At 49.7% G+C, this 137,906-nt stretch overlaps 22 protein-coding genes across 22 annotated transcripts in view, besides 1 other annotated feature; 14 read left to right on the forward strand and 8 right to left on the reverse strand.

Moving 5' to 3' along the window:
* ETH_00014730 (double-strand break repair protein, putative) overlaps positions 1-7,098 on the reverse strand; it is a gene marked incomplete at both ends in the record, with an annotated part of 8,244 nt that extends 1,146 nt beyond the window's left edge. Inside the window, 13 exons of the mRNA XM_013376615.1 lie at positions 3-365; positions 522-563; positions 752-889; positions 1,389-1,478; positions 1,911-1,992; positions 2,650-3,279; positions 3,772-3,911; positions 4,083-4,167; positions 4,532-4,602; positions 4,916-4,981; positions 5,818-5,876; positions 6,101-6,465; positions 6,713-7,098. Coding sequence (XP_013232069.1) covers positions 3-365; positions 522-563; positions 752-889; positions 1,389-1,478; positions 1,911-1,992; positions 2,650-3,279; positions 3,772-3,911; positions 4,083-4,167; positions 4,532-4,602; positions 4,916-4,981; positions 5,818-5,876; positions 6,101-6,465; positions 6,713-7,098 — 2,517 coding nt within the window. The remainder of the gene's footprint in view (positions 1-2; positions 366-521; positions 564-751; positions 890-1,388; positions 1,479-1,910; positions 1,993-2,649; positions 3,280-3,771; positions 3,912-4,082; positions 4,168-4,531; positions 4,603-4,915; positions 4,982-5,817; positions 5,877-6,100; positions 6,466-6,712) is intronic.
* Positions 7,099-8,431: 1,333 nt separating this feature from the next.
* On the forward strand, positions 8,432-12,417 carry ETH_00014735 (uncharacterized protein; the record flags this gene model as incomplete). Its single annotated transcript, XM_013376616.1, has 11 exons — positions 8,432-8,577; positions 8,763-8,859; positions 9,084-10,193; positions 10,347-10,379; positions 10,521-10,584; positions 10,842-10,885; positions 11,013-11,062; positions 11,472-11,548; positions 11,753-11,835; positions 12,019-12,201; positions 12,322-12,417. 11 exons carry the CDS (start codon positions 8,432-8,434, stop codon positions 12,415-12,417), a joined length of 1,983 nt encoding a protein of 660 aa, XP_013232070.1.
* A 3,356-nt stretch (positions 12,418-15,773) lies between these two features.
* Positions 15,774-18,220, forward strand: ETH_00014740 (uncharacterized protein; the record flags this gene model as incomplete). Its single annotated transcript, XM_013376617.1, has 2 exons — positions 15,774-17,774; positions 17,990-18,220. 2 exons carry the CDS (start codon positions 15,774-15,776, stop codon positions 18,218-18,220), a joined length of 2,232 nt encoding a protein of 743 aa, XP_013232071.1.
* A 309-nt stretch (positions 18,221-18,529) lies between these two features.
* Positions 18,530-19,853, reverse strand: ETH_00014745 (uncharacterized protein; the record flags this gene model as incomplete). The annotated part of the gene is made up of 2 exons (XM_013376618.1): positions 18,530-19,061; positions 19,231-19,853. The coding sequence occupies 2 exons, from the start codon at positions 19,851-19,853 to the stop codon at positions 18,530-18,532; spliced, it is 1,155 nt and encodes a 384-aa protein (XP_013232072.1).
* A 904-nt stretch (positions 19,854-20,757) lies between these two features.
* On the forward strand, positions 20,758-21,567 carry ETH_00014750 (uncharacterized protein; the record flags this gene model as incomplete). Its single annotated transcript, XM_013376619.1, has 2 exons — positions 20,758-21,069; positions 21,241-21,567. 2 exons carry the CDS (start codon positions 20,758-20,760, stop codon positions 21,565-21,567), a joined length of 639 nt encoding a protein of 212 aa, XP_013232073.1.
* Positions 21,568-24,369: 2,802 nt separating this feature from the next.
* On the forward strand, positions 24,370-26,606 carry ETH_00014755 (B-box zinc finger family protein, related; the record flags this gene model as incomplete). Its single annotated transcript, XM_013376620.1, has 7 exons — positions 24,370-24,561; positions 24,702-24,801; positions 25,241-25,363; positions 25,584-25,870; positions 26,031-26,155; positions 26,266-26,344; positions 26,448-26,606. 7 exons carry the CDS (start codon positions 24,370-24,372, stop codon positions 26,604-26,606), a joined length of 1,065 nt encoding a protein of 354 aa, XP_013232074.1.
* Positions 26,607-29,023: 2,417 nt separating this feature from the next.
* Positions 29,024-30,458, reverse strand: ETH_00014760 (uncharacterized protein; the record flags this gene model as incomplete). The annotated part of the gene is made up of 4 exons (XM_013376621.1): positions 29,024-29,415; positions 29,550-30,036; positions 30,264-30,323; positions 30,438-30,458. 4 exons carry the CDS (start codon positions 30,456-30,458, stop codon positions 29,024-29,026), a joined length of 960 nt encoding a protein of 319 aa, XP_013232075.1.
* A 5,318-nt stretch (positions 30,459-35,776) lies between these two features.
* On the reverse strand, positions 35,777-38,230 carry ETH_00014765 (uncharacterized protein; the record flags this gene model as incomplete). Its single annotated transcript, XM_013376622.1, has 3 exons — positions 35,777-36,445; positions 36,893-37,003; positions 37,316-38,230. The coding sequence occupies 3 exons, from the start codon at positions 38,228-38,230 to the stop codon at positions 35,777-35,779; spliced, it is 1,695 nt and encodes a 564-aa protein (XP_013232076.1).
* Positions 38,231-52,833: 14,603 nt separating this feature from the next.
* On the forward strand, positions 52,834-56,592 carry ETH_00014770 (uncharacterized protein; the record flags this gene model as incomplete). Its single annotated transcript, XM_013376623.1, has 3 exons — positions 52,834-55,176; positions 55,361-55,477; positions 55,918-56,592. The coding sequence occupies 3 exons, from the start codon at positions 52,834-52,836 to the stop codon at positions 56,590-56,592; spliced, it is 3,135 nt and encodes a 1,044-aa protein (XP_013232077.1).
* Positions 56,593-62,698: 6,106 nt separating this feature from the next.
* ETH_00014775 (uncharacterized protein) lies at positions 62,699-63,700 on the reverse strand (the record flags this gene model as incomplete). The annotated part of the gene is made up of 1 exon (XM_013376624.1): positions 62,699-63,700. One exon carries the CDS (start codon positions 63,698-63,700, stop codon positions 62,699-62,701), a length of 1,002 nt encoding a protein of 333 aa, XP_013232078.1.
* Positions 63,701-66,685: 2,985 nt separating this feature from the next.
* Positions 66,686-72,443: a repeat region.
* Positions 72,444-75,824: 3,381 nt separating this feature from the next.
* ETH_00014795 (uncharacterized protein) lies at positions 75,825-77,000 on the forward strand (the record flags this gene model as incomplete). The annotated part of the gene is made up of 1 exon (XM_013376625.1): positions 75,825-77,000. The coding sequence occupies one exon, from the start codon at positions 75,825-75,827 to the stop codon at positions 76,998-77,000; it is 1,176 nt and encodes a 391-aa protein (XP_013232079.1).
* A 2,355-nt stretch (positions 77,001-79,355) lies between these two features.
* Positions 79,356-82,532, reverse strand: ETH_00014800 (uncharacterized protein; the record flags this gene model as incomplete). Its single annotated transcript, XM_013376626.1, has 3 exons — positions 79,356-79,480; positions 80,047-80,578; positions 80,802-82,532. The coding sequence occupies 3 exons, from the start codon at positions 82,530-82,532 to the stop codon at positions 79,356-79,358; spliced, it is 2,388 nt and encodes a 795-aa protein (XP_013232080.1).
* Positions 82,533-86,200: 3,668 nt separating this feature from the next.
* ETH_00014805 (uncharacterized protein) lies at positions 86,201-87,559 on the forward strand (the record flags this gene model as incomplete). Its single annotated transcript, XM_013376627.1, has 2 exons — positions 86,201-86,416; positions 86,612-87,559. 2 exons carry the CDS (start codon positions 86,201-86,203, stop codon positions 87,557-87,559), a joined length of 1,164 nt encoding a protein of 387 aa, XP_013232081.1.
* Positions 87,560-87,790: 231 nt separating this feature from the next.
* ETH_00014810 (uncharacterized protein) lies at positions 87,791-88,951 on the forward strand (the record flags this gene model as incomplete). Its single annotated transcript, XM_013376628.1, has 1 exon — positions 87,791-88,951. The coding sequence occupies one exon, from the start codon at positions 87,791-87,793 to the stop codon at positions 88,949-88,951; it is 1,161 nt and encodes a 386-aa protein (XP_013232082.1).
* A 1,124-nt stretch (positions 88,952-90,075) lies between these two features.
* On the forward strand, positions 90,076-97,271 carry ETH_00014815 (uncharacterized protein; the record flags this gene model as incomplete). The annotated part of the gene is made up of 3 exons (XM_013376629.1): positions 90,076-91,761; positions 91,947-94,560; positions 94,699-97,271. The coding sequence occupies 3 exons, from the start codon at positions 90,076-90,078 to the stop codon at positions 97,269-97,271; spliced, it is 6,873 nt and encodes a 2,290-aa protein (XP_013232083.1).
* Positions 97,272-99,897: 2,626 nt separating this feature from the next.
* Positions 99,898-100,389, forward strand: ETH_00014820 (uncharacterized protein; the record flags this gene model as incomplete). The annotated part of the gene is made up of 1 exon (XM_013376630.1): positions 99,898-100,389. One exon carries the CDS (start codon positions 99,898-99,900, stop codon positions 100,387-100,389), a length of 492 nt encoding a protein of 163 aa, XP_013232084.1.
* A 453-nt stretch (positions 100,390-100,842) lies between these two features.
* Positions 100,843-102,465, reverse strand: ETH_00014825 (uncharacterized protein; the record flags this gene model as incomplete). Its single annotated transcript, XM_013376631.1, has 1 exon — positions 100,843-102,465. One exon carries the CDS (start codon positions 102,463-102,465, stop codon positions 100,843-100,845), a length of 1,623 nt encoding a protein of 540 aa, XP_013232085.1.
* A 7,258-nt stretch (positions 102,466-109,723) lies between these two features.
* ETH_00014830 (Haloacid dehalogenase-like hydrolase family member protein, related) lies at positions 109,724-110,620 on the forward strand (the record flags this gene model as incomplete). The annotated part of the gene is made up of 1 exon (XM_013376632.1): positions 109,724-110,620. One exon carries the CDS (start codon positions 109,724-109,726, stop codon positions 110,618-110,620), a length of 897 nt encoding a protein of 298 aa, XP_013232086.1.
* Positions 110,621-118,660: 8,040 nt separating this feature from the next.
* On the forward strand, positions 118,661-122,162 carry ETH_00014835 (Zinc finger and GTP binding domains, related; the record flags this gene model as incomplete). The annotated part of the gene is made up of 13 exons (XM_013376633.1): positions 118,661-118,852; positions 119,076-119,203; positions 119,325-119,392; positions 119,584-119,706; positions 119,920-120,206; positions 120,361-120,485; positions 120,584-120,662; positions 120,768-120,918; positions 121,055-121,187; positions 121,283-121,358; positions 121,558-121,636; positions 121,838-121,913; positions 122,048-122,162. The coding sequence occupies 13 exons, from the start codon at positions 118,661-118,663 to the stop codon at positions 122,160-122,162; spliced, it is 1,632 nt and encodes a 543-aa protein (XP_013232087.1).
* Positions 122,163-126,118: 3,956 nt separating this feature from the next.
* Positions 126,119-127,627, forward strand: ETH_00014840 (uncharacterized protein; the record flags this gene model as incomplete). Its single annotated transcript, XM_013376634.1, has 2 exons — positions 126,119-127,388; positions 127,578-127,627. 2 exons carry the CDS (start codon positions 126,119-126,121, stop codon positions 127,625-127,627), a joined length of 1,320 nt encoding a protein of 439 aa, XP_013232088.1.
* A 3,433-nt stretch (positions 127,628-131,060) lies between these two features.
* On the reverse strand, positions 131,061-136,243 carry ETH_00014845 (uncharacterized protein; the record flags this gene model as incomplete). Its single annotated transcript, XM_013376635.1, has 2 exons — positions 131,061-133,511; positions 133,673-136,243. The coding sequence occupies 2 exons, from the start codon at positions 136,241-136,243 to the stop codon at positions 131,061-131,063; spliced, it is 5,022 nt and encodes a 1,673-aa protein (XP_013232089.1).
* Positions 136,244-137,230: 987 nt separating this feature from the next.
* The window catches only part of ETH_00014850 (uncharacterized protein), a gene marked incomplete at both ends in the record, with an annotated part of 1,248 nt that continues 572 nt past the window's right edge, over positions 137,231-137,906 (forward strand). Inside the window, one exon of the mRNA XM_013376636.1 lies at positions 137,231-137,439. Within this exon, the coding sequence (XP_013232090.1) occupies positions 137,231-137,439 (209 nt within the window). The remainder of the gene's footprint in view (positions 137,440-137,906) is intronic.

Consider the following 137,906-nt stretch of genomic DNA (forward strand, 5'->3'; position numbering starts at 1 on the left):
ACCTCTTCCTTAGCCTCATCGCTATCACTGACAACTGTCTCTGCTACATTTCTTCGGCTCTGGGCTCCTCGCCCGCGGCGCCCTCGGCCTCTTGTTGCTGAAGTTTCTCCTGCTGCTGCTGCTGCTGCTCCTGCTCCTGCTTTGTCCTGAGCCCCTCTCTTGGGCCTCCTAGAGGACCCCCTAGAAGGAGCCCTCGGCATGTCTGCAGTCTCTGTCTCTTTTTCGCAGCTCAGGTCGACCACGGGAAGCTCCTGCAAGAATTCGTCGGCCTGCGTTGCTGCTGCTGCTGCTGCTGCTTCTGCTGCTGGTGGATCAGGTGCTGCAGCTGCTGCTGCTTGCGTCTGTTCCGGTGGCTGTCCTCCTTCCTGCAGCGGGCAGCAACAATGAAACATATGACGGCGCTACTGCAGCAGTAATAAGAAAGCCGGAAAACGAAAAATCTACTCGAGGAAACAAAAAAAGACTTCGTCTTTGATGAAATGAAAACTGTGTCCTAGGCTGCGCGAGTCTTGAAAACCCACCGTTTCATCTAGTCTGCGCATGCGAGCAGCCTGGGTAAACTCCTGAAACGAATTGCAAAGCAAGCAAAAAAATATTCACAAATTGAAAAACACACAAACCATAAAGCAACCAGCTAGGTAAGCATGCAACCTACCATCTAATCGCCTCGGCAAATGAACCTTCGTCGCAGCAGCAGCAGGTGCAGCAGCAGCCGCAGAAAGGGCAGCAGCAGCAACAGCAGCACGCTTACAGTGATAATGCTCCTGACAAGCTCTTTAGATGGGTTTGTGTTTTTATTTTCCTTGAGTTGTTTCATCAGCTGTTCCCTTGCATGTACGCGAGCAGCAGCAATGCTTCGGTTAACGAAGGAAGATATGGCTGAGGGGTCCTGACACAGCACAAATTGCGAATATATATGTAAATGAATATACCAGTTTAACTGTGCATGCAAATATACACATGCATACATTTAGAAACAGTTCCTCCAAGCATTTTTGTGGCCCTCCTACTTGAAAGCATGAATATGCATGCAGTGTGCACGCGCTTAAAGGCATATGAACAAATTAATGAACAAATATACATATGTAATCCTAATACAATGAAAGATCAAATTATTCCTGTGCATTAAGCGTAGACTGGTGTTTCCACAAAAGGATAAAAGCAGATGTTCCCACCGGTCGCATCTCTATCCAGTTACATTGTTAGCAGGCGGAAAAATGAAAGTGCAAAAAATTTATGGATTCAGTTTATGAATTCAGTCATTTTGCCTATTAAGAAGACGAAAAATAGACAATAACGCAGGCTTCAATCTTTTATGCAACAGCAACAGCAACAGCAGCAGCAGCGGGAATGGCAGCAGCAGCAGCAGCAGCAGCAGCAGTAGGTACCATCTTGACGGCAAACTGCTGCACAGCATCGTTGAAGTCTGGCTCTGATAAGACGCTAAGGCCGCTCGAGTCTTCGAGGTAGTGAAATATCTGTGGCAAAGAAGACGAGCAAGCAAACATAAAAACAAATAAGACTATATCTCAGAATAATTGGAAAATGAACCAGCTGCTGGGCCTGCCAGTTCAGCAGCCATTCAAACTCGCATTTCTGATGCACAAAGCAGCGCCACAGAAAGAGAGGCAGCATTCTACCAAGGCACCAAAGGTGTTCAGGACACTAAACAAACATTAAATGCCCTCTGGAAAATAAATACAAGTGGAATAAATACAAGGGGGTAAAAAAAGAAGGACAGAACAGCACAAAGCAACCCCAGAGAGGCAACGGCAGCGAGAACAAAGCCCGCAACAGACGCAGCAGCATCAGCAGCAACAAACGCATTGCAGCAACAATGTTGCTGCAGTTCCCCAGCAAAAGAGAGCCAGCAGCCCCAGCCCTCCCGGGGTGTATGTACACTAGCGCACAATGTCGTGGATGTCTGAAGGGCCTCCTCCGGTCGCTGACTCTAATTCCAACTCAGGAATAAAGGAGCCCTCAGAAGAGGACCTGCTTGAAAAGACGCATGCACAACAGCACGCAGGCACACACAAAAAGTGGCATATATATATACATATATATACAACTGGTGTGTGTATACATATACTAACACGATATAAGTACAAATATGCATTTTTATGTACAGCCGGCCACGCATTCACACATAAATCATTGCTTTTGTCTGTGAATTTATGATTCATGTATGGGGTCCTCCAGGGATATTCAGCTGAGTGCTCGTGAATGAACGAATTCAATACGAAGGGACAGGTATGAACATTTTCATAAGGACACAAATAGGCATATGGGCCCAATATGTACGTGTATGTATGTATGCACACAAATGTATGTATATAAGTATATATATATATATATATATATATATATATATAATGCACATGTGCATATACATATATAATATAGGCACGCATGCAGGCACGTTACATTTGCATGCACGCAATTTGAAGGCATCTTGATTGCTACAGCGGTTCACATTTATGTTTGGTGGACTGCTTCTTTTATCTGATTTGTCTTTGTGTGCCATTGTCGCTGCTGGTTTAAAGGAGTCTGTACACCCGAGTGCAAGGGCTATCATTTGTGCCTTAAGCTGGTTATTGCTCATATCTATTAAATAGCGTATTATATAAGCGCCGCAGTGCTGCTGCTCACTGAAGATGGCCTCCCCTCTTCTTGTAAAAGCACAACAGGCTGTCAGGATTTGCCACGCGCCCCACGAACTGAGACGCGAATCGGGGGGCGCTGATGGTGCTGTGGCCTGAGTGCTCTACGCGCACACGGACCAGCGGCAGCTGCTGCAGCAGCTCACTGTTGCTGCTGCTGATGTTGAGACCCAGAGCCTCCATAATAGGCCCCCCGGAGCATATGCGGGGCAGAGAGGCGATGTCTTGGGTCGCCCCCGACTTGTAGTTGCAAAACAACTGGTAGGACTGCTTCCGACGCGAAGTACGACCCTCCAGCTGCTGCTGCTGTTGCTGCTGCTGCTGTTGCTGCTGCTGCTGCTGCTGCTGCGAGAGAAAGACATTTGCTGCTTGGTTTAGGTCTACTTTGTAGGTGTGCATGTACCGGCTCAGTATGCCTTCCACTACTCCCGTGAGGGCCTCCCAGGCCTGCCTGTCGGCTGAAGCCTCAGAGGGGCCCCCTAGAGGGGTGGGGGGCCCCCCGTTCTGAGGCAAAGAAAGAGAAGGGCCCCCTTTGCACAAATCAGCAAGACAAACATCTTCCACTAGCAGCGGCCGCACGGTGAGCAGCGGCACGGGCTGAAGGCGGAAGCAGTCACCCCTGTGCACAAGAGAGGAAGAGGCAAATTCTCTTGCATCTTGTGTTCAAGTAAATGTGCAGCTTTCATAATTTCTTCTTGCTTATTGAACTTGCTGGTGTTAAGCTGCTGGGCAGCTGCTGCTCGCTAGCGGGAGATGAAAGGCTGGCGAAGAGACGAAGAAAAAAGACACCTGGACTTGAAATGCAGAAAAATTTTATCACAAAAGAAATAGAGCAGAACAGAGGGGCGCGCACGGCAGCAGAGGGCAACAGAGAAACGCAGTGCAAATAATTTATCAGGCGAACAACGAATGACCTACAAAACAACCAATGCAAATGCACCAGCACGTGTCCATACACAACAGCAGCAACAAAATAAAAGTCCAATAATAAAAATAACAAGCAAAATGCATTGATACGGCAACCATCAACAAAGGCAACACCGCCAAGAACTGCAGCCAGCGCAGCACCAAGAACAGCAACAGCAGCAAAGTTGTGAGGCTGCAGCCTCACTTGACTTCAAGAATAAAAACGTGCTTCTGCAGAGCCTCCCCAGCAGTCAGAGAAGTGGCGATGGAAGAGCCTGGTTGCAGCACTTGGCAGCGACCTTCTACGGACTGGCGCAGTTCCGTGTGGCAGTCGTGTTCGTGGCCCTGCAGCAGCAGAAACAGCACCTTTTGAATTTCCACAGAATGCGCACCTCGATTTCAATATTTCTTACCCTTTTTGCCAGCCAAACTAAAACGGAAAGTGCGGAAAAGGGGTGGATGCTGCACAGGCAACGCCGAGTCGCCGCGGCGTCATAAACCTCACACAAGGCACACCCAAACGACTATGTCTGCAAACGACGGCAACATTCTTTCCAATATGCAGTTCTTTGCGGGAACACCTCCGTGAGCCCCCTTGTACCTGCAGAAAGCAGCCGAGTAAATGCAGCAACACACGCTAAGCCCGAAACACCAGGACTAAACCCTGTAATCAGAGAAATGTGAACGAGCCGAGCCAGGCGGCGTAAACTAGTACACAACTGGTCCTTGGAAATCTATAATCTAGACTAAAAGCCCTAAAGCCTGAAACCCAAAGATCCCTCAGGGATAGCCCTCCCCTTCAGTTTTTCGCACCACAACGTGCCACTCAGTGCAACTGGGAATCACTGGAACCGACGAGCTACAGGTAAAGCGCAGCTCCCAGATATCTCGTAGAGAATTAAAAAGGCAATAAGATTGTCGCCGAGGGTTTAGGGTTTGGGGTTTAGGGTTTGAAGGTTGCTGACATGTTCTGGTGAACAAGAAGAATGTTGAACCAACTGTTCACGTCGCCCTCTGCGGGGACCTCATAGGTGACCTGAAGAGGCGCAAAAACAGAATTTATGATTTCGGAAATTACACTGAGGCAAAAGTTAGAGAGTGATGATTCTGCGACTTTGATTTATTTTACTTTATAGTTTGAAAAGAAAGAGCTCCCACGGAAGAGCTGAACCTCCCCACACACCCTCCAGCAGAAGACATCAGCAAAAAAACGAGACAAACCAGAAAAAGAAAACAAACAGCCATTGCTGCGGTGGCTAGGCAGCACACGCTGTTTCTAGGGTTTAGGGTTTACGGGAGAGGGTTTAGGGTCAAGGGCTGAGGGTTTAAAAGTTGGAGTGGAGACGAACTTTGCCGCTCATGTACGCGCGATGCAGGCGCTCGTCTCTGACCCATCCCATTCCATATATCGCCAGCTGAACAGTGACACCAGCATGCATGCAGGGATGCATGCACACACTGCCTACGCTGCATGCATGCATGCACACAGTCCAAGTGCTACATGCAGGCATACACATAGTGCAAGCACGTGTTGCATGCATACAAACAATGCATGCACCACTTGCGTGCATGCAGGTAATGCCTGTAGTGCTTCCACAGACGCAGACAACGCATGCAGGCAATGTACGCAATGCATGCAGACCACGCACACAGTATATGCGTGGCACTTATTGGGAGCAGGCCTTGGATGCAACCATTTCCTGCACAGCTGAGTAGGCAGCGCTTGAAGTAAAGCCTGTGGAAGCAATTGTCCGCTTGCTTTACTGGCTAGCTGCTCAGGCATCCAAACGAAGCAAAGGCATGAACTAACTAAAAAAGCAACTCCCCAAGTTAGGAACAAAAAGGGGCAAAAAGGACAAATAAAGCAGGCAGATGAAATATGTAGTTGCTTGCCTTCGAGTCGCCTTTTTTCAGCAGAATAGGCCTCACGCGTATATCTTCAACGTTATCAACTCGGCCAAAATAATTTATCTGAAATTAAAAACTCCCGCAGCAGCTGCACTCATCGCATGCGCGCATGCACTCTAATACAAGAGACATAGGCACCGCCTGGAGCTTGTCACTTGCACTTCTGTTCTGCCTCGAGTGAGTGAAAAGGCGAAACATTTTAATGAGGCATTTAATATCATTTTTAATTCATGTCTTTCAACAAGTACGTATGTGCTCCCAGCTCGCAACTCCGCTGTCCCAGCACCAGCCATCAATATCGCCGGGTGTCTGTGCAGTTGAGAGAAACAAAATGGAAGCTCACGAGATGTGCGGCTTCTAATATGTCGAGGGGAGATAAGTGAGAGGCGTCGCCAGGGTCGTCTGCAGCGGCCCAAGCACAACAACAAAAGTGACCCCAACGAGCTACACTACCAGTTGTAATTATTTGCGGTGTACGAACACCCCACGAGAGCAGCCACCGCCACAAAACAAAGACGAACCGAGTCTGACAAAAGTACTTAGCGAACAGCAGCACAACCAGCAGCAGCAGCTCAGTAAACAGCAGCAACCCCAGTGCAGATGCAGCTAGTGGGGGCTTGCCGCACCATGGTTTCCGTGCATGGCAAAGACAGGCATGCACACATTGACGTTTTCACTCAAGTAATTAAGTCCAAAACGAAATATGCCTGGCGTCTGCTCTTGAAGAGGGTCCCTTGCTGCGCCATTCATCTGGAGGGTCTCTTGAACTGTCTGGAAGCCTCCACCGCTGCTGCTGCTGCTGCTGTTGCTGCTGCTGCTGCTGTTTTGGGCCGATGCGGCCAACGCAGTGCTGCTCCCGGCTGCTGCTGCTTGCTGCGTTGCTTCGAGCTCGCCGTTGGGGGCAGGGGCAGCTGTAGTAGTTGACAAAACGTCGAAGAGAACAGAGCCCGAGCCGAAGCAGTACTTGCGCAGCAGACACATTGTCCGGTACCTTAGCACAGCAGCAGAAGTAGCAGCAAAAGCGGCAGAGGGAAACTAAAGAGCCCCAAAGGAGCAGCTGCTGCTGCTTTCCCTCAGCAGCAAGCTAGCACCTGAACAGCCACTGGATATAGAGAGCTGGGGCCACCCCACACACTCCGCGCGCCTCCCCACGAAGTGCTGCTCATCTGCTGCAGCAGGACTGCCCTTTTGCTGCCGCAGCGCCACCGGGCTGTTATTGCTGGCTTCGCGGCGCTTACAAAGTGGTTCTGTTGGGTTTGTTTTCGTCGAAGAGGTCCCCCGCATGTAAGACAAAGTCCACCTTCTCTCTGCGGCCAATTTGCAGGACTTCTTCGAAAGTTCGGAAGCTGTCGTTGCCGCGCACTGGGTCCTCCCCCTTGAAGCCCAGGTGGGTGTCAGTGGCAATCAAGATCTTGAAGGCGCTGTCCCCCCCCCCTTCCTCCCCAGGGGCCCCACAAGGGGCCCCACCATCCTCTCCCTCGCCAGCAGCAAACAGCTGGGGGCCCTCATCGTGGCTGTCCTCGCTGGGCCGGCTCGCAGAAAAGCAGCAGCCGCCGGCGTACGCTGCAGCTGCTGGCGGGCCCCCGCTGCTGGCTGCGCCAGCGATGCGGAGGGAATCCGCCATTTAGCTGCTGCAAATTAGAGTAAAAATGCTAGAGATATCAAATCTGACGGGGTCTCGAAGAGAGCATCAGATATCTGGGGGTTGGCCGTGCACTTCGTCGACCAGCGAAGAGCTACTGGCTACAGGCGGCGAGTGGATGTGTGGCTGCACAGGAGGAGAACTGAGCCATGGTGCTCTTACAATACAATATGTATTGTCATGAAAGAAATCCAGCCCGCATAAAGATAAACATCTTGGAAGACTGCTCTGAATTGACAGGATGGGGGAGCTGGAATTGGCACGGGGAGCAATCTAAGGCCTTGGTGATCTGCGGCCGGTTTTCGTTGATAGAGATCTTTCCAGGATTTCGCATATCATATAAATCGTTTACTCTGGGAATGTGAGGCAGTAACTAGTGCAGATGGAGCTGCGCTTTCTGATCTTTCATGAAGTTCCTCCCATCTAGTGAGTAAAGCCCCGACGAAAAGACGAATTTTCCCTATCCTGTTTCCGCAGTAAGTCATACGAGCACTGTAAATTCGACTTTTTGATATTAACAATTCATATTTCTATGGGAGCACCAAGAAACGTAAGGTAATCTAGGGGCCCAGTCCCAAGAAGGTACTGAGTGGTGGTTGCTGTTGTTCCTGCTAATCCCGTTGGCGTTGTTCCATTTGTTGCTGTTACTAGTTAAGCTTTTAATATCAGTGTTTGGATGTTGAACATCAACTCATTTACGTTAATTGTACTTCCAAGAGGAACCACTGATCTCATTCATTCGTACCGGTACACAGCCGACTGAAGCAATACTTCAAGTTTGCTTTCAGTCCTCACCATTTCAGCTGAAGGATACGCCATTGCGAGATATTCTCAAAGCATTACTTCTGAGTTAAGTGGCAAAAAATTAAACCTCGCTTCTACTGTAAGAAAGCCCTAGTAATGGCCTTGTTCTTGATCGATTAAGGCTAGTGCTCACTTGAACCAATTGGGAAACGAACTATGAAAGAGGCTTCTGATGATGGGCCTTTGTGTGTCTTGCGGGTATCTCTCTTCACGCTCACGTATTCTTCCCTTCCATTTATTGAGCAAATAATTAAGTACGTCTTTTGATGTATGAGTGCTCAGTTTTCACTCCGCTTTCTGCCGAAAATCTCCCTGCAGCTGAGCAGACCGGCAGAGGTCAAACCTGGTCAAGATTGCCTGCTCAGCCACACACCGGCAGTGATCGCAGAGATATCTCGCAAAAAGTTCTTTAATATTTAGTAGGTCTTTTAGCGTATCCATTTATGGCCGCCTCATCTCGATTGTTACTTGCTGGAAGGTCTGTGGACTGTTGCTTCTCGCTTCGGAAAAGATGCAACAGCAGCCGACTGAAACCGAGACTGGCTGTGGCTACGGAGGCGCCGTCCGATCTAATGATACAAACACACGGGCAACTCTTTTGAATATGCAAAGTGGCAGCGTGAAGGAGATACTGCGGAACTTCGAACGAAAAACTCAGTAAGCCAGGCACCAGCATTGAAGCCGCTCGCAGGCAGACTGTTCCGTTCAGACCGTTCCGTTGCGAAGCCTTATATAGTCTAACAATAAATGTACATTGCGGAACGTGTAACTCTTCTAAGTAAACGTACCCGGCTTTCTAAGCAGGCCCGTGAATATCCTGGAGTTATTCATGTTCAATACAGAAACGGACCCGTGCAGTCGGTGGGAGGTGGAACGGTGCTACGGCATAAGCAGCAAGAACTAAATTCAACTGCCTCCCCATCTACATCTGAGAGGAAGGTAACCAAAGTGTTATGCCCAAGCAGCAGTATGGGTCCCCCTACATCTCGTCTAGCTCGTAGCCAATAGAATCACTCCACCACATGGCCTTGCGAAAGATAGTAGGTGGGGAGCTATAGAAATACACGCATTTGCGATAAGTTGCAGATTTTAGCACCGCTTGTTTCATCTAAATAGGCAAAGGCAAGCAGAACGGCGTTCCTTGCGAATTCGTCCGGCTGCAGTTACAGGAGCTTCAAAGCGTTTTGAAGCACCGCGAGGAGTTGATTCGTTCCCTTGAGGGTGCAGTTGCTCAGCGCGAGTCCGATTTGTCCTTCGTGCTAAAAGAAAAGTTTCACCTTTCCAAGGAAATCGTCGCTTCACGGTCTGCCTCACAGCCAAGCGGCGGCCCCTCCTCCTTTGGTGTCCACCAAAGCGCGTCAGTCCCAGTACAATTCAGAACAGTGGGGAACGGAATCTCTCGCCAGCCGGCGAACTCGTGCACAGCGAGTGAGCCGCAGGCAGAAGCTTTCGCAGCTCAGCGACTGCAGCCAGAGAGCAGCGACTGTAGCGACCCTGAGGACAGGAGCGGCATTGGAGTGCATTGTAGCGTTAGTGGGACCAGCAGGGGGTCAAGAAAGAACTCTCGAAAGGCCCCAAAAGGAAGCGGCTGCGGCGAAGCTGAAGAGCTCTCGCTGAAGCGCGTTACGTGGAGAGAAACCCAAAGCCCGAACCGACTCTCCACTGAAGAAATTGACGGAGCAGAAGAGATGGAGAGCACAGCGCCGGCCGATGCACCGCGTGAAGAGGAAGCACTGGCAGCAACTTCTCAAAGTGCAAGCAGTCCACATTCATGTCTACAACAATCAGGGGCTGCGGAAGGCGACAGTCCAGTGAAGCAGGAGCTAACTGTAGAGCCAGGACTGTCACTTTCCGATGATGAATCGAACGAAGACACTGTCCCTATTGGGTTGCCGCCGGAGGCTCCTGAAAAGTCTTGCAGTGCCACCAGTGCTGCAGATCCGCGACGAAATGAATTGAGGCCGTCTAGATGCTCTGAGACATCTCGCTCTAAGAACCTTCTGGGAAACGCCGCAGCATACCTAGACTTAAATAGCTGGTGGCTTGGCAAAAATGTCGCGCAAACGGAGCAGTATAATGACTGCATGGCGGCGTCAGTAGCTAGTGAAGGCAAGCATAAAGCTGAGGAGGACGGAAGGGGACCCGTCGAAACCCGCAAAAATACCCGAAGCATTCACTTTACAACAGCAGTAGACCAAGAACGGAAGGTAGTAGATGGCGCAGGCGAAGGGGGCGATCCGACGGACTCATCGGATCCACATAGCGGCACTAGAGTGAGGACCGGTCTTTTTCGCAGCACCGTGTGGCCACTAGGCAGGCAGCTTTCAAGGACCTGCTTTTACTTGTGATAGTTTGCTACTCATCTACTACTCAGCAAAACTAAAAGGCCGTGCACCCATCTGCAAACTTTGCTTTTGCGAGTGCAGTTCCAGGCGGAACTGTTCTTTAAGGCTCTATTGGTAAGCACTGCCCAAGGCAATTGCCTTGCAGCGTGCATTGGATTAGACATGTGTGAAGTGCTTTCTCAGTGTGGATGGTGCTCCCTCTTCTGCACCTAAGGGCAGCAACGAGGCGTAGCTGTGGATGGGTTTATACTGCAGGTACAAACACAGGCCATGGTTGAAGCGGAAGCGGAAACTTCAGACGTCCTAGAAATGCAAGATGGTAAGAATTTTGATTCATGCCGGCGCAGCTTCCAGCTGGAAGCTAGAAGGAGGTGGGGTGAAAATTGAGGGAGCGGCGCGTACCAGTTTCCCGTTTGCTTCTAATTCGTCGATTAGGTGACTACGGACCGTGAAATGTTTTCGAACAAAACTGACATGCCTCCCGATCTTTATCATTATGTGCAGTTAGCCACATTGTGTGAATTGTATTTGTGTTTCTCACACTGATCGGTAGCGCTGTGCTTGTTCCGTGCGCAGAATTGTCGTCTAAAATAGACTTCCTACAGAATGCTTTTGAAGAGGTATTAGATAACACAGAATTCTTTCAAATGCGCCTATTCATGAACATCAGGCGCTCTTTCATATTGATTTTGAGCTGAAAATGTGCAGTATTTGTTCCATTTCAATGTACTGTGTGTTGTCCTTCAGATTTGTCAGGAGCTAGACGCCGTTAGGAAGGAGAATAGAGCCCTCATCCAGTGCGTACTACAGCGAACATAAATTCTGCGATTGTAAACTTCATTTTGCCTCAGCAGAACCTTACTTCAAGTCTCCATGCAAATGCATTTCTTGGTGCTTTCTTTGCTTTGACCAACTGTAGCCCACTGGACGCAGTGTGAAAGGCTCTGTGCCGGCGAAGGGTAAGCATCGCCGAAGGCCTTCACCAGACATTAGTTCAAATACATTCTACAGAAAATTTACTTTTCGGCAGCTTACGCTAAGTGGAAGGGCGGCGTAACTTAAGCTAGTGTTGCCGGTTCCGGGCAAGTTCCACAAGGATAGTACATTCGAATTGTGCAAGGTTTTCTCATGCACCACTGGTACGATAGCGTGAGGCTTTACCCAACAGTGTTCGTGTACTTTTAAGGCTGATCTCTTCGTGTGTAGGAAGATTTCACTGAACGACACACAAAAGGACCCGACCACTGAACCATCTGATATGCCTACAGCATCAAATGAAAAGAGTAAGCTGAACGCATAACTAGCTGCATAATATCAAGCAAAGTGGGTACGTCGAGACTAGCTGCATATCGATATTCGCCCCGCTTTTGGATATGTTCTGGTGCTCGCGCATCGAAGGCGACAGATATTGATAGTTGTCGAGTCACAGAGTCTGAAGCAGATAAGGGGAAGCCTGAACAATGTGAAACTTTCTATGGGTGTTTCAGCCACCAACAGTGGACATTGCGCTTCGTCCCTCTCCCCGGCATCGCTCAAGTTGGCGACGACTGTTGCCCGTGTTCAAAAGGAGGTACTCCAAAGTAATCACCCAACGATAATAAATAGTGCAAGAAGTTTAGCTCGTCTATTGCTGCAAAATTACGCATTACAAAGCCCAACTTTTGCTCGCCTAATGCTGTGAAAATTTTCATTTTCCAAAAGCAGTACTGTAGACTGACATGTTTGCTCGAATTCAGAACGTGTCTGTGCGCAGCATCATGAAGAAACCATGGAGGAAAAACTCGAAAATGCAATTCTACAGATTCGCAATCTTGAGGAAAAGCATGCAAGATCAGAGGCCGCCCTCAGTACTGCGCAAGCTGCATTGAATGAGGCTCGGAATCAAATAGTATTTTTGCAGCAAAGATGCGAACTTTTGCAGGAATTTGACAAACGGGTGAGCCTTGGCACTTCGTACAGTCATGCAAACCCAGGTGAAAGTCTGCAGCGGTGCATTCACTACTACGCCTTCTTCGTGTGGTTCAGAGCAGTCCATGGCTTATTTTGTTTTTGTCAGACTTGGCGACTGCTTGAGAAGTTAATGCTGAATGGCGCTCAAGAAGGCGGACCTCTGGCTGGCATGTTCTCAGCGAGAGCAGACGGCAATGACTGAAACGTGCTAGGAATGCACGGAACGAACGTATTTGCGTTCAATTAGTTTTAGTATCTTAAAAACGTTTGGAGGCCTTTGACACAAAGAGTTTTGTGTCCTCGGGTCACTGCAACATTTTGCTTCTGACGTCGATGCCAGAGCTTTCGACTAGGCAAGTGATGTTTTGCATATCAAAGCTATTGTAGAGTCGTCCTCGTTCACACATTTAGGGGCCACAATTAATTTAATATCACTGAGCATCCAAGTACGGAGGTATTTTCACTTTCAAATCAGGGAAATTTAGGGAGTTCGCAAGGTCAGCTGTAGCTAGATAAACTGACACTAGTCAGGTGTATCGACACCTGCCATGAACCTGGAGGACGTGCAGTCATTCGCGCTGCACTAGAATTGCTGCATGAGCGAATAGTTTGCCGGGCTCAGAACCGGGGATATTCAATAGTCACTATTTCATCTAGCCACCATGAGAGCCTACGGCGCGGCCCTCATTGCCGCTTGCTCCATTGTGAGCAGTGGAGCAATAGACATATTGGAGGGACCCGAGTTCATTGATGTCCTCCTTCCGGAAGTTGCACACGTGTTTGGAGTGACATCAGCTCATCATACGACTCTCGAGGAAATGAACCTGTAATTAAATAGGCTTACCTGACCTGACCACAGGCTGTATCAATTCATTTTATTCAGGAGAGCCGAAGATGTATACGTCCTCCCTCGTGCCCCTAAGCTTGAAGACTGCCTTTCTGCTCTTGTTGGCATTCCGATGACTCACCAGGTGCATTTTATTACTTTCTTTAGTCGTCGCTTTCAGTGCCTAAGGAAGAACATCTTTTCAGATCAAGCCATTCTCTGACTCCATCAGCATGCTCGATGTCAAGCCATACGAGAATGCTCAGTTGAAGATCGTAAGGGCTTTCGTACCTCGTTTTTTGGAGCTGAAGAATATCCGCTTTACAGGCAGAAGCGCGTGCCGCGGAATTAGCAGCTTCTGTAGCGCCGGTACTTCCTATTGTTCCGAAAAAAGCTGTCATCAACCTTTAACTGAGAGTTCTGGAGTTCAGCTTGTGTCGCTTGCACCCAAATCCAAGTTCAACAAGTCGGCGTCCTTCTTCAGCATTGAGGTTGCTCCTGGCTCGTACCAGTCCACGCTTTACGCGGTCGTTCAGGCGCTAGTCTATTCCATCCTTGTAAGCTAGTGCTGCGTTTGGTTCTGCGATGGGCGAGATCATGATCTCGCTTACCTAGGTTCCTGGAGCTCTGAGAGGCATTCGCAGAGGGTACGCTACCAACAGTCAAAAATTCCTCGAACGCTTCCTGACAATTTAAAAAACAGGAGATCAACTGCCAATGTCGGAAAGATGCTTATTGGCACAGCCTTCTTTGTCTACCACTCTGCCGGCATAGTGATCCTCCAAAATGGTACGAATTGCACGATTTATTTTCGACTTCATTGGTAATATCGCACCACAGTGTTGTGCCTGAGAGCGCTGATCGCCATCCCATTGGCTCTGATCTTCGGTCTCGTCGGCATGATGCTTGCGCTCAGATCTGTGGAGTCTGTTGAGCAACTGCGAAGTGTTCGGGATCACCTTCCCCACCTCCAAGGAATGGAAAGAGTAGGGTTTGCATTTTACTCGTAACTAGGGGAATATGTAGATCATCACGTCTGGCAGGAACCGGTTGCATGGTGTTCGTGCATGAAAATGTACTGCATTGTCATGGCGAATCTCTCCTACCATTTCCTTTCAAGGCAAGTTGAATAAGCACACTTTCCATCTACTTCTATCATTACGGCTAACAATAATACAGCCTGTTGCCATACCGCTATGGTGTGGCAGGGATCCTGACGAGCAACGTGATGATCGCTGGACTGCTTTATTTGGCATACCTGGTGCTGGTCTCGTGTCTTGTATTACGCAAGATTAGAGCGGACCCTGACAGCCGCAAAGTGCAATGCCGCATTGTTTCCTTCAACTGCGCATACATTGTGGCCTCCGGCGTAACTTTCTACACTAATGTAAGATTCATTCATTTATGGGCACCGGAAGGAGCAACAGTAAACAATTGAACACAGTTGGTTGCGGTCTACTACGGCGTAGGTGACTTCGTCGCCCTGGAGCCAGGTTTGTCTCCATCATATACATGTTTCTTGCGAGCCTCACCCATTACTGCTCTATAGCCGTATTCTTCGCCGCCAATCGGATCTTTGAGCTTAACCTGGGAACAATTGTCGCACTCATTGCGCTTCTTTCCATGTGGGCTGTTGGATATCATGAGCAGGGTAAGGATTTTTCAACAACCAGGCTTCGACACAGATTAGCACTTTCTGAATTTAGGTCAAATGGATGAGAGCGGAAAGAATGTGTCTTCGATGTCCTCAGTGGCTCTGTCCACTCATGACGAGTCTCGCAGGGCACTGGAAGAGGCACTCAACGAAATGCGCAGTGGTGTGTACAAGGAGTAATCTTGTGCACCAAAACACGTTTTCGGCATTTGCCCCAACTTTACACAAATGTTCTAAGACACTATGCGAAAAGATCAATTCTAAAAGAGTACAGTTCTTAAAAAAGTAGGCCGCTCCCAAAAGCTTGAAACTGCTTAGATGAATAACTAGATAGTTGTGGACCTCTGGAACAGAAGAATGCGTGCTAGGTGGTAACTATGTGAACAACATGTGGTCACATTATGTTATGGTTTTATATCTGTGCCGAAGACCTTCACGGCATCCAATGAAACGCATGTCACGCGGTTGTAGAGTTAGAGGGGCGGGGGGTCACTTCCCACTCGCTCGTTGCCTTTTCGTTGAAAAAAGATTTTTATATAGTTATTTTCCCCATAATACGCTGCAATACATTTCCTTCGAAGTGAAACGCAGATGTAACATCATGCGCTGACATTCCTTGTGCGCCTTCTTAACAGTTGCATGCAATGATCGTTTCAGCATATTCACATGCTTTCTGGGATTTTTTCATAGAAGATACGCTTTACATTCATTCTTGTTGTTGGAAAAGGAGACTAACTCATCTTGTCCTCAGGCTTTGAGGTAGGATCAGCAAGCGGCTTCGTTCATGATAGGATTTACAGGTGAAGGGTAAGAAAACACCTGTGGAGGACCTACTTATGCGTTTTCTATACCTATTTGGAATACAAGTGATTCGGTCTTCGCCCTGAAATGAGTTGGCCTTTCACTATCTTGCCTTGCATACGTTAACAATGTTGCTTCGGCGTCTTTCAGTGCGTGTAGGCGCTGTACAGCAATTGGCGTCCGCCGAAAAGAGCATATTTAATCACGATGTATTTTGAGCCGTTCCAAGCCGTTTGCCTGCTGTAGAGGAGACAGCATTAGGGCACACCTCAACGAAATGGAGCGGTTGCTCTCCAGCTCAATTTGTTCTTTGGCTTACGGGTCTCTTGCTGAAGGACGAGCTACAGTGGATACTCATCTACTTGCACTGTGCCGACCGCACTACAAACCACCGAGTGCAATTTTCCCCGTGGCAAGCTACGTGCTGCCATTACCGCAATATTGTTTTAGTTCTCGCTCCCGGGAAGTCTGCGACATCTTATTTACGCCGCACAGTCCGTCGCTGGCGTTAGCGTGCACGTCTGAAAATGATCTTCTTACGTTCGACATGAATTGCGGCTCTTTCATCTCAGAAATTCAGCTGAGTCCGGGGAGTGGTGCAAATGCAAATAATGGCCACCGCCGTTCATGTACCCATATAAACCGAGACCCAGGTGCCCCTCTCATCTTTTCCGGCGCTCCAAATGGCGATGTAATGGTGTTCGACGCGCGTACTTCAGGCATCACTGCAAAGCTCCTTGGGCAGAAGTTCTGTCCGACGTTGCGTCTCCCGTCTGCACATGACGGCGCTGTGTGTGGGATTGGCACAGGAATAGCGCTCCATCCGCAGCTTTTCCTCACTGGAGGCCGGGAAGACCGGTGGCTCCGCCTTTTTGACCTCCGATTTCCGTTTCATTATAGTTCTGCAGGTTCCAGCAACGGAGATCCCGTCGCGTATCCGCTGGAAGCAAGGAGGTTAGGACCAAGCGAAGACCATGGTGCTGGATGGCGGACTTGCTTCAAGGCGTTCGATGTGTCTCCAGATGGATCGTTGCTGGCAGGTTCTGTTGCTCGTCATCGTACTGCTGAGCCCACAAGTATGGATCGGAAGCTGCAAGGAACCGATGGCGAAACAGTGCTCCTCAGCCTATCGGATGGATTACGCACTGTCAAAACCATTGCATCTGCTGATGCTTGCGCAGCAGAGTACGTTCAGTTTTCGCCTAACGCCAAGTATATTCTGCAGACGGGCGGCGTTGGAGGAACCTTCTGCAAAATGTGCTGGCATTGCGAATGCCGCTGCCTCTGTGTGTCGAAGCTCCGCCAAGAACAGTTGGACAAGCAGGCAAATGGCACCACCGAAAGTCATTATAGTGTGTCTGACATTCGAGGTTGGGAAAAAAACGTAATATCTAGCTCACGAAGTACTGATGAGCTGGAGAGTTCACCTCAGGAGACTGGGATTACCTCTTACTGTTCGCGCGCGCCATATCGGTGCATGTATCATCGAGCACAACTAGTAAATCTTGTCCAGTCCAATAGAACTATCAACCTCAAAAGTCCCGCGGATGGTGCCGTTGCCTTCACGGATTCGTTTTGCTTATCTCACTCATTCAAAGGGCTGCAGCAGCACGCTGCCCAGTTGGATTGGCCGAGGTATGAAGGACTGGCAAAGGACCTCACAAGACCAGTGATATCCGCAGCGGCAGGCAACGGCAGTTTCCTTCGTATTCTACATTTCACACTGCAGGGCCCGACAAGCAGGTATGCTCACAAATGCAGGCAAAGGTTTTGGAAGTATCTGGCCAAGATCCAGAGTTCAGCAACCACTCCTACTGGACATACTAGTTCTGGTTCCAAGGCTATGCACCGAGAAGTGAAATGTGGTAAGCTACGACCAGTTATGCGACCAACAAATGGAAGAGATATGGACTGCGCCCATAGCGGCGGTGACATGCCGCTTTGCATGGCTGGTGCTGGCACCCATGACTCCGTACGAACGACCCCACAGATAGAAGAAGCAGCTGTTGATAAATCAAACGCAGTTACCAAGCCGTTGCTATTTCCCCTTCTCCACCCGCAGCTGTCGCAGTTCATCTCGAGCTGTGGGCCACTACACCCAGCATTCGTCCGAGCAGAAGCAGCAACGTCCCCTTTTAAGTGCAGGCTATGGGGAGGCCTCGTAGTTGGATATGGTGGCTCTACAGCGGATGGCTGTGGGGGTGCCCGGATCTATGACGGCCTAAAATTGTGGGACTCCACGACAGGCGTCGTACTAAGCTGGACAGAAGGCGACTTGGTGAGTGCAGACATGACCGCATGCATTTCTGTCGTTGCTGTTGCCGCAGTAGAACTGCAGTTTTCAAGTAAATGTGACGATGCGTAAGCAGGCTGGCAAGCAGCGTGTTCAGGAATCCAGATCACCCCGGTGTGTAGAATGGCAAAAAAGTGAATAGCAAGATGCCTGTTCGTATTGAAACTTGGCTCTAAAAAGGGTATGGTGTCGGTTTTCAGGCACGAGAAGACAATTTGACTTGTATTGCACCTGTTCCAGACACCAGCAACTGCCTCCTGGCCACCGGAGGGTATCATCCTGTTGGTGCTAGGAACTGCCAGAGTTCTTCCCCATCATCGGGACTCACGTTTTGGTCCCTGCGTCGCCGGGATGACCTCATCATGTATGCCCTCGAGGGGTCTCTTTCCCTTGAGGTAGAGTCAGAAGACTCTGAAGCCTCCAGTCACTGACTGACAGGTCAAAGCAACCACCCTGGCGGGCGCCACAGAAAAATGTCCGCGATGTTTCAGCGTTTGCTGAAGCCGCTGGCGAACAATAAGATTAGAGATACCCAGCGAGCAGCATAGATATGCAACTCGAAATTGACAGCATGATGCACACATGTTCAGCAGCATAATTCTACCTTTTCACATTGTGCATGTGCGCATGAGGAGCACGAGCCTGCGCCGACAAACTGAGGTGTCTCTGGCGAAAATCATTAGGCTTCACATATCCGCAGGGCAACATAAATAGAGTAGGGAGAAAGTGCTACAGCTACGTTAGTCGTCAATTACTCGTTTCCGCCTGCTAACGGGTCGGCGTTTAGCAGCACCACGTACAGCCTTGGCTCTGGGCTTTGCTTCTTTTGGAGTAGCATCAGCAGATCCTGCTTTGCAAGCACCAGGTTCTGATGCTGCTTCTGCAGGCGCGAACAGATCCAATGTATCTGATACACCTAGACAAGCATTAGCTGCTGAGCTGCTGTTGTGCTGCTCGTCGTTCCCGTTGTCCTTCCTTACTGTCAGTTGACTGTTGGCCGGCGAGCCGACTGTCTCGTTTGCTTCTAGCTGCACTTGATGCTGCTGAGCACCCAACTCCCTTGCCTCATCTTCCAACTCCTCATGCTGCAGCTGAAGCGCTTGGAATTCAGCTGCGGCAGGGGCAGATGCTTCCTGTGGGTCAGCCTGCGCATCGACAGCCATTGGGGCTGCTTCTTCTCTTGCAGGTTCAGGCGCCGGTGGGAGTGGTTGCTGTTGCACCAGCGCGAGATCAATCAAATGTAGCATCGCTGCAGCGTCTTCCTCTGTGAATCTGAACGCCGCATGTAACACGGGCAGGGCCGCAGCCCGTCGGCACCAGCTATCCTGCAGTGCTTCTCTTGGGCTACGGGTGCAAGTGCAGCTAAAAGCAGCTAAAATTAATAATTTTGGGACCTTTGCACACATAGAGGACCCATGCAGCGGTCCTTGCAAGCGCTAACCTGTTTGGACAGTCGTCCAGGTACGTGTATATTTCAACGGGCTTGAAGGCCCCCAAGTTCATTATGGTTAGCAACTCCAGATCAGTGAGGCCGAAACGATGCACTAAGGCGTCAAGGCACTCGCGACAATGCTTGCTGATGAGGGACAAATTTCCCCCTTGGCGGTTGCCGGTAACTCCACTTGTTCTTCTGTTTCCCGTTTGGCCCGAAGGGCTACGCTTCGTTGGGGCCTTTGTGTTATTGTGCATGCGGGTTCGATCTTGAGAGCTCCGCGGGTCAGGCGGCACCCGCGCGAGGTGAAGGTAAGGACACGTCTTGCGAATATAATCCTGTACCATTTGGTTGAAAGTGTGCTGGTAAAGCAGCTCCTTCACGTGGTCCAGCTTGAGACGCTCAACAGTCGGCTCGCACTGCCCATTGGCGCCGCTTTGGCGGTCGTTACTGTTCCGAGAGTCTCCCTTGGAGTCTGCAGCTGGTGCGGCGCTGCCTGGACTGGCAGAACTTGGCTTGCTTGCATGACGCAATAAGCTCTCGACGGATGGAAGTAATTGTTGCTGTTGGACTAGAAGCAACATTACTTCCATGTTAGTTATCACATCGCATCGTTCTTCCAGCACTTTCATTTTGCAGGCACGAAGGAAGAAATGAAGTCGCTTTCAGAACAGTAGCTATACTCACTGCCCTTCGCGTGATCGGCACTGGGGGCTCCGCTAAGTCTTCATGAGCACGTACACTTCTTCAGCCTTGGTACATATGAATGTGGACCAAGTAGAAGTGAGCGCATTCGATGCGCATTCTGTCCTGCCATTGAAGCAAAAACCTTGAAGGGGCTCTTAGATACAGTCCCCACCTCAACTCTGCCAGCCTCCAAAGAGCAGTAAAGCGTTTAATTAAGCAAATTGTAGTGAATGACCGCGAACAGGAGTAGATAACCGACGGCGCTTAAACAGACCCTGGAGCCGCAAGTAGGAAAGTAATAAAGTTCCGGCGCAAGATACGCCTTTACGGAAATTATTCGTAAAATAATATGTACTGAATGGACCTGTCACGCTTTCATGAAAGAAAGAAGTGACGTTTGAGTTGTCCATGCATATTTCGCTGCCTGAGTTACGCATGCTTGCCAGCCCTATGAGCATTGCTGGCATCTTCAACGGGCGAAAGTGAGTTTTGAGGAATTGCAGTTGCTAGTTTTATACGATTTAAAACAGATAGAGTGGAACTAGTGAGACATAGTAGCTGCCAACTCTTTCCCGCAAGGGGATTTGGGGCCCTCTTCACAAGACCAAGCGCTAGCTCAGGAGACCGTTGTCGGCCTAGTCTTGGATGCATGTCATGCGTGAGGTGGAACAAATACCTCGTGTCTATAAATGAAGGCTTTTCACGGGACAGCTGAGCAGCTCCTGTGGAGTGGTTGATGGTTTGCTCTCAGCCCCAGCAGCGCCCGAGTAGAGAAAAGCATGTCCCTTTTCTTCGCCCGTTTGTTGTTTACTGGAGATCTTCGCATAGCAGTCTGCACATGGTCTCAAGATGGAACAAGTGGACTTGTTTCTCACACACATCCCTCCAGTGACTCGGGTCTGTCTCGTGGCGTCCACCGTGTTGATGGCACTATGCACGCTTGAGATCATCTCTCCGTTCTCTTTATATATGAACTGGCAGCTTGTATTTGCACACGCACAAGTCTGGCGCTTAATTACCTGTTTCCTTTTCTTTGGAACGTTTTCTTTACACTTCTTCTGGAATGTTTATGTCTTGATCTTCTACTGCTCAACCTTGGAGGAGCATCGCCGCAGTGCGACATTTCTGTGGATGCTTATATGCACTGGGGGCCTTCTTCTGGTACGTCTAAGTAGCAGTTACATTATAGGCGCGTTTGCAGCTGTCGTTGATGGGAAACCCTCTATAATATAAACAGATGTGACAGCCGACCCCATGTCCCCTTCCTAATTTTTTCATCGAAAACAATTTGTTCGTTGTGTCGCCTTCTTTGACCAACATTGTGTTTTTCAGGCGTTCTCATACATTTTCGGAGTCAGCTCATACTTCTTCAGCGGCTCGATGATCAACGTCATGACCTACATCTGGGGTCGACGAAATCCGAATACTCGTCTGTCCATTTTTTTTATGCCTGTACAGGCTCCCTACCTTCCATTTTTACTTGCATTGCTATCATTGTTAGTGGGGTGGAACATGGCGGACCATCTCGTTGGCATTGCAGTTGGACACTTTTACTACTTTTTCGAAGATGTCTACCCTCTGTTGCCCACGAGCAAGGGATTCCGCATCTTCCGCACACCTCGAATATTGATGTGGCTCTTGAAACAGCCGGAAGACTAGACTGATGCGCCTGCTATACGCGATGTTCGGACTCTCGGAAAGCAGCCGTGAGGCAATTCAGTGGGCATTGTATGATAGCAGTCACCGCAGGATACAATGGACTGCGGCTGGGCCAATTAGTACGTTACCGCACCTCTCAGCTGTCGGTTTAGAAGCTCGTGCTAGACAAATAGGAGTAAAGTTTGCGGTTTAGTAGGACTGAGCTGAACATGCCTTGCAACCACTCCAATGGGCCTTGGTCTTGGCTTCCTGCGAACTGGAAGGCTGGTTCCCGGTATGCTCAATTGTTAGAACTGGTGCAAACAGCGGCGGGAGACTTCTTCTTTTGTTAAGCCAACTCAAGATCCGACCATGGTGGCTTCAGCGAGGTATATTCACTTGGTGGATCCTGCTTTTTCTTTTGCCAAGGGCCTACTGGCGACCAGTATAACATAAAGTTCTGTCGTTTCTGCGTGGTCAAGAGGTGGCACGGCTTAGGCAGTCCTGTATTAGTGCTACTGATAGGAGCCGATACTTTTTCGACTTATGCACTTACCTGTCGTTGCTCGCTTGAGTCGCTTCTCGAGAAAGAATTGCACCCAGACGCTGGGGCGAAGAGCTTTTCAGCCATTCGGCTTAACGTGCAACGAAGTAGGCAGTCAAGTGTTTACTTTGGGGGATGATACAGAAGTTGCTAGGCGCAAAGGAGTTGTACAAATAATTACAAGCATGAGCTAGGTGGAACACCGCGCTAGTATATTTAGCACGTATGACTGCCTTCGGTTTAGTGTGAATTTCAGACTTGGAGACCATACACAGTAGTAACACTCAGAAGAGTCCTTGAAGCCTGCCCGGGATGAGCGTAGGATTAGCATAGAGCATGCAAAGGGTGGACGCATTGGTGCGCATTCATGCGAAGCTGTGGCGGCCCCAAGAGAAACGGGTGGGGGGAAAAGTTTTTCTATGAGAGTTCAAATCTCTCCTTCCGTATTAAATATGAATAACTCCACAGGCTGGGATCGTAAATAAGTAAATTAGATAATAACTCTGGTTGAAGAAGCAAGAAGCTGCTCCCCATTAAAGTATCACTTGAGTTGGGTTCATAACGTCGTGAGGCAGTTCGGTCCATATCCGGTGTATACAAAATAACATTGAGTTTTTCTTTGAGTACGAGGGGACCAAAGAGCGGCAGCACAGCGAAGTAGGCAGCAATCCACTAGCAGTGCGTTGCGACATCCTCCCGGTGTGAGGGGGTCTCTTCCGTTGCTCATGTAAATGCTGTACAGTTACTTGCTCACGCTCCTTCGTGCAGACAGAGGCGCGGCGAAACTACAAAGCTTTCCGGTTATCTCTAATGTTCTTCCTTGCTTTGGATCTCCATTCTGCTTCTGATACGAGGTCAAATATCTTCCGCCCGCTTTTTCGTGTGGCCAGCGGTAGGAGCGCCATATTGCTGAACCTGACCTTCGGCTAGTAGTTTGAGTTTCACCAAACTTTGTGCTTCAAGCAAATGCTAGCTGCAATCTTCTCTCAGCCATAGGGATCGAAGGGAGACACCATATGATCCAACTTCTAGCCTGAATCCGCATCTAAATAATAGTCAGCGTGTGCAGTTGCCTTTCTCTCAGTCATTGAAGGCGACCGTATTTCAGTGCCGCGTTCTTCATGCCGCAACCAGTGGTAGTTCCGCAGGCTGCGATAGGATGGCTCGCGAAACCGTTTCCTTCGGAAACTAAACCGAAATAGGCTTGTCAAGACTACTGCCTTACACCGCAATAATTTCACTAGAAGTGAAATTCTTGGAAGTTTTCGATGGGTTTGTTTCAGTGGGCTTGTCCAATGGACCTGCCTCACGTTTTCGGTTGTGAAGAGATGAGGCACGCCCTAGTAAACTGGGCTCTTTGGAGCAAGAGTACTAGTGCTTTAGTCAGGTTATGGCCTTGAATTAGTGAAGGATTCGTTATACTTAGCCAAACTGGGGACTGCGCCCGACGTGCTCTTGTCCACAGGCAAGCGTCAGGTTGCAAATATCATCCAAACCGCGTCGTTATTTCAAGAACTGTCCGGAACGAAATCCCACGCAGAACGTATCTAATAAAGTACCTAAGATTGGTTATTCTTCCTCTCTAATCTTATCACTGGTCTGAGCGCGTGACGGAGCCAGCAGTACACCCTAGCGATCTCCTCCGCTACTTCTCGAACTGGCAACTAGAAAAGCATTCCTCATAGTCTCCTTCAGTTCAAATTTTGCCACTTTTGTGGTTGTGAGAGCGTGTATGGAAGAAGTTGTCAAACTCTGTGGCAGAAGATGACCTGGCAGGGTGAAATTCTGCTTAGTGAAATTCCCACCGTTCCAGAAGGACAGTTTGGGTGAACGGAATTTCATTATACAAGAATAAACCTAAGACACATGTTATTATTGCATCAGATCATACACGCAAGCTTTTAACTGCAATAAAGCTCGTAAAACTCTTCATTTTACAGGCACTTGGGAAAGACGTGATCTTAGTGACCTATCACAAACGACACGCAACTTCTTGAATTCCCCTCACAGAGGCTTCGTTCGACAACATGACGACTAGAAAAGTATTTAAAACACATGTAAAAGTAATTGGACCACTTTGCGGGCCACATTTGCTCATTTGTTGCAGGGTTTGCAAGATGAAGTTGACCTTCAGGCCGTTGCCATACAAGCGTACTAGTCTGTATTTCGTGACAGCTTGTTTGTAGGTAGCTGCGTTCTCCGTGTCATTTTGTAGTACAATATGTTTAGTGGACGCACAAATTAATCGAAACCATCGGCTTCAGCACCAACTCGAGAAAATGGCTGCGCAGGAAGCCGGCTTCGGTCGGATTTCGGACGACCAGATAGCAGCCGTGATTCGGTATTCTGACGAATGGGCATTTATTGAGTACATGCTCCAAATAAGCACACGAACGTCTCGTGTGAAGCTTCTCCAGGCGTGGCACCTGTCTCCGCCGCAGGTGGTGAACCAGTTTGAGAGACGTACAGCCGTGAGATCAACGTCGTCAGACTAAATTGCTCAGTTTGCGCCAAATAGGCGTGCAAATGGCCATGAATATGACTAAAAATTGCCAGCCTTCATGCACCGAGAAGCATGCGAAGAAGCGCTCTCCCTTTGGTCTCTGTGCAGCGGCGTCTGGTGGTTTATTCATTCGTGGAAGCTTCACTGCTTGACGAGGAGAACACTATTCAAAATGTCACTAGACGCGGCTTCAAAATTGACTCTAGGGGTATGAAATTTGTACTCGGAAATTTCAGGTGTGTGGTGTTAGTCTTAACACTGCACAACTTCCAGAACAAAAGCACCAAAGTTGTCGCCGTCTGTTGCCTTCTCTTGGCGGATGTGAGGCCACTGAAGCACAGCGAAGGCGACTATACGCTTGTGCATATTTGTTAAGCCTGCAGGGAATTCCTCTTCTTCGCGGGGCATCAGCTCAAGCTGTGGATCCATTCACACTCCCATCATGTAGGCAATAGCTCTACAAGGGGCTGCTACTCCACACATTACATCCTCCACCAGCAGGCAGCAAGCACACCTGCTTCTGTATCCTGGTCCTCGACAAAAACTGCCATATGTTCTTTGCCCTGTGGGGTTCTTCCGTTTTCGATATTAGTGATCCTCTGTCCTTTCCCAAGATGCATACAAGTGTTCCAATGTGTGCTGCGCAGCTGAGTTGACGACCAGTGCGAAAGAGCAACAAAAAGATGAACGCTCGGCTTTCATTGAGGCGGCGAAATCCCAACTTCTCAGTGGAGAACGACGTGTTTATGAGTTTTTTCTGTGCAAAGTTGGTGAGGAACCGTCGTAACAAATTCTGCAGCGGCGCAGCTCGCAGCTGCCTCCTTTAAAGGGGCTAAAGGCTACTTGTGAGCCGTTGCATTAATTCGATAGCGAAAGTATCCCGTGTAGGCTACTTGCGTCTCCAGCGAAGCAAACTGTACTGGGGATCGCTGTACGGGTGCTCCAAAAGTTTTGTTTGTCATCAAAGACTCGATTTTGCTCGGTCTTCAGGAGTAGGTCACTCAGTGGTCATGAAGGATGAAAGGGAAGCGTCAGGAGAACGCACCACGCTTCCTCAGGAATACGATAGTGCGTATCTTGAAAATGGAAACACAGCCCCTACAGAGACACTCACTGTCTTCTTTGATGATCCTGACCAGTACTTGACTAAAGGCTCGTCTAGTGTCAGGAGAAGGGAAGCCATTCAGCAGGTCAAGAAGGGGCTCTCCATGGCTACAGCAGGAGTGTTGCCTCAACACACAATGCGCCAGGAATATGTTGTCTACGATTCATCACAGGTTAGATCACTGCAAGACCAGCAATGGATACAAAGTCTGGTATTTCGACTTTCGCCCAGACAAGTTTGTTGGTTTCTTATGTGGCAAAAATGTCACGTAGCCGCCGCTTGCTGAAGAACTTCAAAGTGTGTCATGCGAATTGCACCTTGCGGCATCTTAGGTATTGCCAGTTTACTTGGTGCTCTTTGAAGTAGATTCTACAGAACCTGAGCTATTTGCCGTACCCCTATGTGAAGCTTGCCAGGACTTCCCTGCTTCAATATGGTGCCCAGCGGACACGGCCAAGTACGAGTGCACAAATTAGAAAAGTTGATAAGACTCATATAAAAATTCAAAAGGCACAGCACATGGTGTTTTCCCATTACATTCTCTTTGTTCTGGACTCGTTTCCTCAGGCTGTGTGAGGCTTGTGACGGGCGCCTACACTCCCACAACAAGCTTGTTTCAAGGCACATTAGAGTCCCTCTAAATGAGGTTAGAAGCTCACAGGTTCCGTAGATTGATGCCCCAAGAGCTAGATTGTGTTTTGAAGGGAAGCACAAAGTGCTGCTGCTTCCCTGATTTCGTGAGCGCTCAGATGCCCAAACCAAGTGGACGGTGCAAGCAACATACAGAAGAAGCCTACGAGTCATTCTGTACAATGTGTCATGCTCCTGTCTGCCGACTTTGCCGACCCAACCACATCCACGCAGATGTAACGGGTGGCTCAGCCGCCAACGACTTCGAAGGTGACTAGGGCTTGACAGGACGCCGGTAGGGCTAATGAATGAGACTTCCGGTGGTAGTATGGACCTCCATTGTGGCGGCTGGCCTACAGACTTGAAGATGCCTGCGTGCGTGCACGCTTAATGCACGCAGGAACGCCCACATTAATATCGCTTTCACTGGCATACTCTGGTGTTTTAGAGAGAGCTCGCCAACCCCACCTCATTTTAAATAAGCGCAAGACAGACCTGAAAGAAAGGCTCGAAAGGCTTCAGATTCTGATTGAGTAGGTCTTGCCAGGGCTTTTGCTGGCTGCTTTTGCTTCTTTTGACCTGCGACTGCAAAAGCCGTTGCCGCTGTCCTTGCTCTTTTATTCAGCGGCGCTCGCTGTAACTATCGATCCGTCGAGCAGAGGTGTTACTCCATCCTGGGAGAATCGATGAATCAGCTTAAGGTGAGCAACCAGAGCTCTGTAACAATCCACCGAAACTATCTGAAAGCCCCTTGGCTAGCTAGATACATCGTGACTTCAATGGCGACTACGTTCCGTGGAAGCAGGTACTTTGCTCTGCCTCCGCACCGCAAAAAACTGCGAATTTCTTAGCTATGTTGTGAGCCGCATATCCCCCCAGTCGTGCACGGAAGATAAAATGGGTGCAGTTCTGTCCCAGCAATTCGAGCTGCAAAGACGGATGGATATGATTGAGTGGAGCGAGCAATTTCTGCGGCTTTTGCGTTCCGTACTACCCCCAGCCGACTTCTTGGCTGCATGGTGATTCGTGATTGCAACCTGAACCCTATGGCGTCCCCACTTCCAAACTGCATCGAGAGGCTCATAAGCTTAATTTGGCTCGTAGAAACACAGTTCAGTAGTGTGTTTTCTTCCATTGTGGAATGATGTGCAGGCTTCGGCAATGCCGCCAAAGAGACGAAGTAGAATCGCTCAGCGGCGACTGGTCAGACCTCTCCCAGATGGTTTTGGTGAGCTTGATACAAGATTACAACGAACTAGCTGGGATAGTTAAGACCTCAGTAACACGTCTACAGTAAAGAAACACTATACTAGGCGAATCTATTTGGGGATATTTGTGCACCGAATATTCAGCCAAACATGCGTCTGGACGGTACGGTCGAATTTCTTACGGACTCCGCACTGCGACACAGAGAATTGCATCGGATACAAGGTAAAAGAGAATGAAATATATCACGTTCCCTCGCTCGACCGGCTCGACCGGCTCCGGGCGCCGGTCAGTTTCCCTGAGGTCAGTGATGAGTCTTGGAGCGAAGTCATTAGCCAGCAAGCCAGCAAGGAAGTTCCGTACTACTCTCTACGAGGTTTACTGTTTTTGCATAAACGGGCTTTTGTTCTTGCCTTGGCGTATGCTGCTGTCTCTCAGACACAGGCTCTGCGTAGAAGCAAGTGTCGTTCCCGCAGTACAGACTTTGTAGCCTACCACAGTGCCTTGCATGTAATTCCGTCAGTTGCAATAGGGGCCTTACATACGACCCATAACATTACATAGCACTACAAACATCTAAGCTGCAAATGTAGCTATCCAGAGTACGCATAGAAACCCCTTGAAGTGAAGCACACCGCATGACCACTTTACGCGCACTTCCAATGTACAAGGCGGAACTGCAGTCGCCGTCCAATCTTTTCCCCGCACGCAGCGTGCGTAGCAGTAGCATGCTTTAAACGCAGGTATTCATGCAACCCATTTGGAAATTTGGCCGTTTGTCCGCCGCAGTATTGCTGGTTTTGCCTTGGTCTTGGCACTATTTGGTTTGTGACGGCATTGGTAGTGACGATTAACTCCTTCAAAGACTATCCTGCCTTCAAAACGCTGTGATCCGTCATCGTCCACACTCGGCTAGCATATATCAGATCAATAGCGTTGTTCGATTTAATGGTTCCCTGCACTACAACACGAAGCCTTATGGTCCGATTGAGCGAAACATCAGCTCTATATTGAGCCCAATTCGGGTGCTAGTAAGATCCCATAGCTCCATCGCTCCCCTGCGACACCTTGAATGCGGGAGAGTCATCTCCTATCTTTGCGCCTACCGGCTGTCCTTACTCACTCCAAAACAGTACACCAAGAATTCAGCCTCGTGCACAGTGAGGCCGCGCTTGGTGGCCTTTGATCTCTGACGCATTCAGCTTGTACGGCCTGCTTGCCCTTGAATTCCATGCGGCACGGAACCAACGAGTGCGTTCAATGGCTGACGCCCCCTAGCTGAGGAAACAAACACAGGAGGATCCAGCAATTCTCGAGTCTAGTGAGTAGAATTTCCTGTCTTTGTGTGGGCTGAAGCTCGCTGTGTCTTGCAGACTATTAATGCGACAGCAACCTTGAGAATATGGTCCCGCTACACCCACTTCCCCCTAAGTAGAAAGAATTCGGCTCAGTCACGTTATGAAGGACCTTGCTTCTACTACAAAGGTGCTTAGTATTTCGCTGTCTCACCAGAGTTGACTCCTTCCACGGCATCCAACGTGTTATGTGGCCCTCCAAGCACAGCTAAAAGATTGCGGCATTCAATGAACCCCTCTGGAGCGCGAAATTCACTCAGTTCCTCGCTTCGTTTACCACAGGCTGTAGTTTGTGGTTCATTTCTTTTCGCTGCGCGCCCGCCTTGTGCCCTCTCGGTTGCTCCATTTCGCATCTCGTTCGCAGAATGTGAAATTCCTTGGTAATACTGCAGAACAGCTTCTAGCGGTGCAGCATGCCTCTCTCGAAGTCTTCTGAACAGTCTTAAGAAAACGCTGCGGGGAAAAGCTTTCGCCCCCAGCGACTCCTTGTATGGCAGCTGCATCCCCAAGTCCAGAAGCTCATACCCTGGAGTCTCACGCATAACGCAGCAAGCAATGCAGCTTAGCCATAACTGAACTTACGACTCCTACGCGCGTGCAGCGTGAACAGCACAGCGGCCGGGATCGTGTTCCCATGCGCAGCCGAATTGCTTTGGTCACCTGATTTACTGAGAAGCAGCCGAGTAGCTGCAAGTTGAGCAGTGCCAGCTGAGTCAGCATCCGTGAAAGCGGTGAGACTGGTGTAGACACTGCCTATGGAGACACCAACTTCTCCAGCTACAAGACAAAGGTCCTTATACCTTGAACTCGGCTCCCCTACATGACTAGACGAGCCAAGAGAAGCCAACACTTCCGACAAATCCGTTGTGGTTGCAGATGCTTCTTCTGCGGAATCAATTGATGCTTCCGACTCTTCCGATGAGATGCGCTGCAATGGCATGAGCTTAACTTTTTCTATGTTGCAAAGCGGCACCCAAACCTCGAAACTGTGAAGCTGCACATCTTCAGGACAGTCTTCATTGCAGGGCTTTGCAGGCGCGCAACCGCTACTGCCACATGATTCGCCAGGAGACCCCTCAGTCACGTCTCCCCGCCTACGTTGTAGTTCGGTGTCACGCAGAGTTCGTCGGTGTAAAGCTCTGAGGCACTTTGGTGGATTTCAAACCGCGCAACACACATATGTTTGCGATGCGACTGCAGTTGTTGGTACGCAGGCCTGATACAAGGCTTCCCTTTGAGGTGTAGACGTTCACAATTGCGATGACAGAGGGATACACCTCCATACGACTCCCCTGTCCCCGCAAAGGCAGCATCGAGTAATCGTTTCTCCTGTGCGTTAACATTTTCAAGTAAGAAAAACACAAACCAGCTCACCTGCCTCACAGGCTTCCAAAGCCAGTTTTCTCCATGACGCCGCACACAACCAGCCAGCACCTGCATCCAGACTCAGTAAGCCAAAGGTACACATGGTGAAAACGAGACAAAGCAGAGGGCGCTCATTTCTGAAAAGTCTATAGGACTCCACTTCTGAATGCAACAGATCAGCACCTCGTCAAACGCCTTGTCCATAGAGAAAAGAAAATGCCGAGCTTTGCGTCGCAGATTCTTTGAGGCTGGAAGTGCCCCTGTCCCGGCCTTCAGCAGAAGGCACATCCGTTCTAGGTGTAACTTAGGCAGCAGCAACGTTGTGCCGGAATCTGCAGAAAAAAACAAACTACAAGAAAAGCTGGCACAAAACTGACTGGAGAATCCCTCAGTTTGCCAGTCTGTCGTGGTTATAGAACTTCACGGTCTGTCCTGCCATCTCGCACGCCACTGGGTTGTCGAGTACTCAACATAATTTCGCCTCCATATCTCTGTTTCTGATTCATGCAATGTCGCGTGTGGTTTGTGCACGGTGAGATTCGACATTCGCGTACCGTGTGAGTGTTGGAAGCACTCTGCTACTGGCAAGAAGCCAGCACGACAGAGCCTAGCATAGCTGCAGGGAGAAGCCTCCTTGGCCCACGCAAATGAGCCTAAGGCATGCAGGATAAAAGTTCTTTTAATGAGCATAAAGTGAACCTGTGGCGTTCCTTTGGATAGAGCTCGGTGAAGCGCTGCGTTGAGCTAGATCTGTGTATAGAGTTAAGAAACAAAGCTAAGCTCTAAAGAGATGCATATGCTGCTGCCAACCATTCTGCCTGCTTCCACACAAAGGTCTCAGTGAAATATTCAGTTCCCGAGAAAAGACTTGCCTGGGTAACCGCTCTGTGTGATTGCCTCCGCTAGCTGTTCCTCATTAGTGTTTTCTCCAACCATAGGTAGTTGTGACAGGTAAGGATTGCTTCTCAAGACAGCGGCAAGGCTGCTGGATGACGGAGTGGAGCAACTACAAATGCAGCAATGAGAACACCTACACGCGCGATGTTGCCGCTGTTCGTTTCGCCCATTCAGAGAGCAGTCCTCACAGACGCATTCGGAACAGCCATGACGGTGCCGGTCACCACAACTGCTGTCTGAGGGGTTATGAGCGAAGGGGACGCCCGGGACGCCCTCAGTAATGTCAAAATGGGTGCAGCTAGCAGCAGCGCTCCGGCTTGCTACAGAGGGCACCGCGGAACATGTGTGGCTTTGAGAAATATGTTCAGCATTATGACATGAGCATTTACAGCAGCAGCAACAACCTCTAACAGCAGCATCTGACAAAGAAGTTGAGGCACACAGTGCCATTTTCTGAAACGGCTCTACAGGGGCGGGCTCCTCCTGGAACCGAGTATTTAGGCCAAGTTTTGCAGCAACAGTTGGCACTTGACGCATTAACGAACCTGAAAACAGTGTTGATACCTGGAGAAGAATTCGCTGCTATCGAAGGAAACAAGCTACGTGCATGCTCATTCACCATGGGACGGGCTGCAGGCCAGGAACGGTGGCCAACACCGTTCATGAAATTGCCCCACAACTCGCATTTCATTGATAAATGTGCTACTCAAAGTGATAAAATGTAAAATTTAGGGCCTTGCGAGGTGCTGCAAGTACGAGGGTGTACCGGGAATATCAGCTACCAGCGCACGAAGGACAGACGCGAAGTGACGTGCTAAATTTCGAATTGGCAAATGCGGCGACGAATCCAGTAGAGAACTCAGATTGTGGCAGGAAAGAAGTGGGGTGACCATTGTTATCTATGGGAGGGCCTAGAAGGCCAGTGAAGCAGTTGTCGGCACCCTCTTAACACAACAGGCCAGTATGGGCTAGGGGAGAAACACTATGGAGAGACCCGACTTGGACTAAACCAATGCTGAAGATATCGATCAGGAAATATATAAACTGTAGGGTGCTATAGTTACCTACTGCAGTACAGGGACGGTGTGCGCAATTTTGGAAGGGAAGTGTAACTGCATTTTCACGAAGGCAGGGGCTGCTGCCCTAGCACACACAATTCTTGTTTGCCATGATGCAGGGGAATCGACACATGAAGAGCTGAGGTGGCCCTAAGCCTACTAGAAGCTCAAAGCCTTCGTCGCCATCCACAGTCTCCTGTGAACTGGGGTTCTCAGAGTCCGAGGGACGTAAGTTTCTTGCAGATTTATTGGTAGCACCTGAAAGCAAAGCAAATTCAACGCAAAAGCCAAATACGCAAATTCACTGTGGGAGACTTATTTAAGCTGTGGCCATTCACAAATATTGGAACCGAAACACGGTTTCTTGCCGGAGGCATGTGAAACATCTCAAGGTGCAGGACGCAACTGCAATCAGTAGTTCAGAGCCTGATTTTTTCTGTTTCTCAAGGCCTGCAGTTCAACACTTTGGCCGGAGCCCGGACTGAGGTAGGCGCTGCTCAGCCCACAAGCAGGAATTCCCAGAGCTACAGTTGTGCAGCAGAGCACAGAACATCGTCCTCTTTCCCGCCTTTCGGTACTTGCAAAGAAAGAAGATGTAGAGTCGTCCTGCAGTTGAATGCCATTCCTAGCGCTATAGTGTGTTAGGCAATATTATCTGCTGAAATCAACACAGTGGAGAGTTCACGCATTTTGCTGAGGGTAGAAGTTTATGTACTGTACAGTTAGCAACTACGTGGCCGCACCAGTGTACCTACAGCGGTGATAGTTTCAGAGAAGGAAGTAACCGCAACCTAGCGCAAGCAAACAAGCCAGGATCAGGGCGTGACGATATGCCACCAGCCAGATTCTGATGCGCCGACTCATTCAAAAGGGTTTTTTAGTGCAAATCTTAGCAACGACGTCTATTAAGCTTGCTTCGTCTGTCCTCCTTCCAGCTTCAGATTAACTGTCTCTAGCTGTCATCAGCTACTTGACTGTTTGGCAGCTGCGCTTATTTTGCAACTAAGCAACTTTGCGTTGTACCTTGTTGACAAATAGCGTGGGTTATTCCCTCTATCCGGGCTTCTGTAGACGCTTCCTGTTCTCCTAGTGCTCACACTCAACGAAAATCCGTGAAGTGGCTTTCTAGCGGTCCCGATATAAGGAGACTTCGTCCATCGGTTGCAATGCAGGAGCTACAGCCTTGGAACTGCGTGAGGCACACGTATTGCGGGCGTGAAGACTACTTATGATCGTTCGCCCTGTAGCGTGTACCTTGAGGTTCGACGCAGGCCAATCACAAAAACCCGAGAGTCCACTACTTTACATATAAGCAAGTCTAATGAATTTGGGGCTCATAGGACTGCATTCTGAAGCAGGCGTCAAGCAATTTTGGGTTTGCCTACGGAGTTCAACAATGCAAGCTGACCAGCTGGTGCGTCGTTGATCCCCTATCTGATGAAGGCACTGCTCACGCCAGAGGCAACTCAACAGCGCTCCGTTCTTTGTTAGATGATTTTTTAAACTTTTGTCATTCAAAATTAAGTCGGGGCGGCGAAATAAGCACTTGCGCAGTTTATGTGGGGTTAAGGGAGTCTTAAGGTTTAGCTTAACAGAGCCCCCACTAACCAGGGCTGACTTCCTTGAGCGTGTTCCTGTTGCTGAAAGACACAGATTCACTTTTCATAGCTCGCTCGTCGCATTTTCTGTATCAGCGGGTGATGTAACACTCCAGTAACTTGACTTGAAACAATCATGATTGCGTTTAACTCAGTCTATGCTTGAAGCCATCAAGGATGCACTTAACTCGGTTGATATAAATTCACGCCGGTACAAATTGTTCTCTCTTTTCAGTGGCCACTTCCACGTATGTATTCTAGGCCTAGTCTCCAAAGCAGTGTATGCTGGCACGGGACAGAGAAACGCGCACCTGCAAGTGCTGCTTGTCTTGCCGGCCTCCCGACCGACTTTGACGGCTCTTCCCTGTTCATAAATCTTCTTTCATCTTCTGTGTCGACGTCTGATTCCATTTATTCATCGAGCCATAGAAGAGAGAGGGGAACATGTTGTGTGGCAAGCTTTCGTCCTGACGTCATTCATGCTTCCTCGCGGTTCGTGACGACGAGGACTGTGTACCTCATTACTCGCTGCCAACAATCGAGAGCCACCAATCATATGCATTCCTGACTATTTTTGCCATAGAACTACGTGGTGCCTGCTGCCTCCGCACATTCGAGAGGGCTCTTCATGAGGCAGTAACATTTAAGGAACGAAGTCTATGAAGCTCTTGCTCGTCTCCAGGTACCTCGGGAAATGCTGGTCATGTTTGTCCGTCCCCTCTAGCTCCTAATCAGGTGTCAGTGGCAGAATGAACAGCCACGTGCTGAACATAGAGCGACGGACGACACTATTGGAAAGAATGGCGAATGAAGCAAGAAAGTGAGAGGCCACCTCCGCGTGGCAGCCAAACCTGATACCAACTCAGTTAGAGGACTTCACAGCAGACAAAGCGAACTTTATGGTAGGACAGGGAGCATAAATTACTTGAACAAAGAGACAAAGATAAAGGTGGGTGCGCAATAGTACAGCTCTTCGTACCCATCCGTCTTGCCAGGGCTTGATCCCTGCCATTCACAATAGGCCTGGCCCAACATGCTGTAGTTTAACAACAAGCTGCATGCCTGTTGTGCATTGCACAAGAATCTTTCTCTTGCGGTTCGTTACTAGAACAATTACGCGTAAAGTTAGAGCGGTGAAAGTATGAAGGGCTTGGCGCTATGTATGTGGCTCGTGCGCATTCTGTATATCTTTGGCGCCAAATACCCACTGGTTTTCTCCGGCAGCGCACAAGATTACTAGTCAGATTAGGTGAACAGATGGCCGCCGTCTACTAACAGACGTTTGCTCACACAGCGCTGCATCCAGTCATCGCTCTTCCTGTTCACCGCAGAACTTTTCATCGCCACCTTTTTAGCCATGAATCCTCCTAGTGCATTAGTCTAGTGGATTACATGCTCTGCATGCAATCCACTGGAGTGGCGCGTCTGTAGCACTTTGAGAGCCCATCTTATTCTTTTTACGTATCCTGTTTACCCACCTCCGCAGAAATTGTAATACAGCGCACTAACGAAGTGCTGCACCAAGGTACATCCAACTACGACTAAAAGGTTAACCGAACAATAGACTTCTTCACAGTAGGCACCAACTATGACTGTAAGCAGAAGCAAAGCTTGGAAGCAGACCATTACGCTTCAACGAACCTCCTCTTTGCACTGTTTGACCCACTTGCATCGACATTATTTGTTGCAAAAAAGAGGGTTTACCAGTTTATACGAAGGCCAGGCACACGTGCACACAAAAACAACTTCCTGTTTTTGTATAATTGCGTGAGCCCGTATCCGCTAATCAGTGACGCGGCGCATAATTCTTTGAAGGCGAGCTGACACTTCAAGGACAATTGTGTACTCTGCTGCAAGCGTGAATACATGCGACACTTACGCGGCGCTTAGTGCATCCTGCAGGCAGGTGTGTTTATGATTCGAGCAGAAATTGCGCCAGCAGAAACGCCTGAACCAGCTCGACGCTTCTCTATTTGGTTGGAAAGTTCCGATCATCTTCTCGCCACGGATCCCATTCACGCTTTTTAAAGTAGTTGGGGCTCTCAGGTCGGCAGAAAATCCGGCGTTTCAACTCAATTATTTGAGCTGCGGGAGGGCGCCTCCCCCTTGCGAATTCTTGAAGTGCAGACAGCAAATCGCGAACAAGCTTGTCTCTTTCGACTTTAGATTTTTTGACAGATTGTTTAGGGATTGCAATCTCCAGTGCTTTCCTCATCATCTTAGCCCACCACGTGGGCTGCTTCATTGGACCACCAACAGCTTCACAGATGCTCCACAAGCAATCCACCAGGAGGAAACGACGAGCCACTGGAATCAAGATCCACCAGCTGGGAAGTTCTCTGGTCTCAGTAAGAGGCAGCGACATGATGTTTCTTACCAATTGCTCACTAATGAAAATGAGAGATTGCACTTCATCGCTATTAAGAGACCTCTTGGTCAACAGACTATAAGCCTGCACCAGTAGCGTTACGGGAGACTTGCGAGGAGTATAGACGACGGCCCGACTCCAGCAAAACGGGACCACGAGTACACTTCCACTAATTCGCGGCAAACGATAAAACGGGTGATCATCTAATCTCAATTCTCTAGGGGAAGAATGTCCTTCCTCTCCACGGCTTCCGGGGTCGCTCTGTTGCGTCTGTATGCAGTCACAATTAGCAGACAGTAAGGAAATTACTGAGCACAAAAATGGGAAAGCTCATGAGCAGAACCACAAGACAAGCAGGTGGTCGTTGCATACCACTCAGCTCTGGTATACAGGTTTAAAATTCGGCGCATCGATCACAACAATACATATGCCATTGGTGGTCCAGCAAAAGCTGCCCAACTTCGATTTACTAACCGCAGAAAGTTCTGGGCGACAAGGGGAGGCCACAAAAAAATAAGTGAGAGGCTAGAATACGCATAGAGAGGACCTAATGCTGGGCTAACGTGAGTTGACATTTATAAAAACATTCGAAGAGGAGGAGTCAACTACGCTAGAGACGAAGAATCAGCTGCCTGACGAAAAGCAGAGTTGATGGAAAGTCGTGCGGTCCTCTGGTGACTTTGATTTTTGTCTTGAGAGCGTGGCGTGGTGACTTACAGTACGACGTATAGGTGCTTGCAAGATAGCCGATTCTACAGCTGCTTCATCGGTGTTCTCAGACAAAGCAACAGAGCTTGTAGAGGGCTCAGAGGGGAAGTAGTCTTCTTCCTGAAGTCGTAAACGCGCAACATCATGCACTACCAAAGCAGTAGCTGTGAGAAGATCATGAATGAGCAATGCACTGCTGGCAGCAGTTGCGGCAGTTCTGAACACAACAAAATGATTTTCAAGAGGCCTTGTTACTCCTCGATCGGCCAAAAAAATGCACTGCACATTACACGCACACCAGAGATTCCCTGTGGCACTGCTGCATAGACAAAGCCACTACGAGCAGTAGGCATCCAGGGATAAGGCCTTCCCCTGACTGCAAATTAATCACTTGTCGTTCAAACATGGTGAATGCTGTGCCAACACAAGTACCTGCAACGAATGCGACGCCCCACCAGGGTGCTCTTGTGATGAAGCGCCTCTTGGCTGGTCCGAGAGGAATTGCAGAGGCTCGGGAGCCCCAGTAACTCGTTCAGAAGAAGAAAGCTTGCTGCCAATTGCGCATGGGATCCCAGATCCTGAAGCTAAAGGCCCCTCACTGGCAGTATCCTCGTTTGGGCTGCCGTCTTGTCCAGGGCCAGACTCCACACCTCCACTAGGAGTAGCTACGTCCCTGCCTGAAGAAGTGCCTGATTGCTGTTGTAGAATGTGATCAAGAAACCACTGGTCAATCGATAAAGTAGGCGCCGTTAGCAACTCGCCTGTATCCATCAAAAGGCTGTCAAGCCATTCACCCTCTTCAGTACCGTCGGCGCCTCCAGTTTGTGTATGCCGATCTTCTAATTCTGAAGGCTCTGATTCTGCTGTAGCGGCCGCATTTTGTTTTTCTGGCCCCTCCGTTCTGGATTTTTTAGCCTGGTCTTCTCCTTCATCTGTGCTCATGAGCCTCTTCCTGCCAGTGGTGGTACCTTGAACCCCCGCATCTACTCTTTCCAAAGGCGACTCCTCGGGCCCTGAGTCGCTTATACTTTCTTCTCCTGAGAAAAGCTGCCGGCACTTTTCTTCATCTTTGCCGTCAGCCAGCTGACGGGAGACTGGACCAGACAATTTCAGCGAAGGGCTTGAAAAGAAACAGAAGTAGGCCGTCAGGACAATGGAGAGAATTGCTGCCACAGCATAACCCACTAAAGATACAGAATTGAATCTAGTTCGTGAAGAAGAAGGGAAAATGGGGCTGCCATCATTGTCATTGTCGGCTGGGAGTGGAGGCGAACCAGACCGACGAGCATCATAAACCTCCTGCTCGCCCACATGCTGAGGTTCACTAACCCAGTCAGAGATTTGCATTTCAAACACGGTGAGATAGTTAGATTTGAACTGTAGATCTGGATTCCACAGCCATGCCCATGCAGGGCATTGCAGCCATGAATCCAGGACAAAGTATAGTCTCAGGAACTTGAGAGGAACAATTCAAAGAAATCGACGATTTTTCGTCGTCAGCTTGCATTAGTAAAGTGGAAGCGTTGAAAAGTATTAACACATATAAATAGTGCGCTCTTCACAGTAATTACTGGGCCGTCAATTGCACCAGTTGGGCCGCATTGCAGTGAACGAGTGATCGTTCGCCGCTTCTCTGAATGTGTGTACAATCGCATCCTTCCAACCGACCACAGACTAATCTACATTATGGGCCACCCACCTTTTTTCTTCTTATTTATTTCTGCCAAACTAGCATGTGCTTCATCTGTACGGAATCATTGCAGAGTTCCGCCTGAGGCAAGGGCGTGCTCGTGCCAGCTTGGAAACTAGTGTTCGGTTCAAAACCGTGACTGGAGGTTAGGAAATCAAATTTCTAAAATTTTGAGGTAGGTTTTTGATATCTTGCAATATTGACGTGCCGTTTTTCAGCCACAAAGAGTGAAACAAAGGCAGCAGAAACCCACAGAAACGGTGCACGACCAGTTCTGAGCTTCTGCACTTCGCGACAAGTTGAGGCCACGACCGGACCCTACTATTGTCGACTCAATATTAATTTATACCTAATAAGTGAATCATTTAGCAGAGATCGATGTTACTTTCAAGATAAAGTACGGAAATGCAGCACGCCGGCAGCGTCGATGCACTGTGGCTGGATGTTCATTGCCCGCAGCTGCTCCTTAAGTAACTTCTTGAGCTGCATATATATATAGCCAGGAGCTCATTTATTCGCTTTTAATGAAATTTCACTCGCAACATACTTCATAATGGGCTGCCCATGGACCGTGTACAAGGGCGCGCTTGAAGCGCTGCACAGTGCACTTCAGCACGGGAATGGCCTCGACAGACCATAAAATCAGAATTTTATACATGTAAAGCAAACATCACGCACAAAATATGTGAATAGGCAGAGCACTGAGGGTGGTTAGAAGCCGGACCTCCGTATCATAGCCGGTTGGGGCTGGTAGCAACTAGCTGGCAAGCAGAGACTCTGTGCACGTCAAGAATTCCGGCACTGCAAACCGTGCTCAAATGTATCTTGCTTTCCTTTAGAACGAGTGGCTTTCTTAAATAAATGTTTGTGTTACTTTAATGTTTTTGTTAACTTTATAAGGTGTACTACAGAGTAGGCAGGTAATGTGGGGAACCAGCGACTCGTGCGCTGGCCTTCCTCGAATCCAAATAGATGCTGTTTCGAGATATTTGTGGACCGCCCCACAGCTCACATTTATATTCAGCAGTTCATATCACAGCATATTGGAACTTCGAAAGAAAAATATTTTTCAATGTGGGATGTGCGGCTGTGAAACGAACGAGTCGCTGCATCAGAATGGCCCTCACTGGAGAAGTCTATACCGCGAGCACCCAGCGGATGCTCGTCAAGCTTCCGACGAAAATACATTTTAAACAAATTCACGTTTCCATCTACGGTACATTGGGAATGACGCCACTACGCTGCACCATAGGCGCTCGTGGCGATATTGTACCTGTAAGCCACGTAACCGTTGGTTAGGAGCTGATCGCTGAAGTCGAACTTTTACGGCGACTATAGCATGAATATCTGGGGAGGACGTTTGCAACGCATCTAACGAGGACGGTAGCTCCACAAATTTTTTCCTGAGTAGAGTGTAGATCCGCTTCAGCGATGTTTCAGTGATGGTGGGCTAGACTTACGATGGTAAAACCAGTGGCTGTTAGGGCACTTCATGGATGTAGCCCTACAATTGAGGATGTATTTCAAGAATGCTGTAGATATCAGCGTCATGGAACTGGTAAGGCAGCGGACTCAGGGGATATTTTGTGCAGCGTAACCAAGTAGAATAACACAAGTGCCGGCGAGACTAGAGTGAATGGGAGATAACGAGTAGTATTAAGCAGGTGCCGTAGTGAGGCGAAATGTCACTACAGATAGAAATAAAATGTCGAATTCACGCGGCGCAAAGCTCCTTCGGGGTTCAGGTAAGACTGCCATGCAAAGCTGGATGGTAATGGTATCGCCATGGGAGGATTGAACAGGTCTGGGTTTCCGTTGGCATGAGTTGTCCGAATCAAAAAGGCAAAGAAAGGATACATGGACATACAGGCTTCTGGGACTAGGAACAGGGGCTACGTGCTAATGGTGAGAGAAGGTGGGAACGCGACTGGAGAAAAGGCTGGAAGTAGAGAAACTCCTGTGTAGAGGTCACAGAAATCACACAAGGAATTATCTTCAGTGATATGAGCAAATTGACAGATCCAGTAGGTGTGCAGGAGCTCCCGTGTGCAGTACTTTAGTGTGCCAAACAGATGAGCTTCAATGTCATACAATTCGGAACGTGAAGATCCACACGATAGCTAGAAGTAACTGCCGTGCAGAGAAATTCAGGCCTCGTATGGTGAAGCCTACCAGGACCTGGAGTTAACTAAACGGTTTGGGGCTATCAAGAGTCACTGGAGCCACAGTTTGCTGCACGCTCACTCAGCGAGAGAGAAGTATCGGAAGCAAACAGAAGTATAAAGCAGTCTAAAGCCCTACATGGCTCTGCTTCGTTCTACTAAATCTCCAAAATGTAACTTTTGTGTATAGCCATAGGTATTGGCGTATGCAGCCAGAGCAGGAGAGACAGGTACGAGTCTGCTTGATGGCTTTTGCGCAGCTGGAGTATCTATACAGTACCTTCCTCTCTTCATTCGGCCGCATTCATTCTTCAAAATGGGTGTACGCCAAGGCGGCCGTGGCCCATGGCAAGTCTTTATTGTCAGCCCCGCTTTGTAAGTAGACTGAAAAACGCAGATGTAGGCATCCAATTGTAATGCTCAGCTAGCGAACGCAGGCAAAGTTCTTAACGCGCTGCTCACAAATGAATGGTAGGTAGCCTACCCAAAGCCGGCAATGCCATTATGGAGTCGAGTTCTGTAGTGCACTCCGTCGTTGTGTCGCTTTAGCCGGCGCCTCGCGCAGTGGCTTCTTGATAGGCATGCTGGCCTTGGATCTGCGGTTTGATTTGTATCCTTTGGGGGTGGGGCCGAATAGTATAGTCGCATCTGCCTCCTGTAGAGGACTTGCCGGGCCAGCATTTCTGTAGGCTTCGTCGGCTGTGCTCCACGCGTGCGCCTTCTGTGGCTGTGTGCCCTTCGCCTTCGCTTCTTGTATTTTTCTGATTGGTAGACCACACCGTCGATTATTCATGTCGGCTAGTAGCCTGTCGGACTGAAGGTACCACCCCACCTTATGGTGTGTTAGCCAGTCGAATCCGAATACAAAGTCATAAGGTACAGCTACCACCGAGACATACACCACAAGACGCTCACTCGCACACCACATAGACGGCCCCGTAAACTCGTAGTCGTCATGTAGGGACTCCTTTGACAAAAGCTCGAGTAATAGTCGATGTTCAGGGGAAACGTCCGCAGTGCCAGTCCGTTGACTGTTATCCGACTAACGCAAAGATGCAATGCACCCGTGTTGGGAAGTGCCTTACATTCATGCCTATGTATCCCAACGGTAAACACAGCGGCCTGTACCACGCTCAACAGTATCCCCCAGCTCTCATCTGCCGAATCCGCAAACACCTGCAGCGCCACTGCTAGGTGGCTTGCTGTTCATCACTTCCCGGAGCCTCACGCAGTTTGTCTGCCTTGGTTTGTTTTGTAGCTTCCCTGCAGGCAGTACTTGCGGTAGCAACCTTTAACTCGAGTAAGCTCTGCTTCTCCCCCACAATGTACGCCATGGGCGCTGCTGTAGTTCTTTCAGCTACACCCGTCCCCTTTCTGTTTCTTCAACGATCTCTGCTTCCGGCTGGGTGGGCCTTCAGTGGGATTCGGACCTGCGGCGGCGGCACACAGCAGGCTTTCGCCTTTTCACTGGTGTGTAGGAGATTTGTCTCCCGCAACCACTAGGATTTGCTGTTTAGGTGCTGCTGCTGCGCTTTCTACCGACAGGATCTGTTAAGGCCTCTGGCACTTCCGTAGTACGGTGGCGTTGGCCTGGATAGTGGCACATCACATAGCGTAGCGTCCCACACGCCTGCATGTCCTGCATGTTGCCTGAAGTTCTCATGAGGGCCATCCCTCGTCAAATGCCGTTTGCGTTTCCCTTGCACCCATAAGACAATATGCTGTCCACGCTTTTGGTAGTTGGTTTGTGTGCTCTGTCAGTTCGTTGGTCTAGATCAGGTTGAACCGTGTGAGTAGTCCACCGAGTCAGGGCTCTAATTCGTTCTCACGGCAACTTTGCTGATGCTTCTCTCCTGTCCGTGAGCTTGACGTTTCCGTCTTTTTCTGGGCGCCCTGCGTAGCTCGAACAGCAAGTGAGCCAAGTAGTACCCCGCGTGCTCCGCTGCAGGCGCCTCTCCCCCTGTTGTAACAATCTTTACGAAGCCAGCCAAGCATTTTCTGTCGTGTTCACATTTTACGGTCTCATTTATCTGGCTGCGGCTCTGATATCTCTGGAAACTTTTGCCCCACGGTCAAACGAAGAAGATTTCCCAGCGGCTGCTCCATTTTTCGGTTCGAGCGGGCAACGTTCGCGGCTTGACGCGTGCGTGAAGGGGCTTCTGCTCGTTGCGATCCTTCTGAGGGGTGTCGCTGGTGTCTTGGTAAGCTAGGCTTTGGAGCTGCTTCGCTTAACTTTGCTCGTGGGCTCCGGACATTCTGGACGCCTGGTAACTAGAATGCGCCCGCTCCAAACGCGCATGGTTGGCGCACGCTCGCATGCTAGACACCATGACTCTCTCGGCTCAGAAACGTAAAAGTTGCAAACTGTATTCCATGTGTGATTTGGAGAAGTATTTCGCGGGGAAGCTCCCAGATTTGAATGAGCTGGGCGCATCGAGGGTCGCAGGTCTCCCCTGGTCTGAAAGGCTCATGCTTCTTGCTGCCCAGAAGACTACCATTGAGCCTAAGTAATATATAAATATTATTTTAAGTACTGTTTAAAGCGATACGAACATCTTCTACCAATGTGTTTCCGCTGCCGTGTGAGCGCTGGGCAAACTGCAGCTTCTGCCGTGCAGATTAGGGAGATTGGGGAGTGCTTACTCCTACTGCTTATCATGTGACTCTACACATTACATATTTTGTGACCCTGAGGACATTCCTTGACTTTATTGTTCTGCTGCGCAAAACAAAGGACACTTGGCGGCACAAACGCGTGATTCTTTACTGCTTGGGGTGTAGCACAGGCATAGTGGTTCCATTAGTAAGGCATATCTTTGCATGATGGATTTTCAGAAAGAGTATATTTCGGCTGGTCATAAGGCTACAGGGACTCTATGAGTGATCCATTTGATGTGTCTGCATATGCACGCAATCAATTGCCTTCCCCTGCAGCCCACCTAAATTGCATTTCCACTCAGTCTTCGCTTTTATTTTGAGTAATTTACGCACAAATGCTTCAAAATAAACACAGTATGTAATTTTTTCCGGTTTCACTGGGACCGATCTTGCCTGCTCAGGATACAGTGATGGAGTGTCCGACCTTCAGGGAGCCCCGAGCCTATTCTGAGCCATGGTTTCGAGAGTATCCGCCTTTCTTGGGAAAATATTATCAAATTATGTGCCTATAATGACATTTTCCCCATTAGCTACGTGCAGGTTTCTGCATCCCTCGTCTCAGGGCGTCTCGCGTGTAGCCATCTCCCCCAGGTCCATCAGGTTCAACACTCGTGCAACACACGTCCAGTGATTCGTTCCCCTTTTTTCTCTTGTAAGATTCCGTTTACTTTCTCCCACGCAGTAACTCCGCTTTTGTTGCTGGTCAAGGGTTCACCAAACCACGTGTGTCCTTTCCAGGTACATTAAAATGGTTGCGTGAAAGAGTGCCTAGATTGATTCCGAATACCGCTTTGCGTTCGAGCATGCTTCGGAACAGAATGTTCCATGAACACAGCCACGGGCAGAGTACGTTGAAGGTGTGGAAGTAGCTTGTTCCTTACATTCAAGGCATTTCACCCGTAGAAAAATAGCATAGTTTGGGGCAATGGAACAGCACAGTGGCATTGGTGGCAAGTTGTCCTAGCCAAAGTACGTACTTTATGTCCTTGAGGTAGCCTGTCTTATTGGTGCAGCGATTATTCGAGCTTTCCTCTTTCTGGGGTCAGTCCCAAGGAAAACAGGCGGAATACTTTTTGCATGCTGTTCCAATGTTTTCTAGGCATTCTGAGTGCCGAGTTCACTTTCTTGTGAGACACTTACGTGCCTGCTTTGACGCAGTGATGCTCTACAGCTTTTCTGCTACACCGTTGTGGAATAGAAGAACATTGCTAATGTGGTGCCTTGCTGGATTTCTTAAAGGAGCCGCAATGAACCCAAAAGTATCAAGTTTTCGATTCCATAGGAGAGCTGCGAAGCTGCGTGGCACTGCATGCAGGGGCGAACTGATTCCAGGGGACAAAAACGGAGCCATATGATATTCTTCACCGTAGACAGTTTGTAAAGAGACTTGTGGTTCCTGTCAATTTTTGGGTATGGTAGAGAGGAGGTTCGGTTCATCATAAAGTGCATAGTCGTTTTTACTGACACAGTTGAGTGATAATCTGTTATGCGATTATCGTGTTGCATAGAAACACACAGTGCACCTTGTTGTTCTTTTATACCAATTCGAGTGATCAGTTGCTCAAGGTGCTTTGTCCTCATAGACTAGGCTGTAGGAGAAATTCTGCGTCCTGCCTGACGCCCAGTCCCTGTGAAACGTTTAGCTTTTCCCTGGAAAGCCTCGACATGATTTTGTGCATCGTGAGTTCTCGACTCACCAGTTTTGTGCAAAGTCCGTGCGTCTAATGTCTGTGATGTCAGGCTTAATTCTGGCAGTCTCAGGGACAGCTCGAGACACTTACCAGTGAAGCAGCTACGCTCCGCCTCTTTTCAGGGTTTATTTTCAAAATGCAGCGAAAAGGGTCACCAGACTTATCAGTTTTTCTACGTACAACGGATGCATCTTGATTCTCTCTTGATGCAATGGACACCGCCTCCTAGAAGGATCAGCCCACCTTCATCTGAAGGACACTTCGCAGTGAGTCGTGGACTGGGGACTCCTCATGATTTGAGCGCTGGATACAGTAGGCCAATGAAGAGTATCAGTTGATTGCAACCCAGGGCAATGGTGACTTGCAGGTTACACTTTGTCCGCGGAAGTCCGCCGTCAGTTGTCCCAAATCAGCGGCCGAAACCCCATTGCTGTTTAAGTTTTCAAACTCTGTCGCAACGTTTCTTATCATGGGCACCCAAAACTGAGCAATTGATTATCTCACCTCAAAGATGAAAGAAACCACAATGTAGCAAGGGGAAATGAGACACTCATTGTACGCTCGGCAAGAACTGGCTTGTATCGATATTTTCTTTCCATGCACCGTGGCCGTTATGGAACCATTTTCTTATTCTTGTGAATCCCTGCGCCAGCTCTGCGTGCTGAATGGACGGGTTGTGAGGTTACGTAACCTTGCGTGCCAGGTCTGCATTACATGATCCTATTTCGGATGTACAAGTGTAGCACAGTGTTACACACGTGATTGGGGAAGAAGGTTGATTTCTTTCATTTATTTTCACCTAATGTCTATACGGATGAGCAAACTACATTATTACCTTCAACCCTTACTTCAATTTGCACGCAGCTGTGGCGTACCCCACCCAAGTTTGTGTAGCGGAGCGCAACATCATATCGGTCCAATATATCTAAGTGTTTCTATGTAGAAAAAAACGTGAATTGGATCATAGATGACATGCTTATACCTTGTGTGACTGGGCTTCTAGTACTCAGTGCTGTTTTGTGCAGATGAGTCTGTGAAACGTATGGTGTTCTGCACTGGAGGACCAGCCGTGCCTGTTTTCCCTAGTTTTATTGTAGTTCCTTGACTTCCATCTATGCTGGTGCACAGTGAAAGATATACCGAATGTCTAGAAGAACTATGAGAGATAGTAGAAAGCCATGACAAACGTAACTAGGCGCGCACTGGCGCAACCCTGCGCTAAGCCTCCAGTTACACCGCCCAAACAGTCACTCGCCTTGCACAGCCCTTGAGAACTTTCGCCTCTGCTCAGTTATTTCCTCTTAAAAAGCCAACATAGTGGCCTAGCTATCAGTTTGTTTCCTTGGTTGTCGATTTGGGAGACGAGTAGAGCTCGTTTTTGCCCAGAACCAGAGCACCACTCGACCGAGCGCGCAGATCATTGATCTACATTCTCGTGTACTTCCCAGAAATACCTGGTGATATGGCCCCTTTCGGTATTTTGCCTTCCTTTCTGAAATGCAAGCGTCACCTTGGAATGAGCACTATCCGCTCGTGGAGGAGACGCTGAAAAAAGGAAATCGCCGATCCGCTGCACCTCCGGGCGAGAACAATAGCATGCACGGGACGTATTTTCGCCCTGATCTTCGTCCTAAGCCACAATCTAAGGTCATAATTTTTGCTGCAATTGCATCACTTCTTTCCCTTTCCCTGGCTGTCTACTTCTGTCTTTCACGTTTAAACCAGAGGAACTCAATGGGACTAATCAGACGTCGGCTCGCCAACAGTGATGAAGGCGGGCAATATAGACCTCTAGGGAAGGCTGAGGAAACGTGCAGGAATCTTCTGCTCTCAGGGGAGCAGGAAGGAAAAGGAGAATCTGCAGGCTTTAACCTCTCATTGTTACCTTCGGAAGGCTCATGGGATCGGAGCGGCGTTTCTCGTGACCACAAGAGAAAACGCAAAAACTCCTTCGGTAATGAGTGGTTAAGGCAGCATAAGAAACCGCTTTTGGAAGGACAGGAGAGTCATGAATTTGGGGCCTTTCACACGAGAGCAGACCCGCTTGAAGGACCTTCTGTGGGCCCTGGTCCACTAATAATGGGTGGACTTTACCCCAGTAGTCTGCATAGTATTCCGTATGTGTATGCATACCCACCACAAACTTCCGGTAATTGGGTCTCCCAATCATCAGTAGAAATGCTTGGCTCCACAAGGCCGTTGCCGTGGCTGAACCCGTTCGTGGAAGAAACTGCCGAACCTGAAACGTGGTTTCCAGATCAGTTTGGAAATCCGGCAGGGTATGGATCAGTTGGAAGCACCATAAGACAATATGAAGCTTTTCACGGCGCTGAGGGACAAAGTCCCATTCTGGCCGCTGGTAAAAGCACAGGGCCGAGAGCAATCTATGGCTATGCCACAGTCGCCGATGAAACCAGAAGAACCACGCCGTTTCTTCCTATTTATCAGCCTAGAACAGACAATTCGAGAGATCTTGGTTATGCAGGGCGGGCAGAAGGCAGTCCTGCGAGCCTGAATGCACATCAGCTCTTGCCAAGGATTAGTCTCCCATATGGGATTACCCGGCAGTCGGCCCACGGAAACGTGAGTTCTACGATAAACTCTGGTTTCGCTTGCAGCATCTCATCTTCTACGCATATACACAGTGTACGTCGTGCTTAAGTCAATGGTTGTCGTAGCGGTCCCGTGTAGACTTTGGCTAACAGTGGCTGACGCCAATTGTCTTTGCCGCGGCAGCGTGAGGCTGTTTCCTCGAAAGCTTGCCCCGCATTTCGCCTTATTTTTTTTAATGTTATCCTGTATCTGGAGAAGAATGTTCTCCGTCCTTGTGTTGGGCTACAGAAGGATCGTGAAACCCATACGGCAATTTCCGATGCTGCTAAAACTCACTCCTTCCGTCTTGGTCAAGTACCAACAAGCAATAAGCACCGTAGCATGCTCGCAGCTTCTGTGGTGAGGCAGTGACGTTCATCATCTGCGCGACGGAGTGCACATTAATAATGCAGTCTTTTCTGTTATGCACATTCATCTGACTTAATATTCCTGCAATTAGCTCAGCTGTGGGCTCGCCTCTGCCTGCTAATAATGTCCTTCACCGGCGCTCAATTGTGCGTAAAATTTTAGTTCAGATGATAAGTGTTGAACCAAACGTACTGTAGACCAAACGCCAATGTTGAAACTGCTTGTTTTAATAACTGGGAAGGTATTGGCATCTGGCAATATCCCTAATATACGCTAAACCAAAAACCAATGTCGACACTGAGTGTTTTAAGAACTGGGGAGGCATTGGCGCCTCACAGTATCACTGCTCTACCTTTTTGTGACGCCCGATGCTGCGCGCCCGCTTTTCGGCTGTTTTCGATGTTCTATTGTAGTGTCTTTTGAGTGAATGTTTACTTTCTGTGCTCTGTATGCGTCTGCACCTTCATGCAGTCTCCCACACCTTCTGAACCCTCTCCACCGTGTACAGGAGAGTGTTCTGAGAACCTCATTTACGGTCGCCATTTGTTCTATCGTCTTCCCACGGCCGACCCGGAGGGGCGAACACTGGAGTTTGACTGGGAAACAGCTTTGCTAAATCCTACTCGTTTAAGCCTTGTTCAGATACTACAGCCCATTCGGCAGCAGTTGTTGAAACCACGGCTGGGCTACTCCGACCTTCGTGCCCTTTTGCGATTAACTGAGAATCTCGTTAGCTATGGAGCTTGTACGAGGTCTATTGGGACTGGCCGCATTTCGCCGGCCTACCTAGCAGGCCCACTGGGGCGTCGTTTTATCATGATGGATTACCTGTGGAGCATTTTCGCAGTGACTAAGGTCGAAACTAGTAATCGACCTTGGTGGCAGTCGCTGATGGAAAGACTGTCGGACGTAAACAGCGTAATGTTCCCTACCGTTGCCCGTGCAGACAGCCGCTTCCAATTTGTGTTAAGACTGCGCTCCGCGATGCATCAGTACAAAGAAGGCAGGCGACCCCCACCTCGTGAGATAGTGGAGCTGAAGCAGGAACTTTTCTGCAAGGAAAATAGCCCAACAGTTTTCAAGCGACGTGAGTGGGACCCATGGAGGCAGGACAACACCCTTGCACCAGACGAGACCTAATGGAATACAGGGGCAACGCCGAAGCTAGGGGTGCTGGAGAATGTGTCACGTGCAGCAGTGCGCCGGGCAGCCATACGTATTAGGCGAACAGTGGTGCATCTTGGGAAGCGCATGCCCTCCGCACTGTTTGCAGAAGTCCAAACAACGGATGGCAATTCTCAAATTAACGTAGCGTAAACCATATGCATGTGGATATCGAATTTGCCTGCGTCACTTACTGCTTTGAGAAAGATTTGAGCAATACCGTGTTAGTTGAAGAATACGTGAAGAACTGGAGGCCGCAGGCTTGCTTAGCAGTATATATGAGTGAGAGCTTAGCCGCTAAATTTTGCCAGAGTTTCATATAGGGGCTTGCAAATGATATGTTGACAGAACTGGCAGGTTGGACTTTCCTTCGGAGCCACAGATGCAGCCGTGGATCAGAAGCTGTGTGTTAGACACAATAATAAAAGAATTTTAGGGCAGTCTTCAGACCAGAGACTTGTCAAAGGTGATGGATCATGCCCCAGCATATGCACCTCGATACGCACATCGCCTCTGAACTAGAGGCACGGCATATGCCTGTTTTTTTAAAACTACCTTCGACTGTTTAGATTCAAAATTATTTCTTCTGGAGAATTAGACTTAATAGAGACGGTACTGAGGTGGTGTTCCATATGATTCCCTGACAGGCGGACAGTGATATTTTTTCTCTATCAAAAATGTGAGGAATGATGACCACCACTTCCAACAGAAGCACAACTAAGCTACAAATGGTGCTCAGAACTTGACAGTTTTGTGCTTTTTTGGGTGATGGTCGAAAGGAACCCACCGATGCCTTAAGATCTACAAGCAGTATGACATCTCTTGACAACAGGTACAAAGGCAGCGGCCAATGCTTCGTAAGATGTGAATAAAGAAAGCTGTGACGCATTCAGTCAAAGAAAAAGTGAATCTGTTTTCATTTAAAATTTCAAGTTATGCCCTACCTCAACTAGCAAATTGGACGCTCTTCCGCAGATAAAACTAGGGATCTTCGTGTGGTTTTGATTTTAAGAGAAAGAATTTCAGGCTTGCCTGCTAGGGACGCACTCTGTATCATCCGCAGTTGACACTCACAGAGGTATCAAAGCCAATCAAGCTTTTCGGGCCTACCACGTGTTATGGCTGGCACTGCAGACTTCTTGAAGGCATTCGTAATGTGTTGCACCAGTATTGCAAGGCAACTCCTCGAAAAAGAACCAACAGGCACTGCTGCAGAGATATCGAAAATATCCGGCTTTGATAAGATTGTCTGTGCGGCGTTTCGAATCACAGCCTATAGGAGGTCCGTCGAAGAAAACTATTCAAACTAACTCCTTCCTGCATATCTTTCTTTTTAATTCGAATTATCATCAGGGCACCTGGATAGCGAGCTTCACAGTTCGTCCCAGTCCGCAGCACAGTGAACTGCCCGAACATCGATGCAGTGGATGAGTTCAAAACGGACAGACATTCCTCTGCACTAAATAATGAACCTTTCATTCAGTAGAGGTATTCAGAGGTTTGGAGGAATTGGATTTGCATAGGTGGCGCCAGTGATGCACGGGCACGAGCCAGCTGAAGTACTTTGGCACAGGGACCTGTCGGGCCAGCCGCCATCTGCGCCTCTGGTTTTGTCTGACTTCTTCACCTCGGCAAGGGCAAATCCGTTGCTGCTGCTTAACATCAGCTATCGGCCTGCGGTTTCTGTCACTAATTTTGCTTCTACAAACAGAGACAGAAGTGAAAATTCGGCCGATAATCCTTCCCCGGCTTTTTATTGCTAGCCCTGAGAGCCATCTTGCGACGTCAGCGTGCCCTAAAGAACACATACATGACTGTAGATTTACAGTGAGATATTTGACATTATACTCTTCATTAATCTGTAGGCTGGCTTCCATCTGCCTAAAGCTTGCAATTCCCAGGGAGTCTTTTTTTGCATGCAATTCCTTGGTTTCCCGGTGGACTTATTCCGGACACGGGAAGCGGACGAGGAAACAAAGCAACAAGAGGCTGACTAACGGAAAAAATTTCCACGTATGCCTGGTGCAAGGATGAGTTGTATCTGTAGAATCACAAATATTAGTCGCATGAGGACAGAGGCCTCGGCGGCCTGTGGCAAATGCATGCGTGTAACCAGGATAGCGGCTGAAGCATTGGTATCTGTTCCAAAAAACTTGGAGTACACTATAGCGGCTAGAGAAACTTTAAATGCAGGCTTAATTCTGCTGGTGGCCACCGCCCTACAGACCCCTCCGTACAGCAAGAACAAGGCCATTGGCTTGCAGCCTCTTTAATTTGCAAACAAATGCTGGCGAAGGTGCAGACTGTAGCGCACAGTGCAGTGCACCACGCGTCCAAACATTTGTCTCCTGCAAGACATCTAGAGTGACCACGCAACTCTGCGTGATGATTAAAGCGGCAAACCTGCTCCACTAGTGCATTTAAGATGAAAGACACAGTTTTAAATAACGTACTCGCCTGATTTTAATGATCACGGTTGCGAGGACACGCATTAGTCCCCCCATGCTGAGCCCCAGAGCCTTGCTTGCATTCTTACCCAATTGAGCATCTCCATCGCCTGTGGTGACTAGCCTACTTTCCCAATTAATTCTTTCGGACTCGACCGAAACTTTTCCCGCGATGTATTTAGTCATGACTAGGACTCCGTGGGCTCCGTATCTCAATCCTGGCACCACAGTAGCCATCTCTCCTTTAACTGGTTCTCACTTTCTCTCTATTGGCATAGAACCTATCTGTCTGTGTTTCTGAGCTGGAGCTGCTTGTGGTTTCTTTCCAAGTTTTTTGCGTGCTGAAGCGTAGTGGTGCCTCGGGAGTAGCGAAGCCTGTAATGTTTGCCGCAGTACGGCTTTGGTGAGGTCTTTGAAAAACCTTAAGGATGATGAGTTACGCATGGCAACGCATGAGTGTCACAGTGTCAATGCTTTGGAAAGCTGCAATCGTTGAGTTGCCCGAGCGCCTGATTAAGCTGTTCAATGATGCGAAGCGTCCCAAACTTCGCAGCACGCTTACGCAGACAGTTAAAACCATATACTTCTAAAAGAAAACTATATGAGAGTCTGTATGCCCTGGAACTGGCCAAAGCCAGATTGGGGTGGTCATTGGCGACAAATGGCAGTGCGCGACTCAGCAGCCTTCCAGAAACAGCTGACTTTCTATGAAAGGAGAGCACCTGAGTACCCTGCAAAGATAAGAACACCACTTATGCTTTATTTGGTCGAAAATTAAGTCTTAGAAACCAAGAATCATGAATACCTTAACGAGTAACTATGGCCTGGCGAGTGTGACGACACGGGCTCACCGGCGAATCAATCACCAGATCCCAGTGTGCATCGATGCCCTTAGATCCTCATGAACCTATCGGTGCACTGCGAACAAAAGTAGCCCTTTTTCCCTTGCTACTTTGCATATTGAAGTAATTCCTTTGTTTCAAAGTACATTTCAACTGAAAGTGGTCTCCATACATCGTCACAGTGCGCTGTCACGGGACGCGGTTCGTTCTCATGGCGCAGCTGCCACAGTACACCAAAAGCTCGTCTGGCGATCTTTGTCCTTCCCCGCTTTATCTAGACAACTCCGTACCTTTGCTCAGTGTGAAGAGTAGAAGATACTGCTGTTTTCTGGGACATGCACATCTTACCATGGGCTCAAAAGCTCCCCTCAGCTGCGGAACAGGAGGATCATGCTGCATCCACGGCTGAGGCGGCGTCGATGCAAAACGACAACCGTGTCGTACACTTCGCTACTTCCCCTTCTTCTGTTCCTAATAGGTCAAAGTTAATAAGAAATGTGTTTGCTGCTACTACATTGCTCCTTCCCGTCCTTTTTGTCTACTTTTGTCTTTCTTCAAGGAGCAAAGGGAAACCGCCAGGACTGCTACGGCGGCGACTCGCAAGCATTGGCGATGACGGAACAAATATATTCGGCTTCAGACAGTCTGCGGAGGAATGCGAGCAGTTTCTATCAGCAAATATTCCGGTTTACGATGAAAATACCGTGGGCCGTACATATTCCGCAGCGGCCTGGGAGGAGTTACCGCCCACAGAAAATAACAGAGAAAGCAGGCTGAGGAAGCGTAAGAGCCCTATCGATGGGGAAGGATACTGGGAAATGCAGGATCCCTGGATGCTGGACACACTGCCATCAACGCAAGTCGCAGACTCACCAGATCCCTTCATGGAGCTACAACCTCCAAGCAAGAAGCGCACTTCAGCGCCTGCTGGCAACTTCTCAGACCATCTGCACGCCACGCCGAATGAATTCATGAGTAACCGAAAGTTAGAGTTGAGTGGAACAGCTGAGGAGACAATGGCTGAGTTCGGGAGCACCATGATGCCAGGAAATCCTAATAGCTGGCCTTTCAACTCTCTGCTCGACGTAGAAGATGCTTCACCAGACTGCGTGTCGGAGCAGAACAACGGTGAGGTGAAACTTAGCGACGTTGCGAGAGGCACTTCAGGTGAAGGGGCAGCTGTTTTATCCTGTGAGCTCGGTGAGCAAGGCATCCAAGGAGCGGACATCCTTGAGCTCGAAAATTTTTTGGAGAGTTACAATTTGCCTCCTAATCATTGCCCTGAAGCGGCCAATACGGAGCCACTGCAGGAGCTTCCAGCATTCCTTCCGCCGTCACACATTCCAGATCCCACATCCCACGACATACGATTGAATTCTCAAAAAAGCGTCAACGCCACACTGTGCAGTAATTACGAATCAACTTCTGATGAGCTGCTCCTTACCCTGTTAATGGAGTTGGAATATTACTTACCAGGCGGCACCGTGGAACAGCAAAATAGCAATGGGCAGCATCTTGATTTTGCACTTGACAGCTCAAGGGAGGAAGGTATCGGCCTGCCGTTCGACGCGCTGACCAATCAAGGCATCCAAGATATTCAAAACGCAGGCGTCCTTCAGCCTGATGAGACTGTGGGAAGTAACTACTTGATTTCTGGACAATGTGATGGCGACGCCGTCAGCATGGCGCCACTGCAGGGACTTCCGCCCTATTCACTGCCGCCACGTATCCCAGAATCTACGTCTCAAGAAAAAGACTTGCGTTCCAAGCAAAACGTCGGAGCCATGCTGTGCGGTGGCCCCAAGGCAAGAGAGTGTGATGAGTGGTTTGCTCAACTGGACCAATTGGGAAATTCATCACCAAGCAGCGCCGTGGAACAGCAAAATAGCAGGAATCTGCATCCTCGACTTGCACTTGACAGTTCAAGGAAGGAAGCCGTTGGCTTGCCCTTTGACGAGCTAGCAAATGAAGGCAGCCAAGGTATTCAAAACGCAGGCATCCTTCAGCCTGGTGAGACTGCTGGAAGTAAATATCTGTTTTCTGGACAATGTAAGGGCGAAGCCGTTAATATGGCGCCACTGCAGGGACTTCCGCCCTATCCACTGCCGTCACACATTCCACATTCTACATTTCGAAACGTAGGATGTGAAGTGTGTCGACTGCCGTCACGCATTCCAGATTCTACATATCCAGACCTAGAATGCAAAGTACGTGACAACTGTGAACAAGGCGGAAGTCCCTACAGTGGTGACACACTGACAGCTTCGCCCTTCGAAGAATTGAGTTCCGAGGAAAACATCGACACCATGTGCGGTGAGCTGAAGTCAAGGGAGGGTGATAAGTGGCTTGCTCACCTGCTGGACCAGATGGGAAATTCATCACCAAACATCGCCGTGGGGCAGAAAAATAGCAGGAATCTGCTTCCTGGCTTTGCAGTTGGCAGTTCAGGAAATGGAGGCTTTGGCTCAGACCCCAGCTTGCTGGCGAACCACAGCACCCAAGGAGTAGGCATTCTTCAGTCTGGAAGGTCTTCGGAGAAACATCATTTTATTCCTGGGCAGGATTATGGACAAGTTGTCAATGTGATGATGCCGGTGCAGGGGAGTGCCCCCCCTTTAGTGCCCCCATACGTTCCAGACTTTACAACTCATGACAGCGCGCCCAATGCCCAGCAAAATGTCAGCTCCACACATTGGCGTAACCCTAAATGGAGAAAGCAGCGCGTTCAGTGTAGAAAACTACTGCAACTGCATGATTCATCAGTATAGATTTAGTCTCTATAAAGTGTTCTTGCTGTTTCCCCAGTCGCGCCAGTTCAGCCAGTAAAATTTGATACTGTACTTACATTATCCCTGTTTTCAGGTACTTCTCGGTTCCAGCATAGAGCCATGGAATAGTGCCTTTGCATTTTTGCCCACATTTTATGATCCCACGAATGCGACCATGGTATCCGCAGCGCTTCCGCCTACAAATTGTCAGGTGAGTCTCTAGCTTCCTATACTACCAACAATGCAGCTTCCAGATGTGTGCAGTTGAACTAGGCGGCTACTGCTTAGTTCACTTTTATCTGCCTTTCGTGGTTGCGATAGTGTTGATACGTGTGACATCACCAATCAATATTCATGTAGCAGTAACTAAGTGGCTGACTCTGATCGTTACGAAACGCCGCTGGTGCAAATTATTCAGTGTGAGATATCGGGTTGTTTTAGCAGCTGAGTTTCCCAGCAGATGAAGTCTCATGGTCACTAGTAAGATAGTGGTGCATGCTACTGTCGTTTTGGTCATAGTGACAGCAGTTTTAAGCAATGATTTCGCTTATTCGTCTTTGTGATCAGTTTGGCCCTGCCATTATTTTCCGCGCATTCAGTTTCCTGGTCCGTCGCTGGTCGGTTGTTCTTGTATGTGCGTTCATGTTGAAGGCAAGAGCAGCATCTGGATCTCGTGAAACCTCAACTAGGGAAGCCGTCATTTCAGATGAGGCGTGCAGACAACACCCATACTGGCGACTACCGAAGGTCAGCCAAAAACTAGAACATGAGAGGTTTTCTTGGGAAAAGGCATTGTTCAACAATTGCCGTGAAAAACTTGTTGATTTGCTAATGCCTATTCGCGAATTGCTAGTGAAGCCTGAACTCGAAGAAAAAGAGCTTGTAACCCTCATAAAACTAGGAGAAAAGCTCCTAAACGAAGTGGTTTGGTCAACAAGCATTGGCACTGGGTCGGACATTTCCTGGAAAGTAGCACAAGGGTTGGGACGTCGTTTTCTTGTCGCGGACTACTTGTGGTGCATCTGTGAAGTGGTCGGGCCGCCAATGGAGAAGGACTCATGGTGGGACAAGCTGATGGGAAAGTATCTACATATTGGCTACTTAAAGTCCTATGCCAGTTCAAAATCACGTGGTCTCTCTGATCTCGTTAAGCGACTTATATCTGCTATCGATGAATACCGGAAAGGGAAGCGTCCTCAACCACGTGATGTAGTAATGTTGAAACAGGAGATTTTTTTCAAATTACACTGTCGCTCATGGTTTAGAGATCCATGTTGGGAGCCCTGGAGACAGGACAACAATGCACTATATTTAGGCAGCTCTTAATTGACGAAAAACCTTTGCGGAAACTGCCGCTATTCAAGGTATGTGGGCGTAGGTAACAGAAGAACAGGTAGTCACTTGTCATGTCGCCTTCTAGAGCTTTGCAAGCTATTTCTGGATAGTCTTCATAAGAAAATTAAGCGTCTGGAAGTTTGGGACCTCGGCGATTGAGGGGTCACAGGCGAGGAATACTAAAGACCGAGTGCACGGCACGGAGAGCGTCCTTTATCGGCTTTAGGGATCCGGGCCGAAGAACCACGGGAAACTTTGCACCGTTTCGCTAGTGCGTTGTACCGCGAGCAGATTTTCTTTGCTGCTGGCTTCAGCGCACCAGATCTTAATCTGTTTTGTTGCTTTCCATCGATCGGCCCTTTTCTCGGCACTGTGTCTGCACAAGTCAGTATGGCCCTGGCCATTGCATTTTATGGTCATCTCTTTGTTTTATGCCACATCTGTAGGGAGAGCCGTAGCTAGCAGCTGGCCGAATGGTTGCTGCGGCATCACATTAAACATAGCGATTCTGCAGTGCCGACGCAATCTCCGACACGTGTGAAAGCACCATGAGCAATTTGATTTACCGTCTTTTTCCACATGTGGATCAGGAAACGAGAGCAGGCTAGAAGGTAACAAACTAGGCAACATGCAGTCACGCAAACACTGTTCTTTCTGCTGACGCATCATGGCCTAGTTAGTTTTATAGTGGCACTGGCGTACGCAGTACTGCGTTCCACGCAATCCAGTCAACATCCATCCATGCTCAGGCGCAGGCGAGTACTAGTAGCTTCTTTGCAGTCCTGTGACTAGTGCACTATTTGGCATCGGTTGGCGTAGCAACACACGTCTCCAAGTATATTGGAGAAACGAAGGGAGAGCAAATATTGCACTTCCTTCAATTTTTGGTGGCATTACAAACAATATTATGAAACATCCTGATGGGGACGGAAATCTGTACATCGTGGAGTCAGGCAGAGTGCCACGCTGCATCCGCACCGTGTGCTTCGTCAGATTCTGAAGATATGACGATACACAAGTCGTGGACGCAACATGAAACGAGTACCCTTCTTGTGTAGCAAATGGGATGCACTTTCAGCGCTCTGTTCTAGCGCTGTACATGTTCCCGTGCGGTTGAACCGTCTGTAGACTTGTGACCACACTAGGAATTTGGCAATTCCAAAATTGTTCGGGATGCACTTCGTCTTTTATTTGGCTTTTGAAATTTAAATCAATGCGTTCTGTGTGCTAATATGCATCAGGGTGAGCAATGCGGACGAAAGTTCACTGTTGTCCTCGAGGTTCATTGATGTATTCACCAACTGCAGGGCACAAAATAGCTGCGCCTTTCTAACCAGTAAAAGCCAAGAAATTTTAAGCTTTTTCTCCACTTTTCGTGGAAGCAGAAATATGAAGTTAATTTGAAAAGCGTGAACAATCAAGTAGAGTCTGATGTATTCAACTTGAAAGATGAATGTTGTGCGCGTTTAGCCATGAATAATGTACCTTGAAGGCTTGACGAGAGCATTTAAGGCCAAAGTGAATGCAGCACTCAGGATTCCCCTTCTTGATGCATTGGACGTAGTGCCAAGCCAAGTAAACCTATGCGAAGGGTATAATTGTTCGAAGTTACGCAGTGCGTCTCTTGCAAAAATGATGTTAAAAGCTAACTGCATGCAGTCCTTGTTGCCCTAGTTCAAAGTGATAACAGTAAACGTCTTTATCCACAAGAGAGCAAAGCGTAGAAATTTTGTATACGTAGTGTCACTATTTCCACGAGTACTTGCGTTATGTGTGAGAGGTGCCATTTTACGGATGCTAAAAAGTGGTTGGTAAATCTAAACCCTCGCGGAGAACTTGAAGAAGTTATACGATGGTGAAGGAAGAAAAACAAAAACAACGAGGAAAAGCCAGCAACTTACGGGAAGCTGTCTCAGCTTAGGAGAAAGTTTTCAAGATCAAAAAAAATAAGTAAATTTATGTTTGATGTAACTGTAAGCCAAAGAATTGTACAGTAGTTACCAAAAGCTGCAAAGCACGATTAAAAAACAAGTGCGATTCACTGAAAATATAACAGAATCCCTTTTCTCGTTTTAGCTTGTTCTACGAAGGAAAAAGCGGCCCTTTGGACCAAAGTATGATAAGGAAGAAAACGCGTCAAAGACAGCCTTAAATTTTCCAAATAAAGGAACTAGAGCTCACGCTTTTCTTTCAGCATTGCCCAGGCACAAAATGAAATCTCTGTAAAGCTTTCTCTTTACTTTTCTTTCCCTCTGTTCTGCCTCGAATTTCCCGATTTTCCACAGCATAGTCTTTGTGTAGCGTTTTATGCTTGCTTACTTCTTTCCTGTAGCTGGCCGCATGCGTTTGGTGGTTTCGCAGATATTGCATTCGTTGCCACTAAATTTTGAGAGCAACACTTTTTTTAGCATATCCAGCAAGACTACCAGATCGACCTCTGGTTCTCGTCCTGATAAAATCAAAGCTACGTTTGTTACGTGATCTGAGTTTACCACTGCTGAGGCGTGCTGGCCAGGTGTATGTTCCTGGGACATATTATGCGAAGGAGACAAGTCATCGGGCAGAAGTAAGCACGCATTGTTCCGTCTATCCATATCATAAACAGTAAGCAACGGAAGCATTTTACCCATGAAAAGGAACTTATATCATTAGTCTCAGCTGCGAAGCAGCGGCACTGCGTTCGTCATACCGCTATGTTTATGGCATACCCAGACCATCAGGTCCTCACGTACTTACAGCCGCAGAACGCGTCCAAAGCCATGCATCAGAATAAGGATTGACAACTTAACGTCCTGGCTCGCTTTTGAGTCTCTAAGAATACGTACCTGCAAGGCACGCATAATCGACTAGGCGGCGGACAAGCTGTCAGGGCACTCTTAAGCCCGTAACCCCTGAGCGGAGCACATAATTTAGCATCTCAGTCACCTCCCAAGCAGTACTCGCTGTACCGACAACTGAGCAGTCTCAGTGGCACTGAAACGCCCGAAGACCCGATCTATACTTTAAGCGTGTGGCAGGTATACGTGTTCGTGTCGAGATGTTCATGCCTTCTTGGTAACTCTCCCAGACGTTTCAGCGGAAGATTAGCACCATGAGAACTCTCGCACAGCTTCTTCAAAGATCGAGCTCCCCCTTGTTCAGTCCTGCCTGAATATTCGAGTTCCTTGCTGAGTTCATACTTTAGGCTCTACGTGCTCATGTTGAAGTTCACAGCCAGCACTGGAGGTCCGGTTGTATTACCTAACAAATTCCAGGTGTGTGCATCTACAGATCATTGAAAACTTAAAGTATTGCTGGGTTTTTAACGAAAAAAGTGAACTTGTAAACTGTTGGGTGTTAGGACTGCTAGGTGCGGCTTCCTTTTCTTACAAATTGTATGACTATCCGTTTTCGCATAGTGCTTATGAGAGTCACAGTAAGGATGACGCTACAGTAGTAAGCTGCAAACTGCTACGTAACCATTCTCGTGGTCCCCAATGCGTGAGAGAATTTCTCAAAGCCATGCTTGTACAGATTACCCTTTCACACATAAGCCGAACGTTAGCGGAGTATTTATTTATTGCAGAATATGCACAGGGCAGTTGCATCTCGCCTGAAACACCAGAAGTCTCATCCTAGGCATTTTAGAGGCCTGAGAGAAACAAACAAAGGACATTCAAGCTTGAGAACCCATTATTTGGTGTTTTGTTCACAGGAATGCGAGTGAATATGAGCTTGTCGTCCAAAGGCCATCGGCCCAGCATAGATGGATGCACCACATATTTCAATGATTACATCCGCTGGTATGAGAAGATGTTTATCTAAACAGAAAAGTATGGAGAATTATCTCAGTCACTGTGAACAACCGCGAGGAGGCACGGAGATGGTATTGATTCTGCAGTTAACAGTGTTGTGTAATCATGCAGACTGGCAGTTTCACGCACTGAGCGTAGTGCAGGCTGGGAAATTAGCGCAAACCACTTGCTTCTGGGACACATTACAAATCCACTCCATTGCGAGCTACCTCACTGTCTAGCCCTCCGTGGTACATTGCTATTTACTGCTTCTCAATCCGAAAAATGTTGCTGACTGGGACCCATCAAACGCTACCTCATTCTTCTAGAGGACTGTTTTGCGTATAACCTGGCATATCTTCTCACTTACCTAATTAATATGTCCCCATGCCAGTGGAGTTCGTTTTTTAGATCATTATTTGTTGCAGAGCTTGTCACTGCTTGTGAACGGGAACACCGTAGAAGTCGTCCGTGCCTTTCTAGCGCAGACGAAAGATGACGTTCTGCTCTTTGAAGTATTGGCAGAATATGCTCTACCATACCTATGCCTACAGCCGCCAACAGGACACGGATCTGTTCGCGTACCGTAGCTCTTTCTTCCGATCCGCCCCATATTTCTAGAATTCACCGAAGTGGCCACAGTGTTGAGGAAGAAGAGCACGGCTACGTGGTTAAGACTAGTCTCGACAAAGGAACCCTTTTATCGAGAAATCAGAACTGTTTTCGAGGTGACATCCAGGGTGGTCAACCTGCTGTCTTCCACAATCGACACAGAGGGGTCGCACTCTTGCACCATTTTACAAGGGCCACCACAGATCGTCCACTAAGCACGCATTTGGAAGCGCAGGCCCTTGAGAACGTGGGTTCTAATGGCTGTGACACAGCCCATTTCGACAAGACGCCGAATGTCAAAAGGCTACCCAGTGCTCTGTCTCAAAGTCCGTGCCCTTCGTAATTTTGCGATGCCTTCGCAACTTCCGTAGAGATCTTCCGATGAAGTTCGGAACCCCACAGACAGCACCGACTCTGCAGTTGCGTATTACCGCTGGAGGGAGGTTGATTTCGAATGGCGTCATAGATAATATGCCACAAGACGGGGTCTACGCCAATCAACCATGAGGAAGTTGCATTAGTCCCCGGTACAAAGCGAAGTATACTGAACAAGCACTGTCCCATTTAGGACTCTCAACGCTTGTCAAACCGCTCCTCCAGCTCAAAACGTTATGATGCCCCTTATTCTTTCTAACGTAACACTGGCTGCTTTTGCCTGCCGAATAACTGGGTGGTAAAGGTTTGTGGAAAGTAGCTGTGATAGATGGGCGTACAGGGCGAATTGGCTTCTTCCCTTTTATATCTAAACCTTCCTAATGAAACTTGCAGATAATGCAGTGTGGGTAGTTCGCATAGTTTTCTCTGCGGTGGAGACTGCTGAGAGTGTGTTACAGTGGGAGAAACGAAAACATACGCACAGCGCATTGAGGTGAAACTATTAATTGCATTGACTTGACATTTGTGGACGCCAAACTTCCAGCGGGCTTCAGACGGGTACCTCCTATAAGTGATCACAGAAATTGGTGAGCCGACCACCAGTTGCAAGCAGTGGAAGGAGAGAAAATATGTAGGTACGGAGTGTAACTCTGCAACATATCTACACTTTATCTACTTGAGGCAACTATGGACGTTTGCCGAGAGAAAGCTTCTCTAAAGTCGCTTCAGTGGCCAAGCTTATTCAGGTCTAAATGTCACATCATTCCAAAGAAGTCAAATTGCATGGTGACCCTTTGATCTTCAACTTCTTATTACAGGTAATGTCATTGCGGCTTTGCATCAGAGAAAACAAGCATGGGGAAAACAACATCAACAAAACGTTCAAGATCCACCATGTTGGACCTGCACTGCGTATATCTGGGAACGAAACAACTCACATGAGAAGTCGTAGACCACAGCCCAGGCGCCCATTTAGATTGCAATCAGCTCCTACCACCCTGGGTGCCTCGAAGACTAAGCAGCGAGAAATGATTTTGCGGCGGAGAAAGATACGCTCACTTGGAAATACAAATCATACATCGGTAGCCATTCAAAGCAGACCAAGCACTTCCACTGCAGAGTACCGCTACATAGCAAGCAGCACACGACACCGTAGGCAGTGGGCGGTCTGGGAGAAGACACTCAGACGTTGCGGCTTGCGCATAAGCCACGACATTCAAAAAAATCTCTTGGGCTTGCGCGCAGGCACCTTTAAGCAGACAAAACATCCACAGAAAATTTGATTTTGTTCTGGAACATTAAATGTGCGGCATCTTGAGAGCCCTCCTCGACGTGTCTTAACCTTCAGACTGGTGCTTCGAAGACTCTCCATTATGAGACTTTGCAGAATCACCTGCATGTACGGTGCCCTCCACAACCACCGGACTTGGACTGGGCGTGCTCATCTCCTCCTGTGGACTCATGCCACCACCACTTCCGGGGCCGTCTTTACCAGATGCCTCGGAATCTTTGGCGCAACCAGCTCCGTGTGTTTGATCAGCTCCTGTCCCCACGGAGTTGTCAACTGTTTCGGGCGACTGCGGACCGCGCCCTTGAGTACTGCTGGACTCCCCAGAACCATCTGAATCTTCGGCGCAGTCAGCTCCTCCTTGTGTTTGGTCAGCTCCTGTGTTCACGGAGTTGTCGACTGTTTTGGGCGGCTGCGGACTGGGCTGTTGCGTACCGTTGTGGTCTTCATCTCCGGATAAACTTTCTTCTAAAAATAGCATTAAAGGTCCTTCAGGACTTGGTGGTGTTGAATTTTGGCCAGATTCCGTAACGGGGCTGCCCTGTGGACTTGGTGTCGAGTCCAGGTCTATAGGTCGGAATCTTTTCGATCCTTCACTGCCCGCACCACCTGTATGCGAGCATTCTGTCTTGTCAGTCGCTCCTCCTTCGTAAGCTCGTTTTCGAGGTGGTGTGCTTCCAGACTGTGCTTGGGTAGGTGGAAATTCGTCAGAAGATTCATCACCAGAGGTCAGCACCTCGTCGCACAATAGAGAAGAGGGCGAGAGAGGATCCCCTTCCCACCAATTCCCGCTTGCTAGTCGACGTTGTGGTGCTCTCACTGATGTCGCTCTTATCGCCGGATATAGGCATGTGGCAATCGCCAGAAGTATGGTGACCAGTGAAGCGAGGACTGCACCAATAGCCGTTGCGGAGATCGCTCTCCTGTGGTGCGACCCGTTATGGACCTCTACATACGGTTTACGTGAAGAGGCTGAAAATGAACTAACCACAACAGTATCGCCCTCACCTCTCTGTCGCGGAGAGGGCCCTCCTGACACTGCGAGTTCCATGAGGCTAGTTTCTCAAGCGGATCCTCTCCCGGATACGGGAACACTTCTACTTATCAATGGTGGAGACCCCATTCAGTTCCTCAGAACTGGCTTACTCCAGACTACTTTCTGGAAAGTACGGCAGACTGCTTTGTGTACGGAGCTGTGGGTTTTCTCAGTGGGTCTCTCACAAAGCTCACAATGATGATATGAAGAGAGAAAATTCACGAATATCAGAAGAAAAGTTCAAGCAACTAGACCCAAAGGCGATGAAAAGGCTATAGCTAGCGTAGTGAGGTCAAAAGCTAGATCAACAAATGGCAACAGCCAATTTTATTACTGCTGTCGCACCCCCACTGCGCAGTTACCTCGTCGTATAACTTGGCTGATCTTTCTGTGTAGATCTTACATAGTTCTGCTATTTTTGGAACACTTTGTTTTGTTTCTTAGTTGTCCCACGAAGGTTTCTTCCACAACGTCACTGCGGCAGCTGGGCGGTACGTGGTCCTCATCCATCAATGTGCACCACTGCTCGCAGATACTCAGGAACTACAGCATTTCAGAGTAGCATGCCCAGGTTGCCTTGCCTTTCTACCTGACGTTGCGTTCTCTTGAATAAATGAGCCAACGCCTTCAATGTTGTATCGTCATGCTCCATGGTGATCATCTTCGATTCATGGCTCAAGCACTCCAATCGTTTCATTCCTACATCGGAGCTTGCGGGTCATGGGTCCCTGTTGAACTACACCATTTCGGGAGGCTCCACTCTGTTTAGTTATCTGTTTTATTTTCCAAAGAAACGAGGAAGATATTACTAAGTGGAATGTAACCCGGTGAAGCACCGCGGCCAAGCGGGGTAAGACGGTCCAAGAGGGCGTTCCTAGAACGAGGTTAGCTTCACGGAGCCACGCCATCGCATTCATTTTTATGTGCTAATCTTTTACGCTACGTAGTCTTATCGAACTGATTTTATGCTAGGGAAGCCTTGCATTATGCATGGTGATTGCGGGCTACTCCAGGCCCGCAGTGGGACAGCAACATAACGCACGGGTGAAGTCTGGGTACTGCGTGCTGAATAGGATGCCCATTTTCCCCACACCTGCAGCAGTGAAGGTGTCTAGGGTATTCAGAGAGAGCAGCGATGTGGCAGGACGGTCACATTGAAATGGTGCTGTGCATGGTTAGCTCTGGGAGTCGTACCATTGAGACGAGCACAATCGGTGCGCACATGTGCTTTAGTTTGCGTGAAAAGTTACAGGTCTAACGGCCGATACACCAAAGAAGATCTGCAGTCAGTTTCGTAGTTCAAGACAGGACTCCATAGCTTTGTACGCTGTGGGGTCAGAAGTTCCTAAAAGGGAGCCGTCCTACTTCGGTTCCTGCGAGTATAAATACAATGTTAAAATGATTCACGCCTAGATATCTTAGCTCGGTAAGAGTTGCATCTCCGAAACGGACGCATTATCGGCCCCATACAACAGGAGGCTTCTACAATGTCAGTAAGCAAAATGCCGAGCGTGACACCGGCCCATCATCGTCGTGCTACTGCGAAACCCACCGTGGCCGCATGGGCATAAGGAGGCGCCTCAACAGGTGATACCTATGACCAATGTTATGCCAGGGACAGTCCCTTCGTCACGTGGGACCAATTCGAGTCCGCTATAAGTGTGCGCGCTGTTATGGGCGGGACCAGAGAACCAGGCGCAACGTTTCCCATACTACCAGAAGACGGCAGCACTATGCAGGCCTTTCTGCTGCAAATCGAGTGCCGGTACACCCAGACGGGATTGGAGCAGCGCGAGTGGGGAAGCGTACTTTACTGACCACCTTGTGGGCCCGGCTCTAACGTATTGGATGTATCTAGCGCGAACTACCGACCTGGGCGACGGTACTGCGCAGGCTCTTGGAGCGCTTCGACAAAACAATGTCGCAGAGTCAATTGTTAACGGAGTTGGCTAAAGTACGGTGGAATGGTAACCCGAAGGAATACACTGACAAGTTTGCGGCTGTAGCGCAGCGTGGTTTGGGAGTCATCCCCGACGAGCTTGCTGACTATTACTGCACCGGGCTCCCAACGGACCTCCAACTTCTAATCACCACTAACGGGCAGGCAAAGTACCTGTAGAGCACAGACACTACAATAGGGCTTGCTGGTGACCCATAGAAGATAGCTAGCTAGCGACCTACAAGAGGTCGCATCGCTGGAGGAGGACACGACCCTCTTACTAGGATCAACGTAAGGCAATTTGTCTGCGAATTAACATGCATACACTAGAGGTGCCTGTAAATGCGTGGAGACTGGGGCTGGCGATAGCGGCGGCACCAGTGCAGGCCTCCTCCCCACAGGGCCTAGGAGGCGAGAACCCCGAGTGGGGCAGATTTGGGGATAACCGATTTTGGAAAACAAAAAATAACTCTGTTTCATTATATTTGGGCTACTGTTTCAAGAAAATGGACCAACGTCAGATGCTCACCATAGGTCCCTGCTTGAGGGGGCAGGTAGACGCGTAGTCGCAGCAGTAGGCGTTGTGCACTACATTTGGGGGCAGTTCCGGGAATGAAATCTTTTTCTTTACCGGACCTGGGTGTAGTGCACAGCGCCTACTGCTGCGACTACGCGTCTACCTGCCCCTCGAGCAGGGAACTATGATCGGGACTTAACGTTGGCCCATTTCCTTGAAACAGTAGCCTATATATATCGAAATACAGTTATTCTTGAGTTTCCAAAATCGGTCATCGTCCAATTCGCTTTACCCGGGGTGCTCGCCTCCTAGGCCCTGTGGGGAGGAGGCCCGCACTCGTGCCGCCGCTATCCCCAGCCCCAGTCTCCACGCATTAACAGGCACCTCTAGTGTATGCATGTTAATTCGCAGACAAATTGCCTAAGTTTGATCCTAGTAAGAGGGTCCTGTCCACCTCCAGTGTTGCGTCCCCTTGTAGGTCGCTAGCTAGCTATTTTCTATAGGTCACCAGCAAGCCCTATTGTAGTGCCTGTGCACTACAACTTCCTCCCTTGCCGGACTGAACAGACCTACCCAAAACAGATTATTTTTGCCTTTTCAATCTCTATGCTCTTCTAAAGCTAACGCCGTGAGCGCACGCGGTGCGCAGCGCTCCCTCCCCCCTCCTCGTTGAAGGGTGCCCGTCCCGCAAGCGGCTGAAGGTGACGGGCCCAAACCTCTACGCCTCGAAAGGATCAAGATTGTTTCGAACCTGAAGACGTCTTCGTTGGCGGCGGTGCCAAGCGCGAAGCAAAGCCGGGCAGCCTGTAAGGTGGTGAGCTGGCTCCCATGTGGCTTGATCTTCAGGGGTCCCGCGCCACTTCACAAGGTACTGGGCTGCATCTCCCGAGCCGCGTTGGTCCATAATATAGTCGACTTCGTAGTCCTCTGTGGGATTGCCTGCTGCATCGTGGATAGGAGGCCAGGCGGCGTCGGCTGCCGGGGGAACCAAAGCGGGAGGGCGGGGGCGGTGGGGAACTAGCTGCGAAACGTGGAAGACGTTGTGGCATTCATAGGTGGGAGGCAGAGCGAGACGGTAAGCCACAGTTCCTATGCGGTCAATGACTTCGAAGGGTCCGCGGCAACGGGGCTCCAACATAGGGCAGCTGTTGAAAGGCGGTAAGTGCTTGCTACTGAGCCAGACCTTGTGTCCCACTGCATACGCCACTGCTCGGCACGTTGTGTCTGCGTAGTACTTCTGCTGCCATTTTGCCTTCAGGATGTGACTCTGTGCTCTGTCGCAGAGCTGCTGGAAAATCGTAGTCATTGGAGGAGTGAGGGTAGGAGCTAACGCGCCTACGATATCAAGGTCCGCAGCAGTCAACGGGTTCTCGCCAATCATGACCTTGAAGGGAGAGAGCTCAGTGGATGAATGAGTTGTTATGTTGTAGGCAAGTTCCAAGGTTGGAAGCAAACGCTCCCACTCGCGTTCGTCAGACTTGATATAGGTACGAAGCATCTGCTCCAGTGTGCTGTTAACCCGTTCTGTTTGGCCGTCGCTTTGAGGATGGTAGGACGAGGACATGCACCGTTTGATGTTAAAGCGGCGACAGAGTTGGTTCCAAAGATCCGACTGGAAACGGGGGTCGCGGTCCGAGATGAGCACCTCTGGAAAACCGTCATAGCGGATAAGACGATCCGCGAGAAGCTCCACGGTGTCTGCTGCTGTGAATGACTTCTTTGCAGGAACGAAATGAGCCATCTTGCTGAGGGAGTCGACCATGACATGAATCGAGTCGTGCCCTGTCGTTGTAAGGGGAAGATCTGTGATAAAGTCAAGACTCACGTGAGCCCACCGACGAGAAGGTATGAGCAACTGTTCAAGAAGGCCTGCAGGCTTCTGGTTAAGGGACTTTGACGCTCGACAGTGAGTGCATGACTCAACGTAAGCAGTAGTGTACGCGCGCATTCCTGGCCAGTAATAGTGCTTGCTGAGAGCCGCAAAGGTCTTCTTCTGGCCTTGATGGCCGGCTGTGACATGGTCGTGATGTGAATGCAGAACTTGAGTAAGGAACTCAGGGGACTGTGCGACGCAGATGCGCCTCAGTCCATGAACGCGGATGTGCAGGTAAGGCTCTACGTAGCGAAAGGTGGATTGGCGATTACAAAACTCGATTTGCAGAGCTCTTCCTCGTTCGTTTGCTGCGGCTTTGTAGGGAACGCGAAAAACAGGACACTTCGAGTAAGCTTGCGGCCATTGGCGCACATCAGGAGGGTCAGCTGGTGCCTTCGTTGTGAGTGTAGGATGTTCCGTCTCTGGGTTGGGTTCCGACGGCGCAGGTGAAGGTGCGGACGGCAGTTTGCGTCGTCTATGGCGTCGCGAACGAATTCCGGCGAGCTCCCTGTAGCTGGCAGGCAGGCCACGAGAGCAGGGAACCGCGCTCGCTTGTCCTATTCCGAGCATCAGTGGTACCGATGGTGTGTCGTGCGAGCAGGTGTTAGGAAGACCGGGGCAGCGAGACAAGGCATCAGCAACTTGATTGCGCGCTCCTTGAACATAAGTGATGTGCAAATCCGGGAACTCCGCAAGAAAGTCTAGCCACCGGGAGGTGAGTCCGCGCAGAGGCTTTGATGCATGGAGTCGTTGGAGATGGGTGAGAGCTTGATGATCAGTGTAGGCCGTTACCTTGGAGACACGGAGCAAGTGCGACCACTTGTCCAGTGCCATGACCAACGCCAAGAGTTCCTGATCGTAGATCGAGTATCTCTGTTGCGTGGGGTTCATGACTTGGCTGAGGAAGCCGATGGGTTTGCCGTCTTGTTCCAGAACTGCTCCGATCGCATAACCAGAGGCATCTGTGTATAACTCGAAGGTTTTCGAGGTGTCAGGGACTTATAATGTAGTGTAGTCGATTAAGCGCTGTTTGAGCTGCCGCACTGCTTGCGTGTGAAGCTCTGTCCATTCGAAACTGACGTCTTTACGCGTAAGATCAACCAGCGGCCGGGCAAGGTCTGCATAGTCCGGTCCCATGAACATGCGACAGTAATTTATGGTACCGAGGAACTGGCGCACTTGCGTTTCGTTTTCCAGCACCTCTGACCAATGCCGGATGGCTTCTATTTTATCTTCTGCAGGTTTGATCCCCGCAGCAGAAATGGTATAACCCAAATATGTAATTGTTTGCCTTGCAAACTTGTATTTACGGAATTTTTGGTAGAACTGATGTCTAAGAAAAATGCTTAGGACTCGTCGCAGGAGAGAAACGTGCCCAGAGAGATCGGAACTATAAATAAGTACATCATTTAGGTACGCAATAACGCCCTGTCCTAATAAAGGTTGTAGATAGGCATTAATATTGGCCTGGAACGTAGCGGGGGCACCCTTAAGGCCGAAAGGCATTACTTGGTACTCGAATAGTCCGAGAACGGACCGGAAAGCCGTCTTCCACCGGTCTTCCTTAGCCATACGTATTTGATGGAATCCTGCTTCAAGATCCAAGGTGGAGAAATACTTGGCGCCTCCTAGCATATCTAGAATGGTTTGAATGGGAGGTAGTGGAAAGTCAGGGGCTATCGTAAGAGCATTGAGAGCCTGGTAATTAACAAACATACGCATCTTCCGCTCCCCGGAGCCATCATCACGTTTGTCCACCATGATCGTAGGAGAGCAAATAGGCGAATAGGTCGTTCCGATCTAACCATTGTCCGATAATTTAGCTATCTCCTGTTTGTGGAATGTAAGCTGATCTGGGGTCATACGGTATATTGCAGATTTCGCTGGAAGTTTTACAGGCACAAGCAGAATATGGTGATCATGAGGGCGTTTCGGCGGTAATCCCTTAGGTAAGTTATCAGGAAAAACCGCTCGATACTCGTGCAACACCTGGGCAATCTCACATGGAATATCCTGCGCCTCTGTCGAATTTATCCATTCGTCGAACAGTGTGTGCTCGAGTTTTGCCATAGGCCAGGGAGACTCCTTGTCACTCTTCGCTGCCAACGAGGCGGTTGAAGCCAAAGGACTACGCCAGCCGGAGGACGTGGGTTGATTCCCAATTAACGCGCAACAAAGCGCGCCTTGCCATTCATCCGAGAGCCTTAGGGGCACCGCCGAACCGGCTTCGGGCAAAGCCAGTATGAGATACAAACCGTGCAATGGAACCCTGAGATCCTTTGTGTCAGCCGCCGCCTGACGAACGAGAGACGTTATCCGCGGCTTCGCCTTAGTCTTCGCGTGGTACTTATACCTCTTTGGAGGCGGGCGTAGAAATATAGCTGCCTCCTCGGCTGACATACCCGCCACTTGTTTGGCCAATATCTCATATGCTTGCTCTGCCGGGGTCCTTGGGTGGACTACGGTGGAACTGTCACCTTGCAGCTTTGCTTCTCCAGTCCAAACGACCGGTAACTCGCACCACTGGCCATTCACATAGTTTCGGAGTTTGTCGGACTGAAAATACCAGGCCACCTTGTGTTCCGTCAGCCAATCCAAACCCAAGACTAAGTCATAGGGAACGGGTCCCACTAAGAAGTCCCCGGAAAAGCGTGCATGTCCGCACCACATCATCAATCCCGTCACAACCCGATCAATGCGTAGTTGTTCACCTGTAGCTACGGTGAACGTATGCTCTTTTGGAAGTCTCCGCACTTTCAGCTGCAGTCGTTCGACTGTTTTAGGACTAATGAAACTTCTCCAAGCCCCAGTGTTCAAGAGGGCCTCAGAAGGACTCCCAGCGGGCTCAACGCGAAGTACCGCCGTCGCACCCACACAACACAACGCTCCCCCTTGGTCGTAAGACTCTTTCGTGCAAGTCTCCCTCCACCAGTGTGGCACAATCTCTGTCGCGTCTGACCTATAGCCGTCTTCTGTTGCCTCTGCAGACTTCCTGCTGCTATCCGTCGTCGCTTCCGGAGTCTCTTCACTCAGGATCGACGCTGACCCAGACCCCCGCCGCGTTTCCGAAAGCGGCTGAGTCCCTTCCGGGTGCCCATCGTCGTATTAGTTCTTTCCGCAGTGCTGAGGAGTTGGTTTCCCCACTCAAGGGAGACTGGAATGGCATTAGGGCCTGTCGTTACCGCACACATCATCCCTTTGCCATGGCCACGCGGCCTAGAACGCTCGTCTCCAACCACGCCTAGGCCCGCACGTTTAATCGTTCCGTCTTCTCAGTGCTAGGACGGGTGGGCTCCCTAGTGCTCTTGTCCCCCTGCTCGGGCCGGCGTCGTTCATACGTAGGACAGTCCCGAGCATAGTGTCCCACACCGCCACACTTCTTACATATTTCCCCCGGATGTTTAGTACGTTCCCCTTTGCTGGGGCAGACGTGCCGGATGTCCGCGACCCTGACACTCAAAACAGTTCGTATGGGTTCCCCCAGGGCGATTTTCAATTTCCTGGCGCTCACGGGGTCCATTAGCTTGGATAGCAGCCCTAATGGCTCGACTGGGCCTTTGTCCTTTGTCGGAGTTCCAGCACACTCTGCTTGGGCTCGTAGACCCGTGTTGCGGCTGTCGCCGCTTGTTCCCACGACTGATATTTCACCTGTCCGTTATTGGTTATTAGAAGATGGAGGTCTGTCGGTAGCCCGGTGCAGTAATAGTCAGCGAGTTCGTCGGGGGCAAGACCCACGCCACGCTCCGCTACAGCCGCAAACCGGTCCGTGTATTCCTTCGGGTTACCATTCCACCGTACTTCAGCCAACTCCGTTCACAACTCCGTTCACAATTGACTCTGCGACATTGTTTTGTCAAACCGCTCCAAAAGCCTGCGCTGTACTGTCGCCCAGTCGCTTAGGTCGATAGTTCTCCGTAGATACATCCAATAAGTTAGTGCCGGGCCCACAAGGTGGTCTATAAGTGCATTTCCCCACTCGCACGGTTCCAATCCCATCTGGGTGTACCGGCGCTCGATGCGCAGCAGAAAGGCCTGCATAGTGCTGGCGTCTTCTGGTAGTATGGGAATCGTTGCGCCGGATTCCACTCTCCCCTATAACAGTTCTTATCACACCCATAGCGGACTGGAATTGGTCCCACGTGACGAAGGGACTGTCCGTGGCATAACATTGGTCATAGGTATCACCTCCGGCTTATGCGCATGCGGCCGCTCTGCCACGGTGGGCTTCGGAGTCGTATGGCGATGATGGGCTGGCGTCCCGCTCGGCATTTTGTTGACTGACACTGTAGAAGTCTCCTGCGGTGTGGGGCCGATAAGGCTTCCGTTGCGGAGATGCATCACTTACCCAGCGAAGAATTCTAGGCGTCAGCTATTAAAACATGGTACTCCTACTCCCAAGTCCGGAAAGAACAAAGATTTCATTCCCGGAACATCCCCCAAATGTAGTGCACAGCGCCTACTGCTGCTACTACGCTGCTACCCGCCCCTCAAGCAGGGCCTATGATCGGCACCTAGCGTTGGCCCATTTCCTTGAAACAGTAGCCTACATATATCGAAATACAGTTATTCTTGAGTTTCCAAAATCGGTCATCGTCCAATCCGCTTTACTCGGGGTGCTCGCCTCCTAGGCCCTGTGGGGAGGAGGCCTGCACTCGTGCCGCCGCCATCGCCAGCCCCAGTCTCCACGCATTAACAGGCACCTCTAGTGTATGCATGTTAATTTGCAGACAAATTGCCTAAGTTTGATCCTAGTAAGAGGGTCCTGTCCACCTCCAGTGTTGCGTCCCCTTGTAGGTCGCTAGCTAGCTATTTTCTATAGGTCACCAGCAAGACCTATTGTAGTGCCTGCGCACTAAAGCTATCTGCCCCCTCGAGCAGGGGCCTATGATCAGCGTCTAACTTCGGTGCAAGTTCCTGAAACAGAAGCCCAAATATACCGAAATAGAGTTATTTTCAGTTTTGCAAAATCTGTTATCGCTTAAATACCCCCCCCTCGGGGTTCTCGCCTCCTAGGCCCTGTGGGGAGGAGGTGTAGTGCAAGGCACTACAATTGACCTTCGTCGCCACCCCTCGAGGCTTAGTAACGCGAAAGGGCATGAATAATACAGAATATTTTAAGGCATAAGGCACCACTGGATATTAGGAAATCATAAAAGGGAATAGAGTGCTCGCTAGCCAGCACCGGGTATGGGGCTGGATGCGAGGTTGGTGCCGTGAGTCAGGCACTGACCCTCAGCGAGGGTCAACAGTCAGTTATATTATTTTGGGTTTTTCTTACCTCTCAATAATATGAACTCAGTTGTATATGACCATTTAGGGTATACAGCAGTAGTTAGCGAGAATCATGGATTTTAGATAGTAGATGCAGAGTGTGCACTTAGTCAGACTAGCCCAGGGATCATACGTAGTAACAGTGTAGGCCAGCTGTTCACTACAGGAGGCCTGCACTGGTGCCGCCGCCATCGCCAGCCCCAGTCTCCACGCATTAACAGGCACCTCTAGTGTATGCATGTTAATTCGCAGACAAATTGCCTAAGTTTGATCCTAGTAAGAGGGTCCTGTCCACCTCCAGTGTTGCGTCCCCTTGTAGGTCGCTAGCTAGCTATCTTCTATAGGTCACCAGCAAGCCCTATTGTAGTGCCTGTGCACTACACCTACCGTCATTCAACCAAGTACAAAACTTGCCCAGTTGTCCAAGCCCAGTCAGTCGTTTTCACAGAGCCCAGGCATCCTACGTCCTGCCATAACTCATTGTATAAAGGCCCTCATTGTAATGGCTTACTGGCCATGTAAAGGCCTTTCAAAAGTACCTAGCGGACGAAGAAGACGAAGGCGCTATCATTTTCTTTGACGCATACGGGATAGAAACATCCCACTGCATTCATAAAGAAAATTCTTAAAAGCTTTAAAAAAAGGGCTTCTTAATCACGAGCGGAGCCTAGGTTGGCTGCTCCAGGCAGAGATCAAAGCAGGTTGAAGCTGCTGTGGAGCCCCATATTTTAGATTAGTACATTTCAGTAGCAGTTCGCTCAACTATGGTGATAAAATCCCCATGCATAATAGGGAGTCACGACGCTGCGTTGGATGAAAAAAGGGTAGGTAGTAACACATTTGAGCTTCTCCATGTAGTAGCGACTTTCCGTTACTGAATGCACAAGTGACTACCAGCCAGTAGAAAAGAGTGGTGGAAATACAACGGAGTGCATCTGATAGCAGCTAGCCCTGAAGACAAGCCAAGCCTCGAGACAAATGCTAATTGTCTACAACTACTAACTACGAAGAAGGCCTGAATGTATAAAAACTCAGAACCGAATTAGTGAGCTCGTCCCAAATTTGAGAGCTGCTACAGCCGAGGTGTCCGGTTTAAAAGTCGAACTCATTATGCGGGGCTAACGGATTCCCAAGTGAGAATGTATTTAGTTTACAACTTTAATAAATGCAGATTCAGAGTTGTCCTGTTGTGTAGTTCGTGCTGGAGTGTCTAGACGCTAGAGCAGATCTCTGGCCGAAAGCGTTTCACAGCACGTGAGAGTACAAGTCAAGAGACTTCACTTATGGGACACACAAATAGTGAAATATTCCTGAAAGATAGTTGATATGTTTTCTTTGTGGAGAAGCACTCCTAGTTTGTGGCATTGCGTCAATAAATACTGATGACTAGTGTATAATAACTGCCCAGAGAGCAATAGACACAGGCGACAAGCTTAGACCCCCTATCTATGCAACTTACTTCAAAAACCTTGTTGGTGCAGAAGGACAATTTGTTTCCTCCACTCGTCAATACAGACAAGCTGAAGACTTCTCTGCATGGTCACTGCCCTTTACGGCCCCTAGCTTAGACTCACAAGTACTCCCCATCGAATAGTTCTGCAGAAATGAACAGCTCTATCTGAGGGATCTGACACTAAATGCTCGTGCTAGAAGGCGAACTATACGACAGCAAAACAGCAGTAAGCAATGGGTGACGCACCTGCAGCAACGGAGTGCCAAGCCCTGCATCGCGTAGAATGAACATCTGCCCCCAACACTATTGCAGGCCACACCGATAACACCAGACGAAACATCTGGAAAGTTAGGGCTTTCATCACATTACCGCAAGGCTAGCTAGTGTGGCCAGCGCCCGCAGCCCACAACGGAACAACACTAGGATGCACTTCAACCCCACAAGTTAAAGGCAGAGCGCCACACGGCTTTAAGATCCCCTAAAGCAATTCATTTATTTTTGGAAAGCTGTGTTTTTCACCAACGTTAGGCCTTGAGAAGGGAATGGAGACACGCAATAAAGGGGGGTTCATCACGGAGCTGGCAGCCAGCAGGGCCCGCTGAGTGCCTGCGTATGCCCCTCTCCGATATTAGTCTCCTTTCTGGCACACCAGGTAAGCGCTGTTATTCCTGTTTATTCATGTACCTTAAATTGCTTCTTTTTGAAGCCGCTGCGAGACGTCCCCAGCCATCTTCCCTTCCCTCGCTTGCCTGATGCTACGTCGGGGAACACGGCAGCTGGCAGGGCCACGGCGGCTGCTCCCTTCGCTTGGATTTGAGAGGTTTGCGAAACCATAGGGCCGTAGAAGGCCCAACAGACAGACAAGAACAGTATCGCAAAAGTCACTGGGGAAGAGCTGGCCGTTTCCGTGGCTCCAGTGCCGCGTTTCCCCACGGGGCTCTCAGCTCTTCCCTCAACATTCCGCAGCTTGTATTAGTCGTCTCTTAGTGGCCTTTTTACAGTCGCCACCTTCCGTTTGAGTCTTGTTTTCTCCTAAGCTTTCCTGCGCCCCCTCCTTACTCCCTTGGTTTGAGCAGCTCCAGGCAGATGCACTCTAATACTGAGAGGCTCAGCGCGTGGCGCCACCTTTGGGCTATCGCCGTTGTGGCCTTCCTTCTAGTTGTGGCTCCAGCAGCTCGTAAGCGTCCCCTCCGGCAAGAAATAGTGGATGGAGCTACCATTGAGGCGCCTCAGGCGTCCCTGCACAGATGGTGGACAACTCTTCAGGAGCAAGTCGTTGCTGCAGACTCCACGCGCGCAGTGAGCAGCGAGTATGTTTCACGGCTTCCGGCGGATCAGCAGGATCTGTGCGAGCGTTTTTCCCAAGTTTGTCTTGATAGTGTAAATGGCGACGATGAGCGTAGCAGCAGCGAAACCAGCAGCAGCCGCAGAGATAGCAGTTTGAGGGAAAGGGTCTTCGGAATTGGGCTCGCTGAGATGACGGATTTTGCTCTGGCAGCTCCCTTTTTATTGGCGTCTAAATGGACTGCCTTTACGGAGATGGTGCTGAGTCTTGGGATTCTCAAGGATAAATACCTCAGCAGGTTTGCTGCTCTGCAGGAGAAGCTCGCTCCCTTTCTCCTTATAACGCAGGAAGAACGAGCAGAAACAGCAGCAGCAGCAACCCGGCCTCCAAGCAGGCCTCGCACTCACCGGAGACAATCAAGCAAGCGTGGTAAAAAACATGCTGTTCACGAGGCATCAGAACATGCAGATCTGGCCCCACAGGGGAGGTATTCAGCAGCTGGAGCAGCAGTAGCCGACGCAGCAGCGGCGACAGCAGCTGCAGCTGCTGCTGAGGGGACAGATGTGGGCATTGATATGGAGTACGTGAGAATTAGCTGGACGGAGTTGCAGCAGCTTGCTGAGGAAGAACGCCAGGTAGCCTCAACTTATCTCGCACTTGCTGCGGAGGGAAATTTATTTCATTCAGCGCCGGATGATTGCCTGTGGGAAGCTTTGCTACAGCAGGTAGTCATTAAGGCAACAGCAGCAGCTTCCGCAGCAAAAAGTGGCTTGACCGCGACCTTTCCAGACCTGTACCGCGAAGGTACGGAAGGGTACAATACAGCATTCGCTGCACTTGCTGCTGCTGATGACCACATCCGACTGCTGCTTTCGCAGCAACAGGATACATACGCAGGTAGCCAGCCTGTTCTGTTCTTCTTAAGAGGAATCTTGCTTTCTATATGCGAAGGAGGGGAATGCACTGGAGTTTTTTAAGCTTAGGGGTGAAGCAGCAGCAGCACTTGTTCGTGCTGCTGCTGGTGCTGCTGGCACAGCCGAGATGCACCTGTGGCATTAGAATCGAGACAGCCGTGAAGCTAACTGCTGCAGAGCTCGTCCGGTGTTATTTTCTACTGTATGGCCCGTGCAGCATCGAGGCATATGGTAGCATCAACAGCAGCCGCAGCGCCTGCAGCAACAGCAGGGTGGCATTTGGAGATCAAGGAACAGAAACAGAGATGTAGCGTTGGTGGGTTTCTCACTCCATGCGCTGAAGTTAATCCTGTCATCTGTATCCCAGAGCCATTTCCCTCCTTCACAGTGAGTTAGCCGCTACTGCCTACGGCTCTCCATTTGCCCTGCCTTTGTGCATTCGTAAGGCTTCCCTTCTCCGCCTGTAGTGGCGTTGCTACGTGCCGCGAGTGCTTATCGGTATATTGCTGCATTGCGGGCATCATAAGGAAATCATTTGCGGCAGCGTGAGAGCATACAGATCTGATCACCAGCAGAAGTGACAGCAGCGGGAGCTGTAGCAGCGGCACCAGAGATCTCCAAAGAGTTTGACAGTTTGATTGATGATGTTCTGTCATGTCAACGGGAGTGAGCGGCGTTGGCGCGCCGCGGCAGCAAAAGAAAGGTCAGTAAATGATACACGATAGGTGCAGCTAACAGTAGACAGTCTGACTCTGGTTAGCTGTAGTTTGTAGCGACAGGCACCAATGGATTTTGTCGGCCTTCGCAGCTTGCTGCTGCACAAGCTTCCCATTTGCTGCTCGTGGCACCGAAAAGCAGTTTTGGCATCTTGAATGACCGCTGACCTGAAGAGACTCTGGAATAAATGTTTCATTGTGTAGAGCATTTTGCGTTGCTTCCACCCGCACTTCATGAGGCATTTGCTCTCATCCTCTCATCTTGAGATTGGACTGTCTTTCCAGTTTTTTTACATCATAATCAGACTTTATTATCAGTAGTTGGCGACACCAGGAGCAGAGGTGTCCTAGACAGCGGCAGAGGAATCCCCACGGAATTGCCCAAATAGCACCACAACTCTCTAGACGGCAGAGAGTACTGTGCGAACAATTATCGGCAAAAGTAATATACAATGCATAGATACATACGGGAGGAATAACTGTTTGAACAAGAGGCGCATGTAGGGTCCTGCATCGCCATTTATTCCCAGAACAAGAGAGGGCAGCACAGATTCTACGCTAGCTGCGGAACAGCGGGAAGTTCTGGCCACCGCTGCCTCCAACACACTATGCAACCGCCTAAGCTTCCGGGGGACCGCGGTGACGCATGCATTTTGGCTTTTTGAGGTCTCTGGGGCAGGTTTCGTGTTTATCGTAGGCTAGGGGCGCGCGTTGTTACTCTGATTTCCTAACCATTGAGTCTCACATGCGCTGCAAAGGCCAAATGACATTCTCATGCTAGTTCCTGATTCCCACGACGTCTGATTGTGGGAAGCAGGCACGCCCATGAGGGCGTCATTCGCATGGTTTTGTATGGTCACTTCGCTGTGTCTTCCGCCCTGAGTCAGACACTCATTGTGGCTTTCGTCGTTGCTGGGAGTACCCTCACAGCTCGGTCATCTCTTGCGCGCATTGGCCTTATTTTTTTGTCCATTGCCTCCAGCCGTTCCGTTACTCGTCTGTGGCTCTTCACCGCCCCCAACAGTCTCCGTACTAACAATCCTTCCGTATGCAAGTGTACACATACTGCTAGAAGTACCAGAAGTCTCCTGCCGGCCTGACGGCTTAACTGTGCGCCTCAACTGCCCGGCGCCAGTGGTCGCTTACTGCCCAAAGCAATGTGCAAATTCCACATAAACTGCATCCAACAGCAAAAACTACGCGGCCTTTCCAACTGAAAGTCAACTTGCTAAGACGGACTCGTTTGGTTGTTGCTTCAAACGGACAGCAGAAAGGAACAGACGTATCCATCCCTCATATATAAATAAACCCATTCGGTGATAATGCAGCAGCAGGAATTGCTGCAGCAGAAGTGCCTGTGCAGCTACTGCACTTGTTCGTCTGTCCCTCCTTGCTGGTCTTTCCCCTCGTTACAAACTCATGCATGCGTTGCTGCTGCTTTACCTGCTGCTGCTGCAACTGCGTCTGTTGCTGCGTAACCTGCTGCCGCTGCGACAGCACCTACTGTAGCAGACAGAATTTCTGCAAAGTATGGTGCTGCTGATGCGCGACGTGTTGCCTGTGGCACTGCACGTGCTGACGCTGCATGTAATTTTATCCTGTTCCGCTCGCCGCCGTTGCTACAGCGAGAGTAGCGGCAGCAGTACCACCAACAGCCACTTCTCTTTAAGAAGTCCAGAAATCGGGCCCGCGGAACTGGCGGCTAGTCAGCACCCAATATGTACACAATGGCATCTCTGAGCTGCGGCAGTCTGCGTAAATCGCCGAAGCTCTCAGCGCGATTCAATGCAGCCACGCAGGATCGTCGCCACGCCTCGAACGTTACGTCTGAGCATACACAGAAATAAAATCCAACCAAACTGAACAAAGTGAAGAACAAAGAAATGTGGGGGGCCAGACTTCGTAAGAGTAATGCACGAACAGAGGCAAAAAAGAACGACGGGAACGTTTATAAACCCATCGTGGGGAGGGGCGACAACGGATCGCATATCGGCAGTAATAGGAATATACATGCTCGCAAAGCTGTTCAACTTTCATGCATAAACTGCACGCGAAAAAACACTTCGCTGCAAATACCATGCCGCATTTTCGCTAACCCACTGCAACCATGGGTTTCACAGATGAGCATGCGATCGCTCACATGTGTATGGAAGAGCCACGCAGTAAGTGGAAAAGGCGCAAGCAAACAAAATGCTCAATCTTTGAAAGAAATGAAACAAGTGCACATCAAAACGCGGAGCCACCTAACACTGGGAACCCCGCAACCACAGAGTTCATGGCTCTTAACAACGAAAAATCTTCATGCTAGTATTGCCACTATCGTTACTCTTGCTGCTGGTTTTCCTGTGTGAATTTTACTATAGATTGTCGAAGTGGTTATATTCCAAGCTTACACTTCCTGAGAATTGCATCCTTTGGCGGAGATGGCAAAGCTTCTATTGCCGTTCTCCTCGACCCTTCTTGTTGCTGCTGCTGTTGTTGCAGCAGGGAAAGCAGCTGCAACTGCTGCAGCCGCTGCTGCTGCTGTTGCTGCTGTGAATGCATCGGGGGAAGGGACTTAAGGGGCCTCACAGGTGACGTGTCCCTTTTCATCCCTTTCGGCTGCATCAGCAGCAGCTGCTGGTGTTGCTGCTGGAGCTGCGAGGCCCTCAGACCGCCAGCCGTAGCCGCTGCAGCAGCAGCTACAGCTGCTGTCGCCGTTCCACTGGTTCCACCTCCCCCTGAAGCGGCAGCAGCCGCTGCAGCTGCAGCCGCAGCAGCGGCCGCAGCGCTTTCTTTCCGGGCAAGCGCCTCTACGTACAAAAGAATCTGCTCAGGCCTTCTGCTGCTGGGCAGCCTGTGCTGAATAATGCAATCTCTGAATAACGAAACGAACTCTTCCAACTCCTGAGGAGATGTGGCGGCGCGCACTCGACGTTGACTAGCCTGAACAAGAAATTTCCAACAGCACATGAGGCCAATCTAAGTTGTCACATCAGAATGTGAAAACAGAGTAGGGATAACAACAAATTACTGACAACATGTCGCCTTTGTGTGTCTGGTTGCTCTCTCGTTGCTTCTCCTGCGATGCCACAGAGGCTTATCTACTGGAGAGTGACACCCGCCACTGTCCTAGCTAAAGTAGTACAACTCCTCATATCAAGCTCACTTCGATACAGCGGCAACTGAGGGCACACAAATCCACTGCGTCTCGTGGAACGCCGGCAGCAATAAGAGCTGAAGGGGAGGAGCAGAGACGCAACAGGTCCTGAAGCACCATTCCTAATGCCTCGCTTAACAAACGCATATTAATACTGTTGCTGCTGCTGCTGCTACTGCTGCCACTGCTGGCGGTCCCAAAATTCTGGCTGGTGCTGCCCGTATTGCTACCCGCCGCTGCAACTCTACGGGGAAGCTCCACTCCTCCTCGCGGCTGCTGCTGCACCAGCTTCTGCTGAGAATCATGAGCAAATGAGCTTCCGAAGACAGGTAGTTCGCCCAAAGGAGCACCAGTTCGCGACCTTGGGGGCCGCCCTCTCTTCCTGGGATTGTTCTGCTGCTGCGGATGCTGTTGAGTTCGGGCGTGCGTTTTCCTGAATGCCCCATCCGTAGCTTCGTCATCTGTGAGGTGAGTTGTAGGCGGCCTCCTCTTCCGTAGCTCGTAGGGTCTGCCCCCAGATGTTGTTCCAGCTTGCTGTGCTTCGCCACTTGCGCCTGCAGCTGCAGCGCCCCTGCTGCTATCGGTATCCGCTGCAGCCGCTGTTTCGTCTGCGTCTGTTTTGCTGCCTTCGTCCGTTTCATCCATTAATGTCAGGCCAAGTCTCTCGAGCTCGTCGCTGTCATCCCCATCACGTAGAGGCTGGCCAGCAGCCGCAGCGGCAGCTGCAGCAGCCCCTGCCCTCTGTCTGTACTTCTCCGTGAGCTCTGCAGCAATGGCGGCAGCGTCAACGGCTTTGTCTCCGCCTCCTGCCAAGATCTCTTCCTGTCTTCTCCTGCACTCTACCGCCAGTTGCCTTGCCTCCGAAAACCCATAACGTGGCACGGAGAAATACACATTTTTTTTCCTTCCGCTGCTGCCATGCTGCACCGGCCCCACAGCTATCCACTCGTGGCGAGTACTGCTGTAGCATACACCCTTCACTCTTTCCACGCGTTTCGCAAGCATCTGCCACCGCAAATAGAGCTCTGGACCCACCACACGCTGACGGCGCCGTGGCGTAACTGCAGCTCCTACCTCACCTCCAGCATCATCGGCCGCGGCTGCTGTAGCAATAGCTGCTTCCTCACCCTCTTGTTCCGCAGATACTGCTGCAGCAGACGACTCTGAGCCTGCCCCTACTGCCAAGGCTGACGCTGTGTCTGTTGCTGCCGCGCCTTCTGCTGCAGTAGCGGAGACAGTGGCTGCTGCTGCTGCGGCAGACGATAGAGCCACTGCTGCTTCTAACGCCTCTCGTGCTTTCCCTTGCCTCGCATTACTAGACGTAGATGGCGACTCTAGAGACTCCGCCGCTCCTAAGTTCGCTTCTTCAGCTAAAAATGCTGCAAGGGAAGGGAGGCCATCAGACAGCCGCGCTAGGGCCAACTTGGGCGGTACCGTATCGTCCGCCCTGTCTGGTGTTACTGCATCAGAGCCTCCTGCTTCAGCTCCCCGTTGTAACTGGTGCTTTGTCCTTGTGCTCCAACCGTTTACACCTTGCAATCTGGGGTCTTCTCCACTCGTTTCGGACTTGTGTTGCTGCTGCCGATGCTCATGCTCTTCCTCCGATTTAGCAGAGCTAGCAAACGTGGCACCGGCAGGAGTGGACCTTCTGTTATGCTCCCCTTGCTCCTGCCACTGCTGCAAGCTAGACCCTTCGACCTGTTCTAGGCAGGCCACCGAGTCTGGGGAAGCGGTAGCCATTTGAGCAGGAGCAATGCTGCCGCTGTTGCTGCTGTTGTAGCTGCTGCAACTATCTGTGCAGCACTTTTATACTTGTGAGACAACAGGTGCCGCATGCACTGTTTCAAACTGTGCTGTTAGTGGCTTTGGTGTCGTCGCTGTGGTGCTTCAGAGGCGCTGGGTTGAGTTGATGGGCTTCGCTACATTTGCTGCTGCTGCTTCAGTGTCCCTTCTCGAAATTCTCGTACAGCGCAGGAGTGAGAGCAACTGTAGGAGCAGGAAGCGCCTTGCCTTCGAGGATTTCAGAGAACAGCTAGGCTCTCGACCCCCCCCCCCCAATCACCCAGCAAGAGCAGCAGTGGCCGGAATCGACGGCAAGCCCGCTTCAAGGTCCCCCAAGAGGCCAATATTTAAGAATGAAACGTAAACAGCGCTATATTTCAGCGGAGAAAAGAAGCAGCAGCAGCAGCAGCAGTTGATGTTGCTGCTGCAAGGCCATATGACGGCGAGCCCGGGGGCCCCGGGGGACCTAAACGACAGAAATAGTCTCCTTCAAGATGCACTGTATCGTTTTAAGCTACATGTATTCCTCTGAATCAGCTCCTGTGGTGGGATGACGCTGTTGCTACAGGAGCAACGGCAGCAGCAGCTGCTGCTACGAGGCAGCAGGAGGAAGCAGTGAGGGAAAGGAGTGAAGAAAAAGAAGATGCGAAAGAGATGCTCTTCAGGCTAGTCTGTCTAAGTATATGTAAGCTCTGCTGCGTTTCAGCCGAAAAAGCCGTCACTACGGTTGCTGTTCCTGCGCTGCAACAACGAGGCGCTGATGCTGCTGCTGCCGGCTGCTGCTGCGGCGCTGTTGCTGCATTACACCAGAGCAAAATTGCTGGCGCATTGTCCTCTCTCATGCGCCCACTGCAACAACTAGAGTGAACTGCTACAAGCCCAGTATCATCGAGAATCGGTGACGGGAAAAGCCGCAGCGTTTCTGCTGCTTCTGCCATGGCCTGAGCGCTGCAGCAGTTGCAACAGCAGCAAGAGCAGCTGCTGGTTCCGTTGGGTGGACTGTCTTTCAGTCAGGTCTTTTATGTACCAAAGCCACTTGGCTAAAGATGCTACTTAAATAGAAAGGGAGAAGCCTCGAAAGGTGGAGGAAATGAACCTGTTGAAGGGCTTGTGTCCCCCCGGTGGTTGTGGTGCAGGCGTCGGCGTGCATCTTGTGTCCGTGTTCGAGTTTCTTGTTTGTTTGCTTTTGAATCTGAAAATACATGAATGTACATTTTAGGTGGATTTTGTACCGTCTTCATTCGAGACATAACAAGAGGTGCCCTCATATATTTCGCCTTAGAGAATGAGCCAGCCCTGTCACCACCCGCAGGCGGCTGATGATTCCGTGCAGGTTTTCTGTAATCTTTCACGGCAACGAGTCCTCAATTTCCGTGTCCTTTACTTCATTTTTTTGTTATTGCTAGACTCAAAGAATTAAAACATCAATTTTCGTATCTTTAGGCGTGCAGGGAGTGAAGTCACCTGCGGGGCTGGGAACTTCAGCGGTGTACGTGCAGCGTAAAAGACAAACAGACACAATGAAAAAAGCAGTCTGCCAAATTTACTTTATTTCCTCTACCACTCCTTCCCATTTTCCCACTGTTCAGGGGAGGGGAAGCATCACTCTGTCTCGATTTTACAGTGGCCAGAGGCTGCTTCTTTGGAACTGAAACGCGCACAGGCAGTTTAGAAAAATCAACGGAACAAAGCCTGAGGAGCCACTGCCTCCCAGATGTACTATCAAGCTGCATTTTACAGGCATCCCTATGGACTTGAAATGTTGAGAACTTCCATACAAGTTATCCCTGCCGAGCGCAAGAGTTCGGCAATGTAGCAGAAGCAAGCAGGAAGTCATGGGGACCAGCTCATCCGCAGCTCGAAGAACTGATATGAAGCCTTCTCAGGTTCTTCCACTCCAGAGTTTCTTGCCTCCTTGTCGTGAACCCACATGGCGCTCTTGATAGCGGCAACAACCAGTCTTAGCTCATCTGTTTGTGAGCGCTTTGCAGCAGAGGATTCTTGAAGATGCAGCCCCCCATTTGAGTACAAATCGCCAAATCTTCTTCTTTGTACTGTGCTGGAACTGCTTTTAGCGCGCTAAAGGTTTGTGGCAGTGAAACACTGGCCTGTTTTTTGCTGAGAGGCTGTAAATTCACTAAACCTCTCGCCTCGATTACGCATGGTTAGCTTTTGTAAACCGGTACTCTTTGTCTTTTTTCTCTGCGATTCTCGGCACGGCAGGTGCTGTTGCTGCGAACCACAGCAGGGCAGCTCTAATTCTGCTCAGTCTCTTTCAAACTGCAGCTGCTTACGAAGGAGCTCGAATTTGCTTCTGCAGCAGCAGCCAGTGAGTGCCGCTACCCTTGATGTTGACGGAATAACAACAGAGGCTGCAGTAAATGGATAAGTTGGTCCCTTGTTGTGTTTCTTTCACGCACGCTCTATGGCGCCGGTGGCCCTGAACTGCATATGCACCCAAGCCACGAGCAGCGGGCAATGGGTGCCTAAAGGCGGGAGCCACTAATAAGACTGATAGTACACGTGTAAAGATGACAGCGAAGAAACAAGCATGGGAGGCAGACGTGAGTGAAGACCTCTGAAAAGTGCGGGGGCTACGTAAGGTTGACTTACCGGGAGCCTAGATCCTATCACCCCTGCTGCTGCTAGTAAACAACATTAACACGTTGCTGCTGCCATCGTTAATGTTACGCCCGAAATTGCGGCACAGCTCGAAAATGCTGTTCTTCCAGTCTTTTGGGGTACATATTCGTGCCTCCTTTCACTCGAATAGGCTTTTTTGCATGGCAACTAAATGCAGAATCCAGAAGGCTTCAGCGGCGTGCGAGACGTGCCTGTAGTCAAGCGCTAAAGAACTAACGGATCATCCGGGAAGACTGCAGCTCTCTGCTTCCCTGCTTGTTGGCTTTCGCCATATATTCTATATCAACTAGCTTCCTGTCGCTGTTGGGGCTTCTGCAGCGGCTGTCCGTCGTCCGTGGTTTGATCGGAGTTGGCTTCGACGCTCCCACTGCAGTAGAATGACGTTGTCGAGGCATTGCTGGTGACAGCACGCAGTAATGGTAAACGATGTAACTTTGGTTAAATATATAGAGTTTATTCAGTGAAGCTGTGAATAGTGAGCCCTACTGGAGGGCAGGGCAGCAGTTCGCAAGCCGCAGGTCGGTGGCAGCGGCTACGCCCCGCATCTGCTGAGCTGCATCAAAAAGGCCAGGGATATTCACTTCAGTATCTAGTATATACTCTGCAGAAATCCAATTTTGCACTGTTTCCATATTTATTTCCCCTTGTAAGGGCCAAGTACAACCAGTGTTTCCGCCCGACGTCGTCGTGCCCTCGTGGGCCAGTGGTCAGCCTGTTGTCGCAGAGGGGACAACAGGCCTCCGCATCGGTAAATTCCCTTATTTTATAATTTCCCGCTAGCCACTGGTTGTGTGTAAGCTTTTTCGTGTTTCTGTACACGTTAGAGTCCTCCTTTCCATTTACCCCCTTAACATCGTCTACTCCGACTCTAAAACAACTTGAACAAGCAGCAGCACCAAAACATAAAACCGTCCACCCTGGAAAGCAACTTTTGTACCTTTTCGTATTTAGAATAACACTGTGACATCTAAATCCTCATAGTGATGAGGGGAGGCGCACCTTCTGCCGCCCTACGGAGGGAGCTGGCCTCAATCGATATGATGAAAAGAAATACAGTGGCGCTTGATTCAGATACACTTCCCTCAGCCTCTGATGGACTACTGACAATGTCTTCTTCCGGAAAGATCCATAAAAGCTCGGATATGCGAGACGTTTCCCGGGATAGAGAAAATTCAAAGTTGCCGAGAAGCCAGCACGTGGTAAGCGCATTCTAAGCCATTTTTAGTGCGACCTAGCAGTTTCATAGTACAACAAAATACGCAGTCTTCGGTTTGTAACCATGATGAGGCGCTCCGCTGATCACCCTGCTTCGGGGGTTCACCCGCAATACACAAATTTATGCGCCTCGCCAAAACCACTTTCTAATTCACCACTTGTTTCTGCGGTTCCTTCAGAAGTGGCCGAAAGAACACACTCAGGAGAGCCTTAGCTTTCAGCAGGCTGGTCGTTTTCCCAGGATCTCGGTGGGGGAAAAGCGGGATTTTTCAGGAGAAAACACGGGACTTCCATCCCAACGTTTTAGCAGCAGGCCTACGCGAGTAGGAAAAGCGTCAAAGAGGTCTGCGGGAGCAGGAATTGCTAAAACGGAAACACTGAATTTTTTTCGAGACAAAATGAGCCTTGCTGACGACGGGAGCTCCCCCACGGAAAGGACGTTCGGCCAGAACGAAACCGACGAGATTGCTCGTACCGCGAAATCAAGAACTTGTCTGGAGCGTCAAACAGGATCAGGACGTTTTATGGCTTCTCATGGGCCTCTTTCTCCTTACGACTGCGCGTCACGCGTTACTGACAAGACTAAGGCTGAGATGTTCCTGGCTATGTTACAGCAACGGAACCAAGAACTGCTGCGAGAAAACGGATATTTAAAAGAAGCCCTCTTGGCGAGCGTCACAAATGGCGAACTTCTTTTCCTTCTAGAGAACAGCGACACAGATGATGCCACTGATGAGCGAGAGAGCAGATCCTTAGCAGTGTCTTCGTGGGTCCCTGGGAAAGATAAGACCCTCTCAAGTGAAGGAAGTCCCAGAGAGGGTCATTTGCAGACCAGAAGAACCAAAAGCATCAACCTGCCTTGTGTACGAAAATTTTTTGAAGCTGTCAGCTGCTGCATTGGGCCGTCTTGCCGCGATCCGCCTCTCTTGCCACGTGATGGCCTCGTTGCTTTAGCAGACGACTTCGGGATGGACACTTTTCATGAGCCGCCACAAACAATAGAGAAATTACACAGAAGCACGGAAGACGAAAATGATGGGACTTCGATCAAAGTCGATTTTTTTCCCTTTGGGCATCCAGAAGATGATGAAGCTGCGCAGACCGATGTAAATCAGAGTGAGATTTGATCGCTGTGGCGTCACTGCTGCTGTTACAATCACATATGCTTTAGCCAGTGCTGTTGTTGCTGGAGCTCGTGCCGCAGCTGCACGCTTCATGATCCGGTCTCTGCTGGTCTTATGTTGGTGCGTGCATTCGCAGTTTCTGCAGTTGTTATCTCGTCAGCTTGTTCTCTTATCACTGATGAAAAAATTAAAGAACAGTTCCCCACAAAAAGGTCCTTTGGATCGCCCGCTGTAATGGGCTCTGCTCGTCTCCCATCGCGGCTCACCGTGGGAACCCTTCAGTCCTTGCCACCCAACTTAGACTGCCGCAAGGCAAAAGATGCCTTGTTCTTTCCGTCCACCATCCCTCTGACTGCGCTACTTCCTCAGTCCCCATATGCTAATCCTTGTTTGCTGCCTCTAACGGCCATAAATGGAGACCCCTTGTGGCTACCCGTGCGGCTTAGAGAGTCTCTTCATGCGATTTTAAGTGAGGCACCCAGCCCGGGGGAGGCGCTGATGGGCCTCTGGAGAGTTTGGAGCGAGTATCTGAGGCATCTGCAGGCCCTTAAGAAGACTGTTGATCAGGCATATGCACAGCAAAAGCCTGCTGTGCGAAAGAACGTTAAGGATGTCGGAGTCCTTGCGGTGGATCCTCCGCTCATGAAGGACGAAAAATTTGCGCAAATCGTCCCTTCGGTATCCTCACCGTGCCCAACATCGGCTATCGCCACACTTGTTCCAAGGCAGCTTCAGGCGGAAAAAGATTTTAAAAATTCTTACACGCAGTCATTTTCTTCAGAAAACCCAGTTGGTCCGGTCCCTCGCCGGAAGAGCCATCTAGGGGTGAGTGCTGCATCTCGCAAGTCACTGACCCCTAGGAAACGCGCAACCTCAATTCCCGCTGACAATCGAAAAATGCCTTCACACCTAACAAGAGAGCCTTCTGCGGAGGCCCGCAAGAGTTTGCGAACGAAGGAAACTGCACCGAAGACGCCAAGGTTATCCCAAAACAAACTTGGAGACGAACTGCCTAGAGCAAAAAAATTGAGCAAGTTCAAGAATGATGATGGACTGATGTATGAGGCGCTTGAGAAAGGGCTCACCAGGAGTAGTATTGGACCCAACTCGGCAGACGGGCGGCGCCCTACGGTTACATTGGGGCAAGCCAGCACAAGGCGCTCACAGCGCAAGCAAACAGACACCCTCAGAACGACTTTGAAAACAGCTGTTTTAGAGAACCTGGAAGCTCCAGGGAAAACACCGCAATCAGCAAGAGCAGTAACTGTACGCCCACTTGCACATGGAACTTTGGGCAAGTCAGCCGAGGTGGCACGTCACGGATCACGCCGACCAAGTAGGGTGACTAACATGAAGGGCGTTGCCCAGAATAAGCACAGTGTAGCAAATGCCTGAAACTGGCGATTTTGGGAATGTCCAAAACAGCCAGTTGTCCAAGAAGGCTTCCATTTAACGGAGGCCGTCGTCATCAGTACTTCTTGGCAAAAAGAAGACCCTTGCAATGGAAGAAAGGAGAGGAAAATTCGGGTGTCTCTTCGCTTACCCTAGTGGGCTGTGGCCGTTTGGAAACTCAACCATAGTTCACTTAGAATCAGAACAGTGCCGCAAGACAGCTTGGACACACCCGAATTTGTCGGGCCTTGTCCAGTTCTGATTGTCGCTGTTTGTGCAGTAACCACAGCTGCTGTACTGGTTTTGTTCTTCGCTAATATTTGTGGTTTGGTAATATTGAAGGTTTGGGCGGTTTCTTCTGTTTTCGCCAAAGCACGTGGACACATGCCACATTCAGTTCATGCGTTGTCATAATGAATCAATTGCTTACCAATGCTCCTGTGGAGGCACACAGCAACAGTGAATTAAGCTAAGAGGAAGGTACGCTGCAGGACATGCGGCCCACGACGACGTGTGTAGTTAGCGATCCACAAGTGTGGGAGGAATGGGCAAATTCGCTGTCCAGGACACGCTCTGCATGCCCCAGTGCACGACATGCTTGAGGTAAGCTAATCGAATGCTTATAGTTAAGTTGGAGTTGAATGACTGTAGATGCTACTGCTGCTGCTGTGTTGTCGGGATGTACTATAGAATTCTGCAACTCGTTGCTTAACGTTCCTCCTAGCTTCACAGTTGCTAGCACACCTACGTTTCCAGATACTGAGAGACATAAATATGGCAACTATAGCATGTTGTTGTAGACCTGGGCGGTGCTGTGGTACCCTCCAGCCCCATTCACTGGAGCAGAGGGACGTGGATGATTTGAAAAAGACCTGACCATTCTTCGCCTCTCAGTTCCATTAATTAAAAGAGTACATGTCTTGGCGCTGCAGATTCTCTAAAGGGATTCTCGCGGAAGCGCCGCCAAGGTGTGCAGAATTATATTGTATATACATGAGCACTATCGATAGTCCCTAAGCTCTTCAGATGTCTACCCAGTTCGAAGTGGGTTTCATGCAGCTTTCTACGGCGGTCTTTCCTTCTTTTTTACTCACCTGGGAGGTAGAATTTCCGTGTTGGTAGGCCCAATGGACGGGGGATATCTCTTCGGGGATGTGGATTCGACGAGTCCCTGGAGGCCTGTCCAGCAGACACACAGAGATCGGGCAGATCTGCCTGATGAACCAGCCGGTAAATGCAGTGCAGAGTCTTTCTGCCGCGGCTTGAGCGGCACAGAAGGCCTCCATCAGAGCGCCTTGCCTCAGAACGCAGCTTACGCACAAGCGGATATGCTCATCAAGAGGTTGGGGGAGTTGATGCAGCAACAAAAGCAGCAAGATGCAGTGGCCGCCGCATTCTCTGCAGCTGCCGAATCGCTCCCTCTGGTCCAAGAAAAGCTAATGGAGCGAAGAATCCGGCCTGCCGCTTTGGTGTCACTCAGACACCCGATTGAGAAAGTTACTCTCGTAGCAGAATCTACCCATACCGCAACAGCACAAATCACAACGGAAGATACTGAAGCAGAGAATGCATCAAAAGTCCAAGCACAGGGTTTGAATGAGGTGAGCGGGAGCGGCAGCAGCGACATGAGCAACAGGAGGACGGACCTGATGCTGCTGGACATTTCACTTCAAGATAAGGAATCAGAAGACCAAGTTTTCTGCTTCTTTCCAGAACTCGTGCCATTGCTAAGACGGGGCCTAACAGTGTTGGAATTCATAGAGTCGCCTGAGGAGGCGCAGCAGGAAACGAATCCTCAGGAACAAGGATCCCGACGAAAACACATGAAACATGATTATCAACAACAATCAAAGTACGTCTTGGTGCGCCGCGGCCTCCCGAAGTTCTTCGATCTCGATCTAGAACTTCTGGCTTGTTTCGTTCTGCAGGAGACCAGAAGACAAGAGCAGCAGCACGAACACAAGCAGGAGCAGAAGGAGCAACGAACACGCTTTGAGCAGCCACCACATGTGCAAGAGCTGCAAAAAAATCGGCAGCAGCAGCAAAACTCGCCGGGTCAAGATCAAAACTTGCCGCAACAGCCACAAGGGAAAAAGCCGTTGAGACAACGAAGGATACCAGAGTGTCACCAGAAGCAGCGACAGCGAGGGCAGGCGCGCAGAGGCGATGCTCAAAGTTTAGGTGAAAGTACCGTTAATAGTGCTCTAGACATCGCAAGAAGAGGGTCTGCGAAAGCTCTGTTGTGTGCTCACCAACTGTCAGCTTGTCTCCTACGTTCCCTCAGCATTTCCAGCAAAGGCAGCATTGCATGTAGCAGCGAGGAAAACAGTACGAATGCGGTCTCATTGGAAGTTTGGGCACTCGAAAAGCTAAATGGAGAGGCGGCCCAAATTTCCTTCTGCACTGAGCTGAATGCTTGGGCTTGCTGCAGCAAGAATGTCTGTGTGTTTTTACCTGCTGCTGCTGCAGCTGCCAACGGATGTAGGTACACACTGCCCAGTGCAGGCGAGGCAACAGCAGCAACGCCCGAGACTGCAGCGGCTCCACTGCAGCAACACTATAGCAAACAGCACCAGCAACGCAAGGAAGGTCACAGTGATGTTCAGCAGCGACAGGAAGAGCAGCAGCGCTTTTGTGAAACGCAACGAGAGAAGCAGCAAGACGTTGTTGCCTTGCTACGGCTACTGGGGGCCGACCGCATTTTTTCGCAGCCCTTCTCGGTTGATACACTGCGGCTTCGCCGCAGAGAAACTTACGCCTTACGGGTGTCTGATGCGTGGCAAAAACAGCTGCAGCGGCTTACTCAAGAACAGGTAGAATAAAAATCCAATCTCTTTTCATTGACGTTTGTGGCACTTCAAATATACAAGGTTTGCTTGTACCTCGTTATTGGGTCTTTGTTAGTTATAACGTTGGGTTTGGGGTCCTTGGTTGGATTTGACCAAAATGGTCAAGGGCTATGCATGCACAATGTGCGGCCTGTGCGTGGCATCATCAGGTTAGGACATTGCAACAGGTGCTGCAGAATCACACACTTGTTGGCGAGCTGATAGGCGATGCAGAGAAGCAACATGTCGTGCCTGCGTCCAAGCAGCGACGTGAGAAACAACGACAACAGTGCACAATAACACCGGAGGGGAGACTAATATTCTTCGCTTTGGTACCACACAATCTTGAAGGTGCCAACAGAGGCTTCGGTGAACCTCCCTGTCTTTGCCCCAGTGTATCGTTACCACTGCTCCAATCGTTGGGACTCGAGACGGCATCACTAGCAGCGCGACTGCAGGCGTCATCACCACTAGAGCTACTGCTGCCACTGTGTCAACTGGAACTGCAGAGAGCAAGCGACTGTGATACTGAGGGCCTTGTTTTATATTTTTGCAGCCGCACAGCGGACGTCAGCGGTGCCGACTCCAAGGCCGCGTCAGCTGTAGTGGCGCTCGCGAAGGTCAAGTCTGCTCCGTATTTGATGCGTAGGAAGACAAGAGAGAAACTCAAGCGCCTGGTTAGGAGTAGATGCTTCTGGTCAGCTGCAGCAGCGACTGCTGCTCTGGCAAAAAGAGCGCTGGTCGAGGGACAAGAAGCGGAGGACGCTCCCACTATTATTTCCCAGGATTTTGCCGCGGCACAGGCGGCTCTGCCCACTTCAACCACTTTTGAGGGTGCGGGAGAAGTTGCTACTGCATACGCCGTAGCTTCCTCCTCAAGAACAGGGGCAGCTGCAGAAGCTGCACTTCGTGTCCGCATAGCCGCTGCCGTTGGACTGTACTGGTGCAGCTTTCTTGAAGAAGAACTAAGCCGTTTCAACCATATACTACAGTCATGCTTGCCACGCAATTTCTCATTTTCTCTCCTTAAGGAAATATTGAGCTCACAGCAGTACCAACAGGAGCGTACACAGGAGTACTTGCTGATGATCCAAGAGCGACAGCAGCAGATGATGTCCTCTTGTGGCCATATGGTGAGAGAGGAGAGTGCCAATTTCAGAAGAGCAGCGGCTTTCTTGTGTTCCCTTGCCGCTGCTCTGTTGTTGGAATTAGATTGCCAACCAGATCCAGAGCAGATCTTCCTGGATTGGCACAAACTGCAGAGTCAAAAGTGTCAGCAGGTACAGCTGCAGCAGGACACAGGAGGCTTAAGCAGCACGGAAGAGTCAAAGCGCTTTCTGCAGTTCCTTTTACATGGGCGAGGAAGGGATCGGGGTTCAAATTGCTTTATGGGCCCACTTGGTCGATTCTTGGTCACATATGTAGACATGCGGCTGCTAGACCTCATGGAAGACAGCGCTGCATTTGGCACTGCTGTGGGCGCCCCAGAATGCTGGACTGCTTTGCCGCAAGAGCTGCAGTTCCATCTGCAAAAGACGAGCAACGCCTGCACCAGCAGCCCATACTCTTGTGTCGTTAGAGTAGCGGATTTCCGTAGGCTCGGCTCTTTTTCGTCAGTGCGACTGCAAGAACACGATGGCAGAACGCTGAAGCGTCTTCAAGCGAGGAGGCAGGAGCATGCGGAACAACCTTGTCAACAAAATCACTTGGACAGGCTTGTACTGCGACGTCAGCGAGTAATTGTTTGCCTCGTAACTCACCCTCTGGCCCTACGTGCTTCTCAATATCAAGAAGTACAAAAGCTTTGTCGTGACCGTGGCTGCAGCTTGGTGCTGCGGCACAGGTCGTGCGTAAGCGCTTGCTGCTGCCGTTGCCACGAGTCCAGATGCAGCGCCTTTTGTTATCAAAATCCCAGGGTCAGCACAAGAGGCACAGCATTCGACCAGTTTGCCTCGTTGATTATACTTCTGGGCCTTGATCAAGATGGCTATGCAATCTCTTTGCAGAGGCTCCGCCAACTGTTGAAGCATCGACACGCGAAACAGCAACATCTGGGACATAAGCAAGATTTAGAGTGGGATGGCATCGCACTAGTTGGCCAGAAAGGCAACATCGAGGGATTAAGGGGCTTTGCGATGCAGAGCGAAATTTCTACGTTCGCGAATGCAGCTCGTTTTCTTGTGGCAGATACAGTGGTAGGAAGGGCTATTCAAGAAGCAAGCAGCGATGCCGCCGCGGAAAGCATTCTTGCACTGGCGTCAAATTGTTGTACCAGGGGTGTTCGAGAAGCCAGCTTTGGCTTCTTCAGAACATTGCAAGCCGACAATGCTTCACGCCAGGTCCAAGCTGGTGAAAAAGGCGGCCACGTTACTTTGATAAGGTTCCCTACGCCAAAGGTAGTGCACGACTCTGATGGTCGTATCTGCTATTCGGAAGATGTGCGTTGGCAGGGATTTATCCAAGAAGTTGGCGCAGCGATTCAGACTGCCTCGCAGACGGGAGCACAGGGCCCTCCCGCAGCAAGCAGCCAAGAGGCTGCCCGGGAATCGAGTAACGTGGCCGCTTCGTCTTTTGAGCCCCAGAATACCGCGCCAGCTTTCATGTCAAGCTGGAAGGAACTTGCTGCCCCGCCATCTCAATCCCTTTCTCTTGTTTCCGTGGTTGCGCTGCTTCCCGTTGGTCTCCCTGGCAGCGGAAAAACAACGGTGCTCTTGGAGGCCTTGCGCCCTGCACTGAGGCAGGAGCTAGTGTCACAGAACACTTTTTCTGTTGGAGGAGTCACCGGTGAGCTTCACACGTCAGGGCCTAGATTCAACGTGCCGGACTTCAGGTTAAAAATCGCTTTCTATTATTCACTTCGTACCGCCTGAGACTGCCGTTCCTTGATCTCAAAATGTTTTGGGTCTTCTCAACGTTTTGCAGGTTTCACTCTTTGGGAGGGTCGGCCGTCTCTTGAAACGAAGGCAACAGCAACATTAACGGCAGCAGAGACGTCTAACACCACGGAAACAGAAAGGGCAACGAAGATGCCACCAGTAGCCGCGTCAACAGCAAAGGTTGAGGCAACAGCAACAACCGCAGAGAAGCCGGCACGGCTTGTGTCTGCCGTTGATTACGCATGCATATTAAGCTCGGACGAGTTTACGGGCGAAGTACTGAGATCTTTTGGTTACAGAACCCCTGTGGGTTCCCTTTACCAGATGTGCCATGAAGAAGCATTGAAGGCTGGTCCAGCAGCAATAAGCCGGCTGAGTGTTCCGTGCGGTCAGCAACTCATAGGCGGGGACAGCCAGTCACCTCCAAATGAGAAGGCTATCAAAGCAGCAATAGCAGAGGCAAGGAGGAACATGAAGTCTGCTCTCGATGAATTCTTTTCTCAATTAACGGAAGCTCTCCTACATCAGATGTATAAACAGCGACAGGAACAGGAAAAGGGAAGGGAAGACTCGGCAGCAGGACGCTGGTCCCGTCCCATTCGCGTCCTCATAGCTTTGGATAGGAATCATCCCCCTAATGCGATCGGGCCTCGCTTTCATGAGATGCAAGAATACTTGCATGCACTGCAGTCGACGGTCCTTGAGCGCTGCGGGATACTCGTGAGGGTTGCTACTGCTGCGCTGTTGCTACCGCCGGACGTAGCTCAAGAGAAGTCCTCGTGGCCACTTAGAACTCCTGTGGGATGCTCTAAGAAGCAGCGCATACCATGGGACTTTCCTTGGTCAATAGAGGTGGTCCTGCGCTGCATGCATAGGGTGCTGACCCGTGTTGACCATGCTACCCTTCAAGGAAGAAAAGGCCAACGTGCACGATTGTCAGAGAGCCCTGTCTCGGAATCCGATGTTACACAAGACAATAAAGCCCTACACATATGCCTTTCCTTTCTATCTTGCTTTCGAGGCTACTCCAACCTTGACAGATTCTTAGAAAGCCATCCATGCATCAATCACGTGCTGCAGCTGCAGACGGTGCTACCGAAGCAGCAGCATCAACAGGAGCAGAATCAACTGCCAAGGCAGCAGCTGCAGACTCAGCAGCAGCTACTGCTAACTGCTCTCTCCTCCCTAAGACCGTTCAGTGAACTGCCGGCTAACCAGGATATTTACAGTGCTCTCGCGGCTAGTCTGAGGCAGTGCCCTCCGAATGGCTCAGCCTCTGATTTTTTTCAGTCGAGCCCGCAAACGAGTGCTACTAGGAGTGCAGCAGAATTGCTGCATCTGCTCGAGAATGTGTATAGTTCGATGGAGAACCCAGTGCTGCAACAGCCGAGCCAGCGAAATCAGCAGCCTCAACAGCAGCAGCCCCAACAGCCACAGGAGGTGCAACAGCAAGGCGTCCACAGGGATATTTCTCCTACCAGCAAACTTGAGCAACCACGGGGAGATCTGGACGGGGTGATGCCAGAGGATGACCCTGTGGTACCGTCCACAGCAAGAAGCAACTGCGGATCTGACATTATCATGCGACTTCCAACTTTCTTCAGCGTCTTGCTAAATGATGAAAAAACGACGCTCGCCTCGCTGACTGAGCAGCTCTTTGCTGCGGCGAAGACTGCAGAAAGTCTGTGCGGCCCTTCTGTCGAAGACATCAGCAAGACTATAAGGCCCGTAGAAAAGCCTCATGTCACGACTTTTTTCTTCGGAGGTGGTTCCCTAAAGGTTAGCAGAGACATGGTTGCTGCTGCGAACGACTGGCTAGACAGGAGGCTCAGTGCATGCTGCGCAGGCGATGCCTCGCATTCGGATTCCGCAGGAAAACCCTCGCAGGGGTCATTTACCGTTTCTTCCAATTTCCTCCGCGTTCTGGAGCTCCTGGCGTCTCGGAGGCAAGTTGGCCTCTACTTTAAATTTCGAGTGACTCATCTCGTCCTTACGGATTTCGGCGTGGCTTGTGGTGCATTGAGCCCTGTCTGTTCCGTCTTACCTCTGGCAGAGTGCTCTACCCCGAGCGCATCCACGTTAAAAGACAATGCACATAATAAGGAGGTCGAATACAGAGGTGTTGAAGGTGAAATGGAAGAGATCGATGGAAGGGCGGGTGCATGCGGCCATTTCTGTGCTGCATGTGGGCCTCACGAGTTTGTGGGCACTTCTTCTAAAGCTTACAAGTTGTGCATGGCTGCGAATCACTATGCACACGTTACTTTGTCCCTTAGTGAGGGTGTTGCAGCAGTGATGTCCAACGACGTTTTGCAGGCAGCAGACAAAGCTATAGTGAATGGCATAAGGGAAGGGCGGTTAAGGGCAGACACACCCAGACCATACTGCACGGGGGCACCCGAAGATGTACCAGGAACCCCTGAGAACCACAATGAGATACTTTCATCGTGGGCTCCATATCAAAATGTTGAGTGCTTTGCAGTCGGAGACAGCGATGACCCTCAGGAGCTCATCGTCTTCACAGGGGCTGTAGTAAGAGGCATTTCCGCACGTTTATGGGTCTGGGTCATCCCAGAAGATGGTCAAGAAGAGCTAGAGGGCCCACTCCAAGCAAGCTGAGAACACTGAGATGCTGAGTCAAATGAAGCGGGGCCCTTCAAGGGAGGATACCTATCTTTGTGTCTCGGGGTAACTCTACAGCGTGCTTTCTGGTCATATTGATCTTATTGACAGTCAGGCTTCTCTCCCGTTCTTTCTGTCCATTTCTGAAGTTCCGCAGTGTCTTACGTAGCCAAAGCATAGGCTTGACAGTTCCACCCAATGGCAATAAGCGTCTTCAAGCTGCGCTCCTGCACCACCGCAGAAGAGATGTGCTTTGTAGGAGTGACTGCTTTGCTGCCATTAGAATGCGTCTGCCCTAGTCATTCTTTTAAGTTAACTTATTAGCTGAAGCAGCGACCGCCGGAGGTAGTTGCTGGCAATGACAAGTTGATTGCAGTGCAGAAATTTCTGGCAAATTGCGAGGTGGATGATGCAGCAGTTGCACGTTTCCGGCTGAATCTTCCTTGTAGGACAGCCAGAGAATGTATAGCTTCAAAAACTTTTTAAAGCCCTGTGTCAGTACTTAACTGTTTGGACTGCAAGGAGGAACCTTTGTAGGGGAGTAGAATGCCGCACTCGCGTTCCTTTTGATAAAATGGCCCCTGAGAATCAGCAGGTAGAATGACGCTAGCCGCTGAACCTTCAACTTCCAATTCCACATCAATGTTGCAATAAATGGATGTTGTCACAGTAGGAAGTACGCATGCAGGGTAATTTTCACGCGTAATCGCTGTTGGTAACAGGCTTTTCAAGTAGTTGCTTGCCGACAACACATTTTGTAGCCCCATTTCAGCTACGCATCGAGCTGGACTTTTCGTACGCATAACCCGCAATTTGCGTGTGCAAAACTATGCACACAACCTTTTTTGCTGCGAGCATTGTTAACCACTGCTTGATTCATATCCTCTAAGAATTCCTGCGTGTTCTTAGAAGCCACGATCTACGCTTAAATGAATATACCTTGAGCTTGCTGTCGGTTGGATTAGACGCAGCTGCTGCCGCTTGTTGCTCAAAACTAATCTCGAGTATTCATTCTCACTGCAGCGGCACTGTTCGGTCGCCACACGTTTAGTGAAGCTCCATAGGTGTTCCGTCCTTAACTATTGTTTTTGTGGCTGCTGGACGCGGCCACCTTACAGATGTCTCATCACGCAGACGAATTCCAAGTACGTGACAGGGGGTTTATCTAAGTCGGCGCAGTAATACTGCAGAGAAGACTGCCACTCATATGATCATACGTGCGATGCTAAAAAGAATGCTCCTTTGCTCAGGACATTTGAAAATGACTTTAACTATAGATGAACGATAAAGATGTTCGCTCATTGCCGGATAAAGGAAGTTGGGCAGCCCGGCACTCCTTGCAGTTACTTGCATGGTCGTGCTTCGTAGGCCAAAAGTGGATCTCGGTATTCCACTGTATATCGCAAATCACTAACTATCACTTAACGCTGCATATTGAGTGTTCTCACAATGCAGGCGCCGCGCACTAATCTGTGTCTCCGATTGCTCTCCAGAAGGAAAGGGTTTCAGCAGCTTTTAAGTACGCAGATGTGTCTCGTGTTGGCATTGTTGCAGAACCAATTGGAATAAGAAACATAACATCGGCCAGCGGGTTGGGTTCGGGCTGCTCTGCTATCCGGCAGTCTGCAAGTGTTCTGTTGCCATGCGTCTTTCGAGGCCAGAGATTTCTTTGAGCTTCCAGTTAGAGAAACGCTGTTTCCGCTTTGTAGCATGCTGCTGGACTGATTTACATAGCGAACCATGAGGTCCGAAGCTCTGCATGAATTTAAAGCATACCAAAAAATCTTGCTGACTTAGTACGGCGCAAGGCTATTTGATAAAGATGCCTGCCAACCAAAGAAAAACAGGGCAAAACATAGTCCAATATATTCCCATCCATGCAAATAGAACTAGAAAGCTTCCACTGAAGAACCCCCAGAAGCCTGGTGCACTTCGACTGCCAGCTGATCACTACAGAAAACAAGGAACTCTCCTTTGTGCCGGCCCCCCGCCCGTAAGAGGAAGACAAATGTCTTTGCATTTCAAAGAGCAAGGCGAAATCTATTGCAACGGACGCATATATGCATCGTGTCTTCATATATGGGGATTGAGATACCTGATGCGTACAGCCTCCAGCCCTTACGAGCTCCTGCGCCGGCCATTCAGTCAGTCTGGCAGTATCAAATACGGAGACACGAACGTTCGGCCCACAAGGTACTGTATAACTCGGCCGAGGCTCCTTAAAAAGGCGCAGGTAACGCAGCGTCGTGTCGCCCATTAGGGGTCCCTAAAAGGGGTGTCGCCATTGTCCATTCTCCACGGATCCCACGCTGAACTTTTGAACCGTTCCGGCCTGTTTGCTTTGCACAGAATCTCTTGTTTCAGTGTAACTACCTCACAAGCGTGGGGACGTTCGCCTTCACGATATATTTCCAGCGCGCTAATCAGACGTCTTATTACAAATGCACGGTTTCCTGTCTTGCGTTTGAATCGCGAAGCGATGATGCTGACATCTAAGTACTTTTCCATGAGGTTTCCCCACCATGCCTGCTTCTGCATTGGTGGGCCGACTACTTCACAAATACACCACAAGTAATCCGCAACGAGAAAACGACGTCCCAAAGTATCCCCTAGGCGCCAGGATATGATAAATCCCTTGCCGATTCTTTCCGACCACGCTGCGTGGCTAATAAGCGACTCAGCCAAACGCATAAGAACACGAAGATCTCTTTGCTCGAGTTCCGGCTGGATCAACAATCTCCGGATGGGCGACAGCAAATCGACCAGACTTCCGCGAAAAGTATCGAACAGTGTTCGTCTCCAAGGCAACGGCGTGAGGTTTATCAAACCACGCACCCTCGGCAGACGCCAGTATAAATGCTGTGCGTATTGCTGCTCTGCACCGCAGACTCCGACTAAAGGTGCGGTAGATCTTGGGGCTAGCGGAACCTTCAAGACAAACTCACATCCGGTAATCTCACTGCCACTCGCCAGCAAAGTCAAAGGGCTTGGCAACGATGAAGTCAAGAATAAAGAGTGTGAAAAGGTTCATACGCATGAAGGAAACTTCACCACTGTTGAAAACCAATATTATAAAATTCGTGCAAAAACTACCACGCTGCTCATAGACTGCTAGTATGAAGCTCTAACTGGTATCAAGACACTCAAAGTAGGGCAGCAGCAATGAAGCCTCGCAGTTCATTATAAAGGGGAAAACATATTGTTGAGCGCATCAGCGGTGGATTCGTGTGGAGGAAAAGCATAGCAACTAAGCGGCTCACGAATGGATGTGATGTTGCATGCGTCGCCGGTAAGCTCGACTCCTCACGCGCAGCGCCGAAAGGACCCAACTCGAGGGCACGCACATGCTCCTGCAAGCGAACACAGCTACACGAAGCTGTCGCCTCACGCAAAGCGCATTTTGATCCCGCGCAACTTCATGGTAAGAAAAAAAAGGCAAACAGATTGCTTGATGGCAAATTCGGGGACTGTTCGCCCCAAACCTACACAAACGCACTGCAGGCCTCACATAATTGCATCGAGTGGCGCAGTGGCTTCTCCAAAGGATTAAAATGTTTGAGGCTCTCGACTAGGGGTCACGAAATAGTGAGTAGCAGACACTTTCCTGAAAGGGGTGCCCCACCGCGTGCATTTCGGAGTCTGGATTGTGCTGTGCAGGCGGAGCCAGCGAAACACCTTGCGAAGACTCTTCAGTTTCATGCTTTTCAACAGAAAGCCGATTATGTTCTCCAGCAGCTTCACTGGACTGGGGCACAAACTCCGTCTGAACAGTTTCAGTCACAATCATGTTCGATGCCAAATTCTTTTCTGTGCGCGTAGGAGTCACGTTCCACTGCTTCGCTTCAGTTGTCCTGTCGAGATGTTTTGCGACGTCATTTTTTTGTTTCAAGTTACCCGCTGGCAAAGCCGCTGCTGGCCAGGCTGGAGCGAAATCAACCAACAAACTTGCCATTTCTGCTTCGTTTCCCTTGCGCACTTCTGCGCATAAAACAGCCTTGGCTTGCTCGGGCTCATCCGGTGGTGTTCTATTTTCCGTATTAAATTTCAGCTCCCCATGGCTTGAGCATGCTTCTGAAGTAAGAAGCAAGCCATTCGAAGCCATGATGTGGGTCTTCAGGCTCTTGTTGTTCGCGGGTAAGGGAAGAGGTTCATACTCCTCCAGTAATGCTGGGGAGCCATTTTCTCTTACACACGCTCCTTCAGACCAGCCATTTTTTTGTGTAACCCTTTTAAGTTGCTGGGTGAGTCCAGTAGTGCCTTCACCAGCGGATTCGTTTGAATCCGAATCATCTGATCTACCTACAGTCGGCCGCTCCTCTGGAGCTCCACGCAATCCTCGTACAGACGACACTAGATCACCCTGTTGTTCCACAGCTTCGATAGGCAAAAGTGGCGTCCGCTCTTCAAGCACAAGACCGAGAAACCAGTCGTCGACTTCCGGTTGATCTACATCCAGAAAGGAATCTAGCCAGGAACCAGCTTCAAAGAAGTCACAGTCCATCAATGAAGGATCGGATTTTCCCCTTATTTCTGACGCTGCATAGCCTGCAGGTAGGTGGAAACTGGCATGCGAGCCTTTCAAGTAATGGATAGCAGGGTCGCGTTGCCGAGGAGTCAATAGTTCCAACAGATGATGTGAGGGAAGCTCACGCTGGTCCGCCAGCCATGGAGCGTCATCTACTAACAGCTCGTCCGATTGGAACTGCTCCGCTTGCTCTGTGCGCGGCTTAACTGCGGTGCTCGTGTAGGGCTTTGCCTTGTCTTGATTCTGTCTTTTCGCACCGGCCATGTCTCCCATGAAATCCTCGAAAGATGCAAGGTCGAAATCTTCTTCGCCTTGAATTGATATTGCTGTGGCTAGAATCTCCCCGCATTCTGCCGTAGACGTGCTGGAGGAGTACCAATTCACTTCGTCAGCGTCTCTGCTAGATAAGCGTCGTCGGACCTGCCCCAATGGCTTCCCTTTGCTCCTCGGAAAAAGACAAGAGTAGACGAATAGCAAGCCAGAGAGAAGTGATGCAATAGAAGCTATCACGATCAGCTTCAATTTCGGCTTGCTGAGAACAACTTGAGGTGAAGTGACAAGGGCAATGTCACCGCCCTGCCCGAGTGGGGGCTGACACGTGGAAGCAACATAATCTCCCTGTTCCCTATGCAACTGGTATTCTCGGCAGAATAGTGTGGTTTTCATCTCACAGGTGACAGTATTGATTACTACGCTTCGCAACGAGCCCCTTTATAAACTTGCATTTTAACACAGGACACGAGCGCCTTCCAACGAACGACACAGAGTCCATTTAATGGAGGGAAGCCTATGCTCCGGCGCGGCACTCGCCGCTATGCCCTGCACGATGGCATTGAACTAAAAAGACACCTTCTTCTCAGCATGCTGTAAAATTGCTTTCTGAAGAAAAGCACAGCTGGTTTTAGTCCGATACACGGATGCATCGGGCTACGCAGGGGACCCTGGATCGTTGTCTCCTCATCGTGCGCGTAATGGCGTCAAACATCTTTCCGTGGAGTTCCAACTCCTTTATTTATGTGTGGCATACCCGTTGAGGGTGTGATTTTTGTGATTATGCAGTTGGCCAGCCGTTTTAGCTGGCAACACCCCCCTCGGTGCTCTCCGTTGCTGTTTTGCAACAGGGTCCACTCATCAGTAGCAGCGTTTAAGGAATTACACGCTGTTCCATTGCAAAATAAACAAAGCCTTTAGGTTAAACGTTTCATGCGAAGCCTATGTCAAAAGTTTTACACCGTTCTCAAATCAAGCTACATAATGTGGTGTTCGGTTCCAGTCAACATGGTCACCACCACTAAGCAATACCGTGACTCTGCAGAAGCCACGATAGCCTTTGTTTATCAAGGGGCTTTTCTGCCAGTAGGCAGAGGATTGAGGGGTTACAACTAAAAAAGGAAGGATACAACGGAAGTGGCACTCTGCGACGTGCTCGAAAGCAGCTCTATCAGGCATGTTTAATCATCTAGGACACTGCAAGGACTTTCCTTGCAGTTACTGAGCACTTGATATATCCAGGCCAACAGACAAGGATGGTACAGGCTACGGTCGCGACTCCTGCCCACACGGAGCCTCTTTGGCGTTCCGTACTGGATGCAAGTTCGGTTTCACGCGTTGAATTTTCACGCACACAAACTGGCATCTGGTGGAAAGGAAGTGATGCAACGAAACATTTTAAACATGCAAGTGCGCTCTGAGTATCCTTAGAGCTCAAAATAGATGCCCTGGCTCCCAGCTGGCCGTTCTGCTCATTTAGGAGAGGACACAAGGATGACATATGCTTTTCACTGGGTAAATTCATGTTTGGGTGGCCCTGGAAAGCACAGATGACCCGCGTTTCCTATTGCTGAAGACCAACCAGAGTCGTCTACGCATATCCAACATCATGGCCAAGCAATATATATGTCCCAGGCTCAATTTTGGAGTAGTGCACATTGGATATGCCACTGATGCCCTTCGAACATGAATTGTGTAGAGCATGATTCAGCAATGGTGAAAAGCGCATATACTTCACAAAGTAGAACTTTTCCGGGTTTGAGCGGGCTAAATAAAACCTGTACCTAAACCGGACCCATATGTCCCCACTTTCGAAAAAATTGGAGGTTAAGTAGTTTCATGTATGCCTGTGCCTAGGTCATCCTGACGCAGTTTTGTGCTGCTCGTCGCTGCGGGAGGCTTGCCTTTGACAACGCACAGGTTTTTGCCCATCTGTCTTCCTCCGTTTCCAAAAATTGTAGGTTGCACACAAATCATAACTTTTAGGAGCGTCGGATGGTGACGATTGCGCAAGGCACATCAGGCTCACTTGTGACTGATGAATCGAAGTGCTCGGAATAAAGCTGGACTCTTGCTTTTATCGGACATCTGCTGCTACCTCTCACAATGTTCCTGTTGTACTATTTGGTCCTTCAATCCTAAGGTTTACTCCGCATATGGGAAATCCGTCTCTTTCTTTTGGTGATGGCTCCCCATTACTGTTGCTGCAATTGCTATGTCGAATTGCCTTGGTCTGAAAGCTTCTAATGATTACATAGGGAAAACTAAACATACTGCCACCTTGAGTATGGCTCATTCCATGGTTTTAGGAACTGATGCAACGTTTCTATGGAAAGTCGGGCTGCCTCGTAGGTGCGCTACTTGCATGAACTGATTTGGCCGCAGTTTCTTCAGGCCTTTTAGTGTTATTGGCAAATTCCTTTTGTCTCCTTTTTGTTTCAAATGCGCTGGCTTTCTGCTCACTGGAATTGCGGAAATCTTTTTGCTAGATGGAATAGTCGTTAGTGTTAAACTTTCCACGGGATCTAGATGCTAAACCTCCGCAAGCTTCTTCGATCATGAAATCACCAGCCATGTTAGTTACCTGTCCCTGCTTTTCCTTCTCCAAATATTACAGTTTAAATCGCTGGTTTGCAAAAGCACATTGAAAAGTAATTTACAGAATCATTTTATGAATTTCTAGAGAATAGCCGATGCACCTACTTGCTCGGAAGCGTGTCACAGCATGTAGCATGTGCACTTAGATTTCTGCTACTGTCTTTTTTACGAATTCTGGCTTTAGCTGCCACGTAATTGCTGGTTTCTTGTACTTTCGGGACTTTCGTTTATCAGATAACTTCACAGATTGTGTAAGGAGTACATCCATCATCACATATGTGGCTGCTGGCTTCTAGGCAGTATATTTTATATAAGGAGGTCCAACGAAATAGCATTCTAGATTTTTGTGTATTAGCGCCGTTGGCCAGATCACTGAAAAAATGTGCCGGCTGATCCTTTCTGTTGGCGGTGGGACATGAAAAACCTATAGGGTGCTTTTACTTTTGCTAAGGCTTTCATTCCTCTTGATATTTCCCGAAGAAATGTTGACTGCCTGGCTTCCATCAATCTCCTACTTGAAATATGCTATCGCTGCACCTTAGCCCAACATCGCTTTAATAGCAAGCGCTCAAGTGTCCTATTCTAAAATTAAAGTCTTGGAAGGGTTCAGGTAGCAGAGCATGGGACAGGTAACGGGCCTGTTCCTCAGGGCCTAAACTGCTGCGGGATATTCCCTGGTCAAAACGAAATTTGCCTTTGCTCTGGCCATGTCAAAGGAGCTCAAATGGTTTTGTGGAGATTAGAAGTTCTGGTTCCCGGCCTTCTACACTTTTCATTTATGCTTCGTCAAAGCCCTGTAGGTCGAGTTTAATAAGTAGATTTGTAGGTCACACAAACTACGCGTTGAGCTTTTCTGAATTTGAATGCACTCGCTTACGCCTGCTCAATAGCGAAAAGGCTTACCGAAGTTCACACATTACAGTTTTGGAGAGATTTCTTCTGTTTCGTTGTCTGGGGCTTCTTTCAGCAATAATGAACGCCTACCCGTTGGAGAGTTCTCACTCAAGGCACAGAAAATCTTGTTTATGACGGATTGGAAAGTTCGAACCGATTGTCTGCATTTAACTGCACTTATTGCATCTGAAATATTCTGTGAAAATGCAGTAAATCATTTTAGACTTACCCGCTGGCGTCACTCTCGCTTTAGGGAGCCCCTATCCCAAAGTTCATAATTACGAACAGCATTTCAGTCGCTAAACGTGCAAAAATGTTTGCCTACAATACGATAAGGCACTGCTTTTTACACTAGTAAAGGCATACAATACTCGATAAATAATTATCGCTGTCTAGCGTTGCATTCCTTGTGCATATTCCTCTTCGTGTATTTGCATGGCGGGAGCATCACATAGAAAAACACTCTTTTGAATCAATTTTCCCGCGTGGCTAGTCAGTACACAGCTTGAAGTGTATAGTTTCCTTGGAAAACAACCAAATAGTCTTTTTTTGTTGCCTTTACGCTATCCACAGCTTCAATCGTCATATTTGTAGGGCATTGGATGCCGAAATGGATATTCTGCTCAGGACTGACTTATAACAGCTATTTATTTTGAAGGCCTCTTCCTTACTTCTGAGCTTCGAGAATCTGATAATGTGTTTTGTTAAAGATTTTTCTAATGGTATCATTTTCCATGTCCCGCTTTTGTCGCTTTTCTGCCCATCACATGCTTTATGGGGAGTGGTTGTTGAGAGGTTTCGGCTAATATGTCCCATTTTCTTGTGTCATATTGCTATGTTTTAAGACTTTCTATTCTTGGCGCTTTTACAAGTCCGATCGACGAACTCCTGGCATGGCGTCTTATCCTGCCAAACGCGCGCGCATGAAGTAATGAAATCTCAATTGTGCCAAAGATTGGCCAATCTAAGCCAAACTTGCTTTCTTAGTTTTGCAAACTCCATCTTATTTTCCTCAGCTCTAACCAATGCCACTTTTGCAACTCCATTTTGTGCCTCTACTTGAAGACCATTCAGGATTTCCCGTGGAACGAAGGGTTCTTCACAATAGGGTCCAAAGGGGAAACGAGTCCTACGCCTATTATGCTAGAAGCTGATCCTACTAATAAGCTGTTATCACCTGACTAACCTCTTGATAATTGGCGACCTCAAATATCGCACCCGCAGTCCCTGGTTAACATAGATTTGCGCCATCCTCCATTAAGACCTAGGGGATGTCTCTTCAGTATCAGTGAGCAAACCGAGCTCTGCATTCCATGAAAGATGCATACTGCGGGGCTTCGCAACTTGCGACCTACTGTCCCATCTTCTGCAACGGCTCTGCTATCTTTTGTCGATTCCACCCCTAAACCAATTTTGCCTTTTAACCTTTGTTTCGCTATAGCTGCTAGTGCTGCTTGCATATAAAGACTTTCTCAAAAGTTATTTGACCCTAGCCACTTAGACCGGGCGCTTCTTGACCGGAAGTTTCTAAAGCACTATAGAGCCACTGACAACTTTCAAAAATATGCATCTTATTTTTCGACCCTTTCCACGTTGACGCAGTATTGCCTTTGCGTGTTTGGTATTTTCGTTCACGATTTTTTAGTGCGGAAGTCGGCTACTGCAGTTTGTGACTCAATAAATGCTGTCTTTTATTTTATCGGCTGCGGGGTTTTGCAAGCCCCTGTATCCCAACGGTTTGTGAAAATATGCAAAATGTCTCCTACTTTCTGGAAACGCCTCAGATAATAGCTACCAGCTTCACGCACAGAGGCAAGGATAGGCTCGTCTTCTTCATGCTTGTGGTTAACTCGGTGTCAATATGAAAGATGCGCGTAAAAACAAGCGAGCCAATGGCTCAAGTTTCATTTCAGGAGAACGATATGTAGTTGGCGTTAGCATCAGAGATATTTTCAGGAACTTGCCAGGACCCTTAGATTTGACAAGCTTCCACTGCTACGGATTGCGGGATTCGTGACTTCCTCAGTTAAGGCTATTTTGGAGTCTCAATCGCTTTGGCGGATTCGCCTTTTGCATTTAATGCAATAATTAATGAAACTGGAAACATGGAGCGCTCTTAGTACTATCGGCACTAGAGCAGTAAAAAGTGGTTGTTTTCTAATTAACCTTAAGGCAGCTTCGCAGCATATGCGAGGGGCAGAAGCTTGCAATTGTTGCGACATCTGCTCTCATTGTTCACTAGGCAATTTACTGGATCTTAACAAGTACACACAGTGCCCGCAAAAGCTCTCTGAATTCGCACACGAAATCATGGATGCCGCAGTACAGCATGTGCCCAAACATACAGCATAATACCTTCAGCTGAGGAGATATCCCACACGTCTCAAGCTGCACAATTACACCCAGTATAGTCACTTACAGTAATAAAATGCTTACCAAGTATAGAAACTCGTTGCTGCACAAAACATTTGTGGTATACGTCTGAATGAAAACAAGCCACTTTTGGTCCAAACGCGTCATCTCTGGAGTCTTACATATCCAGCAGTGAGTAAGGCTATTAGACTGCATGATAATCTGTAATTGTTGTGAAGTTAATTACAATTTGTAGCAAAACCAATGTTCCACACTGTGGCAGCGCCTGCACGCCTACAGCAGGCTTTGTCCTGTCTGTTACTGCTTGACCCACTGGGGTAAGGATTTGCACTTTGGCCCCGGTCATTTGAAATAGCCTGCGATAGCACTGTAAAATTGTGATGGTTAGGGGGCAAAGAGCTTTGTGTACTTTGCTTATCGAAGCATTCTTTCGCTGCCTTGGAAAGTTTGTCTGTTAAACCGTTGGTTGTTGTAAGCCGAGGAAATCATGCTGTCGGGAACTTAATAGGTACCTTTCAACTGGAGAACAGTTTACGCAGAGCACATCTCCCGCTGAAATGGACTGGGGTTGGCTTTCTAAGCTCATAGCTGAATACGTCCCTTTCCCACTCCACTTGGTGTGATGACTGCATAGCATTGCCTCGCCTAGTCCGTGATCCCTTGAAACGCAGTACCCCTTTACGGATGTGTCTAATTCATGTACTAACCGCTGGTTTGCTCAAAATTTATGCACAAAGTACCCGCAGTGCTGAACAAACTCTTTGCACCCTTCGTGGTCAGCTGCATCTGCTACATACCGTCAAGTCTGCAGCCCCGCTGGGCCTCTCCCTGTGGTCTTACCAGAAGACCAAGCAATTTGTTTTACGCCAGCCCACTGGGAACCGCACAAGGATACCCAAACAAACATCACCGTACGGAAACACCACCATTGAAGCCAACTCACCATCAGGGACCCCAAAGCGTCAAACAGCGTAAACGGCCTGTTCCCTGACACAACATAACAGCGCCTCAGGCAGCAAAAACGATGCACGAACTACAGCAATGCCACAACATGACGCTTTCGTTTCCTACAGCACGCAAGTGCTGTGCCCCACATGATAGATACAGAGAGCTTTGTAATTAATCAGCCTCTCTGAGTCAATAAAATCAGCAGAGATTCAATAGCAGCAGCCGCCACGCTGTCGTATCCAACAGTCCTTTTTGAAGTGTAGGACTCTTAACGATCTTTGGCTTGCATGATGCAGCTTGGTTGTCCAAGGAAACACTGATCTGCTTTTAACTTTTGTAATATACACAATGTAATTTAAAAAAAGCGCCAAGGTAAGATTCTAGCTGTGCTCGCACAGTAAACGGCGCTTTATGAGGAGGAACTTGCAACATGCATGCAATATATATGTTCTACGTGATCAATATTGCAGGTTGCGTTGTTCATTGAGTTCCTTCTGTTTATAGCAATTACTTCGATAAAGTGAAAACGCTAGTTCCACAAGAAGTGCTGCTCTGTCTACGTTTAGCTTTTGGAGACGGCGAGCTCCAGGAACTATGGTGCTGAGAGCGTCCAGGGATCGCATCTGCCTGAACATTCGGGCAGTCTCTTCAACCAAATGCGCTATGTATACGGTGCCCTCTTTGCTTGGTAATTTGATGAGCCTTGTATTGTTCCGCAAATTAGGTGCATGTATTGGTGCTTATAGTGAAGCTGCGCTTTGTACGAAAAGCATAGCACCACCTGCCTCCGTTGTAGTTCTTCAAGCGCACTCGGATCATAGTGTCTCTACTGGCTGAAACAATGCTGCTTTCCCGGGCATACTTTTCATTTGTTGCTCTTTTTACAATATTTGCACTAGCACTCGCCTATGAAGTAGAGAGGGCACATCTCCCACAGCCTTCGCGCCCAATTCGGCTCATAGCTGTAGACATCGATGGAACATTAACCAAAAACGAGGAATTCGTGGAGAAGAACATAGAAGGTTTCAAACTTGCGAAGAAGCTAGGCATCGAAGTCGTCTTTGTTACAGGGCGGGACCCGGAATCAGCTAAAGCTGTTGTGGGACGGCACGTCATGGAGGAGGTCGGCTACGCCGGTTATCCTGGAGTGTACGTCAACGGAGCTTACGTAGTTGACCGGGATGGACTGGTGCTCGTGGATGGTCCACTTAGCAAAGATCTACAGGAGCGACTTCTCCAGAGTTTCGACCGTCATGGCTTAAATACAGTTGTGTTCGGGGAGACACCAAAGGGAGGCAAGGGGCACTTAAGGGAGAAAAGCGATTCTGACAGTGACCAGTATACGCTGGCAGTTTTTGAGGAGCCGAGTAAGATAGACGATGTTCTTCCACATTTGGTGGGGGAATTCAGAGAAGAGATTGAGTTCACAAGGTGGGCGCCTTATGCAGTAAGTGTGCACCGGATGGAGTTCAGCAAGGGCAGCGGGCTCACTGCACTCCTTCAGCAGATGCATATTCCAGCAGAGGAAGTCTTGGCCTTGGGCAATGGAGTTAACGATTTGCCCCTCTTTGAAGTCGCGGCCACGTCTGTATGTGTAAGGGACGGCGAGCTTGAAGCCGTGCAAGCGGCCGATTACATCACAGTTAATAGCGACGAAGGGGCATTGCTTGCAATCGTACGTGAGATTGAAAAGAATGGATATTATCCAGGCGCATTTGAGCGGCTGCAAAGATCATAGTGATCCTAGTAGAATTTCGGCTGGCTTTGTGCACGAGTATGACCAATCATATGTATTTATACTAGTGCATACATGGAGCTGTGAAGCAGCCATGCAGGCTGTGCAGACATTACGCAGCTTTCCCACAAAGGCAGAAACACTGGATTTTATTGACGGGACAGCGGCTTTATCTCTGGTCTGACGGCGGTGTCTTCATCTTTGCCTGCGGCGAAAATTTGCGGCAGGATATGCAGCAGCCTCTCCTTGTACGAAAAAAACGGTCGCTTTGCCTTTTTTTTGACTTTGAACATTGAATAGCAACCAACGTTTGAATTTGAATATTTCAGCTGCGATTTTGCAGGCGAAACGCCTGCTGCATGGGTAAAGAGAGAAAACATACTAATCGCCTTTGGCGAATTTAGGGGACGCATGTTCTCAAAGGATGTAACATGTGACAGCCAAATCATGGGAGGCGCTTGGCAGTAAATTTATCTCTGGCCGCATTCTTTAACGGGTCAATAAACCGATTTTATTTATATTTGTCGTTACTTGTTTCCTTAGGCAAGTATGCTTAATTTGCCTCCTAGCCAGATGGATGCATGCTTAAGTGCTCTTTAATTCTGAATTGATGCAGCCTGGATTTTTGTGGGCATCAACGAGGGCCGCTTCCAGCTTCGCAGCTTCATGCTGATCCACATATCCTGTGAATGTCTACGCAAAGCATGCAGAACTGTATGTGGTTAACAGCTTCTTCGGGCAGTAGCAGTTTTGTACAACAGAGGAAAAAGTAGATGGGTGCAGACCGAAGGTCGCATGTAATATTTGTGTTGTCACATTAACTATTTTTAATGCAAGCCGTGCACTTGTTGAAGGCAAATACACTGATCCATCCTGGTTCCTCTGGGGCTAAGCAGCCGACTTACTGTAGAGCCTTACACCATTGGCTTAGATATGCTTTTACTCCCCACTTCACAGTGCTAGTAGAGCGGCACGCTTTGTTCGTACAGCTCATGCTTGCGCTACATCAAACTACCGTTCACCCTCCTTCCTCACTGGTTGTCCAGTAGTGACAAGCTTGATGCTATGTTCACTCACTCAATGCTGAGATTGCCGATTAGCTTCGGGTTCGATATATTCCCTGAAGCGTTCATCTCGTCAATATTTGCAATGCCTGATGTGTTACTGTAGAGTTAGTCTGCAAAATTTAATTATTTACCTGTGAAACTGGGAGTCATCACCGCTTCGCGATTTGAGCTGAAGAGTACAGCTGCAGAGCACGTGAAATTAAAAGATCGATATGTAGGCAAAATCTGTGATTAAAATATACTTATGTTGCTCATTCCGCCCGGAGGTGATGCAGAAATGTTGACTTGGGCGACTGCAAGCAAAGACGGTTAAGTGCGCAGTTCTACAGTGCTGCCCAGCAGTAACATGCAGAGGTTTTAATACTTTGTCTTGAATGGGTGAGTTACAATTAGAATCCTTTAAGCCAAAACAACGCAGCTCTTCCAATATACCAGGCCTGGATTGCTCTGTAGCTGTGCTAGGGTATGGGCTAACTGTCTGGGAAGCGACCTATGCGCAATTTTGCGCCTAGTAGCAGAGGCGCTGTAGTGCGCTCCGCGTGGCCTCCAGCGGTCAGTGTTAGGACAGAATAGTAGACTTGTTGAAGTTACCTAGTTTACAAGGAGATAGAGGCTTTGGGAGGGGCGATAGGCCTAAGACGGGTCCTAGGCCCGGCCGGGGCATCTACGGTCTTGTCATCTGCTTCGTCACCACCTATATATATAGGTTGCGCAGCATATTTATTTCTCTTCACGCACCTTTCGCCCACGTTTCTTGTCTTCCACAGCTCCTAGGCTTGGCACTCCCATATAAACACTCTTGCTGCTCCGTCCTTTCGAAGGGTTCGAATGCACTCCCCGATCCGTTGTTGCACCGTATTCACTGCGTAATGGCTACCGATCCCCTACCGCTTACAAATCACACTAGAAAAGCGGGAGCCTTATAAGACGGAAAATCCTTATATATATGCCTTCTCACATTGCACTCGAAACACAAAGACGGCGCTCAAAGGCCTAGCATTCTTTGTCGGCAGTTGCTACAGAAGGTCTTTATCCATTAAAAAACGCTTCCATCTAGGGTGAACGCCAACTCATTTAGCTGCCTCTCTGGCACCTCCGATTTATCCGTTAGCGGGCCTGCCACGGCTTCTAGTTCAGCTGCTACTTTCCTTCAGTTCTTGAAGCCAACTTTAGCATCCCTAGCTACGACACTGCCCAGCTAGAGTGACAGGTTGGCCAAGAAGCAGTCATTAGTCTCCCAGCTCTACTGTGAGCAAGTCCACCCCTTGAGCTACTATCTTTTGGAAATTGGCCGAGCAGACCTGCTAGTCCCCTTATCACTGATTAGCCCCAACTTTTCGGGTATGTGCGCGTCGCTTTGACATGCAAAAGCACTGAACAATGTCAACTTTGAGCCACGGCTAATATATTCGGTTCTCTCTGGCCTCAGTGAGATAGGGCTGATGCGTCAAATCACAGCCTTATAATAATTCCTTTGACTCATCCTTGACTTCTTTGCCGGGTTTCAATGCATCGCCATTACTTACTTGCAAGACACAAACAATCAGGTGGCGGATTCATCTTCGCTACGCTTTCAACATACTACGGTGCGTGTATTTAGTGAGCCTCCTGTGGTTCCTCTTACTTCTAAGGGTGTGCTCGTCACGTTGGCAATAATGCCTGAGCAATGCGAAACGCCCGGAGACGCTTTTCAGAGTACTGAGCGGTTACGGGCAGTTGCAAGAGACTTTACAGTCCACTTATTCTCACTCTTTCACCGCCCACTGTTCTAACACATTTGATTTACCAAGGCCACGATACTCCACGCACACGTGCTCAACAAGCGCACTCTTGAGACATTGCTCACTCATCACACGTGCCGCAATCGTCTCGTCCCGTGCGTAACACTCGCGATCAAGAACGACGTCTCTCTATTTCCCCATGCTTGGAGTTTCGCTTACATAAAGGGCACAGTCTTCCGCGAGCCATATCTCGCAGCAGCGTAACAAAAAAAAGGCGATCGGGGCGACTGCTGCGGACGTCGACTCTCGTTTCTTCTCGATGTGCCATATCTTCGCAACTTGCATTTACTGTATGTCCCGGGAATGCGAACTGCAGATCCTTTAATCCCTCACTCATGTGCTTCAGAATTTCCAGCGGGACAACGCGGCCAGGAAAAGTCTTTTATTTTGCCATGATAATTACCATTACTGGCCAGGAGTGTGTACCTATACAACAGCGTAAGTGGAATCTTGTGTTCATTGCTGCTTTTCCAAATTCCTCGCACACAAGTGGGTCAGAGTCCTCCAAACGTTACTCAGTCCGCGGCTGGAGGTACAAGGGGTACAAGGGTGTGTAGTTCATTATGGAGTTGCCTCTTATTGCTTCTGGACACAATTTTTTTTGTGGGCGCCAACTTTTTGAAACATAGAAATGCCAGTGTCAGCAGGCGTCATCGAACTGCTAGCACACCGTCCCCTCCCCTTTTTACTATCACGGTTTTCCTTAAGCCTTAGTTTGTAATCGATAGGCTCAATCCCAGTTAGACCTAGGGCGTCACTTCTCAATCTGTTTCTGCATAGAGGTCGCCGCGTTTTTTGATTACCGCCATCAGACGGACGTCCAAACTGAACGTGTTGGTCGTAGGTTGGAGCACCTGCTTTGGGCGAATAGTCAGTCCAACGAGAGGGACTGCGAGCAGTTTCTTTGACCCGTCGAAGTGGCCTACAATAGGAAGTGTCATGAAAACGTCACTAGACCTTCCTGTCTTCGTTTGAAGCTATGATCGGCTGGAACCCACTCACGCCGCCGACCTAAACACTGTCGGTTCGTTGGGACCAACTCTCACCCTTCAATGACTATACATTTTCGAAAGGTCCGTAAGCGCGCCAGCTCCTAGGCGTCAAGTGGCAACAAAAGTCACAAGCAAACTCCAAAAAAAGTGTATTTGAGTACGCTATGTGCGACAATGACTTGATCAACAGCAGCCACACTCAGTACTTCAAGCATGCTGTACATTGGACTCTTGCCCTTGCGGGCCTTTCACCATAATCAAGCACATTGGTGCGGCGGTACATTGCCTGGCATTTTCGCATACGTAATCCTGCCATGCTGTCTATTCCAACCAACTTGCGACCCACCGCACAAGTGACCCTAGCTTGGTCACCGAAGGAGCCGCTGCGATGGCTTTCTGTGCTTGGCGTGGATGGTAACCGCGCTGATTAGTAAAAGGCCGACTGCACCTTGAATAGGCAGGCCCAGGCAACTTAATTTAGTGCTCCTTCAATTGCTGGGGAAACTTTCAAGATGGCGTTACATGGAAACCAATCTAATGCCTCACAGACTGCACTGCATTCCTTAAGAGCGTGGAAGACGCTGCATGCGCCGCCGTCAATGGACAGCTACCACACACCGCCTCGCTCCTACGTTCCATGCCACGGTAAAACGCGAGGAACAACGAACCTAGAAATGCAAGTGGAGTGGAGAAGGGTGCAAGAGATTACGGTAAAACAGAAGGATAGAGGTTCACCTAGGGCGTTAAGTTCGCTGCATTTTTCAAATGGTTCTTTTAGTCTTGGTTCATGGTTTCGCAGGCTGATGCATTACAGGAGCTAGTGCGAGGAAAGGAGAGGGAGAGAGACTGTTGTTGTGCAAGTGCTTGCGCACACGCACGTGTGCAGCGCAGTCACTTGATACAGCAGGATATTGTACTGCGCAGCATTACGGTGCTTGTCAAAAGTTTACTCCTGCTCTAACCCAAAGCTGGCATATCTTGTGTTGTTAGCAGGAATGAAAAATAATTAAAATATTAAAGCTTTAAGTACTCTTTAGCGCGGATTCTATTGGAAGGAAAGTTCAGCGAGTATATACCTGAGGTGGTCCAGGCCCAAGGATGCATATGCCGGCGCGTCCTTTCTCACCAAGCTCGCGGCAAAAAAAAGTGAGATCTGCAACATTAAAATATGCGAAAATGTAAACCACTGTCTTCGTTTATCGAAGACAAAGGGGCTTGCGATATCTCCTTGCATAGGCTGCAGTTTATCAACCACAATTATGTATTCGAGTCTATTTCTACCTTGTAGTTGTCCTGATGATTTTGCGGCGAGCTCGACGCCTTTCACATGCCTGCGACTTGGCAAAAACGGCGCTGAAGAGGCTTCACAAAGCTCGCCCAGATCTCAGTGCACTTTCAGCTGAAAACTTGCGCACGCCTTCTCCGACATTGCCAGTCGCCACATGGCCTTCAGCGAGATAAAAGTGATAATTTTCCGCTTATTTTCATTATATGTCTTCTTGGAGGCCGCTATTTACACTCTGTGGGAAGCATCCTGGGTGCCGCAGTCTTAGCTTTATTGGTCACCTAGCGGTACGTGTAGTGCTCAGACGCTAGAGCGTGCTGGCAACCTCTAGAGGATAGCACGCCGGAAGAACACAGAAAATTTACTACTAACGATAAACCAAAACAATATATACGCGAGACATCAAGCATAGACAAGGAGTGTTTGTTGATATCCTAAGGTTGGTGCTGGCGGTGGCGCCGGCAGGAGAGTCAGAATTGTACTTCTCCGACTTTTCAAGAGGATTCAACTGAGAGACTTGAGGGGCGACTGATTATTAATTATTTGACGCTTTTTAATGAGATGCGTGTCAAAGGTAGAGAATTCGTTTGCGGTCCATCTAATTTGTGTGCAAGGAAGTCACGTAGTAGCAGGAGAGAACGCTGTTCAGTACAATGCGTGTTGTTGTTCGGCGGCCTGATGCACGTTTTCTGTCCATTATATTGCCAGTCATCAGTGCCTCTACCACTTATGGTGTTCATTTCGTCAGTGCCCATGTCACTTTTGCAAGGCTTCCCCCGTATGCACTTGTTTTGAAAATGCAGAATATCGCTCCGTAATTGGCGGAAGAGACAACCGAAGGCTGGCTGATAAAGACTTCCCCCGTCTGAAAAAGTGCTGCCACCACGTAAAATTGATTATAGTGACAGTCACGGCACTGAAGCCTTAGTTCCTTAGTGTTATTGTTGGGGACCCTGAGTTTTTCATCCCTCGCTGATCTCGTTGAAAGCCGTATACCCTTTTCTCGGAGAAATGTGTTAAAATTGACCAAGGTCAAAACGGCTTTCTGCCAAAATTTGACCCATGTGTGTTTTACGCAGCTTACGCTGAGTCTAACCATGACGCTAATATATAAGCATTGCTTATTATTTAGCACCAAAAAACATTGAGGGACTTTCCTAATGCCTCTAATGTAAGAAATTTTACAATAGAAAACTCCTTCCATATGAGAGACCCTATGACAGGTAACTTGCCCTTATCAGGGGCGCGCTTTACCGCTCAAAAAATATATTTTTTTACTTTTTCAATTCTATGAGGACAACACAAAAAGCCAGAAAGCACAATAGATTTAATCTACGAAATAGCTACTTCTTGGAAAAAAACTGAAAGTTCTGACAACAAGCCAGAGCAACCCACATTTTCCCGATACTCTCGGGTAGAAGCATCTAGACGCAAGTTTGAAGATACTTTTTGGCAGCTCAACAGGAACTTCCTATTTCACCTGCTAATTCATTGCCCAAAAATGCAGCAGCAGTTGCAATACACATTTCTGAGGAGCAATAGGAGAATCAGAGTAAGCACAGCAGGAGGGGCCAGGGTCCCGGGTACTTCTCAAGCGTAGATGGCGGCGAAGGTTTCCCTCCTCCACGAAAATGTTTGCCAGACGTCTGGGGCAATTTTCCACTTGCTTATGCAAAGCCGGCCACCGGGAAATGACATTTAGAATATTCAGGATTTATTTAGCTTTTTTTGTTGCCACATGTGTCTCTTGCGCATTAAAGTTTAAACGAGCATGCTTACAGCAACTACGTTACTTCACTCTGCGCTTCTCTATTGTTCCTTAGTATCATCTCGTAAGGTAACTACATTTTCTTCTACATATGAAGGCAATGCTGCCTTAAATGAAGCATGCTTTATTGTAGTATTACCATCCCAATTCAGCTCTCTCGCTGCCATGAATCAGCAAAGTGCTCCAGGAGACTGCACATCACCTCTGCTCACTTTGCCTGATTTATTGTCTCTCCAGTTGCCGCTAAGAGATTTGTGTCAACATAGGCTTGAAGAATGGGGGGTAATAGGGCTAGGTGTGTAGCGCTCGAGCGGCTTTCCTGCACTGGACGCGTAAGCGTGAAGGCCCTCCTAGTCAGTATTTGCAACTGCACAACTTCATGTGGACATTTTATCGTAGTCCCATTTCGCGCTCGTAAAGCTATAGTATTTCGACGTGCAGTAAAATAGGGTTGATTGTGGTTAAACAGTGAAACAAGCACGTCATATGCGGGTAAGTGTGCTGCGACGTATTTCTGCGTTTAGGACCTAACATCTTCTGTTATCTCATGCTTATTTATTAGCTGAACACATGAGAGTGGGATCTGATAAAAAGAATCGGAGCAAATTGTAATGAACTGTCTGAGCGATCAGTCACGCGAGCCATTCATAACAAGCCCCAGACTGTCTCAGGCGAATCTGCCAGTTTTATGCCTCAAAATGCCATATTTTTGTTAAATTTGAAATTAAATGACTTAATGTTTTTGCGAAATTTGCAATTAGGTCTGCACAAATTCAATGGAGACCTCATGGCACCCGTGCACGTCCCATGCTGACCATGATGCCAGCATTACAGCGGCTTGTCCATCATCGAGCACTTCTTTGTGGGCGTTTACAGCCCCCAAGAAGGTGTCTTTCTGTTATAATTCGTCACATTCTTTTTATCAATTTCACCTTTTGAGGAGGATAAGTGAAATAAACGTAAGGGTATGCTAGTCTTCTAAGTTTTTCATGGCGTTCTCCCTCCATATGTCGGGAGTGCTCATGACGTTGTGCAGGGATTCGACAGCTGAAGAAGGCCGTCGTATCGTTTGTTGCTGCAAATTTGCTCTCACCAAATAAATTCCATCTGCGAAAGAAAGAGTACGAGCCCGCGAGGCGACACATCTAAAATGGTGGTGCCAGACACTGGAATTGGTCGCATGTCAGAGGAACACATGGGAACAGTGATCAAGGACTCCGACGAATGGTCATTCATTGAGTACATGCTTCAACTTACCACTCGCACATCACGTGTAAAGCTTCTTCAGGTCTGGCACGTTGCATCTCCGCATGTCATGAATCTATTTGAGAGACGCACAGCGGTAAGTGGCCCTGTTTGTATCCTCCTTCCTCCATGGAGGACTCCAGCTGCACTTAGTTTCATTTGCACCGGATGATTAATTTTTTAGATCTTTCTACCCCCATCGTGCGTAGGTAGCTTCTGCCGAACCTTGAGACTGGTCACCCAAACTATTGTTTGTCACGCAAGGCGCCTTTTCACGTGTAGCCGACACTGTGACACCATTTGCGCTGTTGCTTATTCAGAAGCGGCTGGTGGTATATTCATTTGTCGATGCTTCACTGCTTGATGAGGAAAACACCATTCAAGACGTAGCGAGGCGCGGTTTTAAGATAGGCCCTCGGGGGATGAAATTCGTTCTAGGAAACTTCAGGTGTGTGTTAATGGACCTATTTTGCAGTAAAACACAACGCCGTTGCTAGTTGAAACAAGTGTGCTATAGTGCTGTGGGTAGAACGGTGGGCGCCAGTGTGCATTTGCGCATGCTCACAAAGTTTGCAGGGAATCCCTCTTCTTCGCGGAGATTCCGCTAAGGCCACGGACCCATTCACGCTTACTTCTCGTGAGCCAGATATATGGAAATATATCAAATGCATTAATGCATCGCTACTGCCCCTTCTGCACCATGGGCCTCAGTGAAGGGCCCCTTGTCCCACGCTTGGTCCTGCTTCAGTTGTTTTTGCCTAGTTAATAGCGGTAAATCAGTCAGGTACAAGTAGGCGCCTTCATGTCCTCGCTCATTTTATTGCTCAGCTGAGCTAAAAGGCAGTGTGGAAGAACAACAAAGACATGACCGGTCAGACTTTATGGAGGCCGCGAAGTCCCAGCTCCTTAGTGGAGAACGGCGAGTCTTTGAATTTTTCCTCTGTAAAGTTGGTGAGATGTTGCACTCTAGAATACCGAAACAGTACAGTCTACAAATGCTTGTCCCGCAGTGACTACGATGGATGTAGTTCACTTTTGAGCTGCCTTGACAGTCTGGGCAAGCGTTTTTACTCGGAGACAGGTTCCGTGGCATCAGAATGCAAACTGTACTTTCATGCGCTGTAGCTGCAGAGCACTGCAACATGTGGTGTGCTTGTTTCGCAGGAGTGGGTCACTCAGTAGTCATGTCCGACGAAAAGGAAGCGTCAGGAGAACGCACCACGCTCCCGCCAGAATACGATAGCGCCTATCTTCAAAATGGAGATGCAGCTCCTACAGAGACACTTACGGTCTTCTTTGATGACGTTGACCAGAATTTGACCAGAGGGTCGTCCCGTAATAGGAAGACTGAAGCAACTCGGCAGTTGAACAAACCAATCACCAAAGCTACAGCGGGAGTACTGCCCCGACACACTTTTCGCCAGGAATACGTCGTTTACGATTCATCACAGGTGAGGTTTTTAAGTACCATTTATACTGATTTAGTCTGGATTTGCTATTGGACGGACGTGTCCGTTTCGCATCTGCTTGCTGAAGGTGAACGAGACGCCGGCTGCTTCAGTACCTCAAAATGCGTCTTGCGCGCCGGACTGTGCGATTTCATAGGTAGTGCCTAACTATTTGGTGCTCTTTGAAGTGAATCCTATGGAGCCTGAGCTATTCGCGGTACCGCTCTGCGACACCTGTCAGGAGTTTCCCGCATCAGTTTGGTGCCCTGCTGACATGGCCAAGTATGTACAATTTATCGGAGGTCTGCTTTGTATCTACTTGTGTAATCTAGTAGCTTGCGAATTTGAGGTTTTTTTGTGAGCTGAAATGGAACCATCAGGCTGTGCGATGCCTGCGATGAGCGCCTGCATTCCCACAACAAACTCGTTTCAAGGCACATTAGAGTCCCATTGAATGAGGTGAGGAAATGCCCACGTATTCCAGTCATTATATGAGAACTATGGGGTGGTGTCCAAAGTATGGGGCGAGACGCCTACTAGTACTTTGTGTCCCTGTCTGCTCAGATGCCCAAGCCAAGCGGACGCTGTAAACAGCATGCAGGAGAAACCTACGAAGCCTTCTGCACAATGTGCCATGCTCCTGTTTGTCGGCTGTGCCGGCCCAACCACATTCATGCGGATGTAACTGGCGGATTGGCGGCCAGAGATCCTGAAGGTAGACTGAGTTCGACGTCGCGCCGGTTTGCTAGTGGAGACTTTCTGTTTGACCATGTTTAACCCTGAGAGCATCCATTTGGCGCCCCTTGTGCAGGCTCTTGATATTATATTTGTCTTGTCTGCGTCACTGTCAGGAGCTTGCACATTAATACCGCTGTCAATTGCGTACTCTGGCATATTGGAGAGAGGCCGCCAGCCCCACCTCATTTTGGAGAAACGCAGAAAAGAGCTTCGGGGGAGACTCGAAGCTCTTCAAAGCCTCATCGAGTATGGCACCGTGGACACGCTCTCGGCAGTTGCTTCTGTATCTCTTTTCTTGTCGCCTAATGACACTGTTTCAATTTGTGCGTTTTTGACTGCAGTGGCGCTCGGTGTAACTGCCGCTCGGTCGAGCAGAGGTGCTACTGCATTTTGGAGGAAACGATGAATCAGCTGAGGGTGAGCAGTCAAGGCTTCAGGGCTACATCAACTTTAGCAGTGCTGCATGAGAGGCTGACACTCAACGATGATTCTTGGGATACACCGCCTGCATTGCACAGGCGCTTGCAAGCAGCGACGTTCTCTTGAATGTCCGGGGAGCGCGGTTGCTTCCTCAGCGGTGTCCTGAGTTTGTGCTGTGGGTTGAGTATTTTCTCAGTCATGCACGGAAGACAAAATGGGCATAGTTTTGTGCCAGCAGTTCGAGTTGCAAAGACAAATGGACATGATTGAGTGGAGTGAGCAATTTTTGAGACTCCAGCGCTCTGTACTTCCTCCAGCCGATTATTTAGCTTCATGGTAAGCCACCTTCCCAATTTGTTTTAAAGAGCTGAATTTTTGTGCACCAAGTTGGGACGGTACAGACCTATAGCTGTCTTGCTTTGGCGAAAAGTTTGAATCCTAGTCCCGGCACATACATCAGCTGAGTGGGCGGTCAGGCTTAGACATTGCCGCCTACGAGATGAGATGGAGTCCCTCGCGGGTGACTTTTCTGACCTCTCACAAATGGTTTTGGTGAGCATTCCGGATGGGCTTTCATTTTTGTTGAGCTGTTTACTGCACCTCTACCCATGTCAGCATCGCAACGCTTCATGCTACAGATATCCTGAAGGCTCTTTTGGGTCCTTTGCGTGGATTCTTTTTTGCAGCCAAATATGCGGTTGGAAGGCGCCGTCGAACTTCTCACGGATACAGCTTTACAGCACAAAGAACTCCACCGGCTGCGAGGAAGCAAACATTAAAGCCCTTCACCCAGAAAGGTAACCCGCAGCATGATTTGCAGCAGCAAATCGCTTCGGAATTGATGTGTCTTTGTTATGGCGTCTAGTAGACCCCCAGCTGATAGCAGGCCTTCTGGCAGTATGGCAGTCCGTTGCAGAATAGCGATGCAAGCTGCCACTTTTTTTTTGTGCACGTGCTGAGAAGTTTTGGTGCAAACCGCGCTCTTAGTGCCATCTACAAAGGTAGAAGTAGCATCAACATCGAGAAGCCCTTAAACGCGGCAGAGTAACTCTGGATGTAGCTAGCAAAATACTGCTAACTAGAAACGCCGGAAAGCTTGGAGGTGTAAATTTGCAAAGAGCAATCATTGACGGCCCATGGCTTTGAGGGTTTTAGCGGCCCATGGGCCGCTTAAACTCTAGGGGCCCACTATTCTGCTGGCATCCAGTGGGTCTTCACTTAGCAGGCGTACATCCTTACAAGAAGACCTCTTGAAAACGCCATCTTGGCACATCTTGAGGTTGGTAACGGGTGAACTTATTGTTTAGTGGTAGACACGGAAATACCAATAGGACTTGCTGCTAGCTAGGAAGAATTGGCTCCTTCAGAGCAACTCTGTGCAGGCCGCGTGACCAAGAGCTGTTGCGTGCAGGCCTTTTTAATGAGCATGCTAGAGGTCATGGCTTTCTGAATGTATGCTTTTTGTTTTGCTAGGTTAATTAGTGCAGTCTTGTAGGGTAGTAGCGGCGTTTTCCTGGTGGCACAATAAGACGTAAACACCGGCGTGTTGCAGGGCTGGGTGCCTAAAAACTGACGTAAATGCAGCTCCAGTCTATCTTGAAATCTTAAGGGCAAAAATACGGGGATTAAAAAGATGTGGCCCGAAAGAAAGGTCCTCCCACTGAGCACATGAACAGCCTGGTGGGATGAGTTATGCAGACAGGACTGCGACGACATTTACGGAGGGTAGCACAGAACGGTCGGCACCACCTTGAATTCCACGTTAACAAGGACTCTAAAACAGCCCTGAACACGGAATGCTCACAGTTGTTGCGATTCCCGAGAGCTTTCCGCGGTTCAGATGAAGCAAGATAATTTAAGAGGGGACCCTGCACACGCAGGCAAGTTTTTCGCATTACCCTGCACACGCAGGCAAGTTTTTCGCATTACAGAGTAAGGGCCTGCCCCTGCGCCGCCGATCTGTGGATAAATTACTGAAGGCCGGTTGCTGAGTAGACATGACTTAAGCCATCCAAGTTGAGATCATTCGCCACATATGTGTAGAAAGATTACAAACTGGTTGTTCATGTGGCTTTAATTAACGCGGCTGTGATGCAACTGTTACAGCTCAAAGGCTAGCAGCGTCTTGGGGAATCTACTCTCACTGTAGTTGGCGGCCAACGGCTTCCTATGAACCATTTGGAGGCTGCTCTGATGAGCAAGTGGATGTCTTCTGGATGACTTCTCAGTAAAGCTTATACTGTATGATCTGCTGCGGGAACGAAATTCGTCTGCATGCCACAGGCATCCGCATGGCTCAAACATGCTGAGAATCTAGGTGAAGAACAAACAATGAAATCAAACCGCGAAGAGCACTAGGAAAATAGGATAAATAGATACTCAGAAGTGGCTAAAAACGGCACTCCTGCAGAGCCGCCACACAGCATTTAGTCTCGACAGGTGTGCCGGATAACGGCACAGGCACCGTAACAGTCACATCTCCATCCCTGGAGCGATACACATGGCAGGCGAAGGCCATGGCAGATGGAAGGTGTGATCAAAAAGCTAGAAAAGCCGTGCTTAACGCCCTCCATAGTAGTTTCACAATCGCCGTGCCCTTACACTGTTCTTATAATATATTATGTTTGGTGGGTCGTTGCAGACAACAGTGGTGCAAAATGCACCTACAGAGGTCCTCAGAGTGTTACTGGATCAGCGAGCCGTGTTTCCTGACGGAATGCTGCTGGACTATTGCCGTATCCTCCCTAGGACTACAACGTCTTCCTACAACGACATCTCAGTGCTGCTTGGCAACTGAGATATCCGCAATTTGCTGTACAGTGCTTTATAAAACTGCTTCAAAAAGGGACGACTTGGGGGAATAAACGGGGTTGCTGGACAACCTAGACGGCTCCAGAGATAGCGACAGACCGGTAATGGGTTGGTATCAGCTGTTAGCGAACGATGCCAGGGAAGTGGTGACAAGCGCCGTAACCGGCGTAGCCGCCACTCTGAAGCGCACAAGAACGTTGCACAGCCAATGATTTTTCGCGCTGTTTCCCCTGTCAAACTGTTCTTGAGTTTACCTTTCCAGATAGCGAAGTACCAGAGTTCGCTGCAATTTCCTTGCTGAGATCATAGATTTCATAGTGCTTCGTAGTATTCCTGGGTCCGTCCCGTGACGAGAAGCCAACCAGAGAGGCTTTCTCAAAGGACAAATGAGGGTCGTGGGAGAGGTTTGGAACTATTTAGAATGCACGAAAGGCATCATGGTAGAAAGAAATGAGAGGCTATCTGGAACGGCTGGAAGCTTTGCTGCTGTGCTTTCCGATGGTTAATGTACACCATTAACAGAGCTCGAACTTGAAGAATGCATTAGCAGCCGGCTTGTTCTTGCTGCTGATCCGCCTTTTGTAACAGGCGGCGTTCTCAGCAGCATGCAAGTCAGTGCATTATGGCACATGTAGAGTGCAACATCTGCAAGAAAGGAAGGCCCGCTGCTTACTGCGCAGGATCTCAGGTGCGCCGCTATTACCTTCCAGGATACACAACAAAACTAGCAGCTAACATTTGGCTTGAGCATTTTCTAATCTTCCATGTTACTTAAGGTCATAGAGGTGGGCTGGAAGATTAGCGTTGCATCCATCGAAAGATGCTGTAAACCGATTTCTCACCAACCGCTAGGTATTCTTGTCTCCATGCGCCCATTCTGCACCCAGAATTGAAGCACCAGCGTGGCCATGCCCCTCAGCCCTTGCTGGCGTCCTTCCAGAAATGCCACATGGAGCTGGTCAGCCTTCAAAATCAAGAAATGACGGGGACCCGCAACCCCGTTATCTTGATCATTATTTCTTTGACACTGAAGCGGACCCTAAGGTGTTTCGGTGCATTTCTTCCGCTGAAAACGAGTAGAATGCAGCTCTCTATTAAAGGGCTAGCTGATTGGCCTTGTGTTTGCTCCGCAATTCGTGCTCGTCGAGGGTCTGCGCTGAACCAGCAGCCAATATTTTTCCGCTGCGTACGTGCTGATGTGTGCCTAATTCAGAGCATTTGCCGCTCTGCAGATCGCATGTGCTTGCCCGTAGGTCTACGTTGTACATCTAAACACTGCGGAGTGGTCTGCGGTTGTGGTGTTCAGCGAGACCAGCACTGCTGCTCAGTCGCGAACAGGCCGTAATTTACTGCAAAACATGGTTCATCCCTCTATCTACTGTGGAATTACTTAGTTGAGCAGCATGTTTTGTTTAGAGACTATTGATTTCTTAGAAAGAACTAGGCTGTCCCGAGTCCGCGTCGCCATATTCGAGTCACCGGCGGTCCCAACGGAATTATTACCTAGACACCCTCAAGGCTTAATCTTCCCCCAAAACGTACAACTTAATTTGTCAATTAATCTCTACACACTCAGTTAGCGGAAAATGTTCTGCTTTCGTAGGCACTGGTAGTGCCCCGCGCTACGTTCATTATTGGGTCGAATCCGAACCCCGCACGCAATCGGTTCTGGCAGTGGTTTACGCAACAGAGGGAGGCCAGATCCAGCAAAAATGCCTCCTTAATTAGCGTGACTGTGCAACTAAGAAATATATAAACGATTGTTGCTGCTGATTTCCTGTGTTTGTTGTGTTTTCGTGAGCATTAGCCAATAGTATCGCTTGAAAATTGCCAGAGCTCTCAGTCATGCTCTCCTTGTCTTGAATTTCCGCTTGATTTCTGATGACTATGTCTTGAACGAGGAACTGAAATCAAAGGTTACACAACTTTTCTAGTTTTTTGCACAAATGGAAGGCAGCCAGTGGACTGCCGAACCCTGGGCCCCTGGGGAGGCTTCTTCAGTTGTTGCTTTGCCCCCAATTGGGGTGGAGAATCACTGTAATTATGCAAGAGATTATACTGTTCGGCGTCCTTCTGCTTCCCGGTGTCGACCTAACTTGGCATTTGCTGTTACTGCTGTCTTCACTTCCGTACTTACCTTAATTTTCGCTATATCGCTGTGTTTCCACCCCGTCGTAAGGGCAACGCAACCGAGAACAGCGCTTCGCAGGCTTTCAGCTGGCGTTGAAACTCCAGAAACACCTACCAGCGATGGTTCCCCGGAGTACCTATGCGAAGTTGCCCTTTCCGTGGGAAGGTCTCCCTCAGAGATGCCCGAATCTCCGGAACTTCCCGTGGAAACTACGGAACCAAAAGAGGAGGCAACTCAAATGCATGATACGGAATACAATGAAAAAACGCCTTCGACGGACGCTTCAGAGGGATGGAACGAGAGAGGCAACAATATGCCCCTTGAAGGCGAAAACCCAATGTTTACCAATCCAGTCACAAAAACTATTAATGAAAGTTTTCCCGCCTCACCCGTGGAAGAAGAAGACGAGTCTGAAGTGCCAAGTTCTTCCGTGGAAGTCATAGAGATCTCAGACTCACCAGAGGAAGAGAGATATCCAGAGGTTGTAATCATATTAGACGAAGACTCAGTAGACTGCACAAAAGAAATAGAAATGTCTCCCAAAGTGCGCACACCGACCGGGCCTCCGGTGTCCCCGCCTTCTGTGAAATTAAGCCCTTTATTTTACGATAAAGTTGTTGGTAAGAGGGAGCGGCAGACTAGGTTGTTTGACGGCTTTGACGAGCCGCCAGCGAAAAGGTTGGCGGCTGGAGAAGGGGAGCCGGACCTTGCAGTGGAAATTTCTCGGCTTGATTCACTTCTAGACGACCCCCCTCGAACGGCTGTCGACCTGGTGCGGACACGCCTTCTACACTGGCCGCAACCTCAGCCGCCATATTTTCCCGCCAGAGTGAAATTGGGGGACGGAGTTGAGTACCCCCTGGGGCATGTAGGCGCTAATGCGTTGACATTGGGGCGTTCGAAACATGGAAATTACCTGACAGCCGGCGGCTTTGGTGATAGTATTCCCAATGATATTTATCTTGCGCTTTTTGGAATACCGGATATTGATAAATCTGCAGGCCCACGTTTTGAAGTGCCGGAGGCTGGTGAATCTGCAGACCAAGATCAGGGTCCTGTGGTGATTTCTTCAGATTCAGACGATGGTATGGAACCTGAGATGAACACCTGTCGCGGGAGGGTGAGCTACGCTCTGCCTCTGTGTGAATTGAGCTGCTGCCCTGTCCACTAGTCGTTGGGCATTTTCTGTAACCTGCCTTATTCCATCCCGTATTATGAAAATTGCTGCTCGAGTCGCCTGCTAAACAACCCATAATATGTCTGTTTTGTTGCAGGGGCGTCTGCGGGAACTTACAGCCCCAGCGAAAGTAAAACGCTTCCTTGAAAACGAAGGTTCTGCAATCCATCGCATGCTCCAGGCGAGATTTCAACATCTGCCAAAATCAGTAAGTCGCCGAAGGGAGAGTAATTCAGTGGTATTACTATTTGATTGTTCACTGGCTCCCACCTGACTGCTTTTGAGAAGTTCGATTGTGTCCACTTTGCACTCCATCGACCTCGTCTGATCGGCTCCATCATGTTTCAAGCTGCTTCCTGTGTGAATGGTTTGTGACCTTTGGGACCTCCCACTATGTCTTAGATAGCCATTACCAAAGTTTGCTATACTCCTCATGCATGCGCAGCCCTATTTTGCCTTTATAAGGGACAGTTTCGGGTTTTTGAGAGGTGATATTACATCGCGAAATTTGGAGAGAGTATCCAGACCAACGATGGGCATTTAGATTCAGACACTTCGTGCCCTTTTGTGTGCCTTAACAGCTTATTCCAATTATATTGGACTAGAGATGTTTCATGGTTAACTAGAAATTATATTTCCTGAGGGACAAGCTAAATCGACCCTGCGTTGTGCGCAACGTCCCTTGAGCACTTTGTGGCTTTTGTGCTTTTCAGCTTGTTACAGTTCTCGAATCCCGGAAAAGTGAAGGATGTACAGAGTGCTACATGAAGCACCCGTTTTATCGGTTGCCGTCTGTCCGTAAGATGAGACCCGTTCGCGTATTTAATTTCGAAGAGCTAGATGCAAGAAGGGTTTGTCGCGTCGACATTTACCCCCCCTTATTCAGCCTTCGGGAAGTCCTGAGTAGGCGCGAGGTTCATGGGTCTGCATTGAAAACGCTTCTCAGATCCTGTGAAGATCTTGTTGAATTTTTAATCACCGCTCCACAGACAGAAAGAAATACTGACTTCCCGTGCTTTCTACAGGAGGCACTTGGACGGCGTTTTCTTGCGCTGGATGCTGTGTGGTGTATTTGCGAATTACTTGGCCCAGCAGCGCAGAAAGAGAAGTGGTGGCGCACAATGATGGATAGTGTATTAGAACTACCACAGTTACGCATTCCGCAGACGATGCACCAGCATAGCCGATTTCCCCTTGTGATGAAGCTCGCTGCTGTGTTGTATGAATACAATGATGGGCAACGCCCTCCACCCAGGGAGGTAGTTCAACTGAAGAGGGACCTTTTCGACATGAACACTGGCCCGCGCTTTTTTAGGTATGAACGGTGGAACCCATGGCGGGAAGATGATAAGGAAGCTACAGAAAACTCCATAGAATGTACACTTGCTGAAAATGAAGCAACGGAAGAATCTGACGAATCCACGGCTTGTTAAGGGAGCTGCATTATTCTTTGCAGCTCAAGCCCAAGTCCCTCGATTTCTTCGCTGCAAGTGCGTCAAAAACTGGCGATTTTTGGCTTTCAGCGGAAAAAACATGACTCTCAGGGGATTTGGCGCGCGATAAGAATCATGTGGAATTATCTTTACAATCCAAAGGGAAGAGGGATGCAACGTCATTCCGCGTTTGGCAGATTCCCACTGAAACGAGGCCCATGCCTGGAGAGGACAACGAAGGTCAAAAGTGCAAGTGTACCACGCAGGTTTCTTTCCTTTTTAAAAGCATTCATGAGTGAATTGTTACCTTTTAAAGGCGTCGTTTGCTGACTCCGGTGTCTTTTACTGTACTCAGTGTGCTCTTTCATGTCCCCGTAAGGTGAACTCGGCGGCCTGATTCGGAGCGCACAGAACTCTTTGCAGTTACTGAAGCTGCCGTTGCTACCTAAGGCAACAAAAGCTGTAAATCTGTGACGCAACGCCGGCGTGCCGCGAATTTTTTCTAGAAAAGTGCAAGCAAGAACACAGCGCAGTAGGAACAGCTCACGGCAGTGCTTTTGAGGAAGATACTGCATTTGTGGATTTCAAAGACTAAAGAACTGCTCGAGCCCAAGACTTTTACTGGGATGCGACATAACAGTGCACAATTCGCCAGTTTTGTACGACAGCACCTGTGTGCACCAGCTGGCTTCCCGTGGCACTCTGGCATTATTGCGCAGGGAGTGGTGGTCTCTACTGTTGAAGCCAAACAGCAGACACGGTAAAATGTGCCTGCATTGAGGAAGTTGCATGTTGATTATCTGGATCGTATATTGTTCAAATGACGCAATAAGGCATCCATTGTGAGTGTAGGGCGGCCGAGAAAGAACTTCAAAGGCCTCAAATGGAGAGTGCTCAATCAGGAACAAATATAGTTTTTTTTTCCTCTGTTCGAAAAGGCGGAGTCTGCAACAGAAGCCAACCCCGAAATGAGTCTGTTCTCTATTCGCGATCTACACTACAGCGAGTGGTAAGGCAAGGTCTTCGTCTCTGAAGGCACCGCCCAGTCCCAAAGCACAACTGTGTCATCTTGCTCATTCAAATTAACGATATGGCGGCATCACTTCTTGGAATGGCCCGCTCAGAGGTGAGCAGTGCTGCACCTATAACCCGAGCGGTGACTGCTGCTCTCCAAGGAAGGCCGCTTTCTAAACGCGCTGGGACAAGCGCGCTTTTTGTTTTGAGGCAATTTTGAGGTAGAATTTGTTCAGCCACCTTTTGCATGCGCTGAACTGTCGCTGCTCACACAAAGTAGGGCGTTTGGCATCCCTGCTACCTGGCACTGATGAGTTTCATCTGCAGTTTCCGAAGTATGTTGCCTCTTCACCACCATCTGTTGTTCGCATTGTTTCGCCGCTTCATGCTTATTGCTGGTCCTAGCCAGCGCCGCGCTGACCGCTACAAGCTGAATGCATGCCAGGTTTATGAGTTTTGTACAAAGTCTTTTGTGCCTGTCTCCTGCTGTTTCGCAATTTGGGGCATATGTGGACTCATTTATGCATAGAGCCCCCTATGCATTCTATGCATTCTATGAACTGTTTCGTATTCGTAACCCTGCTGGCGTACTCGCTAGTGAACCATTTGCGTAGCTCGGCACTTAGCCTTGCCTTTAATTGGCTTTGACGCTGCCCGTGCAGTGCTTGTTCCTTTAGCAGATACCGAACACCCATTTTCTGTCTAGTGGTGTTCACGATTCTGCTGCTGCTGCTTTTTTTGCTTTTATTGCCTACACCTTCTGCGGCACACCACGGGTACCTAGCGCAACAGAAAGTTTCCCCTTGAAGCATAGAGTTAAACCGGTGGCCTCCAGCAACACACCAGCCCCCTGAACGATGTGAAAAGCCAGAGTCCTGAGTGACGCCACAGCAGCGGTGGGGCCCCCAAGGTCTGCCCTGGGGACACTAGGGCGTGGCCTTTCAAAGCTCTGGGGAGGGGTAAGAAAGCGCGGGACCTTCCGACAGTCACGTAGCGACTTATGGCCTTTTTAACATTGGTGGGAGCTGCTGAAAGCTAGCTGCAGAGTTTCGTAGCACACGAAAAGCTGGCTCGCTGCTGCAAGCAAAGTAGCAGCTCGTTGCATCTCCACGCTGAGTGTACAGAGGCCGCCTTTACTCTTCGCAGGCAAAGAACTCTTCGCGCACTATTCTTCTTGCCATCCCTGCGGCCCTCTCTGCCAAGGAGAGGCGTTTGTCTTCAGGATCTTTTCTGCTTCTTCTTCCGCCATTTGCCCCTCCCACTTGACCTGCCGGGGCCCCACAATCTCCTTGTGGAAGCAGCAAGGATTTGCTGCCTCTGTAGACAGAAGGATGTGGGGGTGGCCTGGCGCGTCGCCTCCAGTTCTCTGCCCGTGCTCTCGCTCCGCTGCTGCTGCTGCTGGTGTGAATGCTGCTTCGTGAGCTGTTTCTGCTGCTGCAGCTTCTATCTTCGGTGCGCCTTCTCCAAGCCCTTTCGAAGGGCACTAAGCCACTCCGCCTTTGCACAGTTTGCTGCAGTGGAGGGCGTGCTGCAGCACGAGGGCTGCAAAAGCTTCTCCAGTGCCCTTCCAGCCTTTGCTGCTGCCGCCGGCAGACGCTTTCCGGCCGCCATTGCTGCCTTTCTTTCCGAGGCTCTCTGCTACTGTCTAAGCACCTCCAGAGCTCGTCTTGGGCTTGCTGCTGCTGCGGCTTCTGCCGCCACACCGGCGGCTGCTGCCGCTGCTGCCCTCCCACTGCAGCAAGGCGGCTGCCGGACGGCTCCTCGTGACTGAACTTTGCTTTCCGCAGCTCTCCATTGTTTTTGTTGCAGTTTGCAACAAAGACTTCTGCTGGTTTGGCGGGAGCTGGCAGCCTTTTCTCCAGCCGCAGCGGAGGCACAGGCGCGGGGGCCCTGAGATATTCATGGGACAGCCCCGAGTCTTGCTGCTGCTGCCTGTGTTGCTGCTGCCTCTGTTGCTGTTGCTTTGCAGGCTGCTGCTGCAGTTGAGGCGGGGGCTGCGGCGAATGCCTCTGCAACTGCGGCAGCTGCTGCTCCTGACACCGCTGCTGATTTCTTTGAACGGAATGGTACATGGGTGGCTCCACCTGTCTGGCGGTGGCGCGGGTGTCCTTTTGCACTCGTTGGACTTTACTTGCGTACGGCTGCTGGTGCTGCAGCTGTTGCTGCTGCAGCTGCTGGTGCTGCTGCTCCAGCTGATACGGGGTGTTCTCCCTAGGTATAGCTCGGCGCAAGTGATTAGTAGTCTGTTGCTGCTGGCTGTCTGCTATCCAGTGCTGTTGCTGCCCTTGCTGCTGCTGCTGCTGTTGCGGCTGCTGAGGAAACGGCGAGTGCACTTCCGTTACAGTAGTCGCCACCAGGCTTCCGATTCTGCTGCTGCTGCTGCTGGGCTGCAGCGTGCAGCAGGAAAGGTCACTTTGAAAGACGATTTCGCCGCGCGCCTCTGCTGCCTCTTGCGCAGCAGAAAGGCCGAAAATGCCAATGGCCCCAGACTCCCCAGAGCAGGCAGAAGCCCCAGATGCTTCGGCGCTTCCTGCTGCAGCACTTGACTTGAGACAATTCATAATGGGCAGCCGCAGTCGGGGGTAGTTTTGCTGCTGCTGAGGAAGCACGGGTCGCCGCAGCGGAGACGGCGCTGCTGCTTCTGCGTGCAGAATTCGTGCAGCTGCAGCACCAGCTCTGGGCGCAGCAGCAGCTCCTTGCTTCCTTCTCTCCTCCTCCACAGCATTGCTGGCTTCCTGCTCTCCAGCAGGACCCCCAGGCTTCCGCTGCAGCACAGGCTGAGGTGCAGCAGGCTCTTCGAGAGCGCCACTGGCGCCCCAGGAGGGGCCGTAGCTGCGGCCTTTCTTGCGATGAGGACAAGACGGGGCACCGGAAGCAGCAGCTGCAGCAGCAGCAGCAGCCGTAGCAGCAGCAGCAGCCGCAGCAGTAGCAGCAGCAGCAGCATTGCTATTGTCCAATGCCGCCGTTGCGCCGAAGGCTGCCGACGTGCGGGCCTTTTCCACATGCTCTTGATGCGGCTGCGCGTGGGCCCACTGTGTTGTCACAAGCTCCCCAGCAGCAGCAGCAGCAGCAGCGCCAGCAGCAGCAGCAGCGTCACGATCGGCGCTGACTGTTTGCCTGTGTCGAAATTCAGTGCTGCTATTGCTCCCGCTGCTGCTGCCGTTGCAGCCTGTACTGGGCACTGTTTGCCTGGGGCTTCTTTGTGGGCCTCCTGCTCTAGGGTAGCAGCTCGCCTCAGGCTGCTGTAGCGCTTCAGGTGCAGCAGCAGCAGCAGCAGCAGCAGTAGGCGCAAGCAGCAAAGCGTGCAAGTCGCCGCCGTTTAGTTTGCGCTGGCTGGAGCGCGCATGAGGTCCAGCTTCGTTGGAAGCTGCGGAGCCCAGCAGAGCCTGCTCAGCGTTTCTTACGAGCTGCAGGGCTTGCTGCACTGCTGCTGCTGCTGCTGTTGCCCGCTTGCTGTCGTGGCCTTGGAGGAGCAGCTGCTGCTCCTGCTGGAGCTTCTGCTGCAGCTCGTGCTGCAGCAGCCCCCACAGCAACCCTGCTGTCTTTTGCTGCTTTGGAGAGTGAAGCGGTTGGGGCAAAGCCCGCTGCAGCAGCAAGGCATTCAAACAGGCAGCAGCAACGCCTGCAGAGGCAGAAAAGGACTTTTGCTGCTGCAAACGGCCCTAGCGCATGCAGCAGAGAAGGGTAAAATGGGCAAAACGGGGGTGGATGCAGCAGCAAAGCAGTGCATGTATTTTTTCCTTACCCGGGGGTGCAGCACAGTTCCAATCTCCGTCTCGCGTTGCGGGTCAGGCGCTGCTGCTGCTGCTGCTGCTGCTGCTGCTGCTGCGCCTGCTGCGCCTGCTGCTGCAGCGGCGGTCTCGGCGTGCTGCAGCGTCTCTCCCGGCAAGGCAAATACTTGCCTTTGCTTCAAGAACCCGCAGCGGCACCGGCAAACGCAGCCAGGGCCTCCCCGCCTGCTGCTGTTGCTGCGGCTGCTCGTCATGTTGCTGTTGCTGCTGCTTGTTCCCCTTTCGCTGGCATACCGCACTGCTTCTTCTCTTTGTGCTGCTGCAGCTGCAGCAGCCTGTACTGGCGCTGCAGCTTTTGGCAGCACTCCAGGAGTGCCCAACGCATACGCTTTTGCTGCTGATGGCGTTGCTGCAGCAGCAACGTTTCCTGTACCGTCGAGAGGACCTGCCTCATTGCTAGTCTGCAGCAGCAGCAGCTGCTGCTGCTGCTGATGCCTGGCAGAGACATCCCGAGTCACTGAAGGCTGCAGCGGGGAGCCAACAGCGTAGCCGCTTGGGCCCGGAAGCGCAGCTGCTGCAGCTGTTCCACCTGTGACCGCAGCAGCCCTTGCTGCTGCCGCTGCTGCTGCTGCTGCTGCCGACCTCGCTGCTGCTTCTGCTGCAGCTGCTGCTGGCATGGTGTCTGCACTCTGCGGGTAACTGACACTGCAGGCTGCCCCGTGAGCTGCTACTGCTTGGATTATTCTTTCGCCTTGTTGGTCTTCTAGCAGAACAGCATCTGGCAGCAGCTTCTTCTCTTGTTGCTGCTGCAGCACCCAGGGTAACGCCTGCTCCTGTTCCTGCCGCAGGTGCTTCTGCTGCGGGTGCTGTTGCTGCGGGTGCTGCTGCTGCTGGTGCTGCTGCGGCAGGAGCTGCTGCTGCTGGTGCTCCTGCTGCCGCTGCTCTTGCACTTGTTGTAGCTGGGGAGATTGAGGCAAAGACAAACCCACAGGCGCTCTTACATTCTGTTGGCCGCCTCCAGCCGACGGGTGATCAGCAGCAGAAGTTCGTGCTGCTGCCTTAGCTGCTGCTGCAGTTGCCGCTGGTGGCTTTGCTGCCCCGTCGTTGCTGCAGCAGCCACCGATACCCCCAAGCCCCTTTGCGAGCCGGTTTGCGTTGAGCAACTGCTGCGTCACCAGACGCTTCTCTTCTAGCTGCTGCAGCAGCAAGGCCTGTTCTTTAAGGCGCATGCAAATCTCCAGCCTCAGCGCAGCAGTTTTGCGGCTTTTTTCCCCCTGGCTGCTGCTCCTGTTGCTGCTGCTTCCGTTGCTGCTGCAGCTGCTGGACGGAGCGCCAGGGTCCCGCAGCCGGATAGGCACAAAGATTCCTCTGAGCTCGGGTAGTTGCTGTAATTGCTGCTGCTGTCGTGGTAGTTGCTGCTGCGGCTGTTGGTGCTGCTGCTGTTTGTGCAGCTGCCGCTGATGCTGCTGACATCCTGTTTCGTGCTGCTGCTGCCACAGCGGCTCCCTAAGTGCTTCTTCAGGCGACCTTAGACGAGTGATTGCCTGCAGCTCTTTTCCTTGTGGAATGCCTCTGCGCAGCGTATCAGCTGCTGCTGCAGCAGCAGCAGAAGGGGCACCAACAGAAGCAGCAGGAGATGCAGAAGCAGCAGCACCTGGTCCTGCTGCAGCCTCCCTTGGCTGCTGTTCCCAGCCCTCGCCATTTCGGCGACGCTCCACGTTTTGCTTTTGCGACTGCTGCTGCTGCTGCTGCTTTTGTTGCCGCTGCAGCAGCTGCTTCTGTCCCGCGCTGGTCCCTTTTTCCCTTTCTGATGTCAAGGGAGAAGCTTCAGCGCTGATTTGGTTTTGCAGCAAAGACCAAGGAGGTGTTACTGTGCCATCAAACTGATGCGGCGAATGCCTGTTTGGTGAAGCAGCAGGCGCAGCAGGTGCAGCAGCAGCAGCAGCAGCAGCAGCAGGAAGTGCAGCAGTGTTTTGGTGCTGGTCAGCCTGAACGCGCGGCCAAGCAAATACTGTGCCTCTCTCGGCTGATGCTAGCACAGTTACTGGGAGGGAGCGTCTGCGCACACTGCCAATGCTGCTGCTGCTACTGCTGCTGCTGTTGCTGTTGCTGCTGCTGTTGGTGCTGCTGCTATTCCTTTTCGGCGCAGCGCTGGCAGCTCCCCTAGCTGCAGCAGCAGCCTTTAAATGAGCATCTGCAGCGCCAAAGCCCGAGCCTTTTGTAGAAGCCCTAAAGAGGTGCAGCCCCAGCCTGCTGCCTGCAGCAGCATTCCTGCTGCTCTTGTCCGAGGGAGCAGCATCGGCAGGAGCAGCATTTGCAGCAGCAGCAGCAGCAGCAGCATCGTTCACTTTGTTGCTGCGACCGCGACGCAGCAGCTGACGAATTCTAGCTGTCCCCTTCTGCAGCAGCTCGAAAGAAGGGCTCCTCAGTGCTGTTTGCCTCTTTTCTTTGCGGGTGTAGCTGCGGGTGCTTCTGCTGCAGCTGCTGCTGCTGCTGGTGCAGCGGAGCTGCGGCTCTTCCGACTGGTATGTGCTCGATCCTGCTGCTGCTGCACGTGACGCGACGCGTGCAGCAGTTAATCTCATTTTATATCATTTATTTGCCGCACCGGCAGCAGCGGCACAGCAGCAGGAGCACCAGGAGCAGCAGGACACCAGGTCTTGCATTAAAGGCTCTACTTAGCATGCTACACATACTTTGCTAATAGCTGTGGCCCTGCTGTAGCTGCATGTGGTTTCGCCGCTGCTGCTGTTGCTGCTGCTGCTGCAGCTGCTCTTGCTGCTGCTGCTGCAGTGACTGCCTTCAATCGCAAACCTGCGCCCGTCCTCAGCTCCCATAGCGTCAGCTCTTCTGCTAATTCAGCTGTATGCGGCCGTGACGAGCAGCAGCAGCAGCAGTAGCAGCAGCAGCAGCAGAAGTTGCCTCTACCTCTACAGTGACCTTCTGCTGCTACGGCGCCAGCAAGCCACGGCAGCGAGTGACATACAGATACGTTCTGCCAAACCTGTTGCAGCTGTGGCTGCTGGTACAGAGGGAGCTTTAGCAGCAGCCTGAGCAGCAGCCGCAGCAGCAGCCACAGCGGCAGCAGCAGCAGCAGGTCAGAAGCAGGGTCACCGCTGCACCGTCCCCTGGCAAAGCCTCTTCCCAGCGAAGATCTGGCCGAAATGCATCTTCTTAGGGCAGATTTAGCAGTGAAACTTTTCTCTCTTTAACCCAGGGCAAAAGGAAAGAAGCTGCTGCTGCTGTGGCAACAGCAGCAGCAGCAACAGCAGCAGCAGCATGGGGCCCTCTGGCAGCAGCAGCAGACACTGCATGGGTCTTAGCAGAAGAGCTGTGCTCCTCCTGGACTTCGGTGCCGCACGATCTTGTTCTTTTCTGTTATTTTTTTCAAAATTAATCATCCTTCTGCAGCATTTCCTTTTGCTGCTGGTGGTGGCTGCCCCGGCAACGCTGCAGCACCGACCGACAGCAGTAGCGGCAGCAGCAGCAGCAGCAGCAGCAACCACAACTGCAGCAGGAGCCGTGACTGCTGCATGCGTTCAGGGGGACACACAGCTTCTAAGCGCAGGAAGATGAACAGCAGCAGCAGCAGCTGGAGCCAGCCGCCTGCAGCAGCAGCAGCAGCAGCAGCTGGCGAGCAGCAGCAGTCCTCCTCAGCGCACGAGCCTCTGTCTGCTGCACTTCTAGAAGACACAGCAAAACGCATGCAGCATGCAGACTCCTTCTGGGGGCAACTGGAGGCAGCAGCAGCAGCAGATGTGGGGCCACAGAGAGCGAAACGGTAAGCTGCTGCAGCCCCTGCTGCAGCTGCTGCTGCAGCTGCAGCTGCTGCTGTAGCTCCTGCTGCGGCTGCTGGCGCAGCTCCTGCTGCTGCTGCTGCTGCAGCTCCTGCTGCAGCTTCTGCTGCTGCTGCTGATGCTGGAGCTTCAGCGCTGCTTCCGCGGTGCATGCATGCGGCATCTACATAATTTATAATTATACAAATTATAAATGTATTTATAAAAATTATAAATCTTTTTTTTAAAAAGTGCATTTATGGTGTAAGTACTCTTGTGGTGTTTCTGCTGCGCCTCATGTACACTGCAGAGTTTGCACTTCACATGTTCGCTGTTCGCTTCTGTTTCTGTTTGCTGCTGCTGCTGCTGCTGCTGCTGCAGCTCAGAACTATTTAGGACTTTCTCTTTTGATTATTCTCTTTGTCTATTTGTCTGCTGCAACAAATTGTTTTCCCATTTGTCTTTTTCTTTT

This window comes from Eimeria tenella, genomic scaffold (genome assembly GCF_000499545.2).
Source record: "Eimeria tenella Houghton genomic scaffold, Eth_scaff38, whole genome shotgun sequence".
NCBI classification, from domain to species: domain Eukaryota; phylum Apicomplexa; class Conoidasida; order Eucoccidiorida; family Eimeriidae; genus Eimeria; species Eimeria tenella.